The sequence below is a fragment of the Neomonachus schauinslandi genome, chromosome 6 (assembly GCF_002201575.2).
Source record: "Neomonachus schauinslandi chromosome 6, ASM220157v2, whole genome shotgun sequence".
Classification (NCBI taxonomy): domain Eukaryota; kingdom Metazoa; phylum Chordata; class Mammalia; order Carnivora; family Phocidae; genus Neomonachus; species Neomonachus schauinslandi.
The window spans coordinates 37636017-37780195 of NC_058408.1; the positions used below are offsets into that span (position 1 = coordinate 37636017).

The window sequence follows — 144179 nt, forward strand, 5'->3', positions numbered from 1 at the left end:
CCCATGAGAGTCCAGCATGGGCGGGGGTGTTGACTGAGACAGAGGGCTACCCAAAACAGAAGACAAGCACGAGTCATGCCCATCATGACTATCCCTTGGTGACCCAGCTGGGGTGGCAAGAAGTCCCACTGGCCTTTGCTCTGCAGGCCCACAAACATGCCCCTTGCATCGAGCACAGTTACGGCCTCGGGGATGATGACCAGGAGGAGAAAGCAAGACCCAGGAGCCACAAAACAGCCTGAGAAGACAGAAGGTGACGACCTCTCCAGGACTAGGAAACGTATTGTATTTCCAAATTCCAAGAACTTGGCAAAAGGAGAGATCATAACCATCTTTATTATTCAAATTCTAGAGGTAATAATTCTACACAGCAGGGAACCTACTAGCTGCCAAAGTGGATTGAGGTGACTCCTGAGGGTGGCCTCCCTGCCCAGATCCGCTCAGGGCTCTGAGAGGCGCCCGCAGGAGTGTCCTGCAGAGCCGTCCGCTGAGGACATGGCCAGGAGCTCCGAGGAGGTGACCTGGCCCCCGGTCCCCCTGGACACAGATGCGGAGGGAAACCTCCTCCCCACCCTCCGCCCAGATGTGAAAAAGACCAAGGCTCCTCCGTCGGCAGAGGAGGACGATCCTCGGGCTTCATCGGGGCAGGCAGCCAGCCACAGGGTCCGGCCGTGGCACTGGCACAAAGTTCATGGGGCACAGCAGCGGGCACATCTTCTCGTGCTCCTTCAGTGCCTCGCTCAGATGCTTGAGCTCCTCCGTCAGCTTCCCGATCTCTCTCCGCAGCACAGTGTTCTCTTGCTCCAGGCACTCGTACTCCTGGACAGAGACGCAGAATGCGTGAACTGGTGGCTGCAACCACATCCCCCCCCCCCCGGGGGGGTGGGGGGCTTCCTCCCGAACCGCGCCCCCTTCCACCACTTTGCTTGCTTCGTGTTGCTCTCCTCCCACCAGGATGAAAGGTCCACAAGGGCAGGGCTGTGCTTTTGAATCAACCTGACTGAGATACGATTTACATCAAGTAAAATACACCAGTTCTAGGGGTCTCATTCAGTGAGTTTTGGCAAATGTCAACCAACGTGGATCAAGAGAACGTTCCCGTCACTCCTAAAAGTTCCCTCATGCCCCTGTGCAGCCCACCTCCCCTCCCCCAACTGCTGAGCGGCTCTCTGAAGATCTCTGTTGGGGTCACTGCTGTGGCCCCAGCACCTGGAACAGCGCCTGGAACATAATACGTGTTTGCTGACAGCATGAGTAAATGAATGAAAGTATCCCTTGCCTTGGCTTCGTCCCAACACTCATCTGTGAAGTTCCCACTATATCCAAGTTTTCAGAGACTTACACCCGGAGGGGCTCAGCCCAACCCACACAATGCAGAAAACAGACATCCAACGTGTGCTGGGCACTCTCTTCTTCAAAGGACAGTCCCCGCCAGTTCTGAGCTGCTCTATCAGAAAACTTCTCTTTGCACTGATACAAAATCTCTTGCTCCTTCAAACCCACCTATTGGGCTTGGTTCCACCTTATGGAACCACACAGAGTAAATTCAATACTTTTTCAACATCACAGTTCTTGAAATATTAGGAGACAGCCCCATACCACTTCCCCTTAGGTATTCTCTGAGCTCAACTGTCTCAGGCATCCTGAGTTCCTTGGGTTTTAAGACTTCTGGTCCTTCTGCCCTCCTGGAGGTCATCCCAACACACACTCTCATCTGCCGGGATCTCTCTGAAAAAGTGTCATTCCCAAAGGGCAGTGCATGATTCTGGGGACAGCTTGACCATGCAAAGGGAGATGTATGGAGGTGGCCTGCCCTGGGGCTGGACACACACCTGCAGCCACCTCACCCTGGGGAGTCTCCCTGAGCTTGCAGAGAAGTGCAAGTTTTGTTCACCTCTGCTGCTTCTCTGTCTATATTTGGATGATGACTGATGTTCTGAAGATTAAGTGTGGGCTCTACATCCACTTCTCCTGACTTTCACTCTGTTCACTTGGGCATCTTCCAGCCTAGCAAAATCTTCCTGAATCTTAACGTGTCAGTTCACAGATCACGATACTACACAGCTGTAAGCTGTCCACTAACTTGATAAGTAGGTCTTCCTTTTCTTCCTCCAAGTCACTGACAAGTTCTACAACACTTGGCCAATGGCAGAGCCCTAAGGCATGCCAATAGAGACCATCTCAAAGCTGACAATCTTATTTAAATCTTGCTGCAATTTTGTTTACCATGCATTTCCTGAGGTGGCAACCCAACCTTATTATTATCCAACACATCTTTTCTCTGACTAGTAAATTTTTTAAAATATCACTAAAAAAGTCTGATCTTTTTGCAGGCCTCTAAAGCACATGCAAATTCTCAACTCTGCCCCTTTGCTAATGCTATTCTCTTCCACTAGACTACCTTCCTCCTTTTCTGTGTGAGCCCAGCTCAAGCCCACCACCTCCAGGAAGGCTTCCCTGATCACAGCACCTAATGGAACCACATCCCTCATTATGTGTTCTATTCAATCTTGTATCCTATTCAATCTTACTTATACTAAATAAGATCGCTCCCCAAAGATCAGAAATGTATAGCACCTAGGAGCCTCTTCTACCCTCTCCTGTAGCCGTGCCTGATGGGGAACTGCCCAGTGACTCCTCTGCCTCCTTCTCTCACCCGCTTCCTTCCCTCCCCACCTCTAGGCACCAGAGGGGCTACACACAGAGGCCATCTGAGCCCTCCCCAAGCAGGCCCTCAGGGTGGTCTGGAATACTCTCCAAGGCAGCAAGCTGCACCCTCCCCCCCCCCCCCCCCCCCGGAAGGCTGTCCCAGGTCACTGACTTCACTAGTGCATGGGCTCCATTCCGCCTTCAGCCCTCCTGCCAACCCCAACTCCTCACGCTGTCCTCTGGCCTCTGACAGGCTCTGGTCCTGGAGCCCGAATTCCACCTACATCACAGCAACAAGCCCTCCGTGGGCCAGGGAGCGTGTGAATGGGAAGACAGGGACAGTCATTGCGGGAAGGCTGCCTGCAGCAGCGGGATGACAGGCTGCAGCTCTGTGGAGTGCGTGTACACACACACACACACGCACACGCACGCACACACGCACACGCACGCACGCACACGCACACGCACGCACACGCGCGCACTCCACCCCGCATCTAGAAATGCTCTTCACCTCCCAGTAAAATGGAGAATATATGTTCCAATGATCCATCCCCGCGTCCTCTCAACCAATAGGTTTCAATGAGCTAACATTTTAACTAGATTCCAAAAAACAGGAAAGTCTCTTGCTGTGGCAGAATATTCTATTTCTGTATTAGCTTGTTTGCCCTTCTATATTTATTGAATTTTGTGGCAGGATGCTGTGAGCTTCTGAGCTTTATCTCTGAAAGCCATGAGGGGCCACACTGCCTAACGTCTTCCTGAGGTACCACTGCTTCCCCCAAACCCCAGTCCAGCAGGCTCCTCGTCTGCCTTCTCTGTGGGGACTTTGTCTTCTGGGATTTGACTTTTACTCATAAACCTGGTAAGGGACTTTCATGGAGCTGAGGGAATAAAAAGGAGAGAAGAAGTCAAGATCTTCCGGTGAGGCCAGCTCAACAAAAATAAAAGGAGTAGCTGGGACAGGTGGAAAGGAGGTGAGAGGATGCGGGGATGAAAGGGGAAAGAATAAGACCCCCTTCACACCGAGAAGAAGGTACCTGGACTTGACATACGTGAAAAACATCCTACAGAGCACAGTGCCCCCCAAACAAGGAATTATCTGGCCCCAAATGTCAACAGTGCCAAAGTTAAGAAACCCTAGTCTGGGCATCTAAGAGAGGTTGACTGTGGAATGAGGGCCTGTCTGGGGGTATCCAGGGTCCAAGGATGAAAAACCGGCAAATGAGCTAATGTGGGTCCCCAGGACCAGAGATGATAGCGGAGGAAGAAAGGAAATGAGGGGGTGGAAAAGGCCATCAGGAGGGCACAGCCACACACAGACCCCATTTCACAAGCGAAGAGAGTGAAACTCTGAGAGGCGCAGTGACTTTTCCAAGGTCGTGCAGGCTTGGAACCTGATTTCAAGGTCAACTGCAACCCTTGAGCAAGGAAGTAATTCTGCTTTCACTTGGCAGTGCCTGGCCCCAAATTTCCCCGAAGTGGTTACCAGCAGTAAAGGGCTGTAAGTGCTCAGGATTTTACAATAAAGCCTATTCCCAAGCCCTACTCTGATCTCCTTCCCAGCAGAAAAATTGTGTCATCAGGACGGGCTGTACAAATTGGTGTCATCATCAGTTTCTGAACTAAGGGGGGATGACATGAAGCATTCTCTTAGAACATGCAACATCTGAAGAAGCCATGACAACACAGACCACAACCGAATTGCCCAAGAAATCTGTCAGTTGCTGACATTTGGGGTTCCTGAGGATGGCATTACTGCCTTCCTTTTCTGACTCAATGTTCTTTCTCAGTCTTACACCTTGGGCTGCCTGGCTTGAACCAGTCTGACCCACTTCTGAGACACCTTTCAGCCTGCTGTAGAGAGCTGGACTGTTCACGCGCGTCCCTATTTGTGGATGTGGACTCAGGCGTGTGCCTAATGTTCAGAGATGAATAGGGGCTGAAATCCCCATGAGAAGTGTAAGCGTCTCAACAGGATGATTTGAAAAGCCACAGTGAGCGCTGAGGTACAAAGACACACGTTAGGAACAGCTTCTCGGCACCACACTCGGGCTTCCAGCAACCACCTCTCTGAGGGGAAAACTCAGATTGAAGAGTGACCCCAGCCTCTCTCAGGCTCTCCGGGCCCTGCCCTCCAGGGAGGCCCCGCCCTGACGGACTGTCCCCGCCCCCCCCCATGGAGAACTGGGAGCGGCTGGAGGTGGCCCAGAGGCTTCTAGGAGCTAACACTGGAGGAGGTTTCTCAGGGTGCTGGAGGTAAGGGAGGCTCAAGGTGAGTGAATGAGGTGGGCAGGAGAGAAAGGTGGGAACTCTAAACAAGCTCTAAATAGTCCCCTTCGTGGTATGCAAGATAGGCAAATAAAGATCTTGAATTCTTTTGAGATATGCAGCAATGCTACGCCACAGGATGGGATAGAGAAAGGACTGAGTATAAGCCCTGCTCATGGGCTAAGCTCCAGGGAGTGGCGGCGGCCCTGGCTACGAGGTGGCAGCTTTCTGCACCCTTTAGAGTCTCTGAGAGAGCAGGCCTGATCCCAGGTTGGAGGAGTTTTCTGAGACTGTGTCTGGTCCTCGCTTGCCCCATCCTTGACGTGGCCTGGAGCCCAAGGGGGCCTGACAGGCTTTTCTGCCATGACCCTGAGCAGTGTGCTAGGGGCTCTGCCCTCAACTCACTCCTTGGAGCACAGTAAAACAATTCTTCACCACATTTTTAAACCAGATACCCCACCCTCAATATGCAGATTTTTTTTCAAAGTTAAAAAAAAATACTCATTTTTTTACTATATTTACAGTTTTTTTTTCCTATGTTGGCCCCGCAGAACATAGATCCCCATAACTGGGATGCCCTCCCTGGAAGGAGGTGAGGAATTAACAGCAGAGCTATTATTTGTGTGCTACCCTTCGGCCCAGAGATGACATTCCTGTTCTACCTTAGGATTGGGATGTGTTTCCATTTTCCTGAGCCAGCCACCTGCTTCCCCACCTCCCCTTGTGACCAATAACACTAGTATGTAGCTAGGGACAGTAAAGGTATGGGCTACAGCTTTGGGGTCTGTATATGGATGGAGCCACTGTCCTGGCCTCCTGAACACTGTGTTTCTCAACAAGACTGGCCTTGATGAGGTGATGTGCCAGTGGTGGGTAAACCTGATCTAGTCTTCTGGCTCCACAGAGTCAGAGAAGGGAGTGTTCTCCCATGGAGGGACTGGGTTTCAGATCAATTAGTCCCATTTCCCAAAAGAGCACCTGGCATAATTGGTCATGTGACACAGTGTATGGACAGCAGAAGAAGCTAGGAACCCTACAGAAGGGCCCCCCCACCATGGTTCTAAGAGGGATTGGGCAGGAGTAAATGTGGTACCACCCCTAACTTTCCCAGGCATCTGGCTCATTTGGGTATCAAATCCAACAATGACAGATACTGAGAGAAACCCGTCTTCTTTGACACTGTAGTATTTATGTTACCTTCTGAGGTAGGCAGAATAAAGGCCTCCCAAACATGTCGCAAAGATGTCTACATCCAACCTCTGGAATCTGTGACTATGTTACCTTGTGTGGCAAAAAAGACCTTGCAGATGTGATTAAGAATCTGAACGTTGGGAAGATTATCCTGGATTATGCAGGTGGACCCAATGTAATCACAAGGGTCCTTAAGGAAAGAAGAACTCAAGAGTCAGAGGAGATGTAACAACACAACAGTGTCAGAGTAACGCAGCATGAAAAAGACTTAACTAGCCAGTGCTGGCTTTGAAGATGGAAGGGGACCACAAGCCAGGGAACACAGAAGCCTCTAGAAGCCAGAAAAGGCAAGGAAATGGATTCTTCTCCGGGGCCTCTGGAAAGAATGCAGCCCTCTTGTTAATTTTAGCCCCATGAGACCCATTCCAGACACCTGACTTCCAAAATTGTAAGATAATAAATCTGTGTTGTTTTAAGCCACCAAATTTGTCATAATTTATTACAGAGTCCATAGGAAAAGAATACACTTTCCTTGAAAACTCTTATGCTTCCAAAAGTAGGAATGAGATCTTACTCCTCTCTGTGACCCAGCAGCAAGGACTTGCCCATGGTGGTGCTAACAAATATTTGTGGAATGAATCTACTCGCCCTTGCTCCATGGAAGGTCTTGTCGATGTCATTTAGCCACCACCACGGACATAATCACTTGGGACTTACAACTGAGTGTCCCCTAGTGTTTTCTTATATTAATGCACCTGGCTTGGACGAGAAGCTTCTTGAGGGGAAGGGCCCTGGCTGCCCAGCTGGCACACGGGATCTGAACGCAGGGCCATGCACTAATTGAGCCGCAAGTGCCTTCTGGGGTTATCTGGTAACATGAGGCTAGAACCAGGACTGCTTCAGGAGCAAGGGGGAAGGAAGAAAGGAGGCAAAGGACATCCCACCTCTTCTTTGGAAAGTTTACAGGGCCAATTCAGGCTGGGAAGGACCTTCTCTGATCCTCACCTGAGGATCCTATCTCTTTTTAGGGGCCAGCCTTCCTATTTCCAGGAAAGAGTCTGATATTTGTAATTTATGCCCACTGTGAATTTCTATCAGTGGGTCACCTCTCCCTGGACTATATGCATCCTAAATCTGTTCTCAGTTCACTGTGAAAAGGTTTTCAGAGATCGTTTTTCCCCCTCATAACACCTCGGTATCTGCTATGCTGTCAATGCCCCCAGACTCACCTTGCTAAGATAAGCTGTGATGAGAGCAGGCAGGGAAGGGCTAAATTAAAATCCTCAATTATTCACACCATCCCTGTCTAAAGGTGAGAGTTCAGAACCGTCACCAATTCTTTGGACAGACGCTTGGATGCCTTTGAGGCCAGTCCTGATAGGGCAATTCTCATGTCCTGGCTGTGAGATTACGTGGGATTATGCATAAGGGTAGAGGAAAATGGAAGAGTTTAGGATAAACCCCAGGTTCCTGATGTGGGTGATGAGAAAGGTGGTTAGGTCCATTAACTCAACTTTAAGACAGTGAGAAGAGAGAGTCTCAGTGTAAACACACATATCACGGTCACGTTGCATCCAAGCAGCCTGCAGCAGACCCATCTGGACACATCTAAGCAGACACTGGAGATACAGGTTCGGGGGTCTGGAACTGAGGTCCTGCCTGGAGCAATCAACGTGGGGAGCTAATGCTGAGAGAACAGATTAACAGATCATATCTTCCAGGGCGGGAAGGAAAAAGGACAGGGTCTGAAAGCGTGGTCAACATCAACACTTAAGAGAACTGACAGAGGAAGAGAAGGTAGCAAAGAAACTGAGAAGAAAGGTGGTTAGGAGGGTCAAGTGGGAAATGCGGTCTCTTAGAAGCTAAAGACCTTGAAAGAAGGTCTCAGAGAGGGGGTAGGGTCAACGGTGTCAATTGTTCCAGGAAGGTCACGGTTGATGAGTCTAGAAAGAAGCCCCTGGATCAGGCAGTGCCAAGGTACTAGGGGTCTCCTTGGGAGCAGCTTCTGTAGGAAGCTCTGTGTGTGCGTGCGCGCGCACGTGGGCGCCTGCGTAGGGCGGTGTGCGTGCATGCGCGTGCGTGCTGGGTGGGGAGGGGTCGCAGAAACGCTAGCACGGAGGACTGGGGAATAAATGGCACTGAGCTCATGGAGACGGAGGGTCTCTCCGGAAGGAGCAGGGAAGGGAGGAAGGAAAGAAAATAAATGGGACAGTAGCTTAAAAAGGAAAATGGGATCAAGAGGAGGTTTTGTTTCATTTTGTTTTGATTTATATTGAAGGAACCTGAGAGTGAGGAACAACCAGCGGATGAGGGAGAAAGGTGTCAGTGAAGACTCAGAATACTGGGCTGGAAGGACGCAGTGAAATAAGACGTACGTGTCCAAACTGGTGGTGACCGGGACATGACCTTAGGGCCACCACCACAGTGTGAGGGCGGAGGCTGGCTCCTCTCCGTGGCCCTAATGTGGCTCTGTCCCAACCACAGGCTCACCTCGTGGAGTTTGTCAGCCTTCTGGGTCTGCTTCTTCCGACTTCTCTGAGCAGCAACTCGGTTTTTTTCTCTCCTTCGGACCTTCCGGTCATCATCCTCTGGGCTCTGGGGGGAAATGTCTGGTTAGGTGTGCTAACCTCTGGGGCGCCTTCCTTCACCCTCCTCTGTCCTGTCTCTTTCCCCAGCATCACTTCACCATTTTATTTGTAGTCCCGGCAGTGCTTGTTGCTACATGGGTGGGACAGCAGTAGCCCCTTGTTCAGCCATGTGCAGTGGCTGAGTTTAGCTGTTCATCCCCATGACGCCCCTGAGAAATGTGTGCTGTCACTGCCATTTAAAAGATGAGGATAAGAAACTCAGAGGGGGTAAGGAACTTGCTCCAGGTATCACAGCTAGTAAGTGGGTAAATGGGAAGTGGAACTCAGGTCTGTTGGACTCCAAACAAACGTTCATAAACCTCTACCCCACAGGGTGTGTGCCTGGAAGAGGTGCAGTGTGAACTTCCATCTGAGAACAGGGAAGGCAGAAGGCATGTGCTCTCTGGAACCTGCTGTATGCCAGGCCTTACACCACCACACACAAACAGGTACTTTTGATACTGAATGCAAATTTTACACTGGTAACTAATTGCAACCACACAACTCTACCAACACACCAAATGATCTTAAACACCACCTCGTTTGAACAATGCTTGATGGACATTTTGTTTCACAGGTCGGAGTGAATCAGAAAGCAAACTGATGATGTGTCTTGAAAGCTCTCAGCTCTATATGAGATTTAACCAAACCTAGTCGAATCCTTCAAGAGTTATCCTGAAGCAGGCAGGCTAAAAAAAAATGTACCTACCAAGGTAAAAACACTTCAGTTATAGAAAAAAACATGGAGAAGTAGAGAGTATTTGCTTTCCGGAACCCTCTGAGAAGGTACCAAAGGGGCGGGGAGGGGGTATACTACCTTTAAACAGTTTAAAAGCCAAGAGGTTAGTAGGATACAAACACAGGAAAGCTACTCAATTATTAACATTAATGGAAAGCAAATATTGATAATATAAAATAATGGGTAATTTCAGTTATTTTATCTGGTCTTGTATTCCAAATATGAGAGACACTTATCTTCTCCCCAAGTTCCAGTGGGTAAAGAATTTTCAGTATGTGGAAGAATATAAGCCTATAGAAGGAGACAGATGAATAACATATATAAATAATATAACAAATTGATGTGGTCTGGAAGAAATGCTTAAGGGAACAGGCACAAGGTGTTAAAATGTAGTTTTTTAGAGGCAAAGAAGCCTTGGTTAACATAAACAGAACACCACAGGGGCAAAATGTGGTGTACAGGACAGAACTTTAGCTTTAGAAATACATAGCCCCTGGTTTTGTCTCTTACTGTCAATATAGCCTAGGGGAAATGGCTTAAATTCTCTGAATGTTCAATTTTCTCATTTATCGTTAAGTGTGAGTCATTCATTCTTTCAATAAGTATTAACTGAGTACTTGCCATGTGCCAGGCACTGTTTTAGGCACTGGAGATGCATGCCCTGAACAACTGATCCGTAATCACTGCAGAAATCATTCTAACAGCCTAATGCTTGGGACTAGCATATGATAAAATGAGATTTTATCCTAAAGCTCCCAGCACATGGTATACCCTTAGTAACCTCTGTGGAGGTTGCTATTTTTTGAGTCTCCCATAGTGCTTGTCACGAAATCATGCCTTTTTGTTCACAATCAAAAAGTCATAGAGCCCAAGGAAAAAACCTGCATCCTGCTTTCTGGGAGCAGACCCTGTAAACTGGATTTATCACCTATCACACCTGATAACCCAGCAGTAACATTTAATCAAAACAGAAAGAGGGAAGCAAAGTGTTAAGATAGTCATAAGTTATTAACTATATCTTAATTAGTCCTCATAAAAATCTCCAGAGGTTATTATTCATTTTACAGGTGGGGAAATTGAGGCTCAAAGTAGTTAAGCAAAATGCCCAAGGCCACTCAGCCTGTGTGGTAAAACCGAGGTCCAAACTCAGAAATGTGTGACTCTCTAGCGTCACCTGATGACACTACGTGCCAGGCATCGAATTGGGAAGGGGGGGTGCATAACGATGAAGACTGTACAGAGCAGCAGAGTGGGAAGTTCTCTGATGGCCATCCCCGCGGGCAACTTTATCTCAGTTTCCTGAGTACGCAGTTGTAAATGTTGCCGAGCACAGCATGGAGGGCTGAATGCGGGCGGAGGGGTTTCCACCAGCAGCGGGGTTGGAGTCCTCCCACTGTGGGCCCCCACCCCGCACCCTTAGGCTGATGGGTCCCGAGTTCCCCATTCGGACGGTAGACGTTGGGAGTGCCTGGATACGAGCTGCTCCTTCGGGCCGAATTTCCCCTCTGCGCACGCTGGCGCCCGGGAAGGGTCACGCGTGCCGGCGGTAGGGTGGCAGCGGGCGCCAGCGCCAGGATGGCGACACCGGGACAGCGCGGATCCCACGTGCGGGAAAGCGTGGACGGTGCCTGGGCGTCTGCGCCCTCCGGTCTCTCCGCTTCCCGGGGCGCAGAAGCCGGGTCACCGTTCCGGACGCGGCGGGCACCGTGCGTGAGCTGGGGACCACCGGGCAGAGGCGCCCGCGGGGTCCCCGGACCCACCCCGCGCCCCCAGTCCTGCCGGTCTCTGGCTCCCGCAGCTCCCTTCACCCCAGCACTCAGAGTTCACCACCCCGGAGCCCCAGACCCATCTCCTCGTGCCCCTCGGCGCTCCCATACCCGCATGCCCGCGGGCCTCCCTGAGCCTCTAGGTCACTACCTGCGGCTGCGGCTGGTTTCCGGGCGCCGCGACGCTCCTCTGCAGGACGCTGCCGGCCGCCGGGAGCACTTGCGACATGCCGGGCGCTCCTCCGGCCCAGCGTGGCCCGCCCCGCCGCGCAGCCTCGCGGAGGAGCGGAGGAGCGGCCGCGCGGCCCGCCGCGCCCTGCACGCGGGCCACTGCCTTACCGGCACTCTCGGGTCACCCGCATCCTCGCGCCCCCGCACCTGCCGGCCACCGCCCTCCGCCCCGCCCCCTCGGGCTTCCCGCTCTCCCGGCGCGTGCGGCCGCCGCACTGCCCGGGTTTCCCCACCCCTCGCCCCGGCCCGCCGGCCTGCGCGTCCCCGAGTCTGCCCGCCCCTCCTTCTCTCACTCCCGCCCCGCTTCCTCCTCTCCCCGCCCTCTCGCCGCACCTCGGGGTCCCAAATCCCACCCCTGCCGCGGCTTTCCGCTGGGCCCCTGCGCTTCGTGGAAGTCACGTGGTGGCTCCGAAACCCGGGAGGGAACGCGAAGCCCCCCCAAGAGAGGTGACGCTGGGACGGCTAGGGGTTCAAGGAGACGCAGCGCAGCCTTTGGGGTCCTTCGGCCGCTCTCGGGGAACTCAGGCTGAGAGACACAAGTGGGTGGCTTGGGCGGGGCGAGGGGGGTGTTGTTTCCCGGTCCCATTATGGCATCTTCCTGAGCACCCGCCTCGCCTCTCCCTAGCGCAGGAATCACACTTTCTCGGGACTTTCTTCGGGGCGATCGGTCACCCAGGCGCCACTCTTCACTCCTTCCTCGACCCGCGGCTCCCCTGCCCGCCAGGCGCAGGCCAGGGGCCGGAGGGCCAGCTTTGCCGGGTCCCGCTGCGCACCCTGAGAGCTGCGGCTCCCCAGGGCCTCTCTGCGGGGGACATGTGTCCTTCTTCCCACGGGCGCCGCAGGGCGGTGGGAGAGAGCGAGGCGGGGCGGCCCCGAGGGTGAATTCCCTCCGTGTGGGGTGGGGAGGAGGAGGTTGTCCTGAGAGCGAATCTGCCACGGTGGACGTCACTGTTGGCAGGATCTGAACCTCAGATGCTTTTTCTTTTTCAAGATTAAAGTGACAAGATGCTCTGCGTGCCTTAATGCCAAACTGGGGACAGGGTAGAGGTATTGGAGCGTTCCCCTCCACCTGCCTGCCAGTGAAAAGATACAAAGTCAAGCAGTATCGTACTTGGTCCCAGCAAAGAAAAAACGAGCGGTTTCGGGTTTGTGGTCGCATACTTACTGCGAGCCCTGAAAGAAAGATAACCGCGAACCTAGATGGGCGGGTGGGAACCAGCACCAGGAGGTCAGACTTGCCTTCCGACTGTGGTCGCTTAAGTCTTGAGGCTCGTGGGCAGCGGCAGGGGATGGGGGGCGGGCACTTCGGGCTCTCAGTCCAGGGCACGTGGCTCTCCGCCAGGATTTAAGACCCTGGCAACAGCTTTGAGACGCAGCTTGAGTGAACTTGATTGCCTGGCGTGGGGGCAGGAAAATAAGTGGACGATCTTGTCCGTGGGATCAGGGGCTTCGACCGACCGAACAGAGGGCTGAGGTGCCAGGCAGCGGGGAGGACTGAGGGTGGGAGCACCTCTTTCTAGGGACAGTGCCATACCCCTAAACCATCAGGGCTACACAGCCGAGCCATCTCTACATTAGGTTATCCGCCTAGATTTATCTTCTCATCTCTCGTTTATCCTTGTCATCATGCTACCTCACTCATGGTTGCCCCGGAGCTATTACTTTTGCAAACCACACAGGTACACGGTGTTCGTAGTACAGCGCTACACACACACACACACACACGTGCGCCGTAAATTCATTGCAGTAGGTCGACTGAGAGCCCTCAATTCCTGGAAACATGAGGACTCTAGCAAGATAGGAAAACCTCTGGGTCAAGTGGTCTTGAATTTTCAGAAGTGCTTTCATTCTCCAGTGCTGGTTAGGAAGGGAAAGGGTAAGGTGAAAGCACAGCGGACATTTAGGTGCAGTCCCATCATGCATTCTGAGTATCGCCACTCTGCTGTTCCCCCTCTGGGGGCTGTACCTTCTACTTCGCTCCCCACAGAGCCTGGATCCAAGTCCCAGTACACGAGAACTCTTCTATAGCCATAGGCCTACTCTCTTACTTCATTCACGGGTCTCTTAAAATATAAAGGAGGAGTCTTGGTTAACTAGCAAGCATTTAAGGAACAGGTCAATTGACCTACCTATTACACATCAAAATGAATGGATTAAATAATTAGACACAGAAAATAAAATCATGGAAATAAAACAGAATTAAATTCTTTATTAAAGCCCTGGGATTAAGACATCATAGAGTTTTCTAAGACAACATGTGACAGGAGATATCATATTGGAAAGATCTGAACTGTACAAGAATGTTCAAGTCCTGGGGCGCCTGGGTGGCTCAGTTGTTAAGCGTCTGCCTTTGGCTCAGGTCATGATCCCAGGGTCCTGGGATCAAGCCCCTCACTGGGCTCTCTGCTCAGCGGGAAGCCTGCTTCTCCCTCTCCCACTCCCCCTGCTTGTGTTCCCTCTCTCGCTGTGTTTCTCTCTGTCAAATAAATAAATAAAATCTTTAAAAAAAAAAAAAAAAGACTGTTAATGTGCTTTAGATGAGAGCATGCCCAGAAATTACAAAGAGATGGGGAAAAAATATTCACAATAGCTATGATAAAGGGTTAAAATCTCTGCTATATATAGAGCCCATGAAAAGGAATAAGAACAATATTGAGACAGCCTCTCAAAAGTAAACTGCACAAGGGACATGAACTGTTATTTCCCAACAGAGGAAATAATCAAGGAAAATAGATATAGGAAAAAATATATATTAGCATGAGAAACATTTAAAAATATTAAGTTAGCAAAATAAAAAGTATCAAATGTTGGTGAGAGTGTGGTGAAATTGCTGCTTTCATATTTCATTGGCATTGTTGTAAATTGGTACAAACTTATTGGAAAGCAAATTTATTGTCATTTTTAAGAACCATGAAATAATCATCGCTTTTGACTTCATTTTCCTTAGAAAAGTTCTAGAAAATCATCATAGGAAGATCACTGTAAATACTAAAGAGAAAAATACTATATGCACTGAAAGCTCATATTTTTAAAAGTAAAAAATTATAAGCAACATAAATGTCCAATTATAGGGGAATGGCTGACTAAAATATGTTTTAGTCATGAAGTAGAACAGTATGCATCTTTAAAATTACAAGCATGCAGATTTGCCACATGGAAGATTTATTGGATATAAGATAAAAGTGAGAAAAAAAATTGGGTTACAAAAAGTGCAAGTATAACACGTACAAAAAATGTGTAACACTACTCTACTATATGCTTAAAAAATGGTTAATATGGTAAATTTTATGCTGTTTTTTTTTTTTTACCACAATGACAAAGTATATGCATGTAAGAAAAAATTGGAAGAGAATAGAACAAAGTGGTAGCTTTTCTGCTGTGGTGGTGGGATTATAAGTAATTTTCCTTTTCCTTTTTTTTTTTTAACTTTTTGGAGAACATTTTATTATGTTCACATCTTAAAACATTTTATATTTACAAGCACTAACTATTGCTTTCCCTGATACTAAGCTCATTTGTCACACCAGAATGCCAACACCTCTTTGACCAAGTGGGATGCTCTACTGACAGCCTATTTTCTTGCTTTTCTGTAATATTTTCTGGTTCATTTTGTTCTAGGTCAGAAGGAGAAAAAACAATGAAAATGAAGGAAAGATAAACAAGAACAGACATTTCAAATGTCTCCTTTTCTTCTTCTGCCTTTCCTTTTTATCCGTAGTTTTTCCTTTGAACTGGGGGAGAGAAATTACAAGGTTTGGCAATTTCCTATTACTACCACAATGACCCTGGATTACATCTATAGGGACAGGGGGTGGTGGTGCAGGAGATTTATAGCTCAGTGATGAAATCCTCTGGGGATTCACTTCATAAGATAATAGTTCTTTATAAAAACAAGTTGCTCACATGCTAGGAAACCCTGTCACTACTCACTCTCTTTTAGGGAAACTGGCTTTCCAGTAACTATATTTTCCCTGCTCTTTCTCAGAAGGTGATCCTGTGGGCTTCTGGTGGGGCTAGAGAAAGGAAAGTTTAAGGCAGAGACCCCTGTGCTTACCAGAAATCAGTCATTGTGTCAGGCAATGGACTAAGCCAAGATCCACACCTCAGGGAGCTCACGTTCTAGAGGAGGGAGATAAACAATAAACAAAATGTAGTATTTAGCCGGGGGAAATGTAGTATTTAGATGGTGGGATGATCTATGGAGAAATATAAAGGAGGGATGAGAAATAGGGAATAGTGAAGGCAGACCAAGCAAGGTTCTCCTGAAGGAGGTGAGAGAGGGGGCCATGTGCATATCTGGGTAGGGGTGATCCAGGCTGCATGAACAGCAAATGCCAGAGCCCCTAGGAAGCATGCCTGACCATTCCAGAAACTTTAGGACACTGGAGTGTAGTAAGGAAGGGCCGCATACCAAGAGGTGAGGTCAGAAAGGCAATGGGGCAGGCTTTTACTCGAAGCGAGATGAGAAAATATTGGACTTTTGAACAGAGTGTGACATGATCTAACCTTGTATAGGATCCCTTTGGGCTAGGTGTTTAAAACAGCCCAGCAGGGGTAAGGAAGAAACAAGAGGTGATGGCAATAATCCAGGAGAGTGGGGATGAGGGCTTGGAAGATACTGAGAGCAATGGGGGCCAAGACACATGTGCCAGGAAGTCAGTGTGCATAGGCTTACGGTTCTTCACTTAGGCAGGCCCCTTTCAAGACCCAGAAGGGGCCTAGCAATGTGTTCATATGGTGATAGGCTGTAATAAATTTGCAAAAGTGGGATATTTTAACTACAAATGGTTAAGACCACTGTCTCTTTTCACCCCAACCTCCCTTCACGTCTGGTGGTGTTGAACTGGCTATGGGCATCTGGGGGACTTTGCCAAGGAAGGCTCATCAGAGCTGTACTTCTGTATTGGGATATATGTATGTGGTTTGCAGTCACTTCTGTCTAGAGTCATATTATTGCAAGCTGTATGGCTGCCAGGAATATCCCTACTGCCCACCATGCTAACTCACCTGAGAAGGTTTTTTGTACTGAGAAATGAACATTTTCACACAGCATCAAACCAATGTGGATGGTGGAGAAACGTTTGAAATGTATGGCCCCAGAAGCAAATCTATGAAAATTCTCCAGATCATCACACATGCAAAATTGTAAGCAGGGGATTGAGTTCTTGTGTTTGTCCAGTCAAAACAGCATCCTCTCCTGCCAGGAATGAAATCAACAATACAACTTATGTAATTATAAATATACCTTAAGGAGTGTTTACTTTGCTAGGTGCCATATTTTATAAAGCTTGATTATAACATTTTAATTGTTGTTTGGAAATGTGTTCTGGAATATTTTCAATAAAAGTTAGAAAATACAGACTCCTGATTTGTTCATATACGAACGGCACCATCCTTTATCATTTCTAAACATTTTTATTTTTATTTTTTTTATTTTTTTAAGATTTTATTTATTTATTTGAGACAGAGAGAATGAGAGACAGAGAGCATGAGAGGGAGGAGGGTCAGAGGGAGAAGCAGACTCCCTGCCGAGCAGGGAGCCCGATGCGGGACTCGATCCAGGGACTCCAGGATCATGACCTGAGCCGAAGGCAGTCGCTTAACCAACTGAGCCACCCAGGCGCCCTCCTTTATCATTTCTAAACTTATTTATGTATTAAAGAACTGAGAGAAAAAATATATAAAATTAGTGAAATGTAAAAAAGGGTTGAAGATGAGCAATTAAAATCAATGGAAAATTTTCTGACATGAAAAAGCAATCTGTAAAAACAAATTTCAGATTATACTATAAGCAAAGACATCAGAAGAAAGCAATGAACAGGCTCTTGTATGGTCTGATGATGCAATAATGAAGTAGAGTGGACCATATGCACAATGGAAAAACATTTACCATTTTTGCTGCTCTTGTGTTGAAACACTGACATTGATGAGGATAATGTGCCACTACAGTGAGGACATCAGTAATGATTGCTTGATGGGTGTCACCAGTTCTAAGAACATTTAGGATGAATCTGTGGAAAACAAAAGGAAATGCCCTGAAATATTACAACTCACACATTAAAAAACTTAGAGGTTTTTCCAAATGTGACAATTCTAAAAAATGACATTACTAATAATGTGTTGTGAAGGAAGTTATCTGAATATTTTTAAGTCAAATTTTCAGCCACATGGAAAGACGGGATTATCTTTCTACTCCAATTATAGAAACACTACATTACAGAAGCCTTGTCTTATGAAGAAGAGAACAAAGAGTATGCAGCTTACAATTGTAAGAAAAAAAGTATTATAGAGGTATGTCAGGGAGGTAATTAAAAATGAGGTATTTTTCTGCTGTTTTTGGTATTTGTCAGTTTTTTTAATTTGTAATTTATTGTACATTTTTTTAGATTGAGAAAATTCCTTTCCTGATGTCAGCCCTGTTGTATGATAGCCAATGACATTGTAGTAAAGGTAAGCAGGTAGCTGGCTAAGAGTCAGCTAGCTGACTTTATAACCTTTGATATTTTTATGATTCTTGGTCATACATGATAATAAAATCTAGAGTTGACTGGAAAGCATACAAAAGAGAAAGACGTCCCATTATCCATGCACCCACCCATACAGAGATGACTCTGTTAATATTTTAGCATATTGTGATAGTCAATTTTATGTGTCAACTTTACTGGGCAAAGGAACACCCAGATTAACTGGTAAAACATTATTTCCGGGTGTTTCTGGAAGAGATTAGCATTTGATTCAGTAGACTGAGTGAAGAAGATCCTGCTTCACCAATATGGAGATTGTCTAATCCATTGAGGACCCAAATGGAACAGAAGGGTGAATTCCTTCTCTCTTTTTGAGCTGGGACATCCATCCATCTTCTCCTGCCATTGGACTTCAGAGCTCCTGAGCTCTTCAATTTTGGTCCTTCCGACTCTGGGACTACTTACACCAGCAGCTCCCCACACCACCCCCAACCCCTGGTTCTTAGGCCTTTGGACTCTGACTTAATTATACAACCAGCTTTCCTGGTTCTCCAGCTTGAAGATGGCAGATTATGGGACTTCTCAGACTCCATAGCCATCGGAACCAATTCCTATAATAAATCCCCTCTTTTGTATCTCTCTCTTTATATCCTATTGGTTCTGCTTCTCTGGAGAGCACTGACTAATACACATATATTACTTTCCAACATTTTTTAATGTAAGGATATACACATATATGTGTTTACATGCATAAAACCATACTCCAACTTGCTTTTTCCCTTGAGATCATAAACCTCTCTCCGTGACAATAAATATGCATCTACATCATCATTTTAAACAGGCATAACCTCCCACTATAGAACTTTACCACAGTTAATCTACATCTCTCCGTGACAATAAATATGCATCTACATCATCATTTTAAACAGGCATAACCTCCCACTATAGAACTTTACCACAGTTAATCTACATATCTATTACTTTACTCTGTTGTTTTCAGTTTTTCCTTATATGTAAACAACGTTGTTACAAATATCATTGTCTTAGTCAGCCCAGGTTGCCATAACAAAATACCACAGACTGGGTGATTGAAACAACAGAAATGTATGTCTCACAGTTCTAGAGGCTGGAAAGTCCAAGAACAGGTGCTAATCAGTTGAGTTTCTGGTGACTCTCTTCCTGGCTTGTAGATGGCTGCTTTCTCACTGTATCCTCCCACAGTGGGGAGAGAGAAAGAGAGATGTCTCTCTCCTCTTCTTAGAAGGCCATGGTCTTATTAGATGGGTGCCCCACCCTTATGACCTCATTTAACCTTAACTACCCTCTTAAAGACCTAATCTCCAGCTATAGTCACATTTGGGACTAAAGCTTCAACATATGCATTTGGGGAGGGACACAATGCAGTCCACAGCAATCATTGTACTCACATAGTTTCACACCTCTCTAATATGGCCTTGGGTTTAATTCCTAGGAATGGAATTGCTAATCAAAAGGAATATACCTACTTTCAAGGTATTCGACCTACATTGCAAAATGGCCTTACAATTAATAGTCCTTCCAGCAGTGTATGAAAATCCTACTAGCTAATTAGGGAACATTTTTAGGTGAGCTACTGTTCAGGGTCAGAAGGATTGAACTTGTTTCTCGGGTCACTTGTTGGACTCCTGGTAAAGAAGAAAAAGAAAAACAGGAACAGATAAATATAAGATGAGGACCTGCCCCAAAGAACCTGTCAAGGGTTGTTTTTAGCAACTTCCCTTCCATGGCCCCTTCTAGAAACATCCACTCCCTGAAACTGTCTCCCTGGTGCCTAGGACTCCCCAAGAGGCATGCAGCCCAAGGTGAAGCTCTGGACTCTGCAGCCCAGTCAGAAACACATCACGGCATTTCTTCCAGCCAAACTTCCCACCCCTCAGGCTTTTCTCTCCCTCACTTCTCGGAGAGGAAAGACAAAGACAGCAAGTCAAACCTGGGTGTTCATAGTATCTCTACTGAAGGTATTTGCATTTCAAAAGGAAAAAGTATTGATGATGCATTCACACAAAGGACAAATATCAAATAGTAGAATTGTAGGCTCCCTGACTCTACCAGTGGGAAGATATTTGGAGAATGTGATTTAATCACACTGTGTTAGGCTACTACCCTCTTACTCCTATGTATAGAATTGGCACTGAAAAAGGACTGACTCTTGATTTCAGCTCAGGTTATGATCTCAGGGTTGTGAGATCGAGCCCATGTCGGGCTCCACTGCTTAAGATTCTCTCTCTCTCTTCCTCTGTCCCTCCCCCCTCTAAAAAAAAAGTTTATGTATATGTAATTGTGTCAGCTGCATCATCAGGTATGACCTGAACAGTGAGGACTCCCTTTTTTTTTTTCAAGATTTTATTTATTTACTTGAGAAAGAGAGAGAGTGAGAGAGAGGGAGCATGAAAAGGGGCAGAAGGAGAGGAAGAAGCAGACTCCCCATTGAGCAGGGAGCCCGACGTGGGGCTCAATCCCAGGATCCTGAGATCATGACCCCAGCTAAAGGCAGACACTTAACTGACTGAGCCGCCCAGGAGCCCCAAGGACTTCCTTTTTGACTAGGCATCCATGAGCACCGAATCTTCCATTGTTATATAGCTAATAATTGGAAGGCTTGGCCAACAACTAGTTTTGACTGAGTATATTTCAAACCTCCACTGCCTGCTTACTTTTGGTGCCAATACCATAGGATACATTCATATCACAATAACCTCTGCCCTGCACCTTCACATGGCAGGTGAGTTGGCACAGTGGGTGTTAAGAGTATCCTGGAAGCCATTCCTACACCAGTCTCCCAAACTAAATGTATACCAACCCAAATCCCCTTCGCTGTCTCTCAACAATGTACATGGTCATCCCAGTGCCACCTGACAGGAAAGAAAACATGCCAGAGAGAAAGTTGGAGTGAAAAGAAACCACAGTTTTGGGCGCCTGGGTGGCTCAGTCGTTAAGCGTCTGCCTTCGGCTCAGGTCATGATCCCAGGGTCCTGGGATCGAGTCCCACATTGGGCTCCCTGCTCGGCGGGAAGCCTGCTTCTCCCTCTCCCACTCCCCCTGCTTGTGTTACTGCTCTCGCTATCTCTCTCTCTGTCAAATAAATAAATAAAATATTTAAAAAAGAAAAAGAAAAGAAACCACAGTTTTAATTAACCGCAGTTAAAATATCTTTCTTTTGCTAATTTTATGAAAATATATAACTGAATGAACATAGTGCTATGATCCCTTCTCGGGCCTTGGAAAGATCTACGTGATGGGCTCGCACTTCACTGGCTCCAGAGTAAATCCATCTCTGCTTCTATCTCCAAACTTCTCTGGAATTCCTCCCTCCTTTCATTCCCCCCTCCCCCCACATCCTCTTTTGCCTGGACCATAGAACAGCCCTATAATAGACCTTCCTTCTCCTGCTCTCCTGAGCCTCCCGCCCATCTAAAAATGCAAGTTTGCCACATGACTCTTGTATTTAAAACCTTTCCTTGTTACCAGGTGTCCTTTGTCACCAGGATGAAGGACTACTCTTCTTGGCTTCCGTGGCTCCCTCCACCTCTCCAACCTTCTCTTGCTTCTTGGGCCATATCATCCTTTATGCTCATGTAGTAGGACTGCTGGGGATCCTCCAGACCATGCCGAGTGTTCTCCACTCTCTGTGGCTTTTGTCTTTCTGTTTCCATCTTCTTTTTTCCAAACATATCCCCTTCCCACCCCTAACTCAGTTGGCATGATGAACATCTACTCCTCTTTCATGGTGTAGCTTAAGCATCTCTCCCTCCATAAAGACTTTCCTTGATGATCAGAATTAGCAACATATCTTTTTACTCCACTACTTTATGAAGTTCAAATTTTTAATTTACATAACAAATACATGAATACACTCTCACTGTAAAAAGGGGAGACTCAACCATTATGGGTAAATTGAATGTTCACCACCACCAATGCCAGTCATTAGTTGGGTGTGTGTCTTTCCAGCTTTTATATGTATTAATGCCCCATTCCTCATTTATACATCTTTCTTCCCCTACTAGATTAGAAAACCCAGGAGGGCAAAGGCAATGTCTTATTCATCACTCTATCCTGACTCCCCAGCCCAGTGCTTGGATGTAGGAATAGCCAGCACTAGAAATGAAAGCACTGAAGCAGAGAGCTTAAGGAACTTGCCCAGAAAAGTGGTAGAGTTGGTATTCAAACTCAACTAAAACATGTACTCACTAAAGGTTTAATTGATTAATATATAATGAAAACTCACATTGGGACAAGTAGCATTTGGATTAGAAGAGTTGCCCCCAGAGAAGGTCCAGCACATACCATCAAAGCAGATGTGAGTGTGCTTAATGACCACCATAAGCACCATGGTAGCATATTTCACAAAAAATTAAATGATTGCTTTTTTTTTTCCCCTCCAATTTTGTTTCCCAGGAAAAGACATCTAGTAAAAGTTTTCACTAGTTATACAATGCTAGTATCTAGGGCAGCCCTAAGTTATAGCATACCATGAGAATCATAATAGTTTAGTATCTGAAGAGGTTGCTCATTATTCTCTTTAAAACAATGAGTAAGACATTTGTGACTCACTTTTTAAAATAATTTAACTCACTTCCTATACAACCTACCACTATCTACAACTAATTTGTAATTTCCTTGGGGGCAGCTCTTTCTTATTTTGTCTAACACAGAGCTAGGTTCAGAGCACTAGTCATACATCTGCTGAATGAATAAGCTATGAATGACTTCCACTGACAATGCAGTAGATTTCACTAGATGGAGAACAATAGCTTTAATAGTCCCCGAGACATTCAAGATGAAATCTTTTTTCTCTCTTAACAATCACCCATGCTCTTGGCTTGTTTACAGCTGAAAGAGCCTTAGGTTTCTGTAAGAAAGCAGCCCAAAGTCTGCTTCTCAAAAGAAGCTGGGCTAGTTCCCTTCTAGACGTCAGGTACACAAAATTGGATTAACCTTTATTCTTGGTCCCTTCTACTCTGTCATCATTGGTTCATCAATGGATTTCTTTTAATTGTTTATTACTTTTTAAAATTTATTAATAACATAACAAGCATCTCTAAATCCACCACCTGGGGCGCCTAGGTGGCTCGGTTAGTTAAGCATCTGACTTGGGCTCAGGTCATGATCTGAGTCCTGGGATTGAGCCGCGCATGGGGCTCCACGCTCAGTGGGGTGTCTGCTTGTCCCTCTCCCTGTGCTCCTCCCCCACCCCACACTCATGCATGCGCTCTCTCTCTCTCAAATAAATAAATAAAATCTTAAAAAAAAAAAATCCACCACCTAATCCAAGAATCAGTACACTGACAATCTCTCTCATTCACTTTTATGTTCCTCCCTATTCCATCCCTTTCCCCCTTCACTATCCTAAATTTTGTGTTTACCATTTTGTTGTTGTTGTTGTTGTTTTTACCTAAATTTTTTATTTGGAGATATTTTAGATTTGCTTGCAGTGAGATCCCATGTGCCCTTTACCCAGTTTCCCCCAGTGGTAAAATCTTACAAAACTGTGGTACAGTATCACAACAGAGACTAGCATTGATACAGTCAAGATATAGAACATTTCCATCACCACAAAGATCATGAGTGTTGGCAATACCTGCTATAGTCACAACCACTGCTATCTCATCCTTGGTCCACCCCATCCTTAATCCCTGGCAACCACCGATCTGTTCTGCATTTCTATAATTTTGTCATTTCAAGAGTGTTGTATAAATGCAGTCATACAATATATAATCTTTTGAGATTGACTTTTCTTCATTCAGCATGATTTTCTGGAGATTCATTCAGGCTGTTGCCTGTATCAGTAGTTCATTTTTGTTGTTGCTATTGGTGAGTAGTATTCTATGGTATGGATGTACCACAGTTCATTTAACCATTCACCCATTGAAGGGCATCTGAGTTGCTTCCAGTTCTTAGCTATTATGAATAAAGCTGTTGTAAGCGTTTGCATATAAGAATTTGTGTGAACGTAAGCCTTCATTTCTCTGGGAAAATGCCAAAGCATGCAATTGCTGAGTCACAGAGCAGTTGAATATTTAGTTTTTCAGGAAACTGTCAAAGTGCTTTCCAGAGAGGCTGAATCATTTTATTTTATTTTATTTTATTTTTTAAAGATTTTATTTATTTGAGAGAGAGAATGAGAGACAGCACAAGAGGGAAGAGGGTCAGAGGGAGAAGCAGATCCCCCGCTGAGCAGTGAGCCCGAAGCGGGACTCGATCCCGGGACTCCAGGATCATGACCTGAGCCGAAGGCAGTCGCTTAACCAACTGAGCCACCCAGGCGCCCAAGGCTGAATCATTTTAAATTCCCACCAACAATGTATGAATATCATTTTCAGCATGCTCTCCAGCATTTCATGTTGTCACTATTTTTTATTTTAGCCATTTTGATAGATGAGCAATAATAGTTCATTGTGGCTTAAATACGCATTTCCCTAATGGTGAATGATGTTGAATATCTTTTCATGTGTTCGCCATCTGTATATGCTCTTCAGTAAAATGTCTCTTTATGTCTTTTGTCCACATTACAATTGGGTTGTTGTTCTTGTTTTGCTGTTAAGTTGTGGTCTTTATATATTCTTTTTTTTTTTTTTTTTAAGATTTTATTTATTTGACAGAGAGAGACACAGCGAGAGAGGGAACACAAGCAGGGGGAATGGGAGAGGGAGAAGCAGGTTTCCCACTGAGCAGGGAGCCCGATGCAGGGCTCCCAGGACCTGAGCCAAAGGCAGATGCTTAACGACTGAGCCACCCATGTGCCCCAAGGTCTTTATATATTCTTGATACTAGTCTCTTGTCAGATGTATGGTTTGAAAATATTTTCTCCCACTTTGTAATTTGTCTTTTCATCCTTTGAACAGGGTCTTTTGTAGAATAAAATTTTAAATTTTGATGAAGTCCAACTTACCAATTTTTCTTTTTATTGATCATGTTTTTAATATAAAGTCTAAGAACTCTTTGACTAGCCCTAGATCCTAAAGATTCTCTCTTACTCTTTTTCTAAATGTTTCAGTTTTTGCATTGCATTTTATATTTAAGCATGTGATCCTTGTTAATGTCTCTGTAAGGTATAAGTCTTAGGGCGTTTTTTTGGGGGTTTTTTTGGGGGGGCTATGGATATCCAACTACTCCATTTATTGAAAATACTGTCTTTCCTCCACTGAATTGCTTTTGATTCACTGTCAAAAGTCAACTGAGCATATTTGTGCTCAGTTTTGCATTACTGACAAAAATCAAATGAGCATATTTGTATTTCTGGGTTCTTTATTCTGTTCTATTTATATATGTGTCTCTCTGCCAATACCACATAGTCTTGATTACTATACCTATAAAATGTCTTAAAATTTGATAGACTGATTCCTGCCAGTTTCTTCCTCTTTTTCAAGATTGTTTCAGCTATTCTAGTTTGTCTTTCCATATAAATTTTAGAATAATCTTGTGTATATCTACAAAATCCGGGATTTTTATAGGAATTGCATTAAGCCTATATATAAATTTGGAGAGACTTGGCATCTTTACTAGATTGAGTCTTCCAATCCATAAGCACAATATGTCTCTCCATTTATTTAGATTTTTTATTTCTTTCATCAGCATTTTGTAGCTTTTAGCATACAAGTCCTATATGTGTTTTGTTAGATTAACACCTAAATATTTCTCCTTTTTTTTAGTTATTATAAATAGTATTGTATTTTAAATTTTGGTGTCTATGTGTTCATTTGATTTTTGTAGGTTTATCCTGTGTCCTGTGAACTTGTTGAACTCACCTATTAGTTTTAGGAATTTTTTTTTTTTTTTTTTTTTTTTTTTTTTTTTTTTTTTTTTTTTTTTATTTTTAAAGATTTTATTTATTTGAGAGAGAATGAGAGAGAGCACATGAGAAGGGGGAGGGTCAGAGGGAGAAGCAGACTCCCTGCCGAGCAGGGAGCCCGATGCGGGACTCGATCCAGGGACTCCAGGATCATGACCTAAGCCGAAGGCAGTCGCTCAACCAACTGAGCCACCCAGGCGCCCAGTTTTAGGAATTTTTTGTAGATTCCTTGGGATTTTCTATGTGAACAATCATGTCATCTGAAAATATGGACAGTTTCATATCTTCCTTTTTGATCTGTATACTTTTTATTTTATTTTCTTGCCTACTGCACTGACTAGAATATTCAGCACTGTGTTGAATAAGAGTGAACTTTATTACCTTGTTCCAGATCTTATAGGGGAATGCATTCAGTCTCTCACCATTAAGTATAATGTTAGCTATAGGTTTTTTTGTAGATGTTCTTTATCAAATTGAGGAAGTTCCCTTTTATTCCTATTTTTCTGGGAGTTTTTATCATGAATCATTGTTGAATTTTGTCAAATAGTTTTTCCACATCAATTGATATGTGTGATTTTTCTCTTTTAGTCTGTGAAGTGGATTATACTGATTGATTGTCAAATATTGAAACTGACTTGTATCTCTGGAATCAACTCTATTTGGTCATGGTGTATATAATTCTTTTTATATATTGATAAAATCTGTTTGCTAATATTTTGTTAAGTTTTTTTTTTTTTCTATATTCATGAAGTACTGACTTTGTCTGATTTTGGTATCAGGATAATACCAGTTTCACAAAATGAAATGGGAAATGTCCCCTCTTCTATTTTCTGGAGGAGATTGTATAAAAGTTGTGCTAATTCTGCTTTAAATGTTTAGAATTCCCCAGTGAAACCATTGGGATCTGGAGATTTCTTTGTGGGGGGCTTTAAATTTACAGTTAATTCCTTTAGTAGTTAAAAGGCTATTAAAATTGTCTGTTTCATATTGGGTGAGTTTATATTTTTCTAGGAATTGGTCCTGTTTCATCTCAGTTGTCAAGTCTATGTGTGTGTAATTGCTCATGGTATTCCCTTATTATTCTTTTGATGTCTGAAGGTTCTTTAGTGATATTCCCTGTTTCATTCCTGATATTAGTCTCTGTGTCTTCTCTCTTTTTTTCTTTGTCAGTCTTGCTAGAGGTTTGTCAATCTTGTTGAGCTTCAAAAAATCAGCTCTTTCAATGGTTTTCTCTATTGTTTTGTTTTTAATTTCATTGATTTTTATTATTTCCTTCTTTCTGCTTGCTTTTATTTTTCTCTTCTTTTTTTCTGGGTTCTTAAGGTGAAACCTTGAGAGATTTCGTGCTATAGATTTCCCTCTGAGTACTGCATTAGCTGTGTCATGCAAATTTTGATATGTTCTATTTTCATTTTCATTTGGTTTGGGTATCTTTTTTAACTTCCCTTGAAATTTCCTATTTGACCCATGGGTTGTTTAGAAGAGTGTTTAGTCCACCTATTTGAGGATTTTTTGTTCTCTCTCTGTTATTGATTTCTAGCTTGATTCCATGTGGTCAGAAAATACATTCTGTATGATTCTAATTCTTTCTTAATTTATTGAGGTTGGTTTCATGGCCCATCTTGCTTTAGGTTTCATGAGCACTAGAAATGAATGTGCTTCTGCTGTTTTTGGGTGGGGTGTTCCACAAATATCTATTTGATCATGTTGGCTGATGGTGTTGTTGAGTTCCTCTATATCTTTGCTGATTTTTGTCTAATTGTTCTGTTAATCATTGTCAGATGTCTTAATTTTTGCCTGTCTAGTAGGTGGAAAATGTTATTTCGTGGTCTTGACTTGCATTTCTCTGAGTTCTATTAAAATCGAGGATCAAATTAAATACTTTCCTTCCTCCCTAATTGCACTTTTTAAAACATGTAGTTGAGACTTTTTTAAAAGATTTTATTTATTTATTTGAGAGAGAGAGCACAAGCCAGGGGAAGGAGCAGAGGGAGAGGGAGAAGTGGATTCCCTAGGGAGCAGGGAGCTTGATGCGGGATTCGATCCCAGGCACCCCGAGACTTTCCTTACCAATTATTCAAACTTTTTTTTCCTCTTATTTCTGTTTTTTGTTCTTGTTTTTTTTTTTTTTAAGATTTTATTTATTTATTTGACACAGAGAGAGAAATAGAGAGAGCAGGAACACAAGCAGGGGGAGTGGGAGAGGGAGAAGCAGGCTTCCCGCGGAGCAGGGAGCCCGATGCGGGACTCGATCCCAGGACCCTGGGATCATGACCTGAGCCGAAGGCAGACGCTTAACGACTGAGCCACCCAGGCGCCCATTTTTGTTCTTGTTTTTATTCTTACATGTGTAGTGACCCTGGTGATGCATCTGAATAGAGAAGTCAGGAATATGTCTTTGGATAATCTCCATCTGGCACAGTGCCACAACAATTAGACACATACTTAGGTCAAAAACCTTCAATGACTCCCCATTTTCTAAAAAATAGAGTCCTATCACTTCTTGGCCTTTTGGCTAAGATCAAGTGTAAAAAATACAGACCTAAACCTTAGCCTGGCATTTAAAGCCCATGTGATGTACTTCTGATTTAACTAATCCAGCTATGTCAATGCCTTGCTGTTCTCTAATAAGTTGGCCCCTGCCTCCACACTTTTGCCCATGCCATTCCCTCTGCCTAGAATGTTCTTGGTCAATCAAAATCCTACCTCTAAATATGACTCAAAAGTCTCTATAGAGACTTTCTTGATCATGCCAGCTGGAAGTGATTGCCCTTTCCATCGTCCTATAACATCTATCCTATAATGGTGCATATCTCGGTATCATAATGCACACATCTGGTAAACCATTACGTGGCTTCATTCAGTGATTCAGACCAGGACTATGCTGTTGTTACTGTACATCTGTTTCTTGGCTTGCAGGCAAAGTGCCTCTCCTTTATTAATATTCTAGCTCACATGGTAAGCATTGTTAAAATTCTATCTCAAAAAGGGCGCCTGGGTGGCTCAGATGGTTAAGCGTCTGCCTTCGGCTCAGGTCATGATCCCAGGGTCCTGGGATCGAGTCCTGCATCGGGCTCCCGGCTCAGCGGGAAGCCTGCTTCTCCCTCTGCTTCTCTTTCTCTCTCTCTCTCTGTCTCTGAAGAATAAATAAATAAAATCTTTAAAAAAAAAAATTCTATCTCAAATGACCAAATTTACCAAAAGTAGTATATTAGGCAAAGCACCAATTTGTTGAGCAGAACAGATTAGAAGAATAAATAATTTAGAATACTGATAAACTCATGCTCTGAAATGATTTCTATATACATGTCAGTTGAATGTGGGACATGTACTAGCAAAACAACTGAAAAATATATTTTTAAAAATCTGAGTTTGGGGCTGCCTGGGTGGCTCAGTCGTTAAGCGTCTGCCTTCGGCTCAGGTCATGATCTCCAGGTCCTGGGATCGAGCCCTGCATCAGGCTCCCTGCTCAGCGGGGAGTCTGCTTCTCCCTCTCCCTCTGCCTCTCCCCACTGCTCCTACTCTCTCTCTCTCTCTCTGTATCTCTCTGTCTCAAATAAATAAATTTAAAAAAAAAATTAAAAAAAAAAAATCTGAGTTTGTCTTATGGACAACACTTCACTGAGTTTTGAACTTTTGTTTCTTTAAGCCAGATGATAGTTTCAGTAGACTGGTAGACTGTGTAATATAACAGGACTTAAAAAAAGCAAGTCTAGATAATACCCTCTGTTATTTTTAAAGTAAGAAATTCTAGGAAATATTCATACAACTTATCTACATAAAAGTAGCTGTGAAATTTCATATCTCACATTTTCATACACCAGGTAATTCCAGTCTTTATTAAAAATCAAACTATAATTTTTTTAAGTCACAGAAGACCAGAAGAAATTTTGGGGGGAATTCTTACCTTACCATAAAAATGAAACCCATTTATTACAGAGAATTAGAAAATAACAATGGTAATAGTTATTATTGATAATTAATAAACTATTAGGTATTAAGAAATAATTAATTATTGTTACCAACCATAATCCCTTTACTCGGCGACTACTATTGATAACATAGGACTTTGGAAAGGTTGTTTAGTTCTTTTTTGGTTGGTGTTTAGACAAGACTGTTACTGATAGATTTTTTTTTTTCAATGAAGAGTCTATACCTACCCTTGCTGTTCCAGGACATAATAACACTGATGGTTGGCAGTGCTTCGTGTTTATTTTCAGTTCCACATGCTGTTCTGCAGACCCATTTCCTCTTGTTCTCTCTCTAGCAGAGGCAGAGAAGTGTTGACCTCTCTCTTCCGCCTCAGAATCTTCCACAGAATTAAACTATTGCACCTTCAGCCTGGTTTTCTCCAGGGTGAATCAGTCATCTTTCTCCTTGACATTTGAGTCTCATTTTCCAATTATTTTATCACTTTGAAGTATCCCCAGGACCCTCTAAGGGCTGAGAGCAAGGCATATTTTTCCTAACAACTAAGTGACTTGGCTATTTCACATTCTCTTTCCTGGGAGCAGGGAGACTGGATAGATGATTTGGGGGGCTTACTTTCACTTGTGACATCACGCATCTTTTTATGGTGCCTGAGCTGAGGATTCTACATGTGGCAAATATTTAGTAAGCCTTCCTGGCTATCTGACTCAGGAGTGTGGTTCCTAATAAGACCCACAAATGGTAAAGGCAGTTCCAGGAGTTTGCTGATTACTCAGCAGTGTTGGATCAAGCTGGGAAGACAATGCGTGCCTCCTGCCCATTTCCCAGCCACTTCTCCCCACATTCATTGTGAAATGGATGGTCAAAAAGAATGAGGAACCCCACATTGCTGCTCGCAAGGTGCTCCTTGGCAGGGGACATGCCTTGCAGATTATTTTCTTCAAGGAGCTCAGACTTCACAGGGGCAACTCTACTCAACATGGAACAGATCTCTGGGTAGTTGGGGCTCACCTGGGTGCCTCTTTCTGGTTTCATTGTTTCTTTTCAAGGAAGCCGCTTTTAAACGTGGTGTTATTGAGGCTGTCCATTGCTGCACTTTGGTACCTGTGAGATATAGCCATGTTCATCCTGTGCCTCTATTTGAACCCTTTCAGAAGTGAATGGGAAGACCAAGGGAGTGGGAGCCCAAGCAGTGGAGTGACAATGCCAAAGTGATCTTCTTCTAGAGTCTGACTCAATAAATGTCCACCTTTGCAAAAGCATTCCAGGCACTGGAAAGCTTTTGCAGAAAGTGCCTGGACAATTCTGTCAGACACCTTCCCAAATTGGCCCCCCTTTCTTTGCAGTTATTCACCAACCCCTTCACCGATCTTACTCTTGTGTTTCGGATATTTTTTTTTTAGATCATACTACTTGCCCAGAATATCACCAATATCACCTCTATCTTCTCCCATCATTCAAAGGGTTTCTGAAACCACCTCTTCCAGGAAGTCTTCCCTGACTCATTAGAGCAATGAAACCTCCTGGCCTCCCTCCCCACTAACCACTCTCCTCAAAGAACTTCCCCTTTGTTTCCACAGAACATAAATGCTGCAACTTATTTATTAGTTGAATGTGTATTTTGAATAGATTCTCAGGAAGGATGCCTTCCTGAGGCATAATAATAGGTGATGACTTCTAAGAAGTTGGATGGTATCTAACGGATGTGTAAATGACCCCAACACATAAGAGCAGTAAACAAGCATTGCTATAGGTATGACTTTGCAGACAGTTGCTCAGACTTTGCCTTCAGAAACTGAACTTCTACATTTCTAGCGGTGCTGCTTATCTATGCAGCGTTATTAGCCAGATGCTTCAATAGTGGCCATTCAACAGATGTGTGCTGAGAATCTACTGTCAGCCAGCATTGTTTTAGATACTGGAGAAATAGTGCCTACTGGAAGTTTTTAAGACTACTATGGTGGCCCACAAATGTGGTGGCCTATATTGAACCATGCCTCTCAGTATTCATTCCTTTGTGTAGCCCCCACACCCACCCCTTCTTCAATCTGAGTGGGCCTATGATCTGCTTTAAATAATAGAGAGTAGGGGCACCTGGGTGGCTCAGTCATTAAGTGTCTGCCTTCGGCTCAGGTCATGATCCCAGGGTCCTGGGATCGAGCCCCGCATCAGGCTCCCTGCTCCGCGGGAAGCCTGCTTCTCCCTCTCCCCCTGCTTGTGTTCCCTCTCTTGCTGTGTCTCTCTCTGTCAAATAAATGAATACAATCTTTAAAAAAGTAAAAAATAAAAATAAATAAATAAATAATAGAGAGTAGAAGTAATGTGCCAGTTCCAAGGCTTAAGCCCAAGACCTGCCAGTTTCTGTTTTTGTGGTTCGGGAAGCCCTGAGCTACCATGTGAGAAGTCCAGCTACTCTACTGGCAAGATCATGTGGAGAGGTCACTTGGAAAGGCAGAGGCCCTGAGACTACAAGGAAAGAGAGAGAAGCTCAGCCATCCTGAGTCCCTGCTGAATTCAGCCTTCAGCCAACCTGCCAACTGAGTGCAGCCACATGAGTGACCGCCACCGAGACCAGCAGAAGAACCACACTGCTGAGCCCAGCTCAGATGGCAGACCTATGAGCAAATAACCACTTGGTTATTGTTTTAAGCCACTTTTTTGGGATGATTTGTTATAGAGCAATTGATAACCAAAGCAAAACAAAATAAAAAACAAAAACACTGATCATTCCTGAAAATGGGGAGGGGAGTATATGGTCTTCCAAATTGGCTTCAAGATATGTTGATAGATTAAATGCTTCCAAGTTTAACAATCAAGTAGAATCATGGTAGCAACAGGCCTTAAAAAACAAACAAACTAGCCCATACCAAACTCTTGGATAAGAGTTGACATGTCCATCTTCCTTAAAAATAAGCTATAAAATTAGTGCAATCTCAAAAATTACCAACAGGATTTTAGGGGGGGGGGGCATCTGATGCTAAAGTTCATGTGGGGAAATAAGCAAAAGTAGCCAGGAACTTTCTGGAAAAATAATGATAACAAATGGATGGAGGAGAAATAGTCTTAAGAGAAAATAAATATATCATAAAACTATAAAAAATTAAAGCAATTTGGTATGGGCGTTTGACTAGAACAGAATAGAAACAGACCCCAAATAGATTTTAGATTTTATTAAATGGAAAATGTGGCATCTCAAATCAGTGGTTACTATCAAAAAAGAGGTACTATTAAATAAATGGTGTCAGGACAGGTAGTTAGCCATCTGAAAGAAAATAAAGAGATTAGATCTCCCCTATAAACTACTATTCTATTGAGTGGTAGGAGAAAAAAAAAAAAAGCACTAGCATTAGTCCAACTCTGAAAATCTAGTTCAATCCAATTATTGAAACAGTTTATAGGAAGTAACTCTGGCTCTCCTGGATGATTTAGTATCTTTTAGATTTCCTTGTTCCTCATTAAGATTGCATGTGGATGTAGGGGGGGAAGAAGGGTTTCTAGAGCCTCCTGGACAGATCCCTGTACCTTCTTTGGCCCCTCTGGTTTCCATGGTGATGCCCCTGTCCACCTGGTCTCTGGGCACATCTGACATTGTGGTTTATAGGCTCTGGTCCAGGCTTGTGGCCCTCCCTGACCATGTAGCTCACCTCAGCTCCCACTGGCACTGCATTACCCACGAGGATGGCTGTGACTCTCCTTTAATGTCCAGACCAATGTAGGATGATTCACTCTTCCCAGCATCCCTCTGATAGGCTGCCAGCCACCTCCACTGGCTCCTCGCACAATCTTCCACGTGGCATGTAGGGATCTCCAAATGCCTTCTGTGAAACAACGGAGCTAAGGCAGGTTCAGGGGCTAAATTAGGGAGCACCATCACAGCATTGATTTTACCCTCCTGTCTGATCGTGATTAGATGAGGGGCACAGGGACAATGTGCTTCCAGGCTGTGTCCTGTCAGAGTCCCTTCATTCTCCTCTAGTCTGAGACCACTCCCCAGAGGGGAGAAGTGGGGCTCTGAGTCTACGGGCTTCGTCCTTTTCATCTTCCCACACTTCACAGGGGCCAGAGGGACAAAGGCCTCCTTCCTCTCCTAGACTGTGCTTATAACTAGTCTACCAGATCGGACTCCTAATGTGTGACACAGAGGTTAATGGAATTTAGAAAATCCTTTTCTCTATAAACAAAATAGGGCTTTCAAGGACTTGCCTTGATGCCCAGCTGTCCCACAGCCCCTTCTTCCAAGCAGGGCCCATGGCCCCCTCCTCATTACTGAAGGGCAGTAAGCCTCAGTGCTCTGCCTTAGACATGGAAGGCCAGGAGGGAACAAGGGTAAACTTAGAGAAACAAAAATAAGTCAGGTCAGTGTTTTCAAAACATCATTCTTGTAACAGACAGTGCATAAATTTGGAAGACAGATACAATTTCGAGCAGCCATCAACTAAAATTGTTTCTTTTATAATTTAGATAAATATCACAAACATGCCACCAAAGAGATAGGGCAATGAATTAAATGTGTGGCACATAATTCCCAAAAAGATTTGATGACTCAACTGTCTGGAATTTGCTTTAAAACCTTATTAATTCTTAGTTTGCCAGTTTGGAATTCCTTATAAGTGTAATTCTGAACAGACATGATGGTTAGCTCCCCACAACGAAGGAATGGTTCTCTATTGATGATTTATATTTCCATAAGAAATTGACAGCAAAAGGACATACAGTGGTTCCCCCTTTTCCTCAGGGGATACGTTCCAAGGCCCGCAGTGGATGCCTGAAACCATGGATAGTTCCTGAAATCCTATATACACTGTTTTTTCTATACATACATACCTGTGATAAAGTCTAGCTTAAAAATTAGGCACAGTAATATTATTAGTAGTAATAACAAATAACTAATAATAAAATAGAACAATTATAACAATATACTGTTTAAAAAGTTATGTGAATGTGGTCTCTCTAAATATATTACTGTACTTAGCTTTCTTCTTGTGATGATATGGAATAATAAAATGCCTGTGTAATAAGATGAAGTGAAGTGAATAAGGCAGGTATTGTGATGTAGCATTAGTCAACTGTTGACCTTCTGACAATACACCAGAAGGAGGATCACCTGCTTCATCCAGTTGTCTGTGGATAATTGAAATGGAAGAAAGCAAAACCATGGATGCGGGGGCAAGGGGGACTACTATATTGAATCTCTGGAAGATAATCAACTGCTTTGAATCACTTTGGGCAATTTCTTAGATGTTGATATTATCTGGCAATGTTAGCTATTCATTAACTCCTGAAAAATTGAGAAATGTTTGCTGTTAACATATGTTATCCTAAGTCATGAAGGAGGAGGAGAAGGAGAAGGAGAAGGAGGGGAGAAGGAGAAAAAGAGAAGAAGGAAGAAGAGGAAGAGGAAAAGGAAGAAGAAGGAGGAGGGGAGGAGGAGAGGAAGAAGAAGAGGAGGGGGAGGAGAAGGAAGAGGGGGAGGAGGGGTCCAGCAAGGTGGCTGTCGTGTAATGGCAGGGGTATGTGAGACCCAGGGCAAGGGGCCTTTGCTGTGGCCACGGGGAGAGACACAGGCAGGGCTTGTAGTCACCTAGCCTCGCCCCACTGTGGTGGGCTGCAGACCCTTGGGGTAGTGGCTGGGTGTGCACTCCCTCTGACTTCTGTCTCTGCATCATGAGAACGGAGATGATCACCTCTACCTCATGGATTGTTCTGAGATTTACTGAGGTGATGCATGTGAACCTCTTAGCATGTTCCTGACATATAGGAAGCACTCTGCCCATGGTGACTACTAGTATTTTATTACTAGTAGCTTCAGCAAATCAGTTTATAAGACTACATTTAAACATTCACAGGAAAATATTTTTGTATAATTCTGGGCATATAGTGGACTCTTCACATGCTTATTTAAAAAATATGCTCCTTTTCACAGGGCTACAATTCACGCTATTTATTAATGGCCTTTCACCGGGTTTTGCGGCACGGTTATAGTTGTGGTTTCACTGAATCTCTTCCTTTTCTTTGGGCAATCTGTATCTTCATCTCCCAAGAGTAGAATATATTGTGACCTCATGTTGCTGGAACAAATCTGACATTGTGGGTTTGTTTAAACAATTTTTTTCAAATCAGATTTCTGGGGAGATATGAAAGAGAAAAGGAGTTTGTTACGGAAAAACATGGTTTCTGAGCATTCTAAGGCACTGATCCCATGTATTATATAGGGAAGGAAACCACAGGTTTCTCTGCACGTTACATATAACCCCCTGACAAGCCCCCCAGAGAGTGTACCACTTCACAGACAACATAGGGGGCAAACCTGACCATGGTGCCTTTGTTCCCACGTCTCGGAGTATCCCTCCTCTGTTTCCTTTCTCTGTGACTCACAGAACAGCTGGGGAATGGGGTGAAAGGGGTCCGGGCAGAACCCCCAGCAAATGAAGTGCAGTGTTCCAGGGAGAGCAGCCAGAGAGTGCTGGGGTCAGGAGATAGAGGTCATGGAGTCCATCACCCAGACAGAGACAATGCAATGTTGGCTTATGGTCTTGAACTGTGCTTCCCTTTGAGTGTAAAGGACAAAAGAAAGTATTCATTTTAGTAAGAAGTATTTCTAGAGAAGTAATCATTTGCCAAATCTGATAATTTCCTTTAAAAGAAAAATTCTTGGGTTGGGCTTCTAACAAAGAGAAATTGCAGTATCAAAATTTGCCAGTAAAAAAAAAAAAAAAATCAAAATTTGCCAGGAATTTCTTAGTACTCCATCATAGTTGCTGAAACCAGACAAACCAACTTCTTGTAAGCAGCTAATTCCTCAGAAGTCTCAGAATCCTCTGGGTTTCAGTCTCATCTTCCTTCTGGGAACCTGGAACCTCAGCAACAGTAAGGTGTGTGTCCCCCACCCCCCGCTGCTCCCAAGTCTTTCCCTCCACTTCCCCTTTACCACCCTATTGGATTCTCCAGTGACCGAGGGTACATTGCTTGTGGGCAGGACCTGTGCCTCGGCTCACATCTGCATAGCCATACACACCTTAGCACACTATTTGGATTCATGGAGTATTTGTGGAATAAAAGAAGGTATGTATGAAAAATGATTTTAAAATATTGTATGGCATGTGAGTGGGAAAGACCACAAGGCTCTGAGGCTGGGGTTTTCACGACCTGGAGCAGAGGGGTCCTACAAAGTTGCCCAAATATTATTATGCTCCCACTGTCATCCCCTAATTTCTACACCCTCACAGGATCAGAGGTGGGCAGATGTGATGTATGTAGAATATGACAGATCAGCGGAAGTTCATACCCACACTTATTCTAACCTTTTTCCCATATATATATTTTTTAATCAGGGAGGGAGATGAAGCAAGATATGCAGGTCAAAGCATCCCTCTTCTCCTTTTTCTGCCTCCTCTTCTGGTGGAGATACTCAGCTGTAAAATGACTCAAAAGAAAAGGAGGCTCAAATGCAGGAACAAAGGAAAAAGCTACGAAACCATCAGTGTAGCCAGGGGGCAGGGGAGGGAGGACTGAGAGGCGGTTGGGGTGATGCAGGCAGCAAGGACTCTGAGGGGGAGGGTAGCCTCTGGCTGCTTCCTGGGGAAACAACCTCAGAAGAGTTTGAAGGAACAAAAAAAAAATGAAATGCTCTTTTGTATACTTAACGGCCTGCTGAAGAAGGGCACGGAGGGGATTCCCATCAAGGTAACACCAGGGACAGAGATGGACGGAGAGTTCCAGTACCACCAATGGCAGAAGTGGGCTGCAGAGCTGCACGTATGGGCAGCAAGGAAGGCCTTAAAATCTCTGAGCAGGAGCCATTCTCTGAAGGAGGCTAGTCAAGGTGAAAATACAGACTGCCTGATCCTTCACAGGCACAGGGATCAGCCGGAGCAGGGGACTCAGAGGGGCCAGGTTTTCTTATCTGGCTACACCAGGCCACACAGAAGTCAAAGGAATGCAACCCAAGGAAATGAGGGCCAGAGGGAAAATATATCTGTTGGCACCATGGAGTCAATTTGAGAGTGTGAATGCTATCCTCTGCTCTGATATCCTCGGGGCTATAGGGGGTAGACTTCAGCTTCAGCAGCCAAGAGACTCTAGGGTTTTAATTCAGGCAAGTTTCCCTGGGATTTGCCCTCAGTCTTTTAGATCCCACCCTCTCCCATGGCCCCACCCCCCACCTCCTGCAGTACTAAGCCCATCTTCTAAACTCAATTAATAATGAATATGAATGCCAAGTCATTAATGTCTGAGATTATGATCTAGAGGGAACTGACAAGTCAGAAATTTGCAATATGAAACCATTCATTCATTCAAATATTATTAGTGAATAGCCCACAGGGTATAAGCAATGATTATGGGAGGACTTTATAGCCCTGAAGTTTCAAATGAATATAACATTAGTCTCCCCCAAATCCTTTCATAAAATCACTACAACCTCTAGAAAGATACTTTTTCATTATCTTTGTATATAGGGGCTTCATAATAGAACCCTATTTGCAAAGCAATAGGTTAAAAAAAAAAAAAAAAAACCTCTAAAAAAACCAAAACTAAACTCTCAGCTAAAAACAAAGTCTACAAGTCTTATCTGAAATATACTGAGAGAATGAAACTGAAACCCTGCAAAAGCCTCTGGGGGATAATTTGTTTCTTAATTCTCAATGACATGAATAATGAAAGATAGAATCAAAGATTACTCAATTCACTTGCATATTGTGTGAGTTTTTAAATCACTTAAAAATCAAATTTATTTTTATGCAAGTATTACACGCACATAAAGAATCAAATCTATAAGGCTTATAACAGAAAAATATCAGTTCCTTGGCCCGCTTCACCCACCTAGGTTCATCCACTTTCCACTCTCTTAGCTGTTTGTTTGCTTTTTCTGGTATTTATTTGAATAATATCCACATTGTGGTGTCTTTTGGTTCAGCTATTTCAGGGATTATGCACTGACTTTTACTTGTGGTGAAGATTTCACTCCCCAACATTCCCATTTCATAGTGATACTCAGGTGGTCACACAGTTACAACCACATGAGTTGTTTCAGTATTACAAAATGAACTTCTGTACTGGCTGGTCCAGCAGCTCCCTCCATGCCCAATCCCTGTCACCTTGGCTGCTCCAGTTCCTGTCCTGGGACACCCTGGACTTCCCCAGAGCCCAGCAGTTAAGGGGGAACCCTGAACCCAGCGCCAGCGCTTTGACCACTACCCGCCCTGACTGCTGGGTGCCCTTCGTGTACTGATTACTTCCCAATCCTTTTACCCTCCCAATATAACAGTTTCAATTTTTTATTGAATTCAGATTTAGGGTGTTCATTGTTGTATCTATATAAACACTGGTCACTGTGAAGCTGACTTGTAACTATGACTACATTTCTTTTCTTGTACAGTTTTCTGCTTTACTATAGTGAATAATTGTCTGATCTCTTATTGGGTTTGTTTCTCTGAACATCTGAATACCACAAAATATCTCCTTTGTACAGTTTTCCAGGTAGTTAAAACTATCACTCATTTTGCCAGTTATATTTCCTCCTCCTGAAAACACCTCTTTTTGAGTTCTACATATTCTATTCCAGCCTGGTCTGATTGGACTCTCCTCCAGATTTGCTGACTAGTGTCCTGTGGACTTAAGTTTGCTGCTCTCCATCTTGTAGCTTCTCTTTGCTAGATCCCACGGCTGCTTTTTGGTTTATATCCACTAGTAGTGTCCCAAACAGCATGTTTTGGGATAAAATGTATATATTTTAAAGTATGTATTTATTTAGATTTTGCATGTCTGGGAATGGCTTTAGGTTAACCTCTCACTTGACTGATAGTTTGGCTGGGTATAGATTTCTAGGCTGCAAATCATTTATACTGGACATTTCTAGGTTGTATTGCTCCAGAGACTTCTAAATTAAAAATGACTGTTTTGGGGCACATGGTGGCTCAGTTGGTTAAGCATCTGCCTTCAGCTCAGGTTATGATCCCAGAGTTCTGGGATTAAGCCCCGAGTCAGGCTCCCTGCTCAGATGGGGAGACTGCTTCTCCCTCTGCTCTTCTCCTGCTCATGTTCTCTCACTCTCTCTCTCAAGTAAATAAATAAAATCTTAAAAAAAAAATTACTGTTTAGTAGTTTAATGCCATGCCAATTCCTCTTCCTTTATGATCTTTCTCCCCTAGTGGAAGCTTTTAGGAACTTCCCTTTATCTAATACAGTGATATGCCTTGGTGGGGGTGATTTTGGTTTTTTGTTTCTTGTCTTCATTTCTTGTGCTGAATACTCAGTGGGCTTTTTCCTTCTGGAGTTTTGGAATCCATCTGGAGTCTTGGTATCTCGGAATGTTTCTTGTATTATATTTCTTTATTCTTGTTAAATTGAGATATACTTCACATCCCATATAATTCACCCATTTAAAGTGTACAATTCGATGGGTTTTAGTATATCCACCAATCAACCATCACCACTATCAATTTTAGAGCATGTTCATCACCAAGGGAAACCCTATACCCATTAGCAGTCACTCCCCATTCCTCCTACCCTGGGCATCCCTGGGCAACTGCTAATCTATTTTCTGTTTCTATAGATTTGCCAATTCTGGAGATTTCATATAAATGGAATCACACAAAAGTTTTTTGTGAGTGATTTCTGTCACTTAGCATGCTTTCAAGTTTCATCCACATTGTAATATGTACTATACTTAATGCCAAATAATATTCCATCAATTGGATATACCATATTTTATCTATTTATCAACTGATAGACATTTGGGTAGCTGCCACAAACATTCATGTATAAATTACTGTGTAGACATGTCTTCAATTCTTTTAGGTTTAGACTTTGGAGTTGAATTCCTGGGTCACATGATAACTGCATTATATTTGATAATTTTGACTCCTTGGTTCTTTTCTGCACTTTCTGGAAAGGATATCAATTAGATATTGGACCCTCTGAATTTATTTCTTTATTCTTATCTTTTCTAAATTGCCATCTCTTAATCTTCTTGTTTTACTTTTGGGAAAATTTCATATTATCTTCCAGCCTTCCTACTGAATTTCTTTCAACTTTCACACCTACAATTTTCAAGAACTCTTTCTTGTTTCTTTTTTTTTTTTAAGGAATGGAATGTCATCTGTTATCTCTGGGAGGATAGTAATTATTCTGAAACTTTGTTTTGTATTTCTCTCTAGGTTTTTTGAGGTCCTGTTTTCTCTTTGGTTTTTGTGTGCTTGTTTTCATTCATTTGGTTAACCAATATGCACTGAGAAACTATATGCCAGGCACTTTTCTAGGTGTTTGGGATACATCAGAACAGATTCTTTCCTTTGTGGGACTCATAGTCTTTGGTCTCTGCATTTAAAGACTTCCCTCAAGGGGCACCTGGGTGGCTCAGTCAGTCGAGCATCTGACTCTTGGTTTCAGCTCAGGTCATGATCAGGGTCTTGATCTCCAGGTTGTGAGATTGAGCCCCATGTTGGGCTCTGCACTTAGTGGGGAGTCTGCTTGAGATTCTCTCCCTCTCCTTCTGGCCCTACCCCCACTTGTGCATGCTCTTTCTCTAAAATAAATAAACCTTTAATAAATAAATGCCTCCCTCAAATGTCTGGTGAATCTTGATTTGTGTATTTATTATTATTTTAGATAAAACTTACATAAAGTGCATAAATATGTAGCTAAACAGTTCTCTATATATAGCCATGTGAACAACAAGATATAGATCAAGATATAGAACATTTCCTTCACCCAAAAAAGTTCCCAGTGCCCATTCCATTCCCAATTAATATCTCCCCTCTCCCCATGGGTAATCACCATTGATTAGTTCTGCCTATTCTTGATTTCATACACAGTAGGCACTCTTTTGTGTCTGGCTTCTTTTATTCAACGTAACATCTTTGAGATTCATCCATGTTGTGTTTATCAGGAATTCATTTTTTTTAAATTCTTCTGTTGTGTTTCATTATGTTATGCCACAATTTATTTTTTTCATTCTACTACTGATGGATATGTGGGTAGCTTCCAGCTTTTTATTATGTCCACTTAATTTTTAGAATGAAATACAAAAATGTTTCTGGAAGCTCTATGTAACTGGGACTCAGACACTGAACGGCTCTGCAGTATGGGGTGATTGGACCTGCTTGGGATCTTCAACTATCACACTATTCTAGCTTTTTTCTCTCAGGTTGTTCAGTTTCTCTAAGGGATCATCTAAGATGTCTGAGCCAAACAGCCAGTATCCTGGAACTTCAAGTCTTACCATTCCAATGGAGAATTTCATTCTGACCATTTGTTTGTTCTGAGTTTCACCTTTACTCGCCAGGGACTCTTTATTTCAATCTTTTCCAGAAAACAAGCTCCTCTGGCAAAGGCAATTACTGACAGTGAGTGGAGGGGTGGTGGACACAATCTCATTTTCAGGCTCCTCCATCTCATCTCAGCCTTCTACAGTGTCCTCCATTCTTCAGTTCTCCAGAGAATCTGGGGGCAAACTGGCAAATTTCTCTTACCAATGTCTCTCTCTGCAGACACTTAGATTTGATCTTCTTCTGATCTGCTAATTCATTACTGTTTCCTCCATACACATTCCTTCTTCATAAGCCATGGTCTGGGCGACATACCTCCTGGTTTCATCATCAGATGAGTGTGTGTTTCTCTCATTCTTGCTATTTTGAGGTAAATGCTACACAAGGAGAAAAATGGATTCAACAAATTTCCCCTTCCTTTCCCCTCCTTTGTTGAAGTTAATGGCTCCTCATTGCCAATTCTAAAAAGTACAAAGTTCTTAAGAGCTGACCCTGACTCTCTTCAAGTTCACCTATAGCAAGTCTTTTTAGACAAGACCTATTCATATAGCCTTACCTGATGGTCCTCAGTACCCCATGCTCTCTCCCAACCACCTGCCTTGGGAAATTCTCTTCACACTGCCAGGAATCTTCCTGATTATTTGCCTAAAATACTCAAAACCAGGGCGCCTGGGAGGCTTAGATGGTTAAGCGTCTGCCTTCGGCTCAGGTCATGATCCCAGGGTCCTGGGATCGAGTCCCGCATCGGGCTCTCTGCTCCTTGGGAGCCTGCTTCTCCCTCTGCCTCTCTCTCTCTCTGTCTCTCATGAATAAATAAATAAAAATCTTAAAAAAAAAAAATACTCAAAACCGCTGAAATGTCACCTCCTCCACAAAGACTTTCACGACTTCTTCCCAAAGTTTGCCCCATATACATCTATAGAGCATTAGCTGCTTTGCATGGTCATTGTTTACATGCTCATTCTTCTCATTAGAATATGGGCTTCTTGAAGACAATGTTTAATCCTATGAGTGTTTTCATTTCTTTCATCAAACCAAGTAGTAATAGTGCTTATAGAATGCTCACTATGTAAATTATGTGCCAAGTACTAACCTAAGGACTTTATATTATGAACACATTTACTTCATATAATAACCCTATGATATAGGTATTATCATCACCCCCATGTTACATTAGAGGAGACAGCAGCACAGAGGGGTTAAGTAACTCTAATACTCCAATACTATTTAATAATATTAACTAATAATAACTAATAGATGATCTGGCTCTGAGACTATGCTCTGAACCTCTCTGACTTTTGAACTGAGTAGGTACCTAACATGTATTTGTTGAATGGATGACTGTGAAGGGAGAGAAGGAAAAACCATGGCCTTCAACAGAAGTCAAACAAATTTAGTCTTAGAGACAGCTATATTTTGAAGCAAACAAAAAGTTTGACTTTATTGACTTTGTTCTTTATGCAGCCCAAGCCATAATGACCCAGAGAAGAAGGTCTAGGATAAGATTTCTGTTGTCTACCGTTATGGACTGAATGTTTGTGTCCCCTCAAGATCCCTGGTTGAAGCCCTAACCCCCAGTGTGGGCTCTATTTGGAGATGGGGGGCCTCTGAGGGAATAATTAAGGGTAAATGAGGTCATATGGGTGGGACCATGATCCAACAGAATTAATGTCCTTATAAGAAGTACCCCCACCCCCACACATATACAAAGGAAGAGAGACCTCACCAGAAACCGAATTTGTTAGCCTCTTGGTCATGGACTTTAAGCCTCCAGAAATATAAGAAATTAAATTTGTTTTTGAAGCCATCCAGCCTAATATTTTGTTATAACAACTCAATCAGACTAATAGTTTCCAATGGCTGAAGTTTAGAAAACAGATTTTCCTTCACTTCTTTTTTTTTTTTTTTTTTTTTTATTTTAAACATTTTTTTTTTTAAAGATTTTATTTATTTATTTGAGAGAGAGAGAATGAGAGACAGAGAGCATGAGAGGGAGGAGGGTCAGAGGGAGAAGCAGACCCCCCGCTGAGCAGGGAGCCCGATGCGGGACTCGATCCCGGGACTCCAGGATCATGACCTGAGCCGAAGGCAGTCGCTTAACCAACTGAGCCACCCAGGCGCCCATCCTTCACTTCTTTCAAAAAGCAGCTGCTTGGGGCACCTGGGTGGCTCAGTCGTTAAGCGTGTGCCTTCGGCTCGGGTCATGATCCCAGGGTCCTGGGATCAAGCCCATCAGACTCTCTGCTCGGCGGGAAGCCTGCTTCTCCCTCTCCCACTCCCCCTGCTTGTGTTCCCTCTCTCGCTGTCTCTCTCTGTCAAATAAATAAATAAAATCTTTTAAAAAAAACAATAATTGTTTTGTTTACAGGCTACTGAAATGAAACAACTCATACAGAATTTTTATACTATAAAAAACATAGCACTGTATTAGAATAACAATATTCTATAGCTTCAAAACAATTTTAAAGGGAAATTTATTATGTTCTGAAAGGCAGGATGCTTACCTACCATTCAACTAAAGCTAAGTTCAAGATGTCTACAACTAAAAAAATACACAGTATCAAGATTTCAGTCTTTGTACAGTATTTTAATTAAAAACACACTGTTATTACAAATATACAGATCTAAAATTGTAAATTAAAATACAGAGTGCAATAAAGTGGCTTTGTAAATTTTCTTCGCTGAGACACACTTTCTGTCACATTTAGATATTTGATTGGTAAGACATAATAAATAAGAAGTACAGATTTCCCAACGTCATGATTAGTAAATTCCTCTGCAAATGAATGAAGTTATACAGTCATCAAAGGAGAAAAGGATAAAAGTTGGATGGCCCTGCCTACATTGTATTAATGTGAGGAAGAGACACAGTAAGAGCTATAAGAAACTACAGTGAAATGTTAGAGCTATAGGCGATATAGCTTCCTCAGCCTTCTACCAATAACATCCTTGATAAATAAACATCCTTAAAAGTAGAATAGTTCAGTATGATTGCATCTATACTTGTTCCACAATGACAATTTGTTAATTTTTAATCCAATACACATTTTTGAACTGCAATCATGTACAAAGATATAATGAGAAATCTTGAAAAGAAACCCTTAGTCCCAAATCAAATGTTTAAGTTGAAAAGCCTATAGAAAATAAGTGTGGACAAGAAACATTGGCTACATGCCAATTTTTATTTCTAAGAAAAATTCTTACATAATTAAGTCATCTGTCTTACAAAACAAAAACAAAAAAATCCTAAAAATAATACCACAAATCCAAATTAGCTGAACCTAGAGTAAACAAAGTCAAAGCCAGTCTTCTTATCTGCATATCAATGTGATAAATCAAACTACACTGAGGGGGAAAAAAAAACTTTATCTGCTCCTATCTCCTAAACAGAACTGATGATTACTTTTAGCACTTCAATAGAGACAACTGTGATACTGCTCTTTTTAAAAGATGTATACTAGAAATCCAATAGAATGTGTTACTCGTGATATTCCACAAAAGCTGTAAGGCAGCCAAGAGCTGATTACATTTAAGGACATTTAAGCTTGCACTCTTAATGCCCACTGATGGGCTTTGTGCCAATATTCAAAAAATATGCTTTTCATCTACTAAAGACAAAATGAGAAGGAAATACAATTATTACATTATATCCCAGCATAGAGCTACTATATTTGTATAAAGGAATCACTAGTTAAAGAGTTATTTGTCTTTTCCTGTCTAGGCATTAGGCTGTAATCTAAATGTTGACAGTGCCAAATTTCAACTCTCAAGACAAACAAGAGCTTATGTGTCAAGATTAATTCTCTTTGGCCGTAGTGGATACCATTTTCTCTGGGGGCAGTCTTTAGTTCGCCTTCTTTTCAAGACCAGGTCAGTGGCTTTCCTGGTTGAAGTCTCTGTTGGTGTGGTTTCTATTTGTGTTATAAAGCTCTCAGGTTTAACATCTGGTTTCCTACAACAACCAGAAAAGACTTCTTGGTGGACTCTCTGGAGCTGGATAATAGGCTGCATCTTTAAGACTTGGGAAAATCCATCTCCTTGTTCAATTAATGCAGGCAAGGACTTAAACAAACAACAGTAATACTTAACATTAATTTCAGGTTGGAACACAAACACACAGAGACAGATACAACACTCTCGATTCTAATTCTTCAGGTCAAGGCTTTTTCTAAGACCTAATTATTTGGGTCATGGATATTGGCTTTACCTTAAAATACCAATATTACTTGAGGATTTTAACCAAAAACTAAAACTAAAAGATACATTCTATTCCTACAATGCCTGGTAGTAAAATAAAACTTTGGCAGCAGGAAGTAACAGAATTTCAGAGCCAAGGATTTAATGTCTGAAATTCCATATTTTAGGATAGTAAGTATTTTAGAAATCTTGATCATCAAGAACAGGAATCAGTACATTTCTCCTGTAAAGGGCCTTACATCTCTGTCACAATTACTCAACTCTGCCATTGTAATGTAAAGAAGCCACGGACAATAAATAAATGAATGGAAATAGCTGTGTTCCAATGAAGTTTTATTTACAAAGACAAGTGGCAAGGCTGGGTTTTTGCCTGCCCACCAGTTTGCCAACTACTGATAAAGAAAATGCTATGAGTACCAGAAAATCATGGAATCAATACAAACCAGAAAATTATCAGAACATGGGAGATTTAGAGGAGTTTTAAAGTAATTTTCATACAGTAGGAATCAAATGTTTCCCTGTATGCATAAAATAAATGTCAGGAATATAAACAATTTTATTATAATAATATTAAGATATCCAAGTTAGATATGCAGCATAATATAGCAGTTAAGAATATATATAGGCTCTTGGGGCGCCTGGGTGGCTCAGTTGTTAAGCGTGTGCCTTCGGCTCAGGTCATGATCCCAGGGTCCTGGGATCAAGCCCCGCATTGGGCTCCCTGCTCCGTGGGAAGCCTGCTTCTCCCTCTCCCACTCCCCCTGCTTGTGTTCCCTCTCTCGCTGTGTCTCTCTCTGTCAAATAAATAAAAATCTTAAAAAAAAAAAAAAAAGAATATATATAGGCTCTAGAGCCAAATATCCAGGGTTTAAGTCCTGACTCATTTATTTATTTGGGCAATCTATAGCCTCTCTCTGTGCCTCAGTTTCTCAAATATAAAATAGGGAAATTAGCAGTATCTACCTCATAAGATTATTGCAAGGATTAAATAAGATAATATATGTAAAGCAGTTAGATGGTGCCTGACCCATAAATGCTCACTAAATGTTAAGTGGTATTATTATCCAAAATTGTTTGATAGACTGCTAACTCTCAGAATTCAAAAATATAATCAATCTTCAAAGAAGCCAGATATAATACTGGCACATACTGGTGCCTACTAAATGTTAGTTATTCTCAATGTTACTGTCACTTTAATAAATTCATTAAAGATCTACTTAAAAGATACTGAGAATTCCTGTTACAATAGACTAAAATACATATGGATGTTGAAAGCAAATACCTAGCTACATATTGTTCATTTTATAACTTTTTAGCATGTAGCTTTTACCTTCATGGCTTCACTGATCTCCTTGGCTATTGTTTCTCCTCTGCATTTCAAATTTTCCACACGAGAGGCTGCAAAGAAACCGCCAAATACTATTTTAGGTTTTTTATCTAATACCAAGTCATAAAAGACACAGATACTATTTGGACAAAAATCTGTTAGTACTATCCACCTTAGCTCAATCTTTCTTAGAATACTTTGTAATCTATTAAAATAAGTGTCCTATTAAATTTATTTAGATAAATAAAAAGACCGTGGAAATGTTAGAACAGTAGAGAAAAACTAACAGTTATAAGATGATAGGCAACAAGAGTTATATTAGGAGTAGTCTTAGCACTGGGTGCCACTAAGAGTCCAATGTTTGTTCTATACATATCTACACTGTGTTTAACATCTTCAAGCCCGGGGTGCATGGGTCGCTCAGTCGTTAAGCGTCTGCCTTCGGCTAGGGTCACGATCCCAGAGTCCTGGGATCGAGCCCTGCATCGGGCTCCCTGCTCAGCCGGAAGCCTGCTTCTCCCTCTCCCACTCCCCCTGCTTTTGCTGTCTCTCTCTCTCTCTCTCTCTCAAATAAAGAAATAAATAATCTTAAAAAAAAAAAAAAAAAGGAAAATCTGGGTGGCTCAGTCGGTTAAGCTCATGATTCCAGGGTCCTGGGATCGAGCCCCACATCGGGCTCTCCGCTCAGCAGGGAGTCCACTTCTCCTTCTGTGCTCTCCCCCGACCTCTCTCAAATAAATAAATAAAATCTTTAAAAAAAATTTTTTTTTAAATCTTCAAGCCCTGTCACCACATTTTAAAATAGATATAGGCTAATATTTGATATGTGTATTACTTTGAGTTTTATATAAGTAAAACACATTTGAATTTGGAATATATAATATCACACTGCATTGAGGATACCTAGATGGGATTTCTGGGGGGAAAAATCTGGATTAGACTGTAACATTAATTCTTCTTTCCTTCCTTCTTTGATGCTTTTCTGATTCCTAATACATTTTATTTCCTCCAATCTTTGTTATAAATGTTCACGGCTACTTTACAACAGAACTGCATATTAAATGATACAAAGGGATAAAAATCCTACTAAAACTCCAAGCAAAACTGGATAAGAAAAATCATTCCATTTTGAAATCATCTACAAGCTAGTTTTTAGAAGAGTAGTTGTCACTAGAAATTACGTCAAGTCTAAGCAAATACATAACCATGTTAGGAGAGCTACAGCCTTACTGGCTTCAAGAAAGGGGCCAACAACCAAGCAGAAAATTTCTTTCATAGCTGCTATTTTTCTTTTCTGACTTTCCTTAGGTCAAAAAAGCGAGAACACATTTAGAAAAAAGGGGAAATGAATAGCAAAAGTAACTGGGAGAAACAAGGTACTCAAAGAAAGAGAAAGGCAAAGGCAACAGGATGGCCTCAGAAAAAGGCCTCTTAACCATCTTTCCTACCAGAGACTTCTTTGGCAATTTGATGAAGCCTACAGACACCTTCTAAGAATAGTTTTAAATGTATTCGTTTTTTAATTGAGGTATAATTTACATACAGAGAAATGCAGATCTCAAGTTTAACATTCAGTCACCTGTGATACATGCATACCATGCATAGGACACTTCCATCACCCTAGAAAGTTCTTTTGTATCCCTTTCCCAATCAACCTTCTCTGCAAGAAGCAACCACTCATCTGATTTCTATCATTATAGCACTGTTTTTGCTTACTCTAGAATTTCAGAATGTTTTAAAATAAAATTTAAAAATACAATTATTACAAAGTTATGATAGGTAATACATGTGCTTCTTTATTAATGGTTTAAATAACAAGATCAAGCGGCAGGTCTAACAATACAATATGAAAATAATGAGCATAAACAATATTGTGAGGTACCTGCAACAACTGAAATTGAAAATATCTATGGCTTTTAGTAGCAAAAAACATTACAGGCACTGCTAATACTACCACTGGGACCTACATTCAACACTGAAGGAAATGTTAAATTTCAGTCTGAGGTTAGTAAAAATAATGTAATTTTTTTCTATCCAAATTCATAATCCCCTTTTATTCTAAGGACCCTTGCCTTAGATTAATATGCTAATTTCAATTCTTTTAAGATTTAGGGAGACTTCCCCAAAGTACTTAGGCAATTATTAAATTTCCTTCTTTTTTTTTTTTTAAACGATTGGTTTATTTTTTTTTTTAAGATTTTTTATATTTATTTGACAGAGAGAGACAAAGCAAGAGAAGGAACTCAAGCAGGAGGAGTGGGATAGGGAGAAGCAGGCTTCCCGCTGAGCAAGGAGCCCGATGTGGGACTCGATCCCGGGACTCCAGGATCATGACCTGAGCCGAAGGCAGTCGTTTAACCAACTGTGCCATTCAGGCACCCTAAATTTCCTTCTGAGTACGCAAATACATGATCCATGTCTTGGTACCCTTGCAGCAGTCTGGCTTCTGGCCAAGCCCACCCTTCAGCTCTCTCCCTCAAACTTACACACCTGTGTGGGAGTTGCCCATTCTTCCAACATTTACTATGTATTTTCCGTGGACTAGGCCCAGCACTAGGGACTCAGAGTAAGGAAAAATGGTCTCTGCCCTCAAGGAACTTGCAGGTTAGAAGAGAGAGACACACAGAAACACACAGAAATAAACCAAACTTTTCCTGTGCAGCCTCATGTTTCCATGATCCCTGCCACCAATTCTACCCTCTGCCTGAACTGAGCATTCCTGGGCTACAGACTGCCACTGTGTCCTGACAGCTCTAGTAGAATACCTGGAAGACTTCACTGCACTGATTTGTTTAGAACAGTTTCTCAACCCCATCAGACCCAACTTCCCCCTTTAGAACATATTTCGTAAAGTTCCCCTTACTATTCCAAAAAAATTCATAGATGATATTTTTGTACATATAAATAAAAATACAAAGGAAAAATAAACATTTACCATAATAAAATATTACTTAATATGTTTAATATGTTCATATCCAACCATATCAGAAGACATAATGAAGTACTCAAATAACTGTACCTATTATACTAAGTTTGGATTTAAGAAAATTTATATCAGAAGTCATTCTACATAGAAAACAAAAGATCAGATATACAGAAATAGAAAAATTAGTGTTTTATGAGAAATAAGACTATACTATTTGAATATGATAAGGAGGAAATAATGGAGTATGGATAACCTACTGAGACAAAGTACAGGCTGTTGAAATGGTGAAAATTAGAAGGTGCAATATTTCTACAAATGAAATGGCCTTATTAAAAACGTCATGTCAAAATCATTCCCTACCTTATAATATGGGAAGGTGTAAGATTAAATCCTACTCTAATTGCACCATAATTCAGACTACATTTAGTATATACATTTACTTAAAAAGACTTCAGTGATCATACTATCAAAAGGCGATGAGGAACACAGGATAGACTGGGCCAAAACAAGAATATGAGAAACTATAAAGATATGTGGTTGATCTCTGTGGATCAATTCTGGATTGTGGATAGATCTCTGGGGATAGATTCTGAATAAGAATAAACATAAGGCATCTAAAAATATAATCAGAATTTTAAACAGATTTTTTAATATTAAAATTTTAATAGTCACATAATTTATCACTATACAGAAATATAATTTTTAGAATTTAGTGCGGCAATAATAGGAAGTATTTTAAAATCATTTCTTGGGCGCCTGGGTGGCTCAGTTAAGCATTTGACTCTTGATTTCAGCTCAGGTCATGATCTCAGGGTTGTGAGACTGAGCCCCAATCCAGCGTGGAGCCCGCTTAAGATTTTCTCTCTCTCCCTCTCCCTCGGCCCCCGGCCCCTGCTTGAACCCCCACGTACATGCTCTCTAAAAAAAAAAATAATGAAGGAAAAAATCATCTCTATTAATTAAAAAAAAATGAGACTCCCTCTCCCACTCCCCCTGCTTGTGTTCCCTCTCTCGGGAGGGAGGGTGTGTCTCTCTCTGTCAAATAAATAAAAATCTTTAAAAAAAAAAAAAATGAGATTCCTACATTTTGTTTCCATTAACTTAGTAACATTTAGTTCTAATCCTACTTAAAAGGACTCTCAAATCTTCTATAACGTATTTTCCATCAGTTTTTTGCTTTTGTAATAACCACATACTGTACCAAAATCATTTTCAGTTAAAAATGCTGTTTGAGGGGCACCTGGGTGGCTCAGTCGTTAAGCGCCTGCCTTCGGCTCAGGTCATGATCCCAGGGTCCTGGGATCGAGCCCCACATCGGGCTCCCTGCTCGGCGGGAAGCCTGCTTCTCCCTCTCCCTCTCCCCCTGCTTGTGTTCCCTCTTTCGCTGTGTCTCTCTCTGTCAAATAAATAAAATCTTTAAAAAAAAAAAAAAATGCTGTTTGAAATGCTAAGTAATTCACTGTCCTTTGAAAAAAAGGAGTATGAAAGTTGTAACTGAACCTAAAACATTTCATAGACTGATAAAATGTAGCACTGGTTGCAAAGATCGTTTGTTTAGTTAGTTTCTTTTTAAAAGTTTTATTTACCTTTCCTGCACATGTTGACTAACAGAGAAGGAATATTTGAAGAAATATGATGATGTAAGTCAGAATGTGGTTACCTCTGATGGCCGGGGAGTACTAACCAGAAAGGAAGGTAAGGAAACTGCTTTGGGTACTGGAAATATTACACAGTACAGACTGTCCCTAAAGTCAGGAAGCAGGATAAATATGTGTTAGTTACATTTTCAGATAACATACTCAATATCTTTTCCTTTAAACTCAAATTACCTTTTCAGGTAAAATATTTATAAATTTAAGGCAATGGATCCAATTGTTAATACATAATAAATACACTATTTTCCTTGTTTCTAGACTTTTTGGATACTTTCAGTTGTACTTATTTTATACATGAAAACATAATGGGCACATTATTTGAAAATATAACATACTGTTTACCAGTAAGTTTGTCCTATGTTTCCCAACCATGCAGACACTCAGCATATCTAGATCAAGGTGGCAGTTACATGTGTTTATGAGTATGCTTGTATATGAATTCATCAAGCTATGCACTATATGTTATACCTCAATTTATACACACATCCACACAATAATGAACAGAATCTTTTTTAACATCTACTCTAGAAAGTTATCTTACTTTCATTTATAGGGTATGCTAATTTATATTCTTCATTATTACTGCATGATTTACAAAATAATCTATCATCCACGGGATTCTTAATTTTTGTATAAACACATGCTATTTTGGAAAAAAAAAACTGTCTATAAACCCATATTTATGGACAACAATAGCTGTTATCTGTTGCACAAGCAATGACTATGTAAAAGTGCCAAGAGTAGTTTATGTGTAAAATGGAGTCAGGTCCCAGGTTTGGATAATTATAAACAGATTTTTACACATGAATTTCTGGTAGAATATTCTAAAGTTGTGTTGGACATATAAGACGTTTAGTATTCCTGGCTCCTGACTACAAAATGTCAGCTGTACCCTCTCCATTCCTGTGGTAACCAAAAATTTCCCTCACTTTTTCAAAAGTGCCACTAGGGGGCAGTACTGTCTCCAGTGAGAACAATGGTGTTCTTATCTGTTAGCACTTCTTGGGAACAAGAACCTTATTCTCTTAACCTTGGACTCCCTAGTGTCGAACACAGTGCCTGACACGTAAAGCAGGTGCTCAATATGTATGACGAAACAAGGCTATGACAAGAGTGTGCTGTGGAGGCACAAAGAAGGGTGAGGTCAATCCAACAGGGGAATTGAAAGAAGAGTAGAAGCTTCACAGGTGTCATGAAAGTCTCCATAGAAGAGGATCTGCACTGGATGGCTGGGGTGAGTGGGAATAGGAGGTTGGTGGTAGAGGATGTGCTATACCAAAACAAGGGAATAAATCAAGAAAGAAGAAAACACAGGAACCAGGAAACATGATTCAAAACAGAAGTACAGGAAATTCCTAGGATGATGAGGAAAGGAACAGATGGGACAAAAGCTTTGCAGAGGCCTAGACAGCAACCAGTCCAGATTAGAACAGGAAGACAAAAGGCTCCCAGGGGAATATCTCCAAGAAAAAGGAAAAGGTTTTAAAATGGATTTGATGGATAACCTTAAGTGTTTACCATATTGAGAGTAATTTTACAGTTCTATAGAAGAGTTTGGGAAAGAATTAGTGATAGACACAACAGCAAACTAAACAAACAGAAAAATAAAGCAATTATCATTCCAAAGGATGAGAAGCTGTTCAAGAAAAATAGACTCATAGTAATGATTACCTGACTCATAATGAAGAACATTTATATAGTCATAACAATATAAATACTAAATACTACCGATTTTTTGACAAAAATGAGAGATTAAAAGTGAAGCTGGTGAATGCAGTTTATTCTTTGAGAAACTTGACTATGAAAAGAAAACAGGAGTACAGAGATGAGAAACACAATGGCATGACATCTGTCTCTACTTAATCCCGACAGCCCACTCCTACGGTAGTATGGGGTGGCATCCATTGCCATCTTGTGTAATAACCATTAACAACCCTGTGAAGCAAGCCGGTTTCATCAGCCTCCTTTAACAGATAAGAAAACAAAAGCTGTGAGAACTGAGAACTGATCTAGAATAGAATTAGAACCCACATTTCCTAGAATTCAAAGCATACACTGTTTTATATTCTATATGTAACTTTCTAAAATACCCTTTGTCCAGAATTATACTATACTCATAAGAATATAAATTAACAAATGGTCAAAAGTTAGCTCCAACATAATAAAAATCTCTTGAAATAAAAAGAAATTATGTCTGGTAAAAAAACTGTGAAAATAGAACAATTCTAGAGTTAACTCTGTTTTAACTATTAACATTACAGTATCCTTTTTTTTTTTTAAGATAAGTGAATTAAATTCCTTTCATTGAAAACTAAGGAACATCAATAATTTTAGGAATAAAACCAAGCACACAAAGATTTTAAAAAGCACTAAAGAGGGGGGAAAACAAACACATAATTAAAAATGATCACTAAATATGTGAATATATTGCCTATAAATGCATCAAAAAAGCATTTTCCAACATTAATATCTGCTTAGAAATTTTCAAAATATATAAACTTTCACTCCCTCACTCAAGATTATTTTAAATGAATTTTTCACTTCTTATAACTGGTAAGAGCATATAGGTAGTCCTGATATACAAACATCTGACTGAAGAATGTATCACATGCAGATGGCTAGTCCCTGCCAGGTAGGAGACTGCAGATGGGCTTCCTTCAGAGGCATTCTCAATGGCTTTCTCTCCATAGCCTTCATGGGGACATCTTTGTGACTCCACTATCCTCTCACTGCAAAGGTGTTTAAGGATCCAAACTGTTCCCTCCAAATCCTATTTAAGCATCTGTAGTGGAACTAATGTGCATCTGAAAGGTGATTTTCCTAATATTTTTCAACATAAATGGGTAATATTTCAGCTACATTATAGGAAAAAATAGGTCTTTAAAGGGTAGCCTAGAAACTTACCCATTTATAATACCACTTGCAAATTTTTTCAGAGGGGAAATGCATTTCAAATTCCAAAGCTCAGATTGAATAAGAATTTTTGAAACAACCATTTGTAAGTGGATAACTACCTGTAAATATTCTGGCAGTGGCTTAAGCAAGTTGGCATTATTAGGAAAGAAGAGGAACTGTCTCTAAGTCTTCTGCTTGTAGGGTCAGCAAAAGAACTGGAAGTATCAAGTCTACTGTAGAGAAACTTAAAATAGCTCCTTGTCATCTGTACATGTTTAGTGAAAGACAAGGGGGAAAAGGGAGTCTCTTCAATTAACTTCAAAGAACTTTTTTTAAAAAGAAGACAATATAGAAGCAATTATTAGTTTTACTAATAGGATCACAAAAGGTTATAACTGACAAATGAAAACTCATCTTACTGCTAGATAACTAATCAGAGGATTGCTGCAAGGATATTAAAAAAAAGTTTGCTCTTAAAAATGTGGAAGTAGGCACCCTTGAGGACATTGCCTTCCCTAGGCACTTGCTTTCTAAAACATAGGGAAATGAAAAAGTGGATATGAAAGATTGGGTAATCAACCTAGTTTTGCTTTCAGGTCACTGCACTGACTAAACTGGGAAACATGAACTTCTAAAAGCCTGCACGAATGTAGACATTCAGCAAAAAAGCACTAACTGAGGGCTTCCTTTCTATTCCCAGTGTATTTTATGTGCATAAATGAGCAAGCAAGCATGCATTACATAGGATGTCTGGCTTATACTGGTTGCTAAAGGGATAACTAAAGGCATGAATAAGAACCAGGAATTGAAAAGTAGCACCCTTGGTGAAAATGAAACAAAAATCTAAGCAGTGATTTATGACTTCTGGAAGGTAACCCTTTGCTACAACTTAAACAGAGCTGTTGAACACACCTACTAGGTCACAGATATATATAATCCTCTATATCCACGCCCACCTGCACCTCACCAGCATCTTCTGTACTGAAGAGTTGTATCTCTTTTAAGGTACCATATATTTTCAAACTCCTAGCCTGTGTTTGCTGGCCTGGGCCAAGTCTCTAACATTATCCTGTAATGTTCTTTCCCACGATTCCCTCCACTGGAGCCTCAGTGGTCTTTTACTCCATAAATATTGAAGCTCACTCTTGACTTAGGAACTTTGTTCTAGCTCTTCCCTAACTGAAAAGCTCTTCCTCTTGTCATAAGATAAATTCCTTCCCCAAAAGTGTCTTCCATCACCTAAACACATCACCCTACCACTGATTGTTTACTTTTATATGTTTATACTTTTCTTTTCCCAACTAGAACATAATTTCCATAGAACAGGGACCTTGTTTGTGTTGCTCACCATTATATCCTCTACAGTGAGAACAGTTCCGGCATATAGTAGACACTTGATAAATATGATGAGTGCACGGATGAATAACAGTCACTCAATATTTATTCAGCATGGTGCTATATACTGGTCACATATAATGCAAATGCAAAATAAAAAAGCTCATGGAGCTTTCAGTTTTGTGAGACCATAAACAAGGAAATACACAAATATATTGTAACAAGTGCTATTAAGGAAATAAACAAGTATTATGACAGAGTACTGGGGAGAGGTTATTGTCATTACGGTAGTTAGGGAAGATCTCTCTGAGGAGGCAGCATTTAAATGAGAAAGAAAAATTGAAAAGATGCCAACTTTAGAAGCACCAGGGAAAAGCATGTGTGAAAGTGAGGCACTTTCAAAGAACTGAAAGGTGGACCATAGGGCTACAGCAAAAAGGAAAGTGCCTGAAATGAATTTGGAGAGGTTAAGTGGGGGCCAGATCATGGAAGGGAATGTTAAGAAGTTTGAAATGTTATTATTATTATTTTTAATTGGAAGATTTTAGGATTTTAAGCAGAGGAATGAAAACTGATTTGTGTTTTTAAGAGTATCGTAGACTTCTGGTCAGCTTGGTCTTGAAAATTCACAAAACTCCCCACCTTTGTCCAAAACATCATCGCATAAATATAGAAAATTAAAAAGATATCCCAAAGCATATACAAAATAAACATTTCTATGAACCATAAAAAAGTAAAAGAGAAAAAGCTGTAAGTCAGGCCAAAGTTGCAGATCCACCAGTAAGCAGATGGTAAGTAGGCAGTCGGTACCCAGGACTTTGCTTCCTATAACATAAAAGGGGCCCACCCAAAGTGCTCCAGAGGAGCAGGAAATGGGAAGAGTCAGCTTCACTGTATGAAACCAATGGCTGAGATAGAGTTTTCCTACCCTGAAAAGGAGGCTGAAAAAGACCTGCCATTAACCATGGCCAGGAGCTGAGGCGTATGTTAGAAATGATGGGAGCCAGATAATGCCTCAAAGCCTGGGCCTGGACCAAGCTGCCTGCTGACTTAGTGACTGGATCCACTATCTCCTCTATTACAGTGGAACAGGGGCCCCAAGCTGCCAACTCAAGATTGGCTCTTTGCTGAGACTGTTCAGGGGCCAGATGAAAGGCAACCACAAAACTACTAGACAGGAAGGGGGGAAAGCAGTGACAAGAAAATAGGCACATAAATTATCTTAGTGAAGAAGAGTCTGCAAATCAAAATTCCACAATACATGAAGAAATCACAACCATGAATGACAGCCAATATTACTAATGTCAAGGTGAGAAACTTACTGCAGATGGCATTAAAAATAGAGCAATCTAAATTTTAAAAGTTTAGGATCCTCTCATAGCTAAAGGAAATCATAATAGTACAAAAGAAAAAAATTATTAAATAAAAACAAGAATACAAAAATAGAAGAATTGATAAAGAAGCAAAGTTGAAAGATTAGGTTAAAGGTCTTCTAGAAGATGGGAGTCCTCTGATTCAAAGCATACTTGGAGATGTGAGTGGAAGATGGGAGGAAAGAGGATGCAAGCCAAACAAATAAAAATCCCACTCCCTGAAATGTATATAAATCTATTTAAATAAAATTGTGTGTGTACAAAGCACAAAGAAATTACCAATAAAAGGCAGAGTTGAACTATTGTTACACTGTTGAGTGAAAAAGTCAAGAATGTATTATGTAATACTGATATAAGAAAATAAACAACTTAGGGCGCCTGGGTGGCTCAGTCGTTAAGCGTCTGCCTTTGGCTCAGGTCATGATCCCAGGGTCCTGGGATCGAGCCCCGCATCGAGCTCCCTGCTCAGCAGGAAGCCTGCTTCTCCCTCTCCCGCTCCCCCTGCTTGTGTTCCCTCTCTCACTTGTCTCTCTCTGTCAAATAGATAAATTAAATCTTTAAAAAAATACAAAAATAAACAACTTATAACCCCCTGTGCCTGTCTGCTCACTTACAAATACACTGATAAAGATCTAAAATCAGACATATCAAACTGTCAAAGTACTTGTCTATTTGAAGGTGTGTGGAATCAGGCAGACTTGGGAGGATTTTCATTTACTACTATATATACACCATTGGTTATTTAAAATTTCATGTTAAACTTGCATTTACTATGAGCACAAAAGTATAAAAATATAACATAATTTAAAATACAAACACAGATCTATGGCAGTTGAACTGGAGGATTTCTACCATATACTTAGGTTAAAAGAGTAAACTGCACATAGTTTGAATACATGACTCAATTTTCTGTAAAATAAATTATCCCACAAATGTTCAGTGCATATATATTCCTGTATGATTATATAAGTGGAGAAAGATAGATAAATGGATTTGTACCAGGTCAAGATTGGATATCTGAAGGTGTAGTGAATGGAAGGGAGAGAGGTAGCCAAAACAAAAAGTAAAAAATAGAATACTATATTTTTTTAAATATATATGATCAATTTACATAAAATTACGTATTTATTTCATAGATACTTCTTGAGTATACAATGTCAGATAATGATCTTAGAGAGTTAGCAGGGGACACAGAAGTACAAAACAAAGTCCTTGTTCACAGGGAGTTTATAATACAGTGGGGGGGGAGGGATGCAGATGATAAAATAAGCAGAAATTATATGTCATTTAAGTGGTGAAAAAAACAAAAGCAGATTAAGGAAAGACCTCTCTGATGAGGTAACTTTGAACAGAGAGCTGAGTGAAGTGAGTCAGGCAGGTGGTTTCAGATAGGAACCAAGGAACAGCAAGTGCAAAAGCCACAGGGCCACTGCGTGTTTGGTATGTCCTTGGGGAAACTGCAAGAATGCTAGTGTGGTTGCAGCACAATAAGGAAAAGGTGAGAATGATAAGAGACCAAGGTCAGAGATGAAATCAGAGAAGCAGCCAGGGACCAAGTCAGAGAGGATCTTGTAAACCAAGGGAAGTAGGATGGGGAGCCACTACAGGGTTTTAAGCAGGGGTGACATCGTCTGATTATGCTTTGAAAGGAATTCTCTGAATGCTGTGTGGGAAAGTGGAATGGAAGGAAGGAGACCAGTGAGGTGACTACCGTAGTAATCTTGCTAAGAGAACATGGGTAAGAGAGGTACTGATGGATTTGGTGGAAAGTGGCTGAATTTGAAATATGTTTTCGACGTAAGGGCAGCAAGACCTGCAGATGGACTGAAGATGTAGGAGTCAAGCAATAATCATGAGTATTTCTTACACTTTTGACATTTTTAGAATGTGAACGTATTTTTATATAATCAAGAAAAAGCAATAAAGTTATTTTCAATGTTAAAAAAAATAAGAAAAAAGTACACATCAAACACCATGCTAGATAACTAAAAATAAACACCTAGACATATTGTGGTAAAATTGCAGAACATTAAGATTGCAGAGAAAATCTAAAAAGTCAGGAGAGAAAAAACAGACTAAAAGAATGGCAGTATAGACTCTCAGGAGACTTCTTATCAACAATGAATGTCAGGCATGCAGATTGGAAAGGGAGAAGTAAAACTATCCTATTTGCAGATGATATGATACAATCTTTTATATAGAAAATTCTAAAGAGTCCACTAAAAAACTATTAGAATTAATAAATGAGTTCAGCAAGATCAATATATAAAAATCAATTCCATTCCTATACCAATAGCAATGAACAAAGTGAAAGTAAAATTTTTTAAAATTCCAATTACATTAGCATCAAAACAATAAAACACTTGGGAATGATGTAAAAAAAGAAGTGCTAAAAACTAGAAAACCTCATTGGAAGAAATCAAAGAAGATCTAAATAAATGTAAAGACGTCTGTTGTTCATGGATTGGAAAACTTAATACTAAGTTAGCATTACTTCCAGATTAATTTACAATTTTAACACAATCCCTATCAAAATCCCAGCTCTAGCTTCTTTGCAGAAATTGACAAACTGATTCTAAAATTCACATGGAAATTTAAGGGAGCCACAAGTGCCAAACAATCTTAAAAAAAAAAAAAAAGCTAGAGTTACCATATAATCCAGTAATCCCATTCCTAGTTACATATACTCAAGAGAATTGAAAACATATGTCCACACAAAACTTGTACACAAATGTTCAGAGTAGCATTATTCATAATAGTCAAAAGCGGAAACAACTCAGAAATGTCTACACTGGGGGCGCCTGGCTGGCTCAGTCAGTAGAGCATGCAACTCTTAATCTCAGGGTCGTGAGTTCAAGCCCCACCCTAGGCTCAGAGTTTACTTTAAAAAAAAAATCTCTACACTGATGAATGGATAAATAAAAAGTATATATATATAAAAGGGAATATTATTTGGCAATGAAAAGAAATGAAGTAGTGATACATGCTACAACATGGATGGACCTCAAAAACACTATGCTAATTGAAAGAAGCCATTCCGGGGCGCCTGGGTGGCTCAGTTGTTAAGCATCTGCCTTCAGCTCAGGTCATGATCCCAGGGTCCTGGGATCAAGTCCCACATCGGGCTCCCTGCTCAGCGGAAAGCCTGCTTCTCCCTCTCCCACTCCCCCTGCTTGTGTTCCCTCTCTCACTGTGTCTCTCTCTGTCAAATAAATAAAATCTTAAAAAAAAAGCCATTCATTCTTTTTTTTTAATTTAAATTCAGTTAATTAACATATAATGTATTATTTGTTTCAGGGGTACAGGTCTATGATTCATCAGTCTTATGTAATACCCAGTGCTGATTACAACACATACCCTCCCCAATGTCCATCACCCAGTTACCCCTCCCCTCCAGCAACCCTCAGTTTGTTTCCTAAGATTAAGAGGTTTGTCTTATGCTTTGTCTCCCTCTCTGGTTTTGTCTTGTTTCATTCTTAAAGGACTACATATTGCATGACTCCATTTATATGAAATGTCCAGAAGAGTCAAATCTGTAGACAGTAAGCAGATTAGTGGTTGCCTAGGGCCAGGGGACAGAGAGAGAAGAGACTGGGGGAGAATGGCTAAGGGGTATGAGATTTCTTTTTGAAGTGATGAAAATGTTTAAAAATTTATTTTGGTGATGGTTGTATAACTCTGTGAATATACTGAAAGCCATCAAGTTGTACAATTTAAATGTGTAAATTGAGGGGGCGCCTGGCTGGCTTGGTCACTAAAGGATGCAACTCTTGATTTCTGGGTTGTAAGTTTGAGTCCCATGTTGAGTGTAGAGTTTGCTTAAAAATAAAATCCTTTTAGGGGCGCCTGGGTGGCTCAGTCATTAAGCGTCTGCCTTCGGCTCAGGTCGTGATCCCAGGACCCTGGGATCGAGCCCCACATCGGGCTCCCTGCTCCGCGGGGAAGCCTGCTTCTCCCTCTCCTACTCCCCCTGCTTGTGTTCCCTCTCTCGCTATGTCTCTCTCTCTCAAATAAATAAATAAAATCTTTAAAAATAAAAAAATAAAATCCTTTTAAAAATTAAATAAATGTGTAAATTGGTATGGTGTATGAATTATATCTCAATAAAGTCATCTAAAAAAGGAGTACCGGAGATAATGATGTAATATATTCCCTATGGTAAATGAAGGTAAATAAAACAAAATTTAAGAGCAAGATGAAATAAAAACTAAGAGAAACTACCACCCACAGACTTTTACTCAAAGTACCTAAAGAAGCACATCAGCAAGAATAGTGAACCTAGAAGGAAGGCATGAGATTCAAGAAACAGTAATCACAGAATTTGGAAAATTTTGTTGATAAATGTAATCATTGAGTACAAAAAAGTAGTAATGAGTGAACTGTATTTTTTTAACAAAAGAAAAACTAACATTCTAGACACAAAGAAAAAAACCAGGGAAGGGGTGTGCTTATTCAGTGGGTAAAGTGTAATAAGGTCCTTGTCTTGTTCAGGAGGGGACTTGAAATACTGAACAACTCCAGACTTTCAGATAATTTTAGAATTCTAGCTAAGCTACATTCTAGCTAAGCTAAAGTTTGATAGGTAACACTAAAAGAAAAGAAACATAGGGGTGCCTGCGTAGCTCAGTCGGTTAAGCATCTGCCTTCGGCTCAGATCATGATCCCAGGATCCTGGGATCGAGCCCCGCATCAGGCTCCCTGCTCCGCGGGAAGCCTGCTTCTCCCTCTCCCTCTGCCTGCCACTCCCCCTGCTTGTGCTCTCTCTCTTGTTCTTTCTCTGAAATAAAATCTTAAAAAAATAATAATTTCGGGCACCTGGGTGGCTCAGTCGTTAAGCGTCTGCCTTCGGCTCAGGTCATGATCTCAGGGTCCTGGGATCGGGCCCCGCATCGGGCTCCCTGCTCCGCGGGAAGCCTGCTTCTCCCTCTCCCCCTCCCCCTGCTTGTGTTCCCTCTCTCGCTGTGTCTCTCTCTGTCAAATAAATAAATAAAATCTTTAAAAAAATAATAATAATAATTTCAAAAAAAAAAAGAAACATAGCATATAGCTTCCAAACCAGAAAAAAGAGAATAAAGAAAATTCTACCAACATGATAGAAGGCCAAAAAAAAGAGGGAAAATGGTAAAAGAAAACTCCTAAATTTGCAAACTAAAACTACTCAGATATGAGCTATGAAACTTCTATATGTCAAGACTTGGAAATATGGCTAAAGCAGGACGTAGCAGCCTTCAATGCATTTATTAAAAAATAACTCAAGGGGTGCCTGGGTGGCTCAGTCGTTAGGCATCTGCCTTCAGCTCAGGTCATGATCCCAGCGTCCTGGGATCAAGCCCCGCATCGGGCTCCCTGTTCAGCGGGAAGCCTGCTTCTCCTCTCCCACTCCCCCTCCAATTGTATTCCCTCTCCCACTCTGTCAAATAAATAAATAAAATCTTTAAAAAAAAAATAACTCTCAATGTATTCAACTAAAGAAGCTATAAATTACAGAGAAAACTCAAGAAAGCAGGAAGACCATAACTAAAAAAAAAAATTCAAGGAACCAAAAAACTGAAAAAAAAAAAAAAAAAAAAGACTCAGAGAGAAACTCAGAAAAACTAAAAGCTGACTTTTTGAAAAGACTATAAAAACAGAAACCTAAAGCAAGATATTGCCAAAAAAGAGAAAGCTTAAACAATGTTAAGAAAATAATATGTGGAGTAGAGATTTTTCAAACATAAGCAATTACTGTAAATAATTTCATATCAACATACTGAGCACATGGATGAAACAGACTATTTTCTAAACAAATATTACCAAAATTGATTCAAGAAAGAAAAAAAAATGAAGAAATAAATAAGCATTAAGTATACTAGTGTTTAGAATAGCTAGCTAAAGGCTAAGTCAGATATCACCCCAACCACCCACTAGGGTCAGTTTTATAGATGAATCTTATCAACTCTTCAAAGAACAAATAACCTCTGTATTTACAAACTGTTTTATGAGGGCAGTATAACCTTGATGCCAAAATTAGAAAAAGGTCAGCATGTTTTAAAACACCACATGTACATTTCTTGTTTGTAACTACAGAAGGAAATATACTAGAAGCAAATATACTAAACAAAGTATAAGCATAAAGTATAGGTAAATTTAATTCCACAGTGCATGAAAAAAATATATTAAGTGGGGTTTTCTCTATGAAGGCAAAGATAACCATCAGAAAAATCTGTCAATGTTTATTCACCGTATTAATGGAGTTAGAGATAAAAAGCATATGATCTAAGGGCACAAGGGAACTTTATGAATTATAGAAAATGCTCCATATCTGAATTGTGGTGATGGTTACATAGTTGTCTACATTTGTCAAAACTCAAACTGTATGCATAAAATGAATGTAGTTTATTATATGTAAATTATTCCACAATAAAGTTGGTTAACAAATATATAATCTCAGTTTGTGCAAAAGAAGTATTCGATAGGGACACCTGGGTGGCTCAGTCGGTTAAGCATCTGCCTTCAGCTCAGGTCATGATCCCAGGGTCCTGGGATCGAGTCCCACATCGGGCTCCCAGCTCAGTGGGAGCCTGCTTCTCTCTCTCCTCCCTGCTCATGCTCTCTTCTCACTATCTCTGTCTGTCTCTCTCTCAAATAAATAAATAAAATCTTTAAAAAAAAAAAAAAAAGAAGTATTCGATAAAATTAGACACTCATTTTAAAATATTATGACCACTATCATTGCTGCTAGCCACCATTATACTGAAGATTCTAATCAATGTAATAAGACAAAAAAAGATGTATAAAGTTAGAAAAAAGATAAAACCCATCATTACTTGCAAATGATATGATCATCTACATTTTTAAAAATCTAACTGAAACTAGATAAACCATTAGAACTAAAAAGAATTCAGCAAATAAAAATCAGTGGTGTTCTTAAACATCAGCAATATTCAATTATACTATGTAATCGCAAAATGCTACCATTTACAATAGCTACAAAAAGGTATCTAGGAACAAATAAAAGATGTGCAAAACCTATAGAGAAATTTATAAAACGCTATTTTTTTTCTTATAACTATCTTTATTACACATTTTTAAATACTTCTCTACATCATTACAGAATGCCTACCATATCCATTCCCTTAAACAACACTGTTCTCAAAGAAACAAGCGGGCACCACTCTTACAATCATCTTTATTACATGTGTTTATAAAACACTATTGACGGACATTTTGAAAAAAAACAAAATGAGATATAATATGTTCACAAATAGGATGTACACTGTTAAACATGGCACTTCTTTCTAAATTAATCTATAAATATCAAAGGATCTTTATGTCACTTGGGTAGAGGATTTCTTAAAGACACTGAAAGAACAAATTATAAAGGAAAAAAACTAGTAAATCCAACTATATTAAAATTTATATATGATTATTAAAAGACAAGCCAAAAATTGAAGTCAATTATTTACAGTGCTTATAGCAAAAGGATTAATATCCAAAATGTGTGTGTGTATGTGTGTATGGATATATGCTTGTATGTACAACTCTTAGAAGTTCAAACAAACCAACAGAAAAATAGGCAAAGAATATAAATAGGCAACTCACAGAAGAAACTGTAGGGTTAGAAGAAACTGTAGGGTTAGGCTGAATAGTAACAGTTCAAATGTAATAGCTGAATAGAAACAAACCTTATGACCTAGAAATTCTGCTTCCAGAAATCTACTCCAGAAAATCTGTGGCATATTTACACTATACAAGGAAACAGTTATAAGAATGTTCTTGTAATACTATTTATAACAGCAAAAAAAAAAAAATAATAATCTAAGTGTCTCTCAATAGAGGAATGGATAAGCAGTGGTGTATTCGGAATACTATGTATTAGCTCAACGAATAGAAAGCTTTCTGTATATACAATGTCAAGGGGGAAAAAGTTGCAGAATATGATCAGTATGATACAATTTATAGAAAGATCTAAAAACAAATGCCATATATTATTTATGGTTACATATCTATAGAGTAAAAGCATAAATAACATGGACAATAAGGGATCCACTCAGCTTGAAGATAGTGATTACTTCTTTTTTTTTTTTTTTTTTTATTCATGAGAGACAGAGCGAGAGAGAAAGGCAGAGGGAGAAAGGCAGAGGGAGAAACAGGTTCCCAAGGAGCAGGGAGCCCGATGCGGGACTCGATCCCAGGACCCTGAGATCATGACCTGAGCCGAAGGCAGACGCTTAACCATCTGAGCCACCCAGGCGCCCGATAGTGATTACTTCTGAAGTAAGAGAGAATAGAATAGGATGATGAAGGAGTACAGAGCTTTCAGGTGCATCCATAGCTTTTAGTTCCTAAAAAGGTCTGAAACAAATCTGGCAAAAATGTGAATAACCCTTAAATATGGGTGGTAGCAACAAAGATGTTTATTATGTTATACTCCATATTTTCTATATGTTTGAAATATTTCAAAGAACTTTTAAAAAAATCAACTGTCCTATATATATATATATATATATATATATATATATATATATATATATATACCATGGAATGGGAAAAAACAAGAGTGAAACAGAAAGACCATCTAGAAGGCATGTGTAGAAATCCTGGCTAAAGTGATGGTGATCTAGATTAGAAGTGATAATAGCAGGATGGAGAGAAATAGATGAATGGTGAGATTATATTTCAAAGGAATAATTTGTAGTTTATTGATGGACTTGATATGAGGAGTTCAGGGGAGGAAAGAATCAAGGTTGACTTCTAACTAAAGCAATAATGTAGATTAAAGTGGCATTTACTCAGGGAAAACTCGGAAAAGAACCAGTTAAGGGCATGAACGAATTCTGTTTTATGTTCATCTTTTACACTCAAACATAAGCTCTTTAAAGGGAGAATCTGTCTACTTTATCTCTGTATCCCTCAAAGTTCCTAACATAACTGCCAAATCAATGTTATACACATTGGCTAAGTATTGCTTTTTAAAAACCAGAAAACCTTCTTTAAAAATGTCAGCTTTCAAATAAATAAATTACTTAATATTCTAATAGCAAGAAGAAAAAACTTTCAAGAAGTTCCCACAAAAATTTTCCCATGCAGCTTATTCAGACTTTTAGGTTCTATACAAATTTATGCTTTCTATTTTCCTAAGCCATTTTAATTAATTTTGTATGATTTTACCAGTTAGATGTATTATAAGTTATGTATAAGGTATGGCGTAAATGAGATAGGATTTATCGGAAGGTTTTTTTTTGAAAGAGCGTGGGGGGAAGCATGAGTGGGGGGAAGGGGCAGAGGGAGAGGGAGAAGAAGGCTCCCCCCTGAGCAGGGAGCCAGACACGGGGCTCAATCCCAGGATCTTGAGATCATGAACTGAGCCAAAGGCAGATGCTTAACCAACTGAGCCACCCAGGCGTCCCTATAATAAGGTTATTATTACATAGTATCTCTTTATAAACTAGTACTTATGTATTTTAGTTATAGATTATTGAACCCCTCATCTCTTGTGATTCATAATCCAAGCTTGGTAATTAGGAAGAACAATGTAATATTTACTGACAGAGCTGGCATTCACACCTAAAGCATCAGGCTCCAAATCTAGAATTTACCATAAAAAAACTGAGGTTCTGGGGCACCTGGGTGGCTCAGATGGTTAAGCGTCTGCCTTCGGCTCAGGTCATGATCCCAGGGTTCTGGGATCGAGCCCCACATCGGGCTCCTGGCTCAGCAGGGAGCCTGCTTCTCCCTCTCCCTCTGCCTCTCTCCCTGCTCATGCTCTCTCTCTCTATCTCTGTGTCTCAAATGAATAAATCTTTAAAAAAAAAAAAAACAAAAACTGAAGTTTGAAGAAATCAAGGGACTTGCCCCAAAATACACAGCTAATAAAATTGTAAGTTAACTTTGCTGTGCTTACAGAACTGATGCTATTCTAAGTTCATAAATATTATGAAAGTGTATAACAACAAAATCTCAAAATTTATCCAAAGTATAGATTCTTAATTATTCTTTTGCTTACTTTTGAAGTAAGAATAATATGATATAGAGGATTTTTCCACTATTACTACATAACTGGAATGGTAGGGGAAAAAAAATCATGTAGACCTTTTAAAGATCATTTTAGTAAATTTGTTTTCCCTCCTAAGATAAAAAGGTTACAAGTTTCTTTAGAGGATAATTATATCTAAAAAGTAATACTTGGGGGGATGCCTGGCTGGCTCAATTGTAGAGCATGTGACTCTTGACCTCCAGATCATGAGTTCAAGCCCCATGTTGGGTGTAGAATTTAAAAAAAAAAAAAAAGAAGAAGAAGAAGAAGAAAAGTAATACTTGGGTAATTATGATACCACGAGTTTCAATTATTATCTTTATATTGTTCAAAATCAAAACAAGTATATGTCAACTACTGCATTTTGGCAACTTTCCCTGTTTAGTGAGCCTAGGTCAACTTTTATTTGTCAAACAGAGTGAATGCTGTGATTTTAACAAATTTCTGAGTATCTATATACTTGTCATCCCCCTCTTGGTTTATCCCCATTGGCACTGGGAGATTTATGAGGGGCAGGAGACATGTTAGAAAGTAAGGCACAATTTGACAAAGATAAAGTACTCAAAACCGTAAGTATAAGAAGCCCATACAAATAAATGAAGGTTTTAATTAAGGTTTTTCTAATAGTTCAGAAATGGTACTTAAAAAAAGGGGTTGTGCATCTGGGTGGCTCAGTCAGTTGAGCATCTGACTCCTGATTTCAGCTCAGGTCATGATCTCGGGGTCATGGGATTGAGCCCTGCATCAGGCTCCATGCTCAGCACAGAGTCTGCTTGTCCCTCTCCCTCTGCTCCTCCCCGGCTCATGTGCATGCTCACGTTCTCTCTAATAAATAAATACAATCTTAAAAAAAGAAAGAAATGGTACTTTTGAGTGCCAAAGGAAAACACCGAAAGGTCTCTTAGGAAAATTGTTACAAATTTTTAAATGTGAGAACAGAAGCATTTAAAAATATGTATGATCCACATTTTTAGCAATGCAAATTCTGTTGCTGGATTTACTTAAGTTTTTATCAATTTTATTTCTCTGAGTTTTAAAGGATGCATCTAAATGGAAACAGAACTGAGTTCAAAGGTATATCAAGTATGCATATCTCTTAAGTTCAACATTATATTTTTATTGGATTTTATTTTGGAAACAATGAGAAAACCAATGACGGTTATCACACTGGGGAGTGACACCATGAATGCTTTAACAGTATAACTTTGGCTGTAATACAAAGAATGGACAGTATAGTAGCAGTTAGAAATGGGAAGATACTATAATAGAAGTTAGAGATTGAGAAGATATAATAGTCTAGGTCAGGGGAGAGCTTTATAAAAGTCCAGATTCCTAGGACCTACTTCTGGAGATTGCTGAGTCAGTACATTTAGAGCAAGTTTTTATAATCCTAGAGAAGAGCTAAACACGGATGACTGGTAGTGAGTTAGAGCATCGAAGGGAAGATACCCTTCACATGGACACCTTTAAAAGAGTATCAGGAACTCATAAAAATTACAAGCTGATACTTCACTTTTACCACAAAGGAGCACTGACTCACCTGGATCAGGGTCATATTTTAGGTCCAATGGATGTACAACAGGGTAGTACTGCTTCTAAACACAATATAAATTAAAACAGATTTAATCACTTAATCCTTCATATAAACATTTCCTTCAACTAATGTAAGCAAATATACTATTAGCTGGTAGAACCATTCTTTCAAAGAAAATAAAAGGGCGGGGCGCAGGGGTAGCTCAGTCAGTTAAGCGTCTGTCTATGGCTCAGGTCGCCTCAGGTCATGATCTCAGGGTCCTCAGAGGATGGAGCCCCTTGTTGAGCGTTGAGCTCCCCGCTCAGCGGGGAGTCTGCTTCTCCCTCTCCCTCTGCCCCTCACCACCACCCATCACTAGTGCGCTCTCTCTCTCAAATAAATAAAATCTTTAAAAAAGAAAGAAAAAAAGAAAAAAGGAAAAATTGAAAGATTTAAAGAAAGAAAAAGGATCCTGAAATCTGTAGGAAAGGAGGCCAAAAGATCAAACTCAGTCTGAATTATACCTTTTATAGCACTGCCACCTACTGCATACACTAAGAAATAGCACCAGAAAAAAAGTTTAAAAAAAGCAAACAAGCAAATTAAAGCCACAGAGATTGAATTTTGTGTTTAAAGTACAAGGTAGTCTCCAAATTATGAATAGACTGTTTTTTCAAAAGTTCATTTTCTTTTTTTTTTTTTAAAGATTTTATTTATTTATTTGACAGAGTGGGAGAGGGAATACAATTGGAGGGGGAGTGGGAGAGGAGAAGCAGGCTTCCCGCGGAGCAGGGAGCCCGATGCAGGGCTCGATCCCTGGACTCTGGGATCATGACCTGAGCCGAAGGCAGACGCTTAACGACTGAGCCACCCAGGCACCCCTCAAAAGTTCATTTTAAGACAATGTTTGGAACTCAGAACTCATATTCGCACAGAAGCTGTTTTAAAAAGTGGCCGCTACCATGTCAGCACACTGAAGCCTATACATCCTGTGATAGGCTGGGACTATGAGAGCAGAACTATAGCACAGGATCCACGGGCTCACTTCGGCGAGCACATACACTAAAACTGAAATGATACAGAGAAGGTTAGCATGGTCCCCGTGCAAGGCTGACATGGAGTAAGACCTACAATTCAGCAAAAAGAGTAAAATGTTCCTCCTTACTCCTGCCCAAAGCCAGCAGGAGCCAAAAATGTTTTCTAAAAGAGCTGCCTTTAGTATCCTCACCCCATCCATCCATTTTGCATCCATTTTTAAACTTCCACAGCAGTACCCACCTAGGCCTGCCAACTTTCTTTCTTTTAGGCAATACTGATTACCAATTAGACTCTTTCCAGGAAAGAAGGGGGGTAGTAATAGGGAGAGAGAAAATAAATACATTTTGAATGTTTTTCCTGGAGAAACTTTAAAAAGCAAGGTTGGGAGGGGGGAGATAGAGTAGGGTATTTTTTTGAGAATGCTTTGGAAGAAAAAAAAAATGAAAAATTCTGCTTATATTTTTTTCTCATAGAACAATGTCTTTACTGTCTAAAACAATTCCTGACAGGGGCGCCTGGGTGACTCAGTCATTAGGCGTCTGCCTTCGGCTCAGGTCATGATCCCAGGGTCCTGGGATTGAGCCCTACATCGGGCTCCCTCCTTGGCGGGGAGCCTGCTTCTTCCTCTCCCTCTCCCCCTACTTGTGCTCCTTCTCTCACTTTGTCTCTGTCAAATAAATAAAATCTTAAAAAAAAAAATTCCTGACAAAAAGCAACTGGAAGATTTAAATGTGAAAGTATGCTAATTTCAAAAATTAATGACAAACAGTATAACATAATTTAAAGCAACATGTGTTTCCAGCTCCAGAGGCAGTGCCATTCCCAGCAAACCTACTCCTACCCCATCATGACTTCTGGAGCAAAACAAATTATACACAATTCATAAAGCAAATTTTGGTGTCATGAACAGGTGTTCAGCTATCATCATCAATTTTAAGCTAAAGGGGTCTTCCAAAATATATAAACATATACAAATAATGTGCCAAACACAAATGACACACAGAAAGAAAAGGCCTAAAAGATAAATTTATTGAGGCTCATGGGTGGCTCAGTTAAGCAACCGACTCTTGGTTTTGGCTCAGATCATTATCTCAGAGGTTGTGAGATGGAGCCCCAAGTCAGGTTCCACGCTTAACAGGGAGTCTACTTGAAGATTCTCTCCCTCTGCACCCCCTCAAATAATTAAAATCTTTAAAAAAAAAAAAGATAAATTTATTTTTCCTTCCTGGACTCAGAATTGTAAAGTTAGTCTTCCTTCCTCAAATTCTTTTTTTTTTTTTTTAAAGATTTTATTTATTTGAGAGAGAGAGAGAATGAGAGAGAGCGAGCACATGAGAGGGGAGAGGGTCAGAGGGAGAAGCAGGCTCCCTGCTCCGCTGGAAGCCTGCTTCTCCCTCTCTCACTCCCCCTGCTTGTGTTCCCTCTCTCACTGTGTCTCTCTGTCAAATAAATAAATAAAAATCTTAAAAAAAAAAAATCACCTGTGTTCAAAATCTAGTATAACTTAGAACAGGAAAAAATCGGGCGCCTGGGTGGCTCAGTCGTTAAGCATCTGCCTTCGGCTCAGGTCATGATCCCAGGGTCCTGGGATCGAGTCCCACATCGGGCTCCCTGCTCAGCGGGAAACCTGCTTCTCCCTCTCCCACTCCCCCTGCTGTGTTCCTGTTCTCGCTGTCTCTCTCTGTCATATAAATAAATAAAATCTTTAAAAAGAAAAAAAAAGAACAGGAAAAAATCTTACAAGAGATCAACAGTAGTAATTGAGGAAGAAAAGACAAAGAAGACAAAATGTCATCTGTGTCCACATAGATATCATCTCATACTTTAATTTTTTTAATTGTAGTAAAATAGACATAACACAAAACTTATTATCTCAAAGATAAATCATCTTACCAGAATTTCTTGTTTTGCTTTTATGGTTTTGATGACACATTCCAGGATCTTTCTGGGATACTGCTTACGTTTTGTGGCTATATCTACTATGATTTCATCAAACTGATCTTCAAGTACTTTGATATCAGAATCTATTTCAAGAGAAAAACAATATCAAAAAATTTCTTAAAACACATCGCTTATATTCTATATAAAAATATAACAAGCTAAATTTAGAAAATACAGAATAATTAAGAAAAACAAATATGGCAAGTTAATGGATGCCCCCACTTTGGTGATTAATTCATTTATTTACTCATTGAAAAATCAATTACTGAGCACCTATGGGAAGCCAGGCCGAAATTAGAAAAATACAAAGATGAATATAACATGATCCCTGCTCTCCAGGAGTCCACAGTTCCCTGGAAGAAACATAACTGCGAAACAACTGATAAATGCAATTGAGGTATGAACAAAATGCTATTCAGACAGAGAACAACGGAACCCTAACTCTGCCTAGGGAATTTAAGACTTTGAACAGAAAGCAACATTTGAGCTAATAAGCCTTGAAATATAAATGTAAATCCATTGGATTAAAAAAAGGTGGGACAAAAAATAACAGGGAGAAGCATTTTAGGCAGAAGAAACTGTATCTGCAAGATCATAGAGGTTTTGGGAAACTTTGTTCTAAAACTAAAAGTTCTAAATGGCTGCAGGATAAAGTGTAAGGAAAGGATGATAAAATATAAAAGAACTAGACTGTAAAGGGCATTTAATGTCAGAGTTTCCAACATGTTTTGACTTCATTATGTGCTGCACCAAAGCTGTGACAGTAGCAGAGTGGAATAGCTAAATCTGAAGTAGACACAACTGGAATAGTAGGAAAAAGTAAGAGACACAGTGACTTTATAATTTATTTGATTTAACTAAAACTATTTATCTGTTGCTTTCCTGTTTTAAAATAGTGAATCTCAAACTCCAGCAGAAAAATTACATGGGGAACTTGTCAGAAGCGCAGAAATTTTGATTCAACAGAAGCTTCTGGAATGGGGCCCCAAAATTAAGCACCGAAGATGAAATGAATGCAGGTGGTACATCAACCATATTTTGAAAATCATCTTTAAAAATAAATAGTGGGTGCCTGGGTGGCTCAGATGGTTGGGCGTCTGCCTTCGGCTCACGTCATGATCCCAGGGTCCTGGGATCGAGTCCCACATCGGGCTTTCCGCTCAGCAGGGAGCCTGCTTCTCCCTCTGCCTCTCTCTCTCTCTGTCTCTTATGAATAAATAAATAAAATCTTTAAAAAAAAAAATAAGTAGTTAAAAACACTAAAGAATGGGGTGCCTGGGTGGCTTAGTTGATTAAGGGTCTCTCAATTTCGGCTCAGGTCATGATTTCAGGGTCTTGGGATCCAGCCCGGAGTGGCTCCGTGCTCAGGGGGGGAATCTAATTGAGGATTCTCACCTTCTCCCTCTGCCCCATCATTGCTCACGTGCACACACGAACCCTCACTCTCTCTCAAATAAATAAATCTTTAAAAAAAAAAATACTAAAGAGCTAGGTCATTGGCTTAGCTGGTCTCATCACACCTGTTCTGCTATGTCATAGTCTATGCTAGAAATATATCTATTTTATTAAGTAGAAGCTTCATTAAGAAGTCCGAAACAGTGGTATTTATTATTGGAAACTTTCAAACATTGCCGACATATATCAGCATATATATATATATATATATATATATATATATATATATATGCACACACATACATATTGGGTAAAGATTAATGAAGTACATCAGGTATCTCTCATTCATGTAACAAATATTAAGTCCAACTAAATTCTTTTGAGAGTATTATGAGAAAAACAGTCACTGCTTACTTTGAACACTCATTTAGATGAGCAGCCCTTCCTAAATTTTCATTTATCCATATAAAAAGTTCAATCATTAGCCTGAAATAATGTACTATTTCCCAGTTAAAAAAAAAAAAGTCTCCCAGCTAAATCTTCTATGGAGCAGGAAAATGGTTTTTTAGCGCCACCTAATGATAAAACTACAAAACTGAAATGTATAAACAATTTGAGCAGGGAAGATTTTGTCACCAATTTAACAAGTATTTACTGTGTCCTACTATATGCCAAGCTAAGTGTTGAAAAACAAATATAGCCCCTGCTCTCAAGGAACTTACACCTTAATTCTTAAATGTACCTGGTCAAGCCTGAAGTCAAGTCCTTTCAGGGTAGTTACAGAGGAAGGGAGAAAGTTGTTTTCACTTGTATATTCATTCACTTTTTTTCCTTTTACTTGTTCACTCATTTTTACAATGATCCCAGTGAACAAAACAGACAAAAAACCTCTGCCCTTGCGAAGCTTACTTATTGCTTCTATGTATTAGGTCAGATACAAATGCTTTTAATCCTATCTGCTGAACCTTTTTCTCTCCTTTCCTACCATCTTAGGGCAAGTCTTCACCATTTTTTACTGTACTATTTCAATAACTTCCCTAAGATCAGCCTGCCTTGAATTTCACCCCTCTCTAATCCACCCCTACACAGCCAGCAGTTAGTGTTCTAAAACACAAAGCTTTTCATGTAAATTCTATTTTAAAAATCTCTACTGGTTCCCCATTGCCTACAAGATAAAGTACAAATTCCTTAGCAAACCCTCAAGGTTCTTTGTGATTTGGCCCCAACTTATCTCTCTGGCCACACCTACCATTTTAGTTTTCCCAATTCATTTTTGACATTTTCCAAACATATCACTCCATTGTGCCTTTGTACATGCTGTTCTCTCTGCTTCAAATATCCTTCCTCCTTTTTATCTAGCATGCTGTCATTCATTAAATGCATTTAATTTAACAACAATCTACTCTGTTGGGTCTTATCCCCCTTCCTAAACAGTATAGTAATTCCTTGTCCATTTCCTTCCATTAACAATGAGTTCCTAAATAGTAAGACCATGTGTTTTCATCTACATCCTAGAATTTGGTACAGTGCTTGGCATTATCAAGTGCCCATGAAAGAAGGTAAAATTGTAGTATTCTCAACTATTTCCCCTCATGATTATAGGAAGGAAAAGGGACAAAGAATAACCACACTCTACCCAGGCTGCCAACCTATCAGAAAATATATATCTTAATCTATAAATTGATGAATCATATTGCTAAAGGCAGCCTGGAGCAACAATAAAGCAACTCCAAAGTGACTTCAGAGAACAAGAGTCAAATACACAGGAAAGCCTGTATAGTTTAAAAATACTTTAGGTGATTGTGATACACTCCCTCTCCCCTACTAACTGGCAATCATTCTGATAAAATTTGGGAAATCTAATGTTATTGCTTTTACCATCTCAATATATAAACCAGAAAGTAAATTTTGGTGACTTTGAAGAGATAACTATAATAATCCCAAGGATTAGACAGTGAAGTTTTCTGGGCAAAGTATTATCTTAATGTTGAGAAGAAAAATTATAACCACAGAGGGTGGATAGAATGAGCTTGGAATCAGCTCAAGGGTATAACTGGATAGCAAGTAATATCAAGCAGTGATACCAAGTTATGCTGGTCAGACTCTGTAATATCACCATGGGGAAAGACAAGACACTCTGACCCTCTTGTCAGGGTAGCCCTTCTCCTAGACTTTGCTGGAGAATTCTGACTCTCTTCTCACACAAATCGTTCCTTTTCTACTAAATTTTTTCCTTCTTACACTGACCACTGACCATTTTCTTTCCATTAAAACTTTGATTTTTTTTAGATATGTCAACACCATTAGTTAGGGTACAATCATGTCTGCTTTGAAGAAAGTATTCTGGGGCGCCTTGGTGGCTCAGTTGGTTAAGCATCTGCCTTCAGCTCAGGTCATGATCCCGGGGTCATGGGATGGAGCCCCTCATCAGGCTCCCTGCTCAGCAGGGAGTCTGCTTCTCCCTCTCCCTCTGCAGCTCCCCCTGCTTGTGCTCTCTCACGCTCGCTCTCTCTGTCAAATTAATTAATTAATTAAATCTTTAAAAAAAAGGAAGTATTCTGTCTCTAAAGAGGCTTCTCCATATATTTACCTCATCCTTTACATGGTTGGTACTCTTCTTCATACTTCTAAGGGTACTTTGCTATCTACTATAAGGATCATTTGTAAAAATACAACTTGATTTATAAGGTATTACTCATAGAAATTCTCTGGGCCTGTTTCTTCATCTGGAGATAGTTGTACAGTATTTTCCAGTAAACTACTGACAAGGGTACTTTCAAAGACTAATGAGGTGAAAATCTTGTTGAGAATGCCAGATAGCATATATAAAAATATCAAGGTACCTACTGGGTAGTTTGCCTCAGTAGTCTTCTGGATGTTTCCCTTTTCCCCCCAGTGAAGGAAAATTTTTAAAAGAAGGGACACTGAGGGGCGCCTGGGTGGCTCAGTCCTGGGATTGAGCCCTACATGGGGCTCCCTGCTCAATGGGGAGCCTGCTTCTCCCTCTGTGCCCCCCCTACTCCGCTGGTGCTATCTCTCACTCTGCTATCTCTCTCTCAAATAAATAAACAAATAAATCTTAAAAAAAAAAAAAGACTGAAAATGGGGATTAAAAATTAGCATTCGAGATAAAATTAGCTACAAAAATAACTCAGAAATTAATGACAGAAGGAAAGTTAAATCACATACCCATAAAATTATCTGAAGCTTCCTGCCATGCTTGCCCATTAATGCTGACATTCTCTTGCACAGCTGATTCAAAAGTCTGAAATAAATTCACAATACTTAAGTCACTAAAAATAACTTAAATATTGAACTAAAACATTTTGGCAAAATAAGAATTTCAGATTTGTAATACGGAATATCAAGAAAAACAGACTAGCTTATTAGTATATTCTTTTCAATGAAGATTCCATTTCAATCATTGATTCTACCTACATTTTAGCTCTGATAATAACCATTACACTACATCTGAGAAAATTTGATGCAAAAATTTATATACTCCTTAAATGAAGAAAAAATACAAGCTAACAAAGTTGAGCTCAGCTGAGTCTCAAGGGTACAAGTACTACATATGCTGCTGAACAAGCATCAGTGTTAACAAGGAAAAAATGCTTAAAACAAAGTAAAATTAATTTCTACTTCATAAAGGACTATATATTTTTAGAGATGTACACTGAAGTACACAGAAATCAAATGACATGATCTCTGAAGTTTGCTTTAAAATAGGAAGTGTAGGGGCGCCTGGGTGGCTCAGTCGGTTAAGCAACTGCCTTCAGCTCAGGTCATGATCCCAGGGTCCTGGGATCGAGCCCCGCATAGGGCTCCCTGCTCGGCGGGAAGCCTGCTTCTCCCTCTGCCCCTCACCCTGCTTGTGTTCCCTCTCTCGCTGTGTCTGTCAAATAAATAAATAAAATCTTAAAAAAAAATTTTTTTGGTGATGGATATACAGGTGTCCACTGTACTAGTCTGTTTTTTGTAAGGTTAAAAATGTTTATACTACATTAAAAAATAAGGGACTAACGGAATTTGATAGTGCCATTAAAATTTTAAATGCACATTCCCTATTATCTAACAATTTCACTTCTAGCAATGTATCCTAAAAAACTGTTCTCATAAAAACATAAAAAGAATGTACTAGTAATGTTTGTTAAAGCACTATTTGAAATTATAAAATACTGAGGGGAAAATAAAATCTAAATTCAAATTCGGAAAATGGTTAAATATACTATATCCAGGGGCGCCTGGGTGGCTCAGTTGGTTAAGCGACTGCCTTCGGCTCAGGTCATGATCCTGGAGTCCCTGGATCGAGTCCCGCATCGGGCTCCCTGCTCAGCAAGGAACCTGCTTCTCCCTCTGACCCTCCCCCCTCTCATGTGCTCTCTCGTTCTCTCTGTCTCAAATAAATAAATAATCTTTAAAATATATATATATATATACTATATCCATGTCATGCAATACTAAAAAAAAATAAAGTATATCTCTACCTAACATTGACAAAAAATAGTCGAAGACAGATTTGGTAGAGAAAAAAAAAAAGCTAAATTGCTAAATACATCATCCTAACACTATTAATGTAAAAAACAAACAAAAATCTAAAACAACAGAGAGATGTAAAGCCATAAAAAAATGTATAGGATTACACCCTCCATGGGCCCTCCAAAATAGTAAGTTATTTCCAGGAAGGAAGAGGGATGGGGGAGAGGAATTCAGACTTTTGCTTTATGCTGTTTTTTACAATGAGAATGTATTTTACACACTTTGTAGAAGTAAAAATAAGCATAAATCAAATGACTGATAATTATGAGTTAACGTACACACTCTACATTTTAAAGATTTTATAAAATAAAATCCTTACTTTATATATGGGCATTCAAGGATTATCTCAGAATACAAACTGTAATATTCATTGCACAATCATATCAATGCGATTTTTTTTAGAATACCCATTACAATATTACATGGTTTTAGATAAAGAGATATGTCAACATAATTAAAGCCTCTGCCTTTTATCTGCTTTTAATATAAAACACAAGTGAATTCCTTGGTAGTTTAAGTCTTCAAACTTTTATCTTCTAATTCACTTTATCATCCATTAAATAAGGTTTAATAGGTCAAGCCAAGCTCCTCTTTTTCTGTAAAGTAAATGTTCTAAATATGTTAGCACTTCTTAGAAAGGGGCAAATTCTAAGATCATTATGCAACAAAACAGTCTTCTCCCAAAAACTACTAAAAATGTCCTGAGGTATGTCTCTATTCTTCCCTTCCTTGCAAGAAGGTAGTAACAGCGTTACTGTATACAAAACTGGAACACAGACTCGCTACCCAGGTGCTGTTTCTTTATTCTTCCATTTGACGTTTATTTTTATTGTTTGCACTGTGGTCATTCGAACTCACAAGTGTGCTGCATTATGAACTTTTAAACTTATTTTCTAGAGATAGATTGTATGCTTCCTTAAGGCAGGTACCAATCCCTCAATGCTGTGTCTTTCCTCAAAAAACTAGCTTCTTCAGGGCTTTGCAAAATATGTGAGAAAGGAAGGGGAAATGTTATGAGGGCCAGCGAAGTTATTAATCAAGACAGCTTCCTTATCTACTTTAGAGTTGGAGGGAAAATGTTTTCACGACTTTACATGAAGTTCTAAAACAGGTAAAAGGAAAAGACCAAAGGCCAGTGCGGTGACTGGCTGACTTCCAGGATTACCCCTTCCTAGAGAATTCCTCCTAGAGTCAGTCTGCACTGTCCAATAGGGGAGCCACTGGCTACTCTGTGGTTACTGAGGCCTTAAAATGTGGCTATAGCCCTAAAGGAGATGAGCTCTAAATTTACGCCACCAGATTTGAAAAGCTTAGTAGGAACAAAAGAATAGAAAAGATCTCGTTCGGGGTGCCTGGGTGGCTCAGTTGGTTAAGCGACTGCCTTCGGCTCAGGTCGTGATCCTGGAGTCCCTGGATCGAGTCCCGCATCGGGCTCTCTGCTCGGCGGGGAGCCTGCTTCTCCCTCTGACCCTCCCCCCTCTCATGTGCTCTCTCTCTCTCATTCTCTCTGTCTCAAATAAATAAATAAAATCTTAAAAAAAAAAAGAAAAGATCTCGTTCGTTTCCTTTTTACTATTATAAGTTAAAACGGTATCGTGGATAGAGCGGGCTAAATAAAACATAACATTAAAATTAATTTCACCTATTTTTTCTTCCTTTAATTTCAAGTTACATACATAGCTCGCCTTGTATTTTTCTACTGGAAGGCGCTGGTCTAAGCGATTAATACCCAGCTGACACTAGCATCTATTTCGACCCCTCGCGTTTCTCGGGCTTCTTCTACCGGAGCGGGCAGCACCGTTAACTTTGCGAAGCCTGTCGTAGGCTCTTTCTGAGCCTTGAGAGAGGTATAGGGTAAGGGGGTGATAAGAGATAGCTACCGGGCCCGTACCCACTGCACATCTCGCAGCGCAGGCTCCCGAATCTCCTCTGGCAGCGCGTCCCCGAGCTTTTCCACAAAGCGGCCGCACAGTTCTAGCATTTCCGTCACGGCCCGCTTCGAGGTGCAGCGCACCCGGAAGTCCTCTCGGGAGGTGCCGGCGACCGAGGCCCCGTCGTCCGCCCCGGCCACTCTCTCCACGTCCCGCGAAGGGGAAGGGACCACCAACACAGGAGCCGCTGCCATTTTTCCAGTTTGAACTGCGGGCGGGAACGCTGGGAGCGGAAGGGCGGGCTCTCACTGGGGGAACAGGCACGCGTCCGGCCGGAAACTGAACCGGTGCAGCTGCAGCGTTCCGGCTGAGGCTCGGCGGGAGAGTGGAGGGCGGCGGCGGCTGTGGCGATGGGGGCGGTGGGCCTAGGGTTGGTGGACTGTCACTGCCACCTCTCGGCCCCGGACTTTGACAGCGTATGTATGGGCGAGGCCCGGCCCGTGGGAGCGGGGAGGCCCTCCCGTCCTTTCCCTTCAGGTTATTTTTGCTCTCCTCCCTTAGGACCAAGCCTCAGATCCTCCCAGGCTCCTGTTCGTGGCCCTGAGTGACTTGCCCCTGGCTCTCTATTTAACTTCAGTCATTCTGATTTTTCTTTCTGACCCTGAATAGCGTTAAGCTCTCTATTTCTACGTGGCTTTTATTTGCCCTTCCCGCTTACGAGAGGGCTTCTCCCCTACCTTCCCTTGGCCCGGCTGTTTACCCCACCGGCCTCGGCCTCGCAGCTCCTGGCCTGGCCGAGCATCCACTTTGCCCAGGAGAAGTGTGCTTTCGGTACTTACCGGCGCGCCGTGTGCTCCTGTTTTAATGGGAGAGAGAAGCAAACAGAAAGAACAGAACACACACAAAATCCGAGTTACAAAGTGTTTTACCAGCTACATTGGAAACCAGAGGCTAATAAATGAGAAGGAAGAGCGGAGTCTCTTAAGGGGGAAAACCTCTCAAGAGGTGACACTTCATTTGGAACTGGAAAGGCAAAGAGCCAGCCAAGCAAGGAGGTGGGTGTACGGTGGTGTAGAAAGCAAGCAGGTCGCAGGCTCCAGACAGGATAGAATTTGACGCATTCAAGCTACAAAAAGGCTAGGTGGAGGGTGATGAGCTAGAGAGAGCCACTGGAATAAGACTAGAGGGTTGCAGGGGATAGGTGAGGTAGGTCAGTAAGGACAAGGTAGATCCAGTAAAGGTGTTTGGGTTTTTTGTTTTTTAAGGGAGAGTGACAAGATCTGATTTCCATTTTAAAAACCATTTTGCTGATGGAGAGCAAGTGTGGAAGTTAGAAAACCAGTTTGAAGGCTTTTGCTGTATGTAGACAGCAGATGATGATGATTGCAGGGGAGTTTGAGAAAAGTAGGTGGATTCAGTGTGTGTTTTAGAGCCAGAATCTATGGTACATGCTGAGGAATTGGATGTGGAGAGGGAGAGAAAGAGAGGACATGAGGATGCTGTAGGGAGGATGGTGGTGCTGTTTACTGAGAGGAGGGAAGACTGAGGTTGGGGAGGGCAGATAGAAGGAATAGGTTTGTAGAGGAGAGCTATGTTTGGCACATGTTGAAGCCTAATATCCATCCAAGTGGAAATGTCATATAGTCGATTTTAAATGTCAGTCTTGGGCTCAGGAGAGAATTCTAGGCTGGAGCTCAAAACTGGGGACTCGTTAGCATAATGATGATATCAAAACCTATGGATGCCATCACCTGAGGTGTGTACAGAGAGAGGAGCATAGGGTCCTGAAATCCAATAGAGGAGAGAGCCAGCTAAGGAGACTGAAAGTAGCAGCTAGTGGAGGGTGGTGTTTGCAGGAGAGCGGTATTGCAGAAGCCGAGAGTGGGAAATATTTCAGGAAGGAAGAAATGGACAAGTGAGGAGTTCTTAATGCTGCTGAGGGGTAGAGTAAGAGGAGGACAGAGAAGTGTCCTTTATATTTGACAATAACAGTTTCTGTTTTAGTGGAGTAGGAACAGAAGCCAGATTTTACTGAGAGAAAGGAAGAGTAAACAGAAGGTGGGGGAGTGTAGCTCTTCACATTCTATCACACTGTTCCTTGCCATTGTTGTCTCAACTACACTGACATACACAGCCAAAGAGCAGTTAGTTATTCATCTAAAATAATTGTGATGACTTATGCTTATTTTAGGATCTGGATGATGTGTTGGAGAAAGCCAAGAAGGTAAGTCAATATCTATAATTGCCCTTTGTTTTCCTATGAATTTCAATCTAGAACAGCTTGAAATTTAGATTTACTATGCCTATGTTGCTTTGTTAATAAGTAGCATTAATTTACTGTTTACTATATGCCAGGCACGGAGCTTAGTCCTTTCTGTACATTATCTCATTTAATGTTTCACAGCATCCTTATGAAGAAGCTGCTATTTTAGAGCCAAACATTACCCATTTGATAGAGGAGGAAACTCAGACCTAGAGATTAATTTATCCAAAGATACACTGCTAGTAAAGTGATACAGACAAGATAGTCTGAATCCAAAACATGTTCCCACAGCTACCATGCTTACCAGTTATATGGAACAGATTGGTCTGTCTCCCAGTTCTAAAATTAACATTATTCCGGAGATCTTGAAGAAATTATAAAAGTTTTCTAAGACATTTTGATTTATTTCAGGAAAAAAAATACTAATTTTTGGAAGTTTTTATGAAATTCATTGTAACTACCTCTTTGTAGCTTTCCCTTAAAGTGATAGTCAGAAACGGTTGCCAATACATTTTTACATACACAGCCATCATTCAATATGGCAGGTTAATAAGGAGCATGGGCTCTGGAGTTACACAGGCATAATGATCTTGAGCAAGTTATTTGACTCCATCCAGAACTCCTGATCAATATGATGGATTACAGCAATGCCTACCTCATAGGGCTGTGTAGATTAAATGAGGTAATATTTATATTCACTGAACATAGTGCCTGAAACATAGTAAGTACTCAGTGATTGCCATCATGATTATATTGATGGAGTATGAGTGAGCAAGAATAACTAAAAGTACAGAAGATTATAAATTTCTCTTCAGTTATATGTTAGATGTGTATTGTTTGAGATTCTAACTATTCTATTCATTTTTGTTTCAGGCCAATGTTATGGCTCTTGTGGTGGTTGCTGAACATTCAGGAGAATTTGAAAAGATTATGCAGCTTTCAGAAAGGTGCTACTTTTCATTAAGAATTTAAAGAGTTGCTGGGCGCCTGGGTGGCTCAGTCATTAAGCGTCTGCCTTCAGCTCAGGTCATGATCCCAGGGTCCTGGGATTGAGTCCCACATCGGGCTCCCTGCTCCGCGGGGGGCCTGCTCCTCCCTCTCCCACTCTCCCTGCTTGTGTTCCTGCTCTCACTATGTCTCTCTCTGTCAAATAAATAAAAATCTTTAAAAAAAAAAAAAAAAGAATTTAAAGAGTTGCTGGGGCGCTTGGGTGGCTCAGTGGGTTGAGCGTCTGCCTTCGGCTCAGGTCATGATTTCAGGGTCCTGGAATCGAGCCCCATGTTGGGCTCCCTGCTAGATGGAGAGTCTACTTCTCCCTCTCTCCCTCTGCCCCTCCCCCCTGCTTGTGCTCTCTCCCTCAAACAGATAAATAAAAGCTTAAAAAAAAATAAGAATTTAAAGAGTTGCTAATAAGGATGCAGTTATGTCTTACTTGTACTATCAAAGGTCATCCAATTTTAAAGAGAATGAGAAGAAGAAAATCCATCAACATAGCCCTAAAAAATTCTTTCATACTTGTTCTTTAGCGTAACATTGTCTACTAGTTTAATATTCCTGCTTTCTTAATTTGTTCTACATTTTTAGGTATAAGGGGTTTGTCCTGCCGTGCTTGGGTGTTCACCCTGTTCAAGGAGTTTCACCAGGAGATCAAAGAAGTGTCACATTAAAGGTAAAAGTCATATAAAACAAGAACCATAAAAAATGATACCTTTGATTCAGTAATGCTCCTCTTTCTGATTTATATTCTAAGGCAATAATCCAGAAGAAGGAAATGCTACCTTTCACAAAGGTGTTTGTTGCAGCATTATTTGTAGTAGAGAAAAAAAACAGAAACAACCTAGAGGCTCAGAAATTAAGGAAAAATTAACTTGTAGAGTGTTAAATATACGTATGTATGTATGGAATGCATACATGGAAGCTGAGAACGATAAGGTTTATTTTATGTAGCAATGAGGAAAAATGTTTACAATATAATATAGGGAGAAAAGCAGGATGCCAAATGGCTTATTCCCTAGTTGTGACGTTCATGTGAAAATATATTCTGTAAGGAAAAGACTAGAGGGAAAAACACAGAAATGACATTAGCTGTGATGATCGGGTAGTTTTCACATGTTTTACCATGTTGTCATATTGTTTGGCCAAAAAGTGATAAAATATCCAGAAAAAGAAAGATACAAATTCATAGATATAGTACCGTAAGGGAACACAGTATCATCTTGAACGTTAAACTGTCTCTAATGGAATGCTCTTGACTTATGAAACTGTAGTGCTTTTATACCGACCGGCTCTAAAACAAATCCTACCCACAAGATCTCATTGACTGACAATAGCCAATATGTCTCATATTTCAGACTCATCTCCTGACTTGGCATCGGGGAGATCCAGTTTCTTAAGTGCTTTATTACATAAATGTGAGTGATAGCACCCCCCATTTTTAAGAAGGAAAGACTTTCTGTTACCTATGAATAAATTAAGATACAAGGTCTTTCATTTTTTATAGTAATGAATCTGTATTCCTACATTAGGATACCCCAGATAGTTCTATTTATTTTGAAACAAAATTGTTTTTAATTCACTTCAGGTAAAAATAAATACTTGTCCTGTAGTTCTCCTGAGTTGTTCTCCTGGGATGATAAAATTAGTTAAATTGCCAGAGAGATACAGTTCCCAAAATGTTGGGGATCATAGCAGGACAGCATTTATTTCATTTATATAGAGATTTATATGACTAGGCATTCATTTAGTTAGTCAGTCAGCAGGTGTTTACTGAGCACCTACTGCATTCCAAGCACTGCTCTAAGCACTGTAGAGTGAAATTCCTCTCATGGAAGCTAGATTCTAGTCGGGGGCAGACAGACAATCAACGATTAGATACATGGACAGGAAAACTGTAGATAGCACTCAGTGCTTTAAGACAATCAAACAAGATTATGTGATAGGGATTGTGGATGCTGATTTTTGGATTGTAGTCAAGGAAGGCCTCTCTGAGATGGTGATATGAGAACTGCAGCCTGAATGCTGCCAAGGAGTTGGCCCTGCAGAGAGAGGGCTCAGAGTGTTGTAGGCAAACGAAACAACCCAGCACAAAGGTCCTAAGGTAGGAATGAGCTTGATGTGGTCAAGAAACAGAAAGAGAGCTGCTGTGGCCGAGGGAAAGGGAAGTAACGGTGGCGGGGTCAGAGGGACTGGGCAGGGAGCACCACGTCCGGGGCCTTGCTGGAGTTCAGTTTGCATCAGTGGGGGGATTCGAAGTGAGGAGGGACAAGATGGGATTTATGTTTTGAAGAGATCCCCTTGGGTATGGTGTGAAGAACAAATTTTGAAGAGTGCAAAAAAAGGAAGACAGGAAGAGTGAGAAGACCACTGCAGTAGTCCCTGGGAGAGAGGATGGCAGACTGGACCAGAGTGCCAGCAGCAGAGGCGAGAGGGAAGTGGCTGGATTTGACATATTTTGGCATAAATGTAGAACTGATAGAACTGTTTAACTTACAAAACTAATGAGAATAGCAACATTAGATAGGTAATTCCAGATTCTCAAAGCAGATATGAACTCATAAAATCTCAGGATAGCCCTCTGGAAAACACCAGAGATAAGCAATTATTCCTCTTTTATTCTTAGTGTGCTTGTAGTCCATACCCTAGTTTCGTTTTCTCATAACGATTAGATTATAAACCCCTAATATAAACCCCTGATACTTGGTATGTAGTAAGTGTTTAGTAAATTCACTTGGTTCATAAAATTAAAGTTCCTGGGGCGCCTCGGGGCTCAGTCAGTTGAACACTGGGACTCTTGATTTCACTTCAGGTTTCTATCCCAGGATCATGAGATCAAACCCCATGTTGGGCTCCACCCTGGGTGTGGTGCCTGCTTGGGATTCTGTCTCTCCCTTTGCCCTTCCTCGCTCTAATAAATAAAATTAAAATTGCCTAGCTCACACAAATCTTTCAGCATATTCCTGAACTTATCCGTTCAATAAATATTACTACCAGGCAGGGCTTGGGACCCAGAGATAGTTCAGGGAACCACAATTCACTGTGTGTGATCTACTGCTACTGCCCCCTGCAGGCAGGGCATGTGCTCTGCAGTTGGCTCCCCTCCCTGCTTGGCCTGCTTCACACATTTGTGTTACACACCTGACCCTGTTTTCAAGATTGTGAAGACTAAACATTTTGTTTAATAAAAAAACTATTGTAATTATTTAAAATCATTCAGAATCAATCTGCTGTCCTTCCCTTTTGCCCTCCGTCCCCCTTTCTCCTCCTCCTTTCTTTCTTCTCTCGTCTTTCAGCAGCATAATGGGAACAGCACAGGCTTTGAAGTCACAGAGACCTGGCCTACTGGCTTCTTTGATCTGTGGCACTTCACTTTGCTAAGTCTCAATTTCCTCATTTGTAAACCATGAATAATTTATACAATGGTAGTAGTCCCGGTCATAGGTGTAGAGGTATAGGATCTTTAAAAACCCCATAATAGGGGCGCCTGGGTGGCTCAGTTGGTTAAGCGACTGCCTTCAGCTCAGGTCATGATCCTGGAGTCCCGGGATCGAGTCCCGCATCGGGCTCCCTGCTCAGCGGGGGGTCTGCTTCCCCCTCTGTCCTCTTCCCTCTCGTGCTCTCTGTCTCTCATTCTCTCTCTCTCTCAAATAAATAAAATCTTTAAAAAAAAAAAAAAACCCGTAATAGAACCATTGGCTATTAAAGAACTTGAGACATCATTCAAGAGGTGGGAATAGAAATGAAGTCAGAAATAGACCTATGGAATGTCTTTATAAAACTGTTTACATCTATTGAAATAAAACGATAGGGACCACACACATGAATACACACATATAAAATTAGTAATATGAATTATATTAATTTCTACTTACTATGCTTGACTTGCCAGAAACTTCCAGATTATTTCATGAGAAGTTGAAACAGTCTCATTGTAAATTTGTTTTGCTTTTTTCACAGATAATAGATATTCCAAGAAGCTCATTTTTCCCTCTATCTGGTCTTCATCCAAATGTACACTTCCTTTGTAAGACTTTCCAAGTGTCAACCATTTCCTGGGTAATCTCTACCTTCTCCAGCCCCTCTGAACTTCAGAGACAGAGCAGTTTGGATGTTTGATATGGAAAAAGCTTTGGCTGACGATGTTTAACCTCCTCAACTATTGTCAGACACCGTCTCTGATCTGTAGGGTTTTATACTCTTAGCTCCTCACGACACTATTAATTCCTCTTTATCGAGTCTACTAGAATATATTTCTGAGGCCATGTTCTACTCTGTCCCTCATGTTATCTGTCTCCAGAGGCATAATTGTAAAATCTCCTCCTGCTCCTCTACCATCTGTTCCACCTCTCTTTTCTTAATTCTCCTTTGTTCTAATTATCCTCAGTAGAAGTTCTTTGCAATTTACATATCCTGAGACTAAAATCCTCAAAGTAGTTTAAAAGATATCTAGGAGCAAATTTTCCATATATTTGTCTTTCCCTTGTCTTACAAGGGAACCCTCACAGAGTAAATTCTCTTTAAATGGAAATAGTAATACCATGGAAACTAACAGTACTTAGTTACTTCAATAATTGACAAACAAGCATATGTGTGATAATTAGTGTTTATGCTGTTGAACCTTTAGGACAAAAATAGGCTAAGCAGGATTATAAAGACAAAAGAAATCAGTGAAAACAGTGCAGAGGATGTATGGGATTGTTGCTATTAAAAAACTCAAAAACCATTAACATCCTAAGAGGAGGACATAGCACAGCACTCCCCAAAAACTCAGTTACAAAGGTGACTGCCGAAGATGGCTCTTGGTCACCTATTCCAGGAGGAAATCCAAATCAGTCCTAAATGTCAGGAAATTCCTCCTAAATATTAGGAAGTGTTTAAGTGAGACTTTTCATTGAAAGTCATGTTCTTGTAACCTGACTGGGTGTGGGATGTTTCTACTCAAATTTCCAAATAGTAGTACTCACCATTATAGAAGGATGACTGTCGGGCACGTGGGTGGCTCAGTCGTTAAGCGTCTGCCTTCGGCTCAGGTCATGATCCCAGGGTCCTGGGATCGAGTCCCACATCCGGCTTCCTGCTCAGCGGGAAGCCTGCTTCTCCCTCTCCCACTCCCCCTGCTTGTGTTCCCTCTCTCGCTGTCTCTCTCTCTGTTGAAAAATAAATAAAGTCTTTAAAAATAAATAAATAAATTTAGAAGGATGACTGTCACTACTTCTTCAACTGGTTAAAGGTATGGAATGTATGTAAAGGACCCAGTATAATATAGTGCCTGGTATATAAAAGGTGTTTTCTAAAGTATCAGTTCCCTTACACTTCTATTTAAACAAATTTACTTTTTTTTCTCCTAGGATTTGGATGTAGCTTTGCCCATTATGGAGAACTATAAAGATCAGTTGTTGGCAATTGGAGAGGTAACACCGAATAGCTGATCAAATGACTGCTAATCCAGACTTTTCATATGATATATGAATATAATCTTTAGTTCACTATTGGTGATTATAACTGACTTAGATAATTATATTCACTTCATTTAGCTGGGTAATAATTTGTCACTACTTCCTCAATAAGCAAAAGAGCCTGAGGTAAGACAGTAGAAAGCCCCACTATAGATTTATGTTAATGAAAGAAAACTACTTTATTAGCATTTCTGTGTACTTTGTTCTTTTTTTTTCCTTTTCTTAAATAGGGTCGTCATCTCTATAGTTAGTTAATGCAGTATATACAAACATACTTTAAATAGACTAGAGTTTGTTGGGGTGCCTGGCTGCCTCAGTTGGTGGAGTATGTGACTCTTGATCTCAGGGTCCTAAGTTCCAGCCCCACATTGGACGTAGAACTTACTTAATAAATAAATAAAATATTTTTTAAAAAAATTTAAAAATAGGCTAGAGTTTGTAATTAAAGAACATTTTTTATTAAATAATTTACAGTTGTGAAGCATTTTTATCACTTGGTAATAAACTCCACTTCTAATCAAAGATAAAAGATAAGAGTAACACTTAAATTAGAATATAGACTTTAGCAATGTATGCCAAAAGAGTATCAAGGGAAACAGTCATTTATAATCTTCACTGTCCAATGTAGTAACCACATACAGCACTTGAAATGTGATTGGTCCAAATTGAGATATGCTATAAATATAAAACACACAGGATTTCAAAGTCTTAGTACCCAGAAAAAGAATGTAAAATAATGCAATGATTTTTTATATTGATTTTGTATTGAAATAATAATATTACTATATAATAATAATGATGTTTTGGACATACAGATTAAATAAAGTGTATCATTAAAATTAATTTCACCTGATTCTTGTTAGTGTTTTGTTTTTTTTTAAAGATTTTATTTATTTATTTGACAGAGAGAGACACAGCGAGAGAGGGAACACAAGCAGGGGGAGTGGGGGAGGGAGAAGCAGGCCTCCCTGGGATCATGACCCAAGTGGAAGGCAGATGCTTAACAACTGAGCCACCCAGGCACCCCTCTTGTTAGTGTTTTTAATGTGGCTACTAGAAAATGTAAAGTTATGTATGTGGCTTGCATGTATGGCTCCCATCATATTTCTCTTGGACAGCACTGCTCCACAGTATGTCTTTTGAATTCATTAAACTGTAAACATGTAAATCTGTTTTATCTTTCTGTTACAGGTGGGACTAGATTTCTCCCCCAGATTTGCTGGCACTGATGAGCAGAAAGAAGAGCAACGACAAGTCCTAATCCGACAGGTCCAGTTAGCCAAAAGATTAAATTTGCCTTTGTAGGTTAATTAATCATCTTTCTATATTAATAGCTATAGAGAAAATTAAATAATGATTCTCCTGAGATGGAGCTCTGTATTTCTTTTTCTCTGAATTACTTTAATAGAACAAAAATAATACTTTCAGATTAAGTACCTAAAAGGAATTTTTTGTTGTTAAACAGAAATGTTCACTCACGCTCTGCTGGAAGACCCACCATCAGCCTCTTGAATGAGCAAGGTATTTAGGTTCCTGAGAGAAGTGTGCCTAATATTTACGTTTGACAGTTCCAGTCCACATGCACATAGAATAAGCTGTGTTTTGATTTGATTTCTTAAAGGGCAGGGAGTGGGGCAAGAGTGGAGGTGGAAATGAACTAAGGTGATTTTGCAAGTCAGCCTACTTTCAAGAGTGATTATGACATTTAGAAGGCCAGCATAGAGCAAATGAAAAATTGGATCAAGTAATTTATATTCCTTAGTTTAAAAATTAACAGCTCTAATTTTTTAATCAGCTTAAGTAGCTGATTAATGAGAGAGGAAAAAACAAAGCAAAGATGGGTTACTGTCTTGCATGTTTTCTGGCTGCTGCCTCAGAAAATGGTATTATACAGGTCGTGGCCATCATACCTGAAATGCACTGTTATCTTCACCTGTTGCTCCTAAAGTAAAAATATATCTTATAGCATTACTTTTCAGACTTTTTAAAGTACCATCCACAGTAAGAAATACACTTGAGTACTTTTTTTGGTACTTAGACTTTATTTTGAGACTCAGTATATACATATACAGAAAACTGGCCAAAGTTTAAGGAGCAGTACATCTATATGTATGTGCAGATAGGCATATATAAATATGTACATATACATATATGCAGTCACACATATACACATAAGCATATGTTGATCAATCGAGACCCACTAAATTGATTCCATAATTCATTTATGATTGTAACCCACTAATGATCATGTCTACTGTTTGAAAAAAACAGTATCAAATAGTAAAGTAAATGTAATTGCCTGCAACTAGAAAGCATTGTATTTCTCAGTGATGAGAATCACTGGAATTACTCATACTGAGCATGATTTTTATGCAGGCTGAGCAGCCATCCTTTAAGAACTGGAGGTGATTTGGTGAAGCCAGTCCTAACTATTGAGTCTCTGAGTCATTGAGCTCCCTGTTTCTTCTTTCACTAGCATTCTTGTTAAGGATAATTTCACTGCTTAAAAATCTAGTAGGAATAATAATTTGACAGTTTACAAACTTCTAGAAAAAGTTTGATGGTATAAGAAGTTTAAATATTTATTTAAAAATTTATATTTTTTCTAATGTAGGCTCCACTCCCCGTGTGGAGCCCAACGTGGGGCTTGAACTCACGACCCTGAGATCAAGACCTGAGCTGAAATCAAGAGCTGGATGCTTAACTGACTGAGCCACCCGGGGGCCCTTAAAAAATTGTATTTCGATTTTATTCTGAAGATTAAGAATGTTCTCTATTTTTTATTTTACTGTTTGAACACTGTACATTTACCCTTTAGAAATCATATAGGGGCACCTGGTTGGAAGAGCATGCAATTCTTGATCTCAGGTTTTGAGTTCAAGCTCCATATGGGGTGTAGAGATTACTTAAATAAATAAAACTTAAGAAAAAAAAAAAGAAGTCATAGAACCTCATCTTTATATTATAGTGACCAAAGTTTACTTAAAATTTATAATCTATGTTGCCCACTTTGATTAGTGGGAAAACTTCTTGTTAAGGAAATGAAAGGAAACTCTAAATTATCTTTAATCTTTAACAGGTGCTGACAAAGTGCTCCTGCATGCATTTGATGGCCGGCCATCTGTAGCGATGGAAGGAGTAAGAGCTGGGTACTTCTTCTCAATTCCTCCTTCTATCATAAGAAGTGGACAGGTAAGTTCCTTACCTAAGCCTCATTTTATGCTTTGTAAAATACCCTTTAAATCATGAGCTTTTATTACACACTTGTAATACTATTCGAGTTACAATACAAAAAGTAATCGTCAGTCCCTACCTCACATGTATATGAAAGTAGCTCAAAAATGAATCAAAGAGCTAAACCCAAGAGCTAAAATTTATAAAACTATTAGAAGAAAACAGGGGCGCCTGGGTGGCTCAGTTGGTTAAGCGACTGCCTTCGGCTCAGGTCATGATCCTGGAGTCCCGGGATCGAGTCCCGCATCGGGCTCCCTGCTCGGCGGGGAGTCTGCTCCTCCCTCTGACCCTCCCCCCTCTCATGTGCTCTCTCTCTCTCTCTCTCAAATAAATAAATAAAAATCTTTAAAAAAAAAATTAAAAAAAAAAAAAACTATTAGAAGAAAACAAATCAAAATCTTTGTAACTTTGGATAAGCAGTGGTTTCTTACATATGACACCAAAAGCACAAGCAACCAAAGAAAAAAATAGATAAATTGGACATCGTCAAAATTTAAAACTTCCACAATAAAACAGTTTTTGAACTTTTATGCTTCAAAAAACACTATTGAGAAAGTGAAAAGATAACCCACAGAAGGAGGAAAGGTGTTTGCAAACTATATCTGGTAAGGGTCTAGTATTCAGAGTACATAAAATACCATTACAGCTCACCAAGTAGAAAGACAAATAATCTGGGGCGCCTGGGTGGCTCAGTCAGTTAAGTGTCCAACTCTTGGTTTGAGCTCAGGTCGTGATCTCCAGGTTGTGGGATTGAGCCCTGCATCAGGCTCCACACTTGATGGGGAGTCTGCTTGAGATTCCCTCCCTCCTTCCTCTGCCCCTCCCCGCTCACACTCACTTTCTCTCTCTCTCTCTCTCTCTCGCTTTCAAATAAATAAATAAATCTTAAAAAAAAGAAAAAAAGACATGTTGGATTTTGTCAAATGTTTTTTTCTTTTTAAAGAAACTGTTTATTTCTATCAACCTTATTTCCATTTTCTGTTTGTCAAATGTTTGTTCTGCCTCTACTGAGATGATCATACTGGTCTTCTTTTCTTGGCCTGTAAATTGTATTGATTGATTTTCTAATGTAGAACCAACCTTGTATTCCTTGGATAAATTCTACTTGGTCATGAGCCAGGCATACCTCAGTGATGTTGCAGGTTCGGTTCCAGACTACTGCAATAGAGCAAATATCACAGTAAAGCAAGTCAAGTGAATTTTTTGGTTTCCCAGTGCATATAAAAGTTATGTGTACACTATATTGTAGTCTATTAAGTGTGCAATAGCACTGTGTCCAAAAAAACAATGTACATACCTTAATTTAAAAGTGTTTTATTGTGGGGCACCTGGGTGGCTCGGTCAGTTAAGTGTCCAGCTCTTGGTTTTAACTCAGGTCATGGTCTCGCAGTCATGGGATCCAGCCCTATGTCCAGCTCCTCGTTCAGTGCAGAGTCTGCTTCAGATTCTACCGCTCTACCCCTCCCAGCTAGTGTGCGCTTGCTGTCTCTCAAATAAATAAGTAAAAATTTAAAAATAAATAAAAGTATTTTATTGTTAAAAAATGCTAACCATCATCTGAGCTTTCAGGGGGTCATAATCTCCTTGCTGGTGGAGGGTCTTGCCTCAATGTTGGTGGCTCCTGACAGATCAGGGTGATGGTTGTTAAAGGTTGGGGTGGCTGAGGCAATTTCTTAAAATAAGACAACAGTGAAGTTTGCTGCATCCATTGACTCTTCCCTTCAAGAATGATTTTTCTATAGCACATGATGCTATTTAATAGCGTTTTGCCCACAGTAGAACTTCTTTCAAAATTGGAGTCAATCCTCTTAAACCCTGCCACTGCTTTATCAACTAAATATATGTAATATTCTAAATCTATTGTTATTTCGGCAGTCTTCACAGCATCTTCACCAGGAGTAGATTCCATCCCAAGAAACTACTTTCTCTGCTCACCCATAAGAAACAACTCCTCATTCATTCAAGTTTTATTGTGAAATTGCAACAATTCATTCACATCTTCAGGCTCCACTTCTGATTCCAGTTCTCTTACTATTTCCACCACATCTGTAGTTACTTTCTCCACTGAAGTCTTGAACCCCTCAAAGTCATTTATGAGGGTTGGAATCAATTTCTTCCATACTTCTGTTAATGTTGATATTTGGACCTCTTTCTATGACTTACAAATGTTTTTAATGACATGTAGAATGGTGAATCCTTCCCAGAAGGTTTTCAGTTTACTTTGCCCAGATCCATCCAAGGAATCACTATGTGATACTAACTATAACCTCATGAAATGTATTTCTTAAATAGTAACACTTGGAAATCAGAGTTATTACTTGGTTCACAGACTGCAGAATGGTTGTTGTGTTAGCAGGCATGAAAACATTACTCTCCTTGTACATTTCCAGCAGAGCCCTTGGGTGACCAGGTGCATTGTCAATGAGCAGTAATATTTTGGAAGGAATCTTTTTTATCTCAACAGTGGACTTAATTTTTATTAAATCATGTTGTAAGCAGATGTGCCTGCATCCAAGCTTTGTTGTTCCATTTATAAAGCACAAGCAGAATAAATTTAGCACTATTTCTAAGGGCCCTAGGATTTTTAGAATGGTAAGTAAACATTGACTTCAACTTAGTAACCAACTGCATTAGCACCTAATGAGAGTTAGCCTGTCCTTTGAAGTTTTGAAGGCAGGCATAGATTTTTCTCTCTAGCTACAAAAGTCCTAGATGGCATCTTCTTCCAGTATAAGGCTGTTCTGTCTACATTGAAAATCTATCCTTTAGCATGGCCACCTTCATAAATTCTCTTAGCGAGATTTCTGGGTAACTCACAGCTTTTACATTAGCACTTGCTGCTTTACCTTGCACTTTGATGTTATGGAGACGGCTTCTTTCTGTAAACCTCATGAACCAGCCTCTGCTAGCATCAAGCTCTTCTGCAGCTTCCTCACCTCTCTCAGCCTGCATAGAATTGAAGGGCCTTGCTCTGAATGGGGCTTCGGCTTAAGGGAAGGTTGTGGCTGGTTTGATCTTCTATCCAGACCACTCAGACTTTCCCTATATCAGTAATAAGGCTGTTTTGTTTTATCATTGGAGCAGCACTTGTAATTTCCCCCAAGAACTTCTTTGCATTCACAACTCAGTGAACTGGCCCAAGACGTCTCACTTTCCGCCTATCTTGGCTTTTCTCACCAGGCTTAATCATTTCTAGCTTTTGATTTAAAATGAGAAATGTGTGACCCTTCCTTTCCCTTGAACACTTAGAGGCCAGTGTAGTGTTATTAGTTGGCCTAATTTCAATATTGTGTGTCTCAGGAAATAGACCTAAGGAGAGGGAGAGAGACAAGGGAATGGCTGGTGGGTGGAACAGTCCGAACACAAGCAACTTTTAAACTTACCACCTTGTATGGGCGCAGTTCATGGTGCTACAGAACAATTACAATAGCAACATCAAAGAGCACTGATCACAGATCAGCATAACAAATATAATAACAATGAAAACGGTTGAAATATTGCAAGAATTACCAAAATGTGAATGACATGAAATGAGAAAATGCTTTTGGAAAAAATGGCACCGATAGACTTGCAGGGTTGCCACAAACTTTCAATTTGTAAAAAAACAAACGAAAAAAACACCTCACTGTGAAACACAATAAAACAAGGTGGGCCTGCATATTATCCTTTTTATAGTTTCATTTTATAGTTTAAGGTAGAACTTTAGATTATTTATTTGTAATCTTTCTTATTTTCTCATGTAAACCCTTACTGCGATAGTTTCATTAGCGCTAACTGGATCTTGTAGTTGCAATCCCAGATTTTGATAGATGCTGTATTTTCACTTTCTTTCAGTTTGGAATATTTTGTAATTTACCTTGTGACTTCCTCTTTGACCAGATCGATTATTTCAAAGTGTGTTGCTCAATTTCCAAATACTTAGGAAAATTTGTGGATATCTGCTTGTGTCTATAAATATGGATCTACCTCATCTTTAAAGTGATTGCATAATACTTCACAGTTTGGATGTACCATAATTTATTTAATCATTACCTTAAGATTAGGTCATTTCTAGTGTTTCACTGTTATAAACAGTGCTTCAGTATTCAGCCATAAAAAAGAATGAAATCTTGCCATTTCAACAAAATGGATGGATCAAGAGGGTATTATGCTAAGTGAAATAAATCAGACAGAAAAAGAAATACTATATGATTTTACTTTTATGTGGAATCTAAAAAACAAAACAAATGAACAAAGAAAACCAAACAGACTCATAAGAGAACAAACTGGTGGTTGCCAGAAGGGAAGGGGGTGGGGAAATGGGCAAAATAAGTGAAGGGGGTTAAGAGGTACAAACTTTCAGTTACAAACTAAGTTATGGTGTTGAAAAGTACACCATAGGGGGCGCCTGGGTGGCTCAGTCGGTTAAGCGACTGCCTTCGGCTCAGGTCATGATCCTGGAGTCCCTGGATCGAGTCCCGCATCGGGCTCCCTGCTCGGCGGGGAGTCTGCTTCTCCCTCTGACCCTCTTCCCTCTCGTGCTGTCTCTCATTCTCTCTCGCAAATAAATAAATAAAATCTTTAAAAAAAAAAAAAAAGAAAAGAAAAAAAAGAAAAGTACACCATAGGGAATATAGTCAATAGTATTGTGATAATCTTGTATGGTGACAGATGGTAACTACATTTATTGTGGTGAGCATTTAGTAACAGTTGAAAGTTTTAATAATTAATTGAATATGAAAGCATGAATTTTAGGTTCCTGCAAAGTAGGATGCATTGGTATATGGGTTTAATGCTCTGTTTTTTTTTATCTTTATGTCTCATGTTTTAAACTGACTAGCTTTCTCTTTTCTCTAAGAAACAGAAACTTGTGAAACAGTTGCCTTTAACTTCAATTTGCTTAGAAACAGATTCACCTGCACTAGGACCAGAAAAACAGGTGATTATCTAATTCCTACATTATTTAGATTGTCTTTCTTTTGAGCTATTTTCACCTTAGCTGTGTTTCTCATTACAGTGTAAATACAGTGGAATCCTTTTTTTTTTTTTTAAGATTTTATTTATTTATTTGAAAGAGAGAGAGTGAATGAGAGGGAGAGAGAATCCCACACTGAGCAGACTCCACACTGAACACAGCCCAACACAGGGCTTGATTCCACGACCACAAGATCATGGCCTGAGCCGAACCAAGAGTCAGACGCTTAACCGACTGAGCCATCCAGGTGCCTCCATTGGAATCCTGTTTTAATGCTTGGTTGAGAGGTTTTATTAATTTTATAGCTGTTGTGCTCTAGCGAATATTACTGGATGTTGGCCAGGTCTTAATTTACATAATAATGAGAGCCGCACCAGTATAGTAAAAAAACTCAGTGTCTAGAGTCAGAAAGACCTGGATTCAAATCCTATCTCTGCTACCCACTAGCTGAGTGACTTTGGGCAAGTTATTTAATCTCTTTGAATCTGTTTCCTCAGGGCACCTGGGTGGCTCAGTTGGTTAAGCGTCTGCCTTCGGCTCAGGTCGTGATCCCTGAGTACCGGGATCAATCCCCACATCAGGCTCCCTGCTCAGGAGGGGCCTGCTTTCCCTGTCTCCCTGTCCCTCTGCTCCTCTCCCTGCTCATGCTCTCTCTCTTGCTTACTCTCCCTCTCATATAAATAAATAAAATCTTTAAAAACACACACACACAAAAACCTGTTTCCTCGTTTATAAAATGACAATAATAACATTAAAATATTACAGTGTGGATTAAATGAAATAATGTATATGAAATGTCTAGCAGTGTCTGGTATATAGCAGATGCTCAAGAAATTTTTTTTTCTTCTTTTAATTGGCATGTTATAATGAGGCTGTTTCTTTCAGTACAAATATTGATATAGTCATGGATTTACTGATGTGATCTTTCTCTACATTTTGTTATTATAGGTCACAAAGAATCATACTTTAAATATTGCTGCCTTTTAAAATTATAACTGAAAGGAAGCCAGAGTATCTACTCTTTTTGCCTTAGTGCGTATTATATTCGCCTTCCAGTGTGTAGCTAACTTGTGTCCTTGACCACCCATCAGATCTGTGTCTCCATGCCTGCCAGGTTCAAAAGACTGGCATTCAAGATTCAGAGGTTTGGGAGTAGTTGTGATGTGATTTTTAATAAACTATGATTGTTTATGATTGCAATGTGAATATTGCTAATTAATGTCCAATTAGATACATATTTTTGTAAGTCAGCTCTTAAAAATATAGAAGACAGAAAAATCACAATTCCAGTTATTTGTTTGGGTATAGAACAAAATGGTACAGAATTGCTTTCCTGGTTAGTGTAAACTAGAAGGAAAAGGACCTAGCATTTTTTTTCCCTAAACAGGAATGAATTTCATTTTTTTTTTTTTTAATTTATTTGAGAGAGAGAGAGAGAGCACAAGCTGGGGGAAGGGCAGAAAGAGAGGGAGAAGCAGACTCGCCACTGAGCAGGGAGCCCGATGCAGGACTCGATCCCAGGGCTCCAGGATCATGACCTGAACCGAAGGCAGACACTTTTTTTTTTTTTTTTAAGATTTTATTTATTTATTTGACAGAGAGCAACACAGAGAGAGAGGGAACACAAGCAGGGAGAGTGGAAGAGGGAGAAGCAGGCTTCCCGTGGAGCAGGGAGCCCGATGCGGGGCTCGATCCCGGGACCCTGGGACCATGACCCAAGCCGAAGGCAGACACTTAACCAACTGAGCCACCCAGGTGCCCCAACAGGAATGAATTTCAAATGCTATTCTAACTCAGTTTATATTTACATCTAGTTGATTTGACAAGAATTCTGAGTTTCTGGCATGGCGCCTTACACATAACAGGTACTCAGAAGTATTTATGGAATCAATGAATTTTGTAGCTTGAATATGCTTTTTGTTAAGTAAAATATGTTTTGTTTAGAAAACTAGAAAACACGGAAAATCATAAACAAGAAAATAGAACCATCTACCCCTGAGAGGTTACCACTAGAGTACAGTGGCTAAAAGCATAAACTGATGCCAGATTGCTCAGGCTCAAACTTCAGCCAGCCTATATACTAGCTGTGTAGGATTCCTTCTTATCTATGAAAACAGGACACAAGGGGCGCCTGGGTGGCCCAGTCATTAAGCGCCTGCCTTCGGCTCAGGTCATGATCCCAGGGTCCTGGGATCGAGCCCCGCATCGGGCTCCCTGCTCAGCGGGAAGCCTGCTTCTCCCTCTCCCACTCCCCCTGCTTGTGTTCCCTCTCTCGCTGTGTCTCTCTCTGTCAAATAAATAAATTAAATCTTTAAAAAAAATAAAACAAAACAAAAAAACGGTACACAAAACTGATAACAATAGTACCTATCTCACAGAGTTACTTTGAGGAATAAGTGAGAAATTCCATGAAAAGCTGACAACAAAACCTTGCCAACAATAAGCACTAAATAAATGTAAGTTTTTATGTCCTTCCAGCCTTTTTAATATCCATATATGTACATATATATTTTTCATAAAAATAGGATTCGCTTGAACACATTTCTTGACTTGCTTTTATGTGGTAAATATCTATATATGTCAATAAATATACTTTTCCTCATCATGTTTAATAACTGCATAATATTCCAGTGTGTGAACAGACCATAATATATGTAACTTGATATTGTCATTTATGTTGTTTCCAACACAGTATCATAAACAATATGATGAACGTCCTTGAACAAAAATCTTGGTGCACATTTTTCATTGTTTTTTTAGGCTAATTATCAAGGTCATTTTTTTTTTTTTTTAAGATTTTATTTATTTATTTGAGACAGAGAGAATGAGATACAGAGAGCATGAGAGGGAGGAGGGTCAGAGGGAGAAGCAGACTCCCTGCCGAGCAGGGAGCCCAATGCGGGACTCGATCCCGGGACTCCAGGATCATGACCTGAGCCGAAGGCAGTCGCTTAACCAACTGAGCCACCCAGGCGCCCAAGGTCATTTTTTTTTTAACTTTAACAGTTCTCTTATTCCTCTGAACATCATTATCATCCGGAGTAGGAAAAAATAATAATAATGAAATTCACAAAATCTAAATACTCCTGATTATAGATACACCACTGTTTTGTAACCATTGAAAAAGAAAAAAACACTGCCAGTCGTGCTGTGACATGCCATTGAATGTAAGTAAAACATCTATCAATTTCAGAGATGTTACATAGGAGGAAATGTGTCTTAGAATCAATGAAATACCAGTGTATAATCTATTTAGTCTTCCAGACACACAGTAGCAATTCTTGAATCCAACTGTAATATAACCTGTGAGGTGAAGAGGCCAAGCCACAGAGCAGTGACCTTTACAAGCGCTCACTTATGCAACAAACCAAGCACAGTTAATCCATCAGGTCAGGCAGGTCACCAAGTGTTCACCACCTACAGACTGCTTCATCTGCTAGGTGCCAGGGCTCTTTTAAAGAGCAACACCGACTTACAGTCAACATTGTACAGGCCAGCCTTGTGGCTGTAGCTCTTAACTTAAGTTCAGGGCCTTCTCCCCAGCCTTGCCACCTTGCCTCCCCTAACCTGCCCATTAAAAAAAAAAAAGCTCATTGGTTTTTTTGGTTGTTTTTTTTTTTTTAAGATTTTATTTATCTGACAGAGAGATACAGTGAGAGAGGGAACACAAGCAGGGGGAGTGGGAGAGGGAGAAGCAGGCTTCCCGCGGTGCAGGGAGGCCGATGTGGGGCTCGATCCCAGGACCCTGGGATCATGACCTGAACCAAAGGCAGACGTTTAACGACTGAGCCACCCAGGTGCCCCTCATTGGTTTTTACCAACTCACTTTGTTCTGTTTTGTCTATGGTCTCCAAGATTGCTTCCCTTGACTGTCATATCTGATTCACTTTCTGCTTTGTTCTGTTTCAGGTACGAAATGAACCCCAAAACATTTCCATTTCAGCAGAATATATTGCCCAGGTGAAGGGGATCTCAGTAGAAGAAGTTATAGAAGTGACAACACAGAATTCATTGAGGCTGTTTCCTAAGCTTCAGCATCTGCTCCAGAAGTAGCTTCAAAACCAAATGACATAGGGGACAGCATTTGAGAGAAAGAAATGTTCTGAGTAGGAGTCTGAACTGAAGTGTGAGGCCATTATATAAGGATATAGAAGATTATGATTTTAGAGAAATATTTCTCCTAAAACCGGGCTTGGGTCCTGAAACCCTGGATTCTGATTCTACCTTGTGCTTCTTTATAATTAATGGAGTCCTAGCAAGAGATTGGGAAACACCACTGCTTCTTACCTTACACCATTAAGTAGAACCCACCATATGACCTGAAACCATTTCTTCTGGCAAGGGAGGCTCCCCCAGGTAAGACATGAGCGGTATTGGGACAGCTAACGTTTGATCCTTCACCACCACAGGATTTATCTAGTGGAAGGAGATCATCTTGTTTCTTACACTGTCAGAGATCTCTTTTCTGGGTTTGTAAAATTGAATTGTTAGTACTTTGAATTACTTCTTTTTAAGAGAAAAATGTATAGGTTTTTATATTGATCATAGATTTTGACTTATGAGGCCAGTGGTTTGTGCTATCACCATTAAGTGCCAAGCCCCAAAGTTTAGGTAATAAACCGAGTTTAAGTTCCAGTCTGAATATTGTCACATTTAAAATGTACACAGCTTTATTAAAATGTATCTGACTATTTTTGCATACAGTGATATTTTATATCTTTAAGTTTTGAAAATCTTGGCTGCAAAGAGTTCTGTGGATGGATGGTGGGTACAGTAGCACGATAATGTGAATGTATGTAATGCCACTAACCTACACACCTGGTCGTTATTAAAGTGGTATTTTATGTTATGTCTATTTTACCCCAATTTTTAAAAATCTCGTATGTAGTTTACTAAACGTTGTGACCCATACCAAAGCCTGCATATTTAATTTTACTAAATTATACAAGCAGCAAATACTGGGAAAAGTGCCTATCATAGAAAAAAATTAATTTCCTAAAAAGCTAAGTGATTTTACATAATCTTTAGTATTTTGAAATTAATTTATTTATAGAGGAATCAAAACTAGTTCTAGGGCAGACTGTCCAAACCAAACTAGATTAGCTAAGAAACCGAAGAGGGTACTTCATGAGGCACTTGACCACCCATCAGCATCATGAGAGATGACATTCCTACATGTAGTGGGAGATTCTATTAAAATCAGACTTCTGGCTCTCTTTCAACTCTATTTCTTCCACCTGTTTCCTACCCTTTCTGCCCACACTCCCTTTGTCAAACTCTCACCTTTAAATCCTTTCAGATCCAACTTAAATGACTTCCCCTGGCTCCATCACTCCAGCCACATACAATCCCTGCCCTCTGAATTGTGTAGCTTTCTTCATTTACTCATCAATTTATTCGTTTCATTTATCACACAAACAGTTGTGGAGCCCCTCCAATAGGTTTCCCACTAATCTAGGTCCTATGGACCTAGATTAGTGGGAAAGACATGGTCCTTGGACCATAGGCAAGACATGGTCCTTGCCTTCAGTTCAAAATGTAATAAAGTGGACAAATAATTTCAAAACAATGTAAGAAGTACTATAATAAAGGAGGAATGAGGTTCTACAAAACCAGTCAGATGACATTTAACACACATTCCTTTTTACTAGGGTTACCTTGTATATGTTTTTGTCTTTAGAAATTACAGACCATTTGAGAACAAACCAATTTTATTTTCTTTTTGCATCTTCTCTGTGGTCTGAAACAAGGTTTGCAATATCATATGCTCTTACATATCTTTTAAAATAAGCGAATGGAGGTTGTAAGTCCAACTGACTGCAGCTGACAAGTTAGATATGTTCTCTTTCAATCTGCTCTTTGAAATGGAGATTTAATACTCTATACCTTTTAACTGGTTCGGCTTTTGTTTTGTCTTGTTTTGTTTTGAGGTGCATATTTTTCATCTCCAGCCTATGAATGTATTAAATGTTATTCAAAGATTTCCTAATGTTAAACATTCTGAAAAATAGGAATAAACTCTCATGGTCCAGAAAAGCAAATCTTTAATGTTCTGTAGGAATACCCTCCCCCAAGTGAAAGGCTAGAAGGGCTTTTCTAACCCCCTCCCCTCTGACAGCATATGGTGACCTTCTTTACTAAAGGAAACATTTCTTATTCCAGCGTTTGTCTTTTTTTATTCTGGTAAGAAAAGGTAAGAATCAGATGAATATGTATCATTCTTTAAATTAAAAAAGAAAAATTAATATCAACTCTTTTCTTCCATTATTATGCAACCAAGGGTTCATTTGATCACCTTGCTGCTGCTTTTCTATCTCCTGCCCACTACTTTTCTTAATAATCCTCTACCATCCTCTTGCTGTTGCATATTTCCTTCCCCTCTCCCAGATCCTTCTTCTAAGCTGAACATAAAGAGTCTTGTTTTTGCGTGCTTGAGCTACACTCATACTTCAGAGTTTAATTTTTTAATTTGCCCTTTCTTGCCCCTTTCATGCTTTTGATTGAATACTTCACAGTAACATATTTGAATTGACATTTCATTTACAGGATCTGGGTAACTTACAAAGGGTTTCCAGAAACTGTTCTGTACTTTTTAGAGTTTAGCTTTTCAATCATAAGCAAATCTCACTGTCCTTTTTATTTATTTTTTTCACGGCCCTTTTAAAACTATGACAGAGTCTGTGCTAATAATTACAAAGTCAGTCCAAAAGATAGAGTGGAAAGAAATTAGATAATTCTAATTATCTAATTATCAGTGTTACAAGCTTAAACATGAGGCTTCAAGCAAAAACATCCTAGTACGCCCTCCTTACCCTCCTTATTTTTGGCTAATTCCAAAGCAAGCACATGTCTAAAAAAGATGACTTCTTTGGTGAACATCTCTGTAATTCGTTAACAACCTGAGTATTATTTATACCTTGCATGTTAAAACTGGTGCAAATAACATTTCCCAAGTTAATAGTTTAATCTAGTAAACATAGAGAACCATGCATAGCATATAAAAGCGGAAAGTATTAAAAGTCTAATGTCCTCTGTACAGGACCTTTCTGTGGATTGCTTCTGAAGCCCAGGTAATTTAAATAAATTGTGTAAATGCTCACAGTTTATGTGTGATACGTTTCAAATTATAATCCCCTGACTTCCATTCCAGCACTTTTTTCCAAATATCCCAATTTGATCTTTGCATTAGTTTAACATCCTTCAAAAGCCATCCATTGGGTATTTCAAATCAAGAACTCTGAATTTAAGTAGATAGGCAGTAACTAAGGGAAGCAGTAGGAGAGAGAAGGGGTCTTGAGGTCTTGAGGTTCATATGGATGGACATCTATCTTTTTTTTTTTTTTGGCCATGACCATGTGAATTGCTTTCTTTAGTGAATCTCTCACCTTGTAGAAGTTGAAAATGCCAGGTAGTCACTTTCCAGCCTTCTTTGCAACAAGGCACTGACACCATGACCCACCCTTGAGTTTGAATTATTTGAGGGATTTGAAGAGGCCAGGACTGACCGACTCCATTCTGGTGAGGTGGGTAGTATAGCAGTGAATTTAGGGTCCAGCTTGGCAAGGTTGGCAGTGTGCACTGCAGGGTCTGTGCCCAGTGGCTGTGGCAGTGGTCTTTATGCTTCTGGTTCAGTGGCATGAATTTAGTTTTTCAGCCCTCCTGGAGATTTTATCCAATAACCTTCAGTAAGTTCATTTCCTTAAATTAGCTAGATTTCGTTTCTGTTGTTTATATCTTTAAGAATCCTGATTGGTGAGAAGATCGATACCCTAAAGTAGTTGTCACCAAGAAACCCTTGGGGAGGGGCGCCTGGGTGGCTCAGTCGTTAAGCGTCTGCCTTCGGCTCAGGTCATGGTCTCAGGGTCCTGGGATCGACCCCGCATCGGGCTCACTGCTCTGCAGGAAGCCTGCTTCTCCGTCTCCCACTCCCCCTGCTGTGTTCCCTCTCTCGCCGTGTCTCTCTCTGTCAAATAAATAAATAAAATCTTAAAAAAAAAAAGAAAAAGAAACCCTTGGGGAAGTGAAGGAAAGAAGGAAGGGAGAGAAGGAACAATGGGATTCCTTATAGAGCCTGTAGAGCGTTCCAGGCAGCCATGTCCAGGGAGAAGGCACTGGCAGTCCATGGCAGATGGTGATTTATCTTGTGAAAGCATTTCAAAAGACATTCTTAGAGCAAGAAGGATACATGTTGATTTGGGGATAACGCAAAGGCTACACTGCATTGAACAATTTCATTCTTTTTCTCCACTTTTCCTGTATTTGTAGAATCCCTTAGCTTACGAGGCACAGCCCGTCTTCCACTCTAGAAGCTGAAGATGCCAAATACTTGCTTTCCCAAATTTTCTTACCAACTATCACAGTTATATGACCTAAGTTCCACCAATACTGCACCCAACCCAGTCTTGGAATCTGAAGCCAGGGATGTAAAGATAAAGAAACCGGCTGTGTGGACACCATGCGGGGGTGGGAGGTGGCACCTGCACCCAGTTGAGAGGCGCTGGTGGCCTTGATTGTCTTCTAGTATCTAGCATCCGAAGGCAGTGAGTCCTCCTGCACTTTGTGGCCCGATCTGGGCATTGTTTCTAGCTCTGTGACCTACAAACCGGGTCCACTGGCCTTCTTGGCGCTTGTGTGAGCTACCCAATATATTTAATAAATTCCTTGTCTGCTTAAATTATTCCAAGTTGGTTTCTGTTTCTTGAAACTAAGAACTCTGACCGCTGTAATAGTCAGTCCACAAAACTCCACCCAGGGGGTGTCTCACATTGCTGTCCACACCACCACAGCAAAGTTCGTCAATGCAATACTTTCACCAAACAAATTTGAAGTCCATTTTATTTTATTTTTTTTTTTAAAGATTTTATTTATTTATTTGACAGAGAGAGACACAGCGAGAGGGAACACAAGCAGGGGGAGTGGGAGAGGGAGAAGCAGGCTTCCCGCGGAGCAGGGAGCCCGATGTGGGGCTCGATCCCAGGACCCTGGGATCATGACCTGAGCCGAAGGCAGATGCTTAACGACTGAGCCACCCAGGCGCTCCTAAAGTCCATTTTAACAGGCACCTTCTGCAATCAGTAGCTCCCTAATGGAGGAAATCTGTATGTAAATCCATTTTTATCTGCTGCTTCTAACTTTCTGATCTTAGGCCCAACTGGAAGCATTTATTGTTAATAGAAGTTAAGGAGTCTGGAACTGTCATTGAAGTATCCAAAATTTTTAAAAATAGAGAGAAAGGGCGCCTGGGTGGCTCAGTCATTAAGCATCTGCCATCAGCTCAGTTCATGATTCCAGGGTCCTGGGATCGAGCCCCGCATCGGGCTCCCTGCTCCGCGGGAAGCCTGCTTCTCCCTCTCCCACTCCCCCTGCTTATGTTCCCTCTCTCGCTGTGTCTCTCTTTGTCAAATAAATAAATAAATAAAAATCTTTAAAAAAAAAAATAGAGAAAACTTTTCATTGGTGGAATGAGTAAAGCTCAGATATTTGGATTAGCTAGATATATAATTCTTGCATGAGTTAGATATATTTTTAAATGGCTGGAAAAACATCAAAAGGATAATAATATTTCACAATATGTGAAAATTATATGAAATTCAGATTTCAGGGCGCCTGGGTGGCTCAGTTGGTTAAGCGACTGCCTTCGGCTCAGGTCATGATCCTGGAGTCCCGGGATCGAGTCCCGCATCGGGCTCCCTGCTCGGCGGGGAGTCTGCTTCTCCCTCTGACCCTCCTCCCTCTCATGCTCTCTGTATCTCATTCTCTCTGTCTCAAATGAATAAATAAAATCTTTAAAAAAAAATAAAAAATAAATAAATAAATAAATAAATAAATAAGAAATTCAGATTTCAGTGTCCATAAAGTTTTATTGGGACACAGTTATGCTCATTCGTTTTCCTGTGTCTGTGTTCATTCTTCGGTGACAGAATTGACTATTTGCACCAGAGATCACATGGACGTAAAAACTAAAATACCTTTAGCCTTTTACAGAAAATGGTTGGCTGACCCCTGGCCTATACTTTTCAGAATAATGCCTGAGGCCCAGGGTGTCTCCTGGTCTGGAATTCAGCCCCTTAAAGAGGATCCAGTCACCTGAATTGAACTGGAAGGCTCACTCAGCCCCAACCAGAGCGGTGGTTCTCATTCCTGGCTGCACATCGGTATTACCAGGGGCGCTTTTAAAAAGTTCCCACATGTCTGGTCCGACCCAGATCATTTAAATGAGAATTGCTGGAATCGGGGTCTAGGGAAGTGAATTTTTGAAAAGCTCACTAGATGTTTCTGAAGTGCAGCCAAAGTTGAGAGCCATGTGCTGGAAAATGGAGTGACTCCAAGAAAGGTGTTTGTGGTCGTGCCTTAAACTGCAGTGCTTTTCAAACTTTATATATAGGTCAACTGAGGATCTTGTTAAAAGACAGGTTCCATTTCAGTAGAGCTGGGGTGAAACCTGTGAGGGGGTCCAAGGCAGGCCCCCCCCAAATATGCCACTCTGCAATATTAACTATTTGGGTTATTTTGAATCAAAGTTACTTAAGAAGCAGCAGTGCAAGAAGGACACTCTGAGCCTCCTTTGTCCTCCTGCAAGCAGGAAATAAATCTCCCCTGTGAAAGGTACCCTCCCGAATCAGGAGGTGAAGAGACATCCTTATCACCAGAGATAGGGAATTCAGCACTGAGAGGCTTAGTATAAACACTCGTTTCTTCTTCACCAGTTTACTAGCCCAAGCCCAGACTTGTCTTGTCAGTTCCTCACAATTTTCTTGTTTCTTTGTCTGAAAGGTATACAAGTTCTGCTTTGGTCACTTCCTTTGAGTCTCATATTTTTGTGAGCTCTCCTATGAAATTAAATTTGCCTTTCTCCTGTTACTCTGTCTTACGTCAATTTAATTATTAACCAGCCAAAGAACCTATAAAGGAAGAAGGAAAAGTTTTCCTCCCTTATACCTAAGATCCCATATTTCAAAAAACTTACAGATATCGCAGTTGCTGCTGGTCCATGACTAGCAGGGTGAGGGCAAGGACTTCATTGAACCTGTAGAACATATTCCATGACTTGTATTTTTGCCTGCTTAGTAATGAGTAGTTGCTCGAAAGAGTTCTACTTCAGATATGGTAGTCAGCTAAGGCCTCTGAGGACATGACGTGCTAGTTGAGTTGCTGAAGGGTGCAAAGGGGTCAGATCTGAGAAGAATGGGGAAAGAACTTCCCAGGCAGAGAGGAGCTGATGTGATGGCCCTACGGCAAGAAGGACTCACTTTTGAATGGCCTGTGTGACTACAGGGTGACAGAGATTGATGCTGTTTGTTTCGTTAATAGGAAAGATAATGTTTAAAAAGGAGATGCCTCCATTGATCCTTGCTGGGTGTATCACCTTGAAATCAGTTCTCAGAAAATCAGAGGAATTCAGTCACCCTGAGAAGGAAAGCAATTCACAGGAAGATGAAAAGGAGTGTTAGCTGGGCCATACCGAAATAATGGGACACAGAGAGGACTTGTAACAGACTTTGCTAGGTTCCTCCCTATTCCACACCTAGTTCATATTGCCCTGTAGTTATTGATGGTGATAGCTCTCTTCCTGGAGCAGGTCCTCGATCTAAATTCTTTCAGGCAGTTAGGGGGAAGGTCAAAGTTTCTTCCTTAGTCTTTGAGGTCTTGCTGGTGTTCAGCTCAAGAGTCGTCTACGTGCCAAAATGGCTGCCTACAGCAGCAATGGTGAGCCATGCCGAAGTCTTTTCTGGAGTATCAGGGGTGCCACAGGGGGCCTTCCTGCAGGAGCATTACTGGTCTTCACTTGGAAACTCACCTGCAGACAGCCATACAGGGATCCAGAGCAGAAAAGGAGGAAAATGCTGGTCCCCACATGTTTATGAGGGAACACGTGCATCAACAGATATGAAACATTACTGGGAGGGGGTAGAGGAGGTGGCTGGACTCCTCGTGATTTCAGGTAGTCATGAGGGAGCAGAAGGCTAGCTGAAGACAGAGCAGAAGCTGACACCCTGCAACCTCTCCCTACCCACACCCCCCACTCCTGGGTGGGACATGTGTGACATTCTTCCAGGGATCTCCCAACTATCTTAATGTTAATACTTTGCTAGAGGGGAAAACAACCTTAACATGACAATGGCAAGACCTCTGGTATCTTGTAGGTGTCTTGTAGATCTGTCCTCTTTAGCATATGAAAGTTCTTTTGAAACCTCCCTTTTCCTTACTTCCCACAACTCCCGAGTATATAATCACCGCTCCTCAAGACCCCGGTGCAGCGCTCTTTCTGCCCACAGGTCCTGTCCCTGTGCTTTAATAAAACACCTTTTTGCACCAAAGACGTCTCAAGAATTCTAGGTCATCGACTCCGGACCCCACCCCACTGAACCTCACCTATATTCCAAAACCCCATCTGTAGGGTCAGAGTCCGAAATATATACGGTTTTGTGACGTTTGAGTTTCTGGTTTTAGCCCTTGGCTGCCGAAGGATGTATAGAGGAAGAGGATGCGGAAACACCTATTAGGAAAAAGGGCTGGGGGAGGGAAGGTTTCCAGGAGAAGGTGGTATTTAAACTAAAGCGAGCCAAGTGAAGGGAGGATAACAGAATAAGGCAGAGAACCACAAATAGTTCCTTAAAACCTGGAGGAGAAGGTAGGAGGGGATTACAGAGAAATGAGGTTAGAAGAATTGTTAATTATATAATACATAACTGGACATTCATTCACTGTGTGTTTATTCCCCAGGATTCATATTAGAGTGAACCCAAGGAATGATGTTGTATCTGATGGTCTTTATTTGAGTTGCTCGGTGTTGGGAGATAATTCTCCACAGAGCTCTCACATTTCTGCATGTCTTGGGAGCAGAGGCACCAACAGCTTTTGTTCCAGACTACCTCTTCAAGGATGTTTGTAGCCAAGGACCTTGGATGGCAGAAATAATGTCTCACTGGAACAGAGGGAAGGTTTATTTACCATCCAGTATAATACAGTTTGGGTTTCTTAAGCTCAGGGGTCCTCAGGTGTGAGGCAAAACCTCTGTGTATGTGGCATCTATCTGGACAGTTCCATATTGCCATGGAGGGCAAGGGGGACCCACCTAAACATGAGGCTTGTGCTACTTGCTGTGCTTGGAGTAATAAAGTCCTTTGCCTCAGAGCTAGGAGTCTTCTGCCTTCTGTCAAAGCTCATGAAGCTGTGGTAGGCTAACCTTCAAAGCTCTTGACACTAGGTGTTTGCCTTCTTGAGAAGCAAAAAATTAGTTTTGGGTCTGGCTTTTTTTTTTTTTTTTTAACATCAAGAGTTAATGAATCTTATCTGTATTGGGCACTTGTGAAGTCCCAGCTGAGGTAGGATTTTAGGCCAGTTGAATAATCCATATCCCTTCTAATACAAAAATACTCTGGTTTATGAATCTGGGCTTTCTGTGGAAGCAAAGGGCAACTAAATACAAGGTGAATATTTCACTGATGTAAAGACAAGTGCCAAGAAGCCAGGCAGTGCTTGGCTTACCAAATGGAATAGGCTATGACCTCAGGCTACAACATGGAACACACACCAGCTTAAAATCAAAAAATAGTCTGCTATCCAGGAAACAATGACACAGAGGTGATGGTAGCCAAATGGAGTTTGGCCACAAGATGATTCTGGCAATGCCCACTTTGGAGCTGGGTAATGAAATAGAACAGAAGTCTCTGTAGGCACCTTATATTACCTTCTCAAGTATGTACTTCTTCAAATTATCAAAATCGCAGCTTTAACAGAGTAAGTTAATGCAATTACACAATAGAAGCAAGTGTTAGCTTTGAGAAACTTGAGTCTTCAACTTGACTAGTGGGATTGGTCAACACATCTACTAATTTCAAAAACAAGCTATTTAAACATTCTAGGTTAGGGGCACCTGGCTGGCTCAGTTGGAAGAGCATGCGACTCTTGGTCTTGTGGTTGTGGGTTCGAGCCCCATGTTGGGTGTAGAGATTACTTAAATAAATAAAAAAACTTAAAAAAAATAATAAAACATTTTAGCTTACAAAAAAGAAGATCACTGTAAAGTGAACTTTTTGGTCATTCATCTTTGAAACTATCTTTAATCACTCAAAACCTCTCCAGAACATCCAAGTCTAAATAATGGTTTGGAATGAATAAGATATGTTTTATGTGACAATAAAATGTTTTCTTGGTGATCCAGTGAATAATTTTTTTTTCTTCTTTTATAATTAATATTTGTAAATAAGACAGACATTGAGGAAGGATCAAAGAGATTATATTTCTTTGTGTCTCTGGAGATGCGCTTTATCCAAATATGGCATTATCTGAAAAATAAAAAGAAGTAGTTGTTAGATAACGTATAATACATTTCGTAGTTCCAGAATAACCCTGAAGGCAGAGAGGATGAGTACTGCTTCACAGATACAGAAAGGAAGGCTTAGAAACATTAAATGACTAAGCGCATGACATTAGTCAATGGCAGAAGCAGAACTTGAACCCAAGTGCAATGACCGAATGTTTATGCCCCCCCATCACCCCAAATTCTTATGTTGAAACCCTAATGACAGTGTGATGGTGTCAAGAGCTGGGGCTTTGGGGAGATAATTAAGTCATGAGGGTGGTGTCCTCATAAATGGGATTAGTGCCCTTAGAAGAAGAGGCCAGAGAGCTAGCTAGCTCTTTCTGCCGTGTGACGACACAGCAAGAAAACAGCCCTCTCTAAGCCAGGAAGGGGCATTCGTCAAGAACCTGACCATTTTGGCACCCCAATCTCAGAATTCCAGCCTCCGGAACTGTGAGAAATAAATGTTGTTTAAGCCACCCCATCTGTTGTAAACTAACAGCCTGAACTAAGATACCTGCATCTTCTGTTTTTAAGGCTAGTATGCCCTACTTTGGGCCTCCACATCTCCAAGTGGAAGACTGAGAAGAGAGCTTGGAGATCTCCAGCTAAGAAAACCTGTTCCCTGGTCTTCACATCCCTATTGGTAGAAGCAAAGAGGAGTCCCCAGAACCCGAAGCACTCTTAGCAAAGTCCCAACCATTCTCAGCTTTAACACTCATGGCCTCACCACTACTTGAGACCATTAAGACTAATCTCATTCTGTTCTTTTTTTTTTAAAGATTTTATTTATTTATTTGACAGAGAGAGACACAGCGAGAGAGGGAACACAAGCAGGGGGAGTGGGAGAGGGAGCAGGGAGCCCGATGCGGGGCTCCATCCCAGGACCCTGGGACCATGACCTGCACCAAAGGCAGACGCTTAATCATTGAGCCACCCAGGCGCCCCCTCATTTTGTTCTTTATCCCTGTTTACTTGGGCTACCTCAAGAAGCCAGGAGTTCTGAGAGAGAGACAAACCAAGAAACAGACTCAACTATAGAGTCATATGATATGGCTACCAGTGGTGGGGGGATGGTTCAAATAGGTGATGGGGATTAAACAGTATATTTATCATGATGAAAAAAAATAATAAGATAAAAATAATGGGGAAAAAAGGAAGCCAGGAGTTCTGGGTTGCCCCACATCTCCTGATGCTAACCACATAGCTCTATGAGCAGCAGTGCAACCCCTACCCGGCACTTCCTCTTCACTCCCATCCTGCTGCTTTATGTTCCTCCATATCACTTACCCACTTAAAAATTCCCTGCCTCTATCCACTCAAGTACCCACTGAAATCTAAGTTTTATGAGGCAGGGGTTTTATCTATCACTGTACTGCCAAGCAGAGAACAGTGCCATAAAAATTTGCTGAATGAATGTGCTTCTTCCTCTAACATAGGTATGTATGAAGGAAAAGAGCGTTTTCTAATTCTTACTGTGTATATCCAGCAAGATGTACCTTCTTATTATCCTCTTCTATTTCTAAAGATTATTCTGCAACAACAAATGTGCCATGGGAAACTCTAGGTTTGTGAGCCATCGCCCAAGGGCACAGCTACTGGTCTCGAGAGGAATGAGGTAAGATTTACCATTACTTCTGGAAAAATACGTTCTATGTCCCAGTATTTATTCAGTCATCAAATGAATATTTTCTGAGTGCCTAATTAATGCCAGACACCATTCTAGGAACGGAATGGATAAAGCAGTGAAAAAACACCATCAAGGAGCGTTAGGGAGTGACAAACACTGTAGCCAGGTATTGTGTTACAGGATGGGTGTCTCCAACTCAGGAGAAAGGTCAGGGCCAGAAATAGAAATGTGCAGGATAGAGGTGAGATTTTCAAGTTCTCTAACAGTTGAAGACCAGCAATCTGTCTCATTGAGATCACCTGAAAACTAAGTGTAGATGATGAGAAGTGGGCCCTCTTACAGAAAAAGGATGTGATTTTACAGTTAATGATGTTTATCATTCAACTCAATACATATTTGTTGATGGTTTACTAGAGTAATATGTTCATCAAATTTTATAAGTAACGTCCCGTCTCCTTATTTTTACAAATGAGGATTTTTTTTTCTGGCCTCCTGGGGGAGGAGGTATTCTCTCATATCTGTTCTCAGTCTAGTGTGGTGGGGCTGAACTTTTGGTTTGGAATGTGGTAAGTTCTCTTTTGGGCTGAGTTTAACTTTCACTGATTTTAAGCCAATTTCCCAGTATAGATAGTTTTCCAGTGACAAAGTGACAAAGCCAATTTTTACCTCCATCCGTCTCTCAATTGATATAAACTGAGGAATAGAAGGATATTATTGTTTTTTCAAGCCTCTACATGATTCAGAATAAAGTAGACACTCAAAAAAATGTCAGCACCCTTCTCTATACCCACATGCTTTCTACTTGTGGGGGAAAAAAAAAAAGCCCCCAATATCTCTTATTTATCTAAAGTTGAAACCAGAGACCTTAAGTTTCAAGTAGAGATTAATGGGGAAAAAATTCTAATGAGCTTTTGAGAATACACAGTACTGGGTCAATAATTACCTACCATTTGTTCAAACAGGTGGTTCTCAAGCTTTTTGGTCTCAAGATCCATTATATTCTTAAAAATTATTAAAAACCCTATCAAAGTTTTGTTCATGTGTGTTGTACCTCTCAATATTTACCACATTAGAAATTTAAATGGAGAAAAAATTTAAAGCTCAAGAATACAAGTCAACATTCCATTTAATGGTCAGAAAAATGATGTGACTGCATATCATACTGCTTCTGGAAAACTCTGTTGTACTCCCATGAGAATATAAAAGGTAAGTAATATCTCAGCATTATTATGAAAATAGCTTTGACCCTGTGGGTCCCTGAAAAGACCTGAATACACAGGGGTTCCCCAGACCACCCTTTCAGAACTACTAATTTAGACTAAAAAAGAAAAAGCATGTATTTACATGCCAATTACCATAACCTTTAAATTAGGTCTATGCTGTGCGTCTGGGTGGCTCAGTTGGTTAAGCAACTGCCTTCAGCTCAGGTCATGATCCTGGAGTCCTGGGATCGAGTCCCACGTCGGGCTCCCTGCTCAGCGGGGAGTCTGCTTCTCCCTCTGCCCCTCCTCCCTCTCACGCTCTCTCTCATTCTCTCTCTCAAATAAATAAATAAAAATCTTAAAAAAAAAAATTAGGTCTATGCTTGTTCTGTATCTCGTCATCATAAAATTGAATTTCTGTTTGAGTCTGCTTACTTAAAAGAAACAAAGAGCTTTTCTGCAATATTTAAAGGTTTGTTTCAACGTTCCAGAATTGTTGGTTTATAACCTCGATATCATTAATGTTGGCTATGGAAATTATGTTTGTTAGACTCTGTTTTGTAGAAAACCATGTGTATTCATGTAAAGTGGTAAACTATGTTTGTCATAGAAGGTGGATATTACCAACCACCATTAAACTTGTGAGAATTAACCTACTAGTTGTGGCTTACCTCATCTAGTTCCAAGTAATTCAAGCAGAATAAAAGATTGTGCAGATCCACTTAGAACACTAGATGCACTCCTCCTTGTAAAGAGTTATTTTTTGAGTAAAATAAACACATGGCTGTTACAGATTAACTTTGAAGCACAATGGAGAATCTCAGTTTCCCATGACACACTGTATCACCTCTCTATCCCACTTACTAAAAGCTTGGGGCAAATGAAAAGTCACAACTCCTTCATCAAGTTAATCTTGTTGAAGTTAAATCTCTAAAATAGTGATTCTTGGGGTGCCTGGGTGGCTCAGTCATTAAGCGTCTGCCTTCAGCTCAGGTCATGATCCCAGAGTCCTGGGATCGAGCCCCACATCGGGCTCCCTGCTGAGCGGGGAGCCCACTTCTCCCTCTCCCTCGCTCCCCCTGCTTGTGTTCCTGCTCTTGCTATCTCTCTCTCTGTCAAATAAATGAATAAAATCTTTAAAAATAAATAAAATAAAATAAAATAGTGATTCTTTTGTTTCTGATCTAACTTAATCATGTGTTGTTTGTATTTAATACAATTGTACTCTTTTTTCTTTTTACATAAATGACAAAATGCCATCAGTTGCTTATCTTGACTTAGGAACAAGTGTTCCCAATCAATAGTAGTTACCCTTTCTCTTCCTCCTCCTGCAAAATAATATCACTACCACCACAAACCCCCATGCCAACCTCCTTCCACACTTTATTATTGTGACTCAGGGCTTCTTGTTTGATATTTGTCATCAAAATAATTTCTATTGTATCTCAATTTTGCATGTGAAATTTTTGCATAGGCAACAGAAATTGGTGAGAGGAGGTCTCTGGAGTTTTTGTGGTCTCTTATAATTATCTATAACGGCTTTTCTCTAAATATGGTTCTCAGGCCATCAGCATCAGCATCTCCTTAGCCTGCTGAAAAATGCAGATTCTGGGGACCAAAGGAGAGCCTACTGAATGAGTCCGTCTGGAGGTGGAGTTTGGGATTCTCTAAGCACAAGAAACTGAGAATCTCTGATCTTATATCAAAGAACCTTGTTTACTGATGCTTTTTACTTCAGACAGATTTCCTTTAAACTATCCCAGAGAGATACTTCCTGAAACTCTCTCAACCCCAGAAACTCCCCAAGTTTACTTATAAATCCCTCCTGTCAATTGGGTGGGAATCCTACCACAACAACTTACTTTTTGCAGGAAAGTGCTTTTTCTCCGTGTGAGCAAGGAGACTCAGTGTGAGCCAGGAGCTCCTGCCACTGTCAGGAACATATTCTTTGATTTGGGTGTGAGTTGAGGGCATATAGGCACCACTGAAATGCCTCTTTTGAACTCTCAGTAAACTGACTTGATTGCTTCTTTCCACAAGGCAGTTGGATTCACGCTTTTCATTTATCTCCTTCAGGAGACATTGTTCGCTTTCTTTGAGCTTTGTAATTATTTCACTGGTTCTGTTCGTAGAAGTCATTATGCTGACAAACCAGTCATCAAGTGATTCTTACTGTCCTGCAAACAAATGACAAAATACTATCAGTGGTTGCTTGCCCTAGCGGCCAGTCTTCAGTCAGTTCCTCTTTCTCCTCCTGTAAAATACCACTACCGCTGTGCTCCTCACCCCATATCTCACTCCATTTTTATTATTGTTTCCGAAGATCTTTTTGGTTTTTGATGTTTCTTCAGGAAAAAAAAAATCATAAAAAGAGGATTTTACATTGAACACTACATCAAAAACTAATGATGTACTATATGTTGGCTAGAGGATTTTAGTAAGAGAATATATTTTGTTTTTGAAACTAACGCTATGTATTGATTCTTGCTTTAAGGGACAATGAGAGTCCCTTAAAGTGTATTGTAATATGACTAATACATATTCATTGTAGAAAATTAAGAAAATGCATAAAAGCATAAGGTACACAAGCTAAAATCACTTTTTTTTTTTAAGATTTTATTTATTTATTTGACAGAGACACAGCGAGAGAGGGAACACAAGCAGGGGGAGTGGGAGAGGGAGAAGCAGGCTTCCCGCGGAGCAGGGAGCCCTATGTGGGGTTCCATCCCAGGACCCTGGGATCATGAGCTGAGCTGAAGGCAGACGCTTAATGACTGAGCCACCCAGGCGCCCCACTAAAATCACTCTTGATCCAGAGACAACCAAATTAACATTTTGGATGTTTCTTTCCCAGTAAATATCCAAAGGGATTTTATTATAAAAAGTACAGAAAAAGACATTAAAATGGCTATGGCAGAACATAAACTTAAAAACGTAAAATGTTAAGTATTTAGGAAGATTTTGCTTGTTAGGACTATCAATTTGTCTTTTCAGACATATGAGTGCTTAAAAATCAAATATGTTCAACTTACAAAAGAAGTTTAAAATATTTAAATATTTAAAGCATTAACTAAGTTTGTAAATGGACTAATTACTTAGAGGTGTTTAGTCTTTTCAACTTGGTTAACTGAACATTAATTTCAGAGAAAATGAGGATATTCTATATATAAAAATAACTCAATTTATAGATAGAATATAAGAATTATATGTTGAAATCAAAGGCTGACAGAAAGGTTTTTAATGTTTTAATTTTATAAAATCAATATTAATTTGAAATCCAAGTAACTATATAGTCCTTTCTACACACAAAGGCTACTCTCAGACATTAAAAAAAAATCTCACATAAACATTTTATATCGATGAACAGAACTTTCTTTTAAGTGACTATGGTGGACTAGATTATTCAGACCTAACTCCCAGTGAAAACTACTAAAAATTATGGGGAAAAAATTTTTTTAATTTGTTAATAATGAAATGATAAGAGAGTTAGAAAATATCAGGTCCAAAATGAAGGAAAGCAAGAACAAGGACAGAGAGGTAGACAGAACCTGTGCTTGCCTGAGGACATTTTCTAATCCTGGAGGTTAAAGAAGTCATTTTGCTAGCCTAGAGGGCAAGGGACAGAAAAATCAAAGCTCAAAGCCTATGCACAGTGGAGACCCTAAAGTAGGCCTTTTCCATATTAAGTTGGCATCCAAAGGGCTACCCCCTCAGGGTGAGAGTGAATAAGAAATAAACTCACATTCCATCACGAACTTGCAGGAAGAATGTTGCTTTAGCACTAGGCACAGCTCTGGGGGAAAATCCCTCCATGAAAAGTTGTAAGTGCTTCCTGACTCTCACATGGATTTTCAACCCAAATTCACAGCTAGGGCGGTTACAAGAAATGTCAAGCTGAAAAGCAAGAATGGTGCAAGAAACATCAAGCTGCGAAGCAAGGGTGGTAGCAAGAATTTAGCTAAAGGGGTTCCAGGCTGGGACTACATCCAAGTGATTAACAGAAGCAAACTCAAATCTTTTCTGGAAGAACTTCATCTTGGGCCTCGGGGAATCCCCAATACTTTGTCAAAGACAACAAAGAGCACACAGCCAAGGATAAGCAATCAAGCACAAGGGTAGATGAGGCATCATAAAGTGAGAACAACAGTAACAAAACCATGAAATCTACATACGGGAGAAGCATCAGATGAATTATAGAACAATTACACAGACTACATCTAAAGAAACGAGAAAATAAGTTTGCAGCTGTCTTCAGGAAACAAGAAGCCAAAAAGAATTTCTAGAAATGAGAAAATGTTATTAAATAACATTTCATATAGGTTTAGCAGCAGATACGGATTCAGATGAAGAGATAATTAGAGGACTGGGAGATAAATCAGAAGTCATTATCCTGAATGCAGCATAGAAGGACAAAAAAGGACAAAAAGTATGAAAAAGCTAAATATGTGGAGGACACAGTGAGAAGGTCAAACCTACAGGAAATGGGAAATCCAGAGGACAAAAATGAGGCAGAGACAAGATTTAAAAAGATGTTTGAGAAATATCCAGAACTGACAAATGATACCACTCCAGAGACTCAAGAAGCTTAAAGAATAGCAGTCAAGATTTTATTTATTTTTTTTTATTTTATTTTTTAAAGATTTTATTTATTTGACAGAGAGAGAGAGGTAGCAAGAGCAGGAACACAAGCAGGGGAGTGGGAGAGGGAGAAGCAGGCTCCCCGCTGAGCAGGGAACCTGATGCGGGGCTCGATCCCAGCACCCTGGGATCATGACCTGAGCTGAAAGCAGACGCTTAACAACTGAGCCACCCAGGCACCCCAAGATTTTTTTTTAATCCACACTTAAATTACAGTGGAATTTGGAAAAAAAGGAAATCTTATAAGCAATGAGAGAATAAAAGGAAGGGCAGTTAAACTAACAGCTGACTTTTCAAAAAGGAACAATAGAAGCCATAAAACAGAGAAATTATATTTTCACTGCGGTAAAGAAGTTATACAGATGGTATAGTCAGCACACAGAGAGATGCTCAGCATCATCAATCATTAGGGAAATGTAAATCAATACTACAGTGAGATACTGCCTGTCAGTAGAATGGCTGCAATTAAAAAGATCGACCAAATCAAGTACTGGTGAAGATGTGGAGGACTGGAACTCTCAGACACTGCTAGTGAGGTTGTAAAATGGTACAACTGTTTGGAAAACAGTGCGGTAGTTGAAAAGTTAAACGTTTATCTGCCATATGTTCTAGTCCGGAGTATTTACCCAAAAAAAGTGAAAGTCTCTATACAAGTGTATGAAGAAACTATTTGTACACAAGAAAATTTATATATGAATGTTCATCACAGCTTTATTTTTATGAGCCAATAAGTTCTACCAACCCAAATATCCATCAACAGTTGAATGGATAAACAAATTATCATATATCCACACAATGGACACTACTCAGTTATAAAAAAGGAATATATTATTGCTACACACGGTAACATGAATGAATCTCAATGTAATTATGCTGAGTGAAAAAAAAAATCCAGACAAGAAAGAATATATACTATATGATTCCCTTCATATAAAATGCTAGGAAATGTGAACTACTCTACTGGGACAGCAGATCAGTGTTTGCCTGGGAATGGAAAGGGGTTGAGGACAAGGGCAGCAGACGGGGGTTATAAAGGGACATGAGTAAACTTTTGGGGGTGGTGACTATGTTCATTATTTTGATTGTGGTGATGGTTTCATGGGTGTATATATATATGTCAAAGTTTACAAGATTGTACTTTAAACACATACAGTCTATCGTATGTTAATTACATCTCAATAAAACTGTTAAATAAAATTGGAATCAGCACCTAGCACATTGCCTAATGCATATCAGGTGGTTAATAAATATTTGTTGAATGAATGAAAAGTATATTACTTATAAATCTTGACTCCTATTCACTCACTATTATATAATGAGAATTTTTCATGCCATTACATATATGTCATTCATAATAAAAATGAAATATTTGATGACAGTGTGGTAGTCTTTCATATGGACTTAAAATAATATATTTGATTAGTCCATTTATTGTTAGACTTGTAGGTTGTTTACACTTTGAACAATACACTTTGAAACACACTGGAGTGACAAAAATCACACAAACACACACTATTTTAGGAAACCTGCCAGAGTCATCGTTTGTCATTCCTGGATACACAAAAGGAGAAGAGGTATGTTTCAAAGTTCTCTGGCTAACACATAAATCTTACATGTGTTTGTACCTGCAGAAAATAGTTGTCCCTAAACAAAAGGAAATAGTTTAAGGGAGAATGGAATTTGAACTTTTTTCCCCCTCCCCCTGTCCAAAGCTCAAGGAAGACTAGAATTTTCTGAAAGATGGTAAAGAATTGTCTCAGGCAGTTATTGCCACAATAATGCTGCAAAACTCAACAGCATACAACAATAAACATTTATTCTCATGCTCAGTGGTGGATTGAGCTGGGCTGGGCTCACCTGAGAACTTGGCTTCTGGTTTGAAGGTCTGGCTGGGCTTGGCTCCCCGGTGAAGGTTGAGCTTAGGTCTGCTCCCAAAATTTTAGGACTGGGAAAAACAAGAAAAGCTATTTTCCTTTAATCCAACATGTCAGATGGGATCTAAATCTCTTATCCTTATTTTGTTTCTAGGAATTTTAATAGCATAAGAGAATTTTTTTTTTTTTTAAGGTAAAGGATATGAGAAGAAAACAATTTTTTCTTGAACTGCAGTTTCATTTTCCCACCTCTGGCAGGCACATCTTTTCCATTTCCCATTGCTGTTTCCTATCTCCCTGAAAAATCCTCAAGCTTAGGCAGCATATCTTTCACAATAAAATTGGAGTTCAAGCTCATATAATGTAGGAGCCCAATAAAAAGCAATTGACAAATTGACCTTCTTAAATGTATAAATCCAGTAACATTTGCTCACAAATATAAAAGATAATACACAACCCACCAGAAAATGATCCCTTGGTATTCAAATGATTTAAGTAAACTTTCTCTTTAGACAAGATGTCAATTGCAGACATGAAAAGAGAAAAGATGCCTTTTCAGCATTGGATCTAGCAAGTTTAAATTGAAGGAAGACAAAATATTTTACACACTCAATTAACACTAAAGAATTAAATTGGCCTCGGGCACCTGGGTGGCTCAGTTGGTTAAGCGACTGCCTTCGGCTCAGGTCATGATCCTGGAGTCCCTGGATCGAGTCCCGCATCGGGCTCCCTGCTCGGCAGGGAGTCTGCTTCTCCCTCTGACCCTCCCCCCTCTAATGTGCTCTCTCTCATTCTCTCTCAAATAAATAAATAAAATCTTAAAAAAAAAAAAAAGAATTAAATTGGCCTCAACAAAGCTAACTCTATTCCAACCACCAATTATTATCCAGTGTAGTGGAAACAAAATATGGTTTTATTTAAATAGTTTAAATACCTCATTGTTGTCATCAGTTTCAACTTACTTTTACTAGAGACACTAATTTATCAGAATTTAAACTTTTTGAATTATATCCTCTCTAACACTTTTACTGTTTATCCTCTCTAGGGGCTGAAATCAAATTGGGACATGACTAAAGGAAAAGAAAAGAAAACAAGGTATGTTTTATATGTCATACAAAATAACTGTATGACCTTAGTTAAGTGACCTTCTCTGGGCACTCAGTTTCCTTATTTAATTGGAAATAATGTCCAACTCACAGAGTGTCATAAGGATTAAATGACCTAATATAGCCAATCCTCAATAAATGGTAACTTTAATATATCAATTAGGCACTGTGAAATAAAGGATTTGTTCAATTGGATAAGTTGGGGAAATTTGTCCCTCCAGTTATTTTTTGTCCCTCCAGTTATTTTTTGTTTTGTTTTGTTTGTCCCTCCAGTTATTGATCTGTTTACTTGCTATGCAACCAGGATCAGCTACATAATTTGTGGGGCCCAGTGAAAAATGAAATTGTAGGGCCCCTTATTGAAAATTCATTGAAAATTTCAAGATGGCAACAGCAGAGCATTAAACCAAGTGTGGGGCCCTTTTGAGCATAGCGTCCCTGTGTTGGTGCAGAGGTCACATGCCTATGAAACTGACTCTGGGGCGCCTGGGTGGCTCAGTTGGTTAAGCGACTGCCTTCGGCTCAGGTCATGATCCTGGAGTCCCTGGATCGAGTACCGCATCGGGCTCCCTGCTCGGCAGGGAGCCTGCTTCTTCCTCTGACCCTCCCCCCTCTCATGTGCTCTCTCTCTCTCATTCTCTCTGTCTCAAATAAATAAATAAAATCTTTAAAAAAAAAAAAAAGAAACTGACTCTGTGTATTACATAGTAACAGGATGATTTCTATGATTAATTCACCCAGTTTTAGTCTTTTAAACAGAGATAAGTAATGTGAACAACCTATGGCTTTTTAAAGGGCTTTGAGTGGCGCCTGGCTGGCTCAGTTGGTGGAGCATGTGACTCTTGACCTCAGGGTTGTAAGTTCAAGCCCTACATTGGTTGTAGAGATTACTTAAAAAAATAAAATAAAATCTTAAAAAAACCCCAAAATTAAGAAAAGGGCTTTGAAAATATTAAGGATTTACAGAAAGAACATCTTCATTATTCATGGAGTCCATATTAGCAAAATTGTCTACTCATAAAAATTTGTTATCTCAAAATCAATACTTGTGGCATTTCCATCATCATTCCCAGAAATGCACAGAGTAGCAAAAATTTTAGTCTCCTTGATGTGCATATTCCCAGCTAAGGTCAAACAAGGGGATACTCTGCGTTCTTGCTTCAGCTCTCATACTATAAACAAGTGTCCTTTTCCTGATCTATTTAGTGTCATTATTTTTTAGGATGCCCCCCAAGTATACTGCTAAAGCGCTGTCCAGTGCTCCTAAGCAGCAAGAAGGCTGTAATGTGCCTTATATGTGTTAGATAAGCTTTGTTCAGGCACGAGTTATAATGCTGTTAGTTGTGAGTTCAATGTTAATGAATCAATAGTATGTATTAAATAATGTTATATACATAAAATAAGGTTATGTATTGATTGGTTGACAAAAATGTTATGACCAGAGGCTCACAAGAACGTAACCCTGTATTTCCCCTAGGAGCAGTGGCTGAGTATTTGATAATTCGATGTTTGGGGCCACTTTATAGAACATACCTACTGCAATAACAAGAATCAACTGCGTATATATAGAAAATATACTACTGTTTCTACAGGTATGTTATTATAAATTACCTTTAATGTGCAGCAACCCAAAGCCTATTTGAAATCCACTGGTTTGGATCAGCCTACTGAAATGTTACCCTGGTGATGGAATATTATGATCTAAGCCATTCCAATTTTGTTCTATTCATAGAACCCTAATTAAGAGAAATTTTGGAGGTAGAGAGACCATTTACTAACCAGCCATGTATCCTTGAATAAATCACTCAGTTTCTCTTAATACCAATTTCTTCATCTGAGATAAAGATATCTATTCCATTAAGTTGTATGTTTGTGTGTATGTGGTAAGAGGTAGGGAGGGAGTTGGAATTAAATGAGATATACATGTAAATGAAATGAAATATTACATTTTTACATTGTGCCTGGTATCAATTTATTACATGTACTGATATTTCTTGAACATGTACTCTGTGCCTGGTATTGTTCTGGGTACTAGGGACAAATGGATACCTACCCCCATGAAGCTTAGAGTTTAAAGGTTTAAGGTAGGTACTTAGTAAATCATAGCTATTTTTATTGATTTTATTAAAACTTCATATTTTACTTGGGAATTATTTTATTCATTTATCTTTTTTCTCAGAAGAGGAAGCCTCCCACAAAAACAAATCTTCAGAAATACATTTTAGAAATACAAAAGTCATAATTTCTTTCTCTCTTTACAAGAATTTGTGATAGAAGAAGTAAGATTGGTATTAAAGAAAGTAGTTCACAATACCAGAGAAATGAATTCCCTAAAGAACTATATGAAGGGTCAGCAAAAAAAGACCACCCAACTCTGATGAGACTGCAGTAAAAAAAACAAAAACAAAAACACAACTCTTGAGCCTAATGCAAGGCGGCCCCTGAAGATGAGAAGGTATTTTGCCAATGTTGGAGTTTTTTTTGTTTTGTTTTTTAGCAAATTTCCCAGATAATCCAAAAGGCTTATCAAGAGACCTACTTGGTTGGGCACAACCCTGGCACCTGAGGGCTTGGGGCTATATTCAAATCCTCTCTTCTTAGAGTGCAATCTGGAGGAAGATTTCTACATCTTTGGACTTCAGTGTCCTTAGCTGTAAATGGGCTGATATCACTACAGAGCTATTGTGAGGATTAAATGAGATAACAGATAAAGGGACTTGTAAACCATAAAGTACATAAAGCAAATGTTGGGGAGAAAAAAATTTTCTCTACCCTCAAGCTTCTTCTGGCTGGTCTAAGAATTAAATTGACATGGACAGTTAACAGGAAAGAATCAAATTTAATTTGTACATACGAGGTCCTACAGATATGACTAAGGCAGGCAGCTTTTTTTAAACAAAGAAACGATAAATTGCAATTGACAGGATAAAGAAAACTTATGTTTGGGAACTTAAACTAGTAAGGAATTCTAAACAATTTGGATGGGGGTAGTCAGTTAGTAAAAGTAACAAGGTTTGTTTATATAGGCTTCTTCATCCTAAATTCTCTCTCTGATGATAAGGATGTCTCTCTACATCCTGATACAGGGAGGGTACCATGCACATGGGAGGTTAATTTCTTGCTTTCTGGAGACAAAGGAGGGTCAGTGTGTCCTTTTTGCACTGGCTGTTTCTTTCTTCTTCTTTTTTTTTTAAGATTTCATTTATTTGACAGAGAGAGACACAGCGAGAGAGGGAACACAAGTAGGGAGAGTGGGAGAGGGAGAAGCAGGCTTCCCGCGGAGCAGGGAGCCTGATGTGGGGCTCAATCCCAGGACCCTGGGACCATGACCTGAGCTGAAGGCAGACACTTAACGACTGAGCCACCCAGGTGCCCCACACTGGCTGTTTCTTAAGTAACTTTAATTCAAAATAATCAAGATGCCAACATAGCATATTTTAGGGTCACCTACCCTGAGCCCCAACACAAGCATTATGAGTTTTTCTAAAATGTACATTGATTAGATTAGATTATTAATTCAGAAAGTTATGTGTGTGTTGTATCCAACAGTAATTCTCCATCATTATTTTACAATGCAATTATTTGTCACATAAGAAAGCCAATTTGAATAATTCTTAAGCCAACAATTTTCCCTCACTCAAAGGTTACTCTCCCAGTAAAGATTTCAGGCTACATTCTAAGGTATCCTATCCCCATTTTCCTGGATTTGCTCTGGTTTGCTATCATGAGTTTAGGGTAGGCCACCACAGGATGTGATGCTTTAGCGTGAGCATTATTTTGAGCCCCAAACAATCAGTGCACATAAGCATGAGGGCATACCCAGTGCTATAGGGTCTAACTGGCATGAGAAATATACTAGAGGTTGTACCTGAGAGGCAAGATTGTCATAGAATGTTTATAGCAATGCCTTTATTTTCAGGGGAGTATAGATGGAAAGGTTTGTTAAAATTAGGTAAGCCTAGAGCTGGGGGTGTTGACAATATTAATTTCCAGGCTTTAAAAGATGGTAATATCTCTGAAGGCCAGGAAATGGGCTGGGGGCGGGGGGGGGGGGGGGGGGGGTCTCTGGGAGAAGAGCATACAGAGGTTTAACAAAGTCTACAAAATCAGGAATCCATTGGCTGCAATAGTCAGCTGCCCCCCCAAATTTACATAATAACCACTTATTTGTTTTGGGGAGAGGGATGAAGAAAATTGACTCAAGGTGTTTTGGAGTCAGCTTTTGAATGCCCTGAGATATCTCAGGTCCTAAGTAGTTAACAGTTGTTTGCACCCATTGAAGTTTAAATCTGGAGGCTTTATGGCCTCATTCAGCCAGTGCCTTTAGGAGGATGAGGGCATCTATAAGAGCTCCCTGCTTAGTTTGATTCCCCCTGATTAGAATCAGGGGTGACAGGTAGAGATAAATCCTCTGAGAGATGGTAGAGAAAGTCCCATGAGTGCCAAATAAGAAATCCAATTCCTGATCCTCTGTTTTAAGGTTAATGGTGGTGGGCTTTGGGGTGTGACTGAGGCCTGGCTGACACTGTCATTTAAGGGGGAATTGTCTCTCAGGAGAAAAACAAATTTTCTCAGGATGATGGGGTTTAGGGAAATTGCTTCTTAAACTTTACTTTTTCTTAAGTACAGGACAATTTCTCTTCCAGTGACCTGCATTCTTGCAATATCTGTGATTGCCTGGAGGCAAATAGGGAGAGCTCTGAATGGGCCTTGAATTACTCTCAGTCATGCTTTCACCTTTCCAAAGACTCAAGTTGCAAAGCAAGAATTGCTGCTATGAGTTCTTTTTTCCTCCTGCTTTCTGGCAAGCTCTTTTCAAAGAATTAAGTAGCTGCCTCCATTATTATGCTTAGTGGTTGCCCTGACCAACCAACTGTGTGGATTTGTTATTTAATATCAGGGAGAAAATTTCCTGCTAAAGCAGAAATTAAAAGATTCCTATGTTCCAGGGCTTCTGGATTTAACAGTTTGCCTTTGAAAAGTTTGTATATACATTCAACAAAGGCTTTTATGTGCTCTTCTAAGTACATCGTTCAACCTCAGACCAATTTACTTTGAGGGGGAACACCTCTAATATAGCTCCTATATTGAGGCCTTGGATATCAGCCTCCGGCTGAGCCGTTTCTGGGTCATGTGCAGGAAGGCCTGGGAAAGGCTCAGGCCATCTGTTTCCTCTCTGAGGGGGTTTTCTCCAGGGACCATCTAGCTTGTCTCCTAACCATCATATAATCATGGGTAGGAAGAACACCCCTTCATAGCCAGTCTAGGTCCCTGGGAGTGGGGTTGTAAATAACCACTAATCTTTCTAATTTGTCTTTAAATTTGGTAGGATCCTCCTGATGTGGAGAACAAAGGCAAAAGAACAAAATTAAATTTACTTAAAACTTATAGTCCATTGACAAGTCCTTGATACAGGCAGGGTGACATTCCTCTTGGAACTCAACTGCCTCGATGTTAATACTTTGATATGGGCAAAAGGCAACCTTAGCTTTACATTAACTCCAGGATCCTATAAATCTTCTTCAACATATGAAAATCCCTTTGGAAGCCTCCTTTATCTCTACCCACCACCCCAAGATATATGTTAGTGATCATCCTCCAAGCATATGGCCCGCTGATATACATCTGAAGGGTCTCATGACTAAGGTTTTACTAGACAGTAGTAAATGACCTTTTCCTAACAACAGCTAGCCCCTCAAGGTGCTGGAAACCTTGCTTCCAAATTCCTTAGAGACTTAAGCTATCCCTAACGCCCTCCCAACTTGAAAGTATATAATCAGCCACTCCTCATGACCCCAGTGCAGCTCTTTCTGCCTGAGGGTCCTATTCCTGTGCTTTAATAAAACCACCCTTTTTGCACCAAAGACATCTCAAGAATTCTTTCATGACTGTTCACTCCCGAACCCCAACATTTTCACATCACTCCAAGAGCAGAGGTGAAGGGATTTTATAATTTAAAAGATCTGCTGCTGTCCTGGGGACATGAATTCTTTGCCCTAGGGGTCCAGGATACATCCACAAAGGACTTGGCATAGGAATGGCTGAAACTGGCAGAGGTTGATTACAGCTCCCTGGAAAGTAGGAGGAATTGAATTATAAGGGGTAGCAAAGAAAGCCTTGTTGCTCTTCCTGGGCACTTTTGCTAAATTCACTTCCTGACATTCAGTATTTACATAAGCAAACAGTATTCCCTGGGCCTGGAGATCAGGCAGAAGTGCTCTCTGCAAATCTCATGAAGAAAGGGAAATTATAACAGGCAGCTGGTTGTTAGATGGTTTTTTTCTGGGGAAGGTGGAATTTCAGGATTTAAGGAAATTGGCTGAGGAGATGGGGCTGGGTTTTGAGAAAGGGAGTTTAGACCAGGGGCCCAGATCCAAAATATCTAGAGGGTCAGGGACAGGGAGTGGGGGATAAAGGAGAGCAAAAGGGGGATTTATGTCAGATTTGTTTAATTTCTGTTCTGACTTTTATTCTTTCATTTTATTGATTCCCTGAGGCTAGCTGTTAAAATTTTATTGTGTTTTTCTTTAAATTTGATCCTCCCATAAATACCGGAAGGGCAACTGCTTGGAATGAGAGTTCTCTAAAAAATTTTCCAAATGTAGAAGTTTTTCCAACTCAAAAGACCCATCATCTGGCCATTAATGAGTAGGATCTCCATTAGTATATTTATTCTAATAGTGACACAATCCAATAAGCCTTTTTATGGGAAGTCCTGGAGCTCATTTCCAAAGCTTAGAATAAATCTTTATTTTATTTTATTTTATTTATTTATTTGAAAGAGAGACAGCAAGAGCGAGAGAGGGAACACAAGCAGGGGGAGTGGGAGAGGGAGAAGCAGGCTTCCCGCCAAACAGGGAGCCCAATGCGGGGCTCGATCCCAGGACTCCAGGAGCACGACCTGAGACAAAGGCAGACGCCTAACGACTGAGCCACCCAGGCGCCCCAGAATAAATCTTTCCCATGGACGCAAGAGGTGTCCCTGCAGTGACTGCAGACGGTATAGCCCCCGTGATCCAAAAACTTCACTCCCAAAAATAAACTATGATAGCAAAGGCCTTTGTTGTTGCACAGGCAATAAGGATGGTGTCATGAAAACAGTGTCTCTAGTCTCCCACAGGAACATGGAACACCTCCAGTCACAGATCACTAATCTGTGACACGAGCAGGTGCTACTGAAATGGGACTTTTCCAGCACTCACGAACAACAAAGTTTGAGATAACAAATGCCCAGTATGTTCTGGGACCCCTTATGACAAACTCCTCTGATTGCTGACACAGCCAGCCCAAGAGCATGTCTTGGAACCCCACTCTATTCAACTGGCTATCAGGTACACCCCAGTAAGTGCACCCTCCAGATGGTGAAGACCAGAGAGCGTATTTTTGCTAGTCATAAAAATAAGCAACAAAGGCCTTTACTTCATAGTCTATCTTTGGAAATGAACTCTAGATCTTGTGAGGGCAGCATATTTTACATTCTCTTGTGGGATGCCTCTTGTATCCTTGGTTAAACCATAAGAAGGCTTAGGTTTGACTCACTATTGAGATGAATACATCCTACTCATCAATGGCCAGACAATGGATCTTCTGAATCAGAGAAACTTCAGTGTTTGCAAAATGTAACAGGGCTCTCATCCTAAAGAATTGTCTTAATGGCATCTATGTAAAGACCAAATTCAAAAGTGGATACAAAAGAATGTAACAGGCTTTTACCAAGGGAATCCTTGGAATCCTTTTTCCAAGATGAAAAAAACAAATTAGAACAAAAATTAAAGCTCCACATGTAACATAAATTCCTCCTTCTTAATGATGAGGGAGCAGAAGGCAAGCTGAGGACAAAGCAGAAGCTGACACCCCACAACCCCCCCCCCCCGCCCATGGGATTATAGGTGACATTCTTCAGACACTCCTGGCTGCCCTAAAGTTAAGGAAAGGAAAAAAAAAAAAGTTAATTTATAGAGATCACAATCCTGCAAGACATGAGTCTCCCTCAGTTTACAAATATCTTAGCAATCTACAAGAACAAAGCATTTCTATCAATAATGTAGCTTCCAGAAGGAAATGTAGATACAATTTAATGTCCTTAAAAAGGTGTGCCAGAAGATGGTGCATTTAATTGTTTGGATCTTAATGATGGGGTTTTGGAATATAGATGAGGTTTGGTGGGGTGGAGTCCGGAGCCGACGACCAAGAAATAATTCTTGAGACGTCTTTGGTGCAAAAAGGTGGTTTTTTTAAAGCACGGGGACAGGACCCGTGGGCAGAAAGAGCTGCTGTCCCGGGGTTGTGAGGGGTGACCCTGAAATAAAAGGTTGCTTTCAATTCCAGAGGTCACCCCTTTAGCTATGGCCTGGGAGATACAAATGAGAATGTTATCCTTCCCGGCCAACGCCAGAGTCAAGGTAAGGAAAAGGAGAAAGGGTTTCATGTTTAGTTCAGGTGTGAAGTCTTGACCTGTTGTCTTGGGCAGAAGCAGTTTACCTCGGTGCCAGCTACTTCTTTCCTTGCCAGTGTGATTTGGAGATCCCCAGCATCTGTAGAGGGCTCAATGCCTTCTACTTTTGCAGCAGTGTTGGTCACCAGGAGCACTTGCTAAAGTCCCTTTCAATGGGGCTCAAGGGCTGTCTTTCTCTGATAACATTTTCAGAACACCTAATCATCAGGCTTTAAACTGGGACCAACAGAATCCTTTGAATTGGAATCTGGGGAGCCCCCTTTTTTAAAAAGATTTTAGGGGCACCTGGGTGGCTCAGTTGTTAAGCATCTGCCTTCAGCTCAGGTCACGATCCCGGGGTCCTGGGATCGAGCCCCACATAGGGCTCCCTGCTTTATTTATTACAATAAATAATTTATTTGACAGAGACACAGCGAGAGAGGGAACACAAGCAGGGGGAGTGGGAGAGGGAGAAGTAGGCTCCCCGCTGAGCAGGGAGCCCGATGCGGGGCTCGACCCCAGGATCATGACCTGAGCCGAAGGCAGATGCCTAATGACGGAGCCACCCAGGCGCCCCCAGGGAGCCTTCCTTAACCTGTGGATAACAGACATTAGAGACTTACAGTAGCTGGTCGTGCTTTCATGAGACAACCAAGGTCAGCAGAAAGTAGTACACTGGTAGAATTTTTAAAAGTTTGTAAGGTTTTTACTAAGGCTCATGTGATTTGCCTGGTGAAGTGCCCCAATCACCAGAGATTATAGAAGGTGTACCCCAAGTGGGAAGTACATTTTTTTAAACATTCTTTTTTTTTTTACCCATTTTAAAGGCACCCGACTTGCCATGGGGAAAGGCTTCAACCCATCTGGAAAAACATACAAACAGTAACAGGAAGATATCGATCACCCCTATGAAGTGGCAGTTGAATGAAGTCCAGCTATAGGTGTTCAAAGGCTCCAAAGGGAAGACGTCTGAGGCCTCTGGAGACAAAAACAATTTTTTTAGGATTATGCACCTGACAAGTCAGATATTGCCTGTGGACTGTTCTTGCAATATTATAAAGTCTCCCCACCAATGTCTATTTATAACTTGCGTCATCTTAAATTCCTTATGGTGGGTAAAGGAATGCAAAACCCAAAAAATGGGATTTGCCAGGGACCTGGGAAAAACCAAGCAGCTGTCTTGGTTTTCCCATATCCCTGACAGTTTAATTTACAGCCATTGTTCAATTTCTCAGATTCAGGATTGGACTATTGCTAAGTTACAAGGGTATCGGGATGGCAAACGTCTGGTAGTGAGGGGCCATTGTTTGTAGAAGCAGAATGGGCTTTCACATGTGCCCAAATCTTACAAATACAACATAAAGAAAACTTAGTATTACTTCTTATTTTGCAATGCTTCCTATATAATTTAACATATCAAGTGAGCCTACTTAGTTTAGCAAATCTTTTGGAATGTTCCAGGTTAAAAAGATTTAAGCAGACCAAAAGTCTAAACAAACAAACCAACAAAAAATACCCTTTGTCCTTTTAACAGAGAGAAAACCAAATTTTTATTTTGTACCAACTTACTTTTGATATTAAAACATACTTATTTTAAGTATGTATGTAAGTATGTATTTTAAGTATGGTCAGTCCTGACCACCCATAAAATTCCTTTCCAATGATTCCTTTTTCACAAATCTTCTGCAACTTTGTTTTTTACGTTTGGATTTTGTCCTGAGGTTTTCATCTTTAAATAACCAGCCTCACTTTAGGACGGGATTACTTTCTTCTCCCTCAATTAAAATGTATTCGCATCCCTCTTATTTATTGTAACCAAAAATACACAGCTTACTTCTTTTGCATGGAGTGTTGTTTCCCTTACTAGAATTTTTTAGCTCTTAGAAACCTTAATTTCGGGCGGCTGGGTGGCTCAGTTGGTTAGGCAGCTGCCTCGGCTCAGGTCATGATCCCGGAGTCCCAGGATCAAGTCCCACATCAGGCTCCCTGCTCAGTGGGGAGTCTGCTTCTCCTTCTGACACTCTCCCCTCCCATGCTCTCTCTCACTCTCTCTCTCTCAAATAAATAAATAGAATCTTAAAAAAAAAAGAAACCCTTAATTTCTAGTGAAAGCTAGTAAGTAAGCAATGATGAATTCTATTACACCAGTATTTTTTTAAGTTGGTATACTGATGAATATATTTCACAATTTTTAGAAATGTACTTTTTCATAGTAAAATCTTTTTCTTTTTGAAGATTTTATTTTTAAGTAATCTCTACCCCCAACATAGGGCTCAAACTCACAACCCTAAGATCAAGAGTCGCATGTTCTCTTCCAACTGAGCCAGCCAGCCACCGCCATCATATAATATTTAATAAATCCCAAGCATGTTTACTAACAGACCCAAACATATCTTTAGTTTCTCTGTAATAAGGAAGCCAAAAAGTAAATAAATCTATGTCCAGTAATCGATATTTCAGTATTTTATATTATTTAGAAATGATCTAGATATTTAATGAATTTAACTAAATTTATCATTTAATGTAACTCAGCAAAACTTTAGGGTTTTAGGTTACCAAAAAGATTTGGGAGACTACTTAAAAGTTTACCTAAAATTTTATTTTATTTACACCTATTTAATTTACTTGTGTTTAATAATTATGTTTAGATTACCCCCAAAAAACTTCATGAGACATTAAGGTCAGTTAATTCTCCCAAGCTGGGTTTTTCTTTTCTTCTTTTTTTTTTTTAAACATTTTATTTATTTATTTTTTTTAAGATTTTTAAATTTATTTTTGAGAGAGAGAGAGCACGTGGGAGCACAAGCTGGGGTTGGGGTGGGGAGGGACAGAGGGAGAAGCCGACTCCCCGGCTGAGCAGGGAGCCCCATGTGGGACTCAATCCCAGGACCCTGGGATCATGACCTGAGCTGAAAGCATACGCTTAAACAACTGAGACACCCAGATGCTTTTTTTTTTTTTACATTTTATAACAGAGATCACATCAACTTTATTTGACTTCTTGTAAACCCAGGCAGAATTAAAGTTTTAATTTTAATGCTGTTAACTCTAAAGACACATCTATTTCAATTAAACCAAAACCCAAACCAATATTTTTCCAGATCATGAGAACTTGAAAAAAACACATTTTGGTTAGTTTTTATCTGAGAGTTTTAGAATGTCCAGTCCTTATAAGCGCTTGCCTGGGCAAATTAATTTTAGCAGTACCGTCTGGAGGTAGAATAGTAACTCACATTTACTACATATATACACAGAGAGACATACACACAGATAGTTGCAAAGACCCTACAGTGGAGGATCTTTGTGGAGAAAATTTTTAAGATTTCTATGTGTCCCTGGAATTAATCTTTTTTTTTTTTTAAGATTTTATTTATTTATTTGACAGAGAGCAACACAGAGAGAGAGGGAACACAAGCAGGGGGAGTGGGAGAGGGAGAAGCAGGCTTCCCGTGGAGCAGGGAGACCGATGCGGGGCTTGTCCCAGGACCCTGGGATCATGACCTGAGCCAAAGACAGAGGCTTAACGACTGAGCCACCCAGGCGCCCCTCCCTGGAATTAATCTTAAGGAGACTCTACTAGAGTTTGGGCACAAGAGCCCTTTCAGCAGTTTGTATGTGAAAAGGGCCTCTTTCCCTTTTTTCTCTTTCAGTCTCAGGTAATTGTGAGCTGTGTTTATATTTTAAATACGTGATAAGATGTATGACTCTAAGCGACAGAGAAAGAATGCAAGTTGTTTTGTTTGGTTTTTTTTTGAAGGACTTTGGTTTCCTAAAGCCAATAATTTGAAGTCATGTAATAGGGGAAGTTTTGGGATTGGTAAAAGAATAGGTGAACTTTGAATTGCCTTTTGAGTTGCATTTCTAGTTTTGTAATCTATTCAACTACATTATCTTTAATTTACTTTTTCCCTCTGCGTACATAGTTTTAACTTCAGATATTTTTGGCAGTACTGAATAACTCCCCTTTGGTGTAAGAGGGGTCCTCAGACAGGGTGCAAAGGATATTTATTACTTTCCCCAAATCCAGAGTTGCTCCCAATGAGAACCAAAAGAGAGAATCAGGAACCTGCCTGTCTCAGGCAGGTAGAAAGCCAGGCCCCGTTATGAAAATGAGTCAAGCAAGAAGACAGTAGCTTTCCCTGGGAGAGAAAGGATCAGTAGTCAGTAGGTCTGGATTTGGAAAGGAAGGGACAATGGAAATGTTATTGTCTTCTCTTGACTGTGCACCACAGACAGAGATTAGGAAGAGCAGATTCTGATAAGGAATTTCACCCTTTGCTGGCTTCTGCCAGTTTTTTGGGGATCCCCTCTGCAGGTATTTACCAGTTTCTCTTTGGCTGTTTAAGGAAATAACATAGCAGTGTTCCAGAAAATTCCTCAGTTTTGACAACTCTGGGAGGGACCCATAGAGGGACTCTACTTTGAAGGGAGATATGGGGGTGTCTATAAGGCCATTCACTTGGTGGACTTTTGTTCATGGTTGTGTAGTCTGTTTAGAGCTGGAAAAACAATTTAGACAGAGAATTTGTAGAATGAGCACTCCAAAGAGGAAAGAGAGATGCAGTAGGAGTTACATCAGTCTTACGGTCTTTTGTTTTAAGTACCATTTACAGCTTTAATTTTTCATTAGCCTTTTGCAACAAGAGTCATTTGATGAAACTACTTTGGAATTTTGATAACCTTTGGGAGGCTTCTGCTTGCCAATTAAAACAGATGTCCCATTTTGCTTAATTTGGGAACCTTGCTTTGAAGTGCACTTCTTAAAATGATTGTAGCTAATTGGAACCTTCCCCATCATGGCCATTGTGCTTCTCTGTTGTAATTCTCCTAAGGGCTGGCAGCACTTTGGCAGGACCTTGGCCACAAATGGAGTTAACCAACATTTTTGTCCACGCTTATTTTGGGGTCTTCAACCTGATGGTTACTGACCGAAGTTCCTCAGGACACAAAACCAGCTTAGTAAGATTTGCTGTTTTTGCTACACATCTACAACTTCCGGGACTATAGCTCTTAGACATAAAATGTGCTGAAAGGTGGCACACTTGACTCTAGGATTTAAGGATCCCATTAGCTAAGCCTTTGGGTTTCTTAGAGCTGAAGTAATACTTAAAAGGAACATGCCACTGGATTGGGGGTTGTGTTTGACAGTGTACCTCATTGCACTGAAATTTTCTTGAGGTTGGCAGGTGACCTAGTTGTCAATCTAACCCATTCTGTGACCCACTTATCCTATCACAGGAGTCTTCTTGAGGTGGCCAGAGCTCTAGCAGCCTTTAAATGCTTGACCCATGCCCACCAATTGTTGTGGCTTTTTGGCCTCTGAGATCCCCTCTAGCAGTAGCCTTTATCTCCATAAAACAAGACAAACAAACATGTGCACCTTAAAGTATTGGCAGTTACCAAGAGATGTTACTTCATCTTGACGACAAGAAGGCCCTGTGCGCATACCATCAATTCCCATGGAACCTTGCTGAGGTTTTTCCCCCCGGGGGATCTATGGTCTGATAGGCTAGGGCCTTGGCTCTGGGCAGACCTTTCTGCCAGCTCAGTCAGTCTTCCAAGCGAAACTGCCAGCCCTCATGAGCTCTAGGCAGAACTGACAGCTCAGAACCAAGAGGAACTCACCTATAGCCCTTGGAAATGTGAGAAAGAGAGTGAACTCAAAGTGTTTGTGGGTACCACACCTGTATTTCTTGTTGTCCCCAAATGCTGCCAGAAGTTCACTTTGGGTCCCATAACTGCCACCAAATCTGTTAATAAACAAAAATTCAACTGAGGAAATTTTTGAAGGTGTAATTGGCTTTATTTAATCAATTCATGAATCAGGCAGCATCCCATCTAGCAAGTAGAGGGGAGCTCCAAAGGGCTGCAGAAAAGGAAAAAGGTTTTTAAAGGGAGAGAGGGAATGGGAAAAAAGGAAATTATTAGCAAAGAGTCCATTGTTTTAGGCAAGGTCACCGTCCTAAGTAAACTTCCTAGTGCTGACCAGGAAATTCGCATGTTGACTGGTTAAAAATTCTGGGGGGTTGGGGCACCTGGGTGGCTCAGTCTTTAAGTGTCTGCCTTCAGCTCAGGTCATGGTCCCAGGGTCCTGGGATCGAGCCCCGTATCAGGCTCCCTGCTCAGCGGGAAGCCTGCTTCTCCTTCTCCCACTCTCCCTGCTTGTGTTCCCTCTCTCGCTGTATCTCTCTCTGTCAAATAAATAAATAAAATCTTAAAAAAAAAAAAAAGTTGCATTAAAAAAAAAAATTCTGGGGGGTTAAAGAAACTGCAGTCAGGTTAGGTATTAAGCCTTGGTTTACTGACGTGGGGCCTTAACCTATGTAACACCATTTTGGGCCTGTGGACTCCAGGATCATGACCTGAGCCGAAGGCAGTCGCTTAACCAACTGAGCCACCCAGGCGCCCCTAAATATGGTATTTTTCTACCTCCTGATAGTATTACCAAAATTAATTTGTAAGAGAGCTCTATTTAGTTGGCCTAAAATTAAGCATTTATAAATCAAGCATTTCTAAATCTCAAAAATATAATAGAAGGTAACCTGTTTTTCAAGTTCCTGTGATCTAGGAAAATTTTCAGTAAATAAAATCTAAGTTTAAATTTGTTGGTTTAATTAATATAAGAAATACAGACACATGAAAAGATGTTCAACATCACTCACCATCAGGGACATGCAAATCAAAAGTACAATGAGATATTACCTCACCCTATCATAATGGCTTAAATCAAAAACATAAGAAACAACATGTGCTGGTGAGGATCTGGAGAAAAAGGACCCTTCATGCATTGTTGGTGGGAATGTAAACTGATGCAGCCACTGTGGAAACAGTATGGAAGTTTGTCAAAAAATTTAAAATAGAACTACCATATGATCCAGGAATCACACTACTGGGTATTTACCCAAAGAAAATGAAAATGCTAATTTGAAAAGATATATGCACTCCTATGTTTATTGCAATATTATTTACAACAGCCAAGATGGAAGCAGCCCAAGTGTCCTGCCATAGATGAATGGATAAAGAAGATGTGATATATATGTAATATATGCAATGGAATATTACTCAGCCATAAAAAGAATGAAATCTTGCCATTTGCAATGACATGGATAGAACTGGAGGGTATAACACGAAGTGGAATAAAGTCAATCAGACAAAGACAAATATCATATGATTTCACTCATATGTGGAAGTTATGAAACAAAACAAATGAACAAACAAAAAAAGAGACAAACCACAGACTCTGTTTTTACAATTTTATTTATTACTATTATTTCCTTTTTTTTTTTTTAAGATTTATTTATTTGACAGAGAGAGAGACAGCGAGAGAGGGAACACAAGCAGGGGGAGTGGGAGAGGGAGAAGAAGGCTTCCTGCGGAGCAGGGAGCCGGATCCGGGGCTCGATCCCAGGACCCTGGGATCATGACCTGAGCCGAAGGCAGACGCTTAACGACTGAGCCACCCAGGCGCCCCTATTACTATTATTTCTTAAAGATTTTATTTACTTATTTGACAGAGAGAGAGACACAGCGAGAGAGGGAACACAAGCAGGGGGAGTGGCAGAGGGAGAAGCAGGCTTCCCGCGGAGCAGGAAGCCCTATACGGGGCTTGATCCCAGGACCCTGGGATTATGATCTGAGCCGAAGGCAGATGCTTAACGACTGAGCCACGCAGGCGCCCATGCACCAGTGTATTTTTGATATTAAAACATTTTTTTTAAAGATTATTTAAAATTTCTTTATTTGACAGAGAGAGACAGCAAGAGAGGGAACACAAGCAGGGGGAGTGGGAGAGGGAGAAGCAGGCTTCCCGCGGAACAGGGAGCCCGATGCGGGGCTCGAGCCCAGGACCCTGGGATCATGACCTGAGCCTAAAGCAGGTGTTTAACGACTGAGCCACCCAGGCGCCCCCAAACCACAGACTCCTAAATACAGAAAACTGATGGTTACCAGAGGGGAGGTGGGTGGAATGGGTGAAATAGGTGAAGGGAATTAAGAATACACTTATTGTGATGAGCACTGAGTAATGTATAGAATTGTCAACTCACTATATTGTACACCTGAAACTAATGTAACACTGTATGTTAATTACACTTCAATTAAAAAAGAGGAAAAAAGTGTGATGCAGATGCTAAAAAAATATATAGACATGTCTTTAGAGTTATTGGCATAAAGTATGATACTTTTCCACTTAGGTTTACTAAAAGTCAAACAAGTTCATGTTATCTTTGTTACCAAATGTGTCAGCAAAAAGTAAATAACTTAAGATGATGGCTAACTGGGCGCCTGGGTGGCTCAGTTGGTTAAGCGACTGCCTTCGGCTCAGGTCATGATCCTGGAGTCCCGGGATCGAGTCCCGCGTCGGGCTCCCTGCTCGTCAGGGAGTCTGCTTCTCCCTCTGACCCTCCCCCCTCTCATGTGCTCTCTCTCTTTCAAATAAATAAATAAAATCTTTAAAAAAAAAAAAAAAAAAAGATGATGGCTAACTGCTTTAATGTCTCATGAAATTTTCATAAGCAATCTAGGTATGATTATTAATAAATGAATTAAATAGATGTAAATATCCATAAAACTGGGTAAATTTCCTTAACCAATGAAAAAACTGAATTCAAGCAGAACAAGAATTATATGGGACTAAATGAACTGATGAGGACGATTATAATTTTTATGACTTTTTATTTAAAATATAGTTGGTTCTTTAATCTTCTCTTTTCCAGATAGAAGGAAGCCTTTCCTCTTAAGCTAACTATGACTTACAGCAATTTGGTAAAATGCACCTTTGTAAGCAGAATTGAAATATCTTTTTCTCCCTACCTGATCTCTCCAGAATTCAGAAACTCTCAGTGAATATTCTTATATTCTATGGCAATATAGTTATTTGCCCAAGTTCAATAAGAATCTGTTCTCCTTGTAACAGGACACAATTGGAAGCTGGTTATATTACCGAGGCTTTGCCTGGACTGTCATATTTAAAAGAGGCATGCATAGACTCAGGTGTGACCAGATAGCTTTAAGGGACTAAGGTTGACTTTATGGAGTCAATTAAACCCCTTGGAAATATCAGCTTGGTACCTTGCTCACAGGGTTCCCAGCAGCCCTATCAGATGAGTAAGGAGGTCACTTCCTGGCGGGTGCAAGTACCTCAGGATATTTGGGAGACCCCAAGAAGAGAGGAATTAACCCAAATCTATAGGTATTACAAGACTGATGGCAAGTATTTGGTTTGACCTCTTCACCTTGAGAAGTTGTTAGGAGTTCAACCTGGAGATTCCTTATGAAAAGTTCCAGCAAGCAAATTTAAAGGAGCCTAAATGATCAGTTGCTATTCTTGCTAGTCTTTATGTAAATAATCAGGCCAAGTTTATTCAAAGTAGACTTATTTTGCAAACAGATTAGTCTTAATTTGGCTATCTTTGGTAGAAATGACAGTATTTATAAAGAGAAAAATTATGTTTCAATAACACACCTTTGTGGATATTAGAAGCTAATACTATTCATCACAAACTGGACTGGGTCCAAAAGTCTTCTAGCTACAAATCTCCAAACTCATATTTCCAATTTTTCTCCTACTATCCCGTCTTAGAATCATTAAGAGCTAAAACTGTGCTTTTCCTAAAGCCATGCAAACTAAATTTGGACAACTTGATACATGAACTTCAGGGGAATTACCACAATAGCTCATGTATGGACCATCCTTGTTGCCTGTTGCTGTGGGGGCCACTCAGAAAAATTACCAGAAACATTCAAGCTGCAAACTAGGAAAGTCTATCAGATGACCCCTGGCTGCCTTCACTCTATCTCGAAATGCGTAAGCCTGACATCTAGAAATCTTCTCAACTGGTTACCCTCAGAACTCAGAAACTGGTTTAAAATTTACTCCAATCATTAACCCATTAACTGTTGTTTTTCTTTGTTCCCACAGAAATGCCTCTTACTCAATACTTTATTGTTTGCATAATACAGGCCTAACTTTGGGAGTCTATCTGCAAGATGACCTACTGAAAGGAATTTAACTGAACTGACCTATTGTCAGGACTACGAGTCTAGTTCGATGAGATGAAACAATCTACCAGTTCAACTTCTGGATGATGAAACTTCTTGGGGAAATTTCAAAGGCAGGACTGTAGGGGAGCGAAATCTGCCACCCCAAAATGTGTCTCTTTAGCTCAACAAGGAGGAATTTGTAATCATGGGTGAAAAATGTCATTTCTATGTCTAACTTCAATCTGTTAAAAGAAAGGATTAGTAATTTTCATAAGATAAATTAAATTTACCCACTATATGGGACTGACCTATTCCCAGGAGTAGGAGACTTGTCTAATGGGGTGTGGGGTAATGGGCTTCAATTTGTTCTTTTCTGTTTGTTTATCCTTATTCTATTTGTTGTTTTCTCCCTTTATGGATCTCTTGCCACTCAGCTACTAACTCTCCACACTCACCAGCTCAGCTTTCAATATATGAAACTTCTAAGAAAGCCTCAGAGGAAGAAACTATTGAGGTTCAGGGCAGGCCACCCAGGATGTGCTGCTTTGCCATGTGGATTATTTTGAAATCAAGGCCCAAAAGGCACAGGAAGAACCTTTGACCTTCCCCCTGTCAACCTTAAAAATAAAATAGTCAGTTACTTTATTTGGGAATGGCAGAGGAATTGCAATTCAGGACAAGCAAGCTATAGTGAACTACAGGCAAGTCCAAAGAGACAAAGGGAAGGTTAGCTTTTATTAGGTTTTAGAAGGAAATTGGGGAGGGTTGTTTTGAATAAAAGTTCATTGGGGAAGAACAAGAGTTTGGGGTTGTGGAGGGCTCTCATTGGCTGTAAACAGTGACTAACGCGTTGTTGCTGGGGCACAGAGGGCTCTTTCTTATTTTTCTTAAAAGCAGGAGATAAATACCTAGGTAGGAAATGTCCCCCCTTATCAAGATAATTCTTATCTATCTTCTTTTCCCCTACTGGTTATGCAGGCTGCAAGGATGTGTGAGAGCTCCCCACCCTTCCCCCATCCCCAACAGTGCTTCGAGACTCCATTTGAAACGAGGTTTCCTTTACTCATTTTCACACCCCTAACTTTCTAAAAGAATTGAGATAGAGGACCTGCTCCACAGACAACCACATTATAATATGGACCAGGTGTGGTAGGAAGGGAGGAACCAAGCCAAGACTGTTAAAATTCCTGTGTCCCAGTGTTTCTGTATGGCCCAGAAAACATCTGTTTCATCTTCCTGTGAATTACTTCCTTTCTTTTGAGTTACTAAACCCCTACCCCTTCTCCTTAGTTCTGGATGGCATATATACCTCATTTTGCCTGACTGTCTTTGGAATCTCTTATGTTTATGTGGATTCCCCATGTGTACATTAATTAACTTTGTTTTCTCCTATTAATCTGTCTTACACTGTTTTAATATTTTAATATTTTTAACTAAGAGGGTAAGGGGGGAAATTTTCCCCTCCCCGATAGCTACTCACTTCAAACCTCACCAAGGTCTTACTTCATTCCTACTCTAAGGTTATAAGATACAACACCAGGTGTGCACAATCATGGCCAAATATGTAAAATTGAATTTAAAGTGTGTTTAGGAGGGAGAGGGAAAATGGTGAAAGAATAGGGGACCTGTGCTTCATCTGGTCCCTTGAATTCAGCTAGTTATCTATCAAATCATTCTGAACACCTGTGAACTCAACCAGAGATCTAAGAAAAGAATTGCTGCAGTTCTACAAATAGAAAAGAGACCACTTTTTGCAAGGTAAGAGGGGCGGAGACGTGAATCTGAGGGGAAGATAAACGACGGAGGGGATGGAGCCTCCAGAAGCCGGCTACCGGAAAGTGATATAGCCCTGGAGTGCAAAATCGCAACTTTTAGAGGTCTGCTTCTGTGAGGGACATCCCTGCCTGAAAGGTGCTCAGGTGGCAAAGTGGGGCAGAATCCTAGGTGGGACAGTGTGGTCTCAAGATCCCGGGGGTCACAGGAAGACCGGGGGTGCCTGAGTGTGGCAGAGTTCCCAAGCATTAGAGCAGGGAAACTGGCTACAATTAGTGAGCCCCTGAGTGGCCTCTCACCTAGGTGTGGCCATAAACTGGGAGTGCGGCATTATTGTGCAACCGCTCTCCAAGCAGAGGCCCAGCAAGCAACAACCCCTGGGAGACTCTGCTCCTTCCCCCAGGGGAGCTGCCGCACAGGTGTGTGCAGAATCCGGCAACCACTTCCCGAGTAGGGGCTAGCCAGCCGTAGGGCCCGGTGAGACCCCGCTCCCTTCCCTGAGAGGATTGACGCAGGTGTGCACCGCAGGACTCTGCGGAGTTTGGCGCACATGAAAGGGACTGACTGCCTTTCCCTGAGGGTGCACTGAAGAGTGGGAGCCACGACTGTCTAGCTCCGGGGCTGGAGATCAGGTGCTACCATTTTTACTTTTTTTTTTTTTTTCATCCTCTAAAGCGGCAGGAAAAGCCTTCAGGCAACAAAAGCCACATAGAGCAAGGAGAAGCAGCTTACACTGAGCCCAGCCCCCTGGGAAGGGGTGCTGCAACTCTGCCAGGCAAAGACACCTGAGAATCAGTGCAACAGGCCTCTCCCCCAGAAGATCAGCAGGAACATCAGGCAAATACCAAGTTTACAGATCATTCAGAACTGAAAAACTCCTGTGCTGGGGAAAATAGTATATAGAAATCGAGGGTTTTTTTCTCAATAGTCTTTAGTCTTTCAGTTTAAATTTTTCTTTTTCTTTTTCCTTTTCAACTAGTTTCTTATTTTATCAACTCTTTGTTTTAAGTCTTTTTTTTAATTTTCATTTTTACATTTACATTTTATAGATATATTCTTCATATTTGGCTTCCTTTCGCTGCTTTTATATATATAAAGTTTTTCTTTCTTTATAATTTTGGGATTTAGTATCTTCTAACAAACAGACCAAAATACACCCAGGACCAAGTGGATCACCCTGTTTTGTCCACCTGTGAGGTTATATTCTCTCTTTTTTACCTTTTTTTTTTTTTTTTTTTTCTTTTCTCTTTTTTTTTTTTTTTGGTTTCTGACCTCTTCAGATTTGCCTAGGGTGTATTTCGCTGGGGTCGTGATTTATATTTTTGACTGTGTTCTCTTCGTCATCTATTCTTGTCTGGACAAAATGACTAGAAGAAGTTCACAGCAAAAGAAAGAACCTGAGGTAATACTCTCTGCCATAGAGCTAATCGATATGGATATAAGTAAAATGTCAGAAATTGAATTCAGAATAACGATTATATAGTTACTAGCTGGGCTTGAAAAAAGCATAGAAGACACTAGAAATCTCTTAGTGAAGAAATAAAATCTAATCATGCCGAAGTTAAAATTCCTTTAACTGAGATGCAGTCTAAAATGGATGCTCTAACAGCTAGGGTAAATGAGGCAGAAGAGAGAGTCACTGACATAGAAGACAAAATGATAGAAGGGAAGGAAGCTGAGGAAAAGAGAGGAAAACAACTAATGGACCATGAGGGGAGGCTTCAGGAAATCAGCAATACCATAAAGTGAAAAAATATTAGAATTATTGGGTCCCAGAGGAAGAAGAAAGAGAGAGAGGGAGACAAGGTATATTTGAGCAAATCATAGCTGAGAATTTCCTTAATCTGGGGAAGGAAACAGGCATTCAAGTCCAGGAGACACAGAGAATCCCCCTCAAAAATCAATAAAAATAGATCAACACCCTGACATATAATAGTGAAGTTTGCCAATTTCAGAGATAAAGAGAAAATCCTGAAAGCAGCTCAAGACAAGAGCTCCCTAACCTACAAGGGTGGGAACATTAGACTGGCAGCAGACCTATCCATAGAGACCTGGCAGGCCAGAAAGGGCTGGCATGATATATATATTCAGGGCACTAAATGAGAAAAACATGCAGCCAAGAATACTTTACCCAGCAAAGCTGTCATTCAGAATGGAAGAAGAAAGAAAGAGCTTCCAGGACGAACAGAAACTAAAAGAATTTGTAATCACTAAACCAGGCCTGCAAGAAATATTAAAGGGGATCCTATAAGCAAAGAGAGCCCAAAAGTAACATAGACCACAAAGGAACAGAGACAATATACAGAAACAGTGACTTTACAGATAATACAATGGCACTAAATTAATATCTTTTG

General features: G+C 40.4%; 4 protein-coding genes and 1 pseudogene across 8 annotated transcripts; 2 read left to right on the forward strand and 3 right to left on the reverse strand.

Moving 5' to 3' along the window:
* Positions 1 to 636: 636 nt before the first annotated feature.
* Positions 637 to 11568, reverse strand: BATF3 (basic leucine zipper ATF-like transcription factor 3). Its single transcript, XM_021682547.1, has 4 exons — positions 11389 to 11568; positions 10951 to 10959; positions 8599 to 8703; positions 637 to 819 (listed from the first exon to the last, which is right to left on the reverse strand). Exons 1-4 carry the CDS (start codon positions 11467 to 11469, stop codon positions 637 to 639), a joined length of 378 nt encoding a protein of 125 aa, XP_021538222.1. The 5' UTR covers positions 11470 to 11568.
* Positions 11569 to 45615: 34047 nt separating this feature from the next.
* On the reverse strand, positions 45616 to 80233 carry NSL1 (NSL1 component of MIS12 kinetochore complex). Of its 2 annotated transcripts, XM_021682548.1 has the most exons (6): positions 80000 to 80233; positions 76759 to 76834; positions 72127 to 72257; positions 69223 to 69277; positions 47487 to 47554; positions 45616 to 46021 (listed from the first exon to the last, which is right to left on the reverse strand). In XM_021682548.1, the coding sequence occupies exons 1-6, from the start codon at positions 80231 to 80233 to the stop codon at positions 45743 to 45745; spliced, it is 843 nt and encodes a 280-aa protein (XP_021538223.1). In that variant the 3' UTR covers positions 45616 to 45742. The 2 variants fall into 2 exon arrangements, with proteins under 2 accessions (XP_021538223.1, XP_044772304.1); XM_044916369.1 differs by lacking the exons at positions 47487 to 47554; positions 69223 to 69277.
* Positions 70235 to 70332, forward strand: LOC123325194 (annotated as a pseudogene).
* A 131-nt stretch (positions 80234 to 80364) lies between the features above and the next one.
* On the forward strand, positions 80365 to 101700 carry TATDN3 (TatD DNase domain containing 3). Of its 4 annotated transcripts, none has more exons than XM_044916370.1 (11): positions 80365 to 80455; positions 82171 to 82203; positions 83116 to 83189; positions 83827 to 83911; positions 88587 to 88649; positions 89886 to 89995; positions 90160 to 90215; positions 91774 to 91886; positions 92113 to 92115; positions 96748 to 96846; positions 100792 to 101700. In XM_044916370.1, the coding sequence occupies exons 1-11, from the start codon at positions 80390 to 80392 to the stop codon at positions 100933 to 100935; spliced, it is 846 nt and encodes a 281-aa protein (XP_044772305.1). In that variant the 5' UTR covers positions 80365 to 80389; the 3' UTR covers positions 100936 to 101700. The 4 variants fall into 4 exon arrangements, with proteins under 4 accessions (XP_044772305.1, XP_044772307.1, XP_021538224.1 ...); XM_044916372.1 differs by having other exon boundaries at positions 100826 to 100921; XM_021682549.1 differs by lacking the exon at positions 92113 to 92115 and having other exon boundaries at positions 96766 to 96846.
* A 9450-nt stretch (positions 101701 to 111150) lies between these two features.
* Positions 111151 to 116198, reverse strand: SPATA45 (spermatogenesis associated 45). Its single transcript, XM_021682550.1, has 2 exons — positions 115882 to 116198; positions 111151 to 111170 (listed from the first exon to the last, which is right to left on the reverse strand). Exons 1-2 carry the CDS (start codon positions 116156 to 116158, stop codon positions 111151 to 111153), a joined length of 297 nt encoding a protein of 98 aa, XP_021538225.1. The 5' UTR covers positions 116159 to 116198.
* Between the last annotated feature and the right edge of the window lie 27981 nt (positions 116199 to 144179).

Bases quoted from the DNA above. Each gene is read 5' to 3' on its own strand.
- BATF3 (XM_021682547.1), bottom strand. From the start codon at position 11,469: ATGTCGCAAGTGCTCCCGGCGGCCGGCAGCGTCCTGCAGAGGAGCGTC. The intron at 820-8,598 runs GTGAGCCTGTGG...GTCTCTGTCCAG, and splicing joins AGGCTGACAAACTCCACGAG to GAGTACGAGTGCCTGGAGCA.
- NSL1 (XM_021682548.1), bottom strand. From the start codon at position 80,233: ATGGCAGCGGCTCCTGTGTTGGTGGTCCCTTCCCCTTCGCGGGACGTG. The intron at 69,278-72,126 runs GTAAGATGATTT...TATTGTGTTTAG, and splicing joins AAGCAAAACAAGAAATTCTG to AAGCAGTACTACCCTGTTGT. The intron at 46,022-47,486 runs GTAAAAGCTACA...TGTTTGTTTAAG, and splicing joins AGATCAGTGAAGCCATGAAG to TCCTTGCCTGCATTAATTGA.
- TATDN3 (XM_044916370.1), top strand. From the start codon at position 80,390: ATGGGGGCGGTGGGCCTAGGGTTGGTGGACTGTCACTGCCACCTCTCG. The intron at 88,650-89,885 runs GTAACACCGAAT...TTTCTGTTACAG, and splicing joins AGTTGTTGGCAATTGGAGAG to GTGGGACTAGATTTCTCCCC. The intron at 90,216-91,773 runs GTATTTAGGTTC...AATCTTTAACAG, and splicing joins CAGCCTCTTGAATGAGCAAG to GTGCTGACAAAGTGCTCCTG.
- SPATA45 (XM_021682550.1), bottom strand. From the start codon at position 116,158: ATGACTTCTACGAACAGAACCAGTGAAATAATTACAAAGCTCAAAGAA. The intron at 111,171-115,881 runs GTAAGTTGTTGT...TTTATTTTTCAG, and splicing joins AAAGCACTTTCCTGCAAAAA to ATAATGCCATATTTGGATAA.